Genomic DNA, 144,179 nt, shown 5'->3' on the forward strand with positions numbered 1-144,179 from the left:
TTGTTTTTCTGTTCCTTGGATGTCACCTAGTTGATATAAGTCCTCTTTTCCTATTTAAACAAAGGCAGGTTTGGTCACTGGGGAGATTTCTAATTTTAGGGAAGAAGTATGAGAAGCCACAACTGTCACACTTGATATGCTGAGATCTCATTCTTTGAGATCTAACCTAACCCTCCATTGTATTGAACAAGTGGATTAAACATCTTAATCTTTCTAAGCTCCAGTTTCTGTACCAGTAATGTCTTCAGGGACTTGAGAAGGTTAATAAGAAACTTGTATACTGTTTAGTCCCAACGTTGCAGATTTCAGGAAGCATTAGTCACATTTATGTTATAGTTAACACATGTAAGTCCATGGCTTTAAAGGACCGTGGACAGATGAACTGCTGAGCCACACTAGACTAGAGATGACAAATCTTGACTATCTGTCTTTGGCTTGTTATGTAACCTCAGTTACCTGTGTATGTCTGGGAGTGGGGAGACTTTGGACTTGGCATGACAACAAGTCATAGGATAAGAGATTGGAAGGGATGTGGTTGACTGGAGGTTCTAGGACCTAGATAGGTGACTCACCTAAATGAAAAAGCCACTTACTTTGAGGCTGCATAGTTCTGTAGGGTCTATAATGAAAGGTAGAATGCTAGACTTTGAAAATAGTGACAAAGTAGAGGATGTTACAGGGTAGTGAAACTTTGGGGGATGGGAAGATAGATTTATAGTGTTTTGGAGAAGAGCAACTGATTCAAACTTGCAGCAATTTGAGGGTTGTTGTAAGAAAATATCTTAGACTACTAGGTGGAAGTTGTGAATAGGTATTTTTATCTCTCTTCCAGGTTGGGTTAGGGGTGGCAAAGACTTCTAGAAATGAATAGTGGGATGAGCTGCCACTCAGAGTTTCTAGACTTCTTTAGTCTGGCTGGGCTGGTTTCCAGGAATGCTAAAGAAGGGTCTTGCCCAGGAGCACAGGAAGTGGCTTGCTGTACAGCCACATGGGTGGGAATGATGGTTACAATAGAAGTTTCCCAACGACAAAGTCTCCAAGAAGAGTAGATATTAGGCAAGGTCCAGAGTTGGGCACAGAACAGAGCTTTGGTAACCATTAGTCACATTTATTATGAAGATTGTAAGGCCGTCATTTCAAAGGCTTATGGACAAGTGAATTGCTGAGCTATACTGACTGCATGGGAAATCAGAAATCTTGAAACATTTCCTGGGCTTTGCCCTGGCTTGTATAACTTCAGCCACTCGTGTAAGCCTGAAGTCTGGAGAGATGGGACAAGCTTTGGGGAGTGGGTAGAGATAAAACATATAGGGAAGGAGAGACCATGGCCAGTGCTGACAAATGAAAACAATTTTATTTAGTGTAGTAAGGTGTGACGAGAAACCAATGGAAAGAGACCAGACAACCTTTTGTTTTTATCTTGAGATAGGATCATATTCTGGGAGCTGTGGGAAGTCATGGAAGGATGTTAACTAAGGGAGTAACATGGCTAGAGAGTGGTGTGGAAGGATCACTCTCATTGCCTGAAGGGCCCACATAAAGGGAACAGAGAGGCAGCATATCCTGATAGCCTACTGTGACCTGGAACTTCATAGGAATGACAGCATACCACACTGCCAGCCGCCCATTGGATGGGTGATTGTCTCTATCTCATAAATGAACAAAGAAAACCAGAGATGAATACTTTCTTATCATCGTCTAGTTATTAAGCAGTGGAGTAATACTAAAGCCTATTGGGCCTGATTCTAAGGTCCGGATTTGTTTCAGCTCAATGAAAACAAAACCAAACACATCTTTTGAAAATATACAAAATTGAGTCTTTAGAACAATTAATGATTGCTTATGCATTGTCCCCATCACACTGAGGCATGTCATGCCATAGACCTTCTTTTCAGATGACCCACTGCTTCAAGTCCTCCTTCCTAAAACAATGAGGCCATAGAAAATCTAACATCTTTCCCCAGAATTTGAGGTTGGTGTTGTGTTTGGTGTTTCTGCACCAGACGGTTTGTCTTTTTTAGTAGCTGGACACTTGAGTGTTTTGGTTCATCCATTTCCACTGGTTAGTAGAGAAGCTAAGGGAGTAACTGCAGAGACAGAGGATATAGGAGATGGATAGGTAGAGAGGAAAGACAGAAAGTGTCTTGCCCAGGGCTCTCTAGTTCTCTTCATCTTCTGTCTGATGTTTTGCCTTTGTTGTAAATTAGATAGAGTTACTTTCTGTTGCTTTAGAAGAAGATAGAGGAGGTGGATTCATCAGCATTTGTGAGGGACTGAGAGAGGTAGACAGAAGGGAAACATGGACTGAAAATGATGGGGATCAGTTGTAAGCTGAGTCCTGTTATGTCTTCTCAAGTCTCCAGGGTTTTGCTGAGCTACACTGAATGCTACATGAGCCTGAGATTCTGGGAGAAATGGTGAAGTGGTGGCACAGGACCCTGTTGAGATTTAACGATGGAATGCAGAAGACAAGGAACAAAGATCATAAAACCTTGGGCAGGTGATGGACCTATCTCAAGCCTCAGAAGTAGGGTTCAGGCCAACGTTAATCAATTCAAGGGAATGAGAAGGCCTGAGAATACATCTGATTTATAATTGAATTCAGGTGCCTTGATCATCAAAGGTTGAAGAGTGAAATTCCAGGTGGAAGCTGGCTAAACCCTAAAGAGTCCAGTTCAGAATGAAGAGTTCTGGCACAGTAGACAAGACCTGTGGGGACAGTCCAGTCTTCCCTCCTCAGGATGCCAGGTTGCTAGTGAGATCTGGATCTTTCTATCTTAGCATACAAGTTCATCAAGCAGGATCTGTTATCACATAAAACATTCTTTAGATGAAGATGAAGGATGTTGCTATATGCTTTCTACTCCCACACATATGTATCATTCCCCATTATCAATGCCCCCATCAGAGTACCACACCTGGCACAGTTGGTGGTGGTCTTACAGTGCCACACCACTAACAGCCAGACACTATGGATCATATTACAGGTTGTAGGTAGACTTTTCTGTCCCACCATCCAGTTCCCCAATAACCACACAGATACTTCTTATTGATTATAAATGCTCGGTAAATAGCTTATGCTTATTACTAACTAGCTCCTACAACTTAAATTAACCCATGTTTCTTATCTACCCTCTGCCATGCGGCAGTACTTTCTTTCAGCACAGCATGTTCAGTGTTCATCTCCTGCTTCATCTGCATCTAGTTTGAGACTCCTCAGACTCTTCCCTTCTTCCCAGCATTCTCCTAGTGTGGCTCTCCTGCCCAATTGTAGGGGACACCATAACCACATGTGCATCCCTCACTCTTAAACCTTCCCTACGTCACCCTGAACATGGTCTTCGAAGGTGTGGTCAGGCACACCTGTAGCCAACCCCTAGCAGGCATGGATACAGTGTCCCCTACAGTAGGATATACAGGCAGAGGGAGGAAGGAGGAGGAGGAATCTAGGAACGAGATGGATGCAAGAAGACATGGAGGAAGCAGGATGGGTGGCACATGACAGAATACAGATGAACAGAAATTGGTTAATTTAAGTTATAAGGGCTAGTTAAAAACAAGCCTAAACTATGGCCAAGCTTTCATAATTAATAAGTCTCTGTGTGGTTATTTGGGAACTGGTGGGACAGAAAAGATTCATTGTAGTCATTGAGTCCTCCCGCCAAACTCCTCACTTTATTGTCCTGCAATGCTTCTCTTTCTGACAGTTTTTAATAGTACCTCCCCCCAGAAAGAGGCTTTTATAGATAAAATTTTTCAGTCATCTATCATTTTGATATACACCTTTCCATTCATTGAAGGTTTCTTTTGACTTGAAAGACTGCTTTGCCACTACCTATTTGTCATGGTAGAAAGACCACGTTCTTGGGTATAATAAAGGAGGAAAACCCAGCATGTTTGGCAAGAGCTTGTTGATTTATTGATCTTAAGATCAGTGTCTTAAAAATACACATGGTAAAAATTAAACAAGACAGAGGGGTCTGCTTGCCGGATCTGAACTTGGCAGCAGGATCCAATACACCTGGACACTGCCAAGGCCCCGGTGACACTGCCACTTTCATCCACCAGAAGAGGACAGACATCAGGGTATTGGAACTGCTTGCATCTACCAGAAAGGAACCTTGGCCCCCTACCCCCCAGGAGGAAGACACTCCTGCTACACCCACCAGAAGAAAAGATGAGAAAAGGACAATGTAAAAGCACATTCAACAACAGTAAACCCAATATGACACCACTGGAGACTAGGAACCATACACCAACAAGACCTGAACATCATAATGAAGATGAAGCAGAAGAGAATGACCTTAAACACATCTTCATGAAAATGATAGAGGCCCTCAAAGAGGACATGAGAAAACCCTTTAAAGAAATAAAAAACCAAAAAATACAAGATATCAACAAATCTCTCAAGGAAACAGTTCAAGACCTAAAAACTGAAATAGAGACAATAAAGAAAGCACAATCTGAGGGAATGCTGGAAATAGAAAAGCTGGGGAAATGATCAGGAACTACAGACACAAGCATAACCAACAGAATACAAGAAATGGAAGAGAGAATCTCAGGAGTTGAAGATACACTAGGAGAAATAGACTCATCAACCAAAGAAAATCTTAAGTCCAGCAAATCCCTAACACAAAACATCCAGGAAATATGGGATACCATGGAAAGACCAAACCTAAGAATAATAGGTATAGAAGAAGGTGAAGAAATCCAACTCAAAGGCCCAGAAAACATATTCAACAAAATCATAGAAGAAAACTTTCCCAATCTAAAGAAAGACATGCCAATGAAAATACAAGAAGCCTACAGAACACCAAATAGACTGAACCAAAAAAAGGTCTCCTTGCCACATAATAATCAAAGCAACAAACATATAGAATAAAGAGAAAATATTAAAAGCAGCAAAGGAAAAAGGTCAAGTAACATAAAGGCAAACCTATCAGAATTACACCTAACTATTCCATGGAAACTCTGAAAGCCAGAAGGTACTGGATAGATATTCTACCTACACTAAGAGACCACAGATGCTAGCCAGACTACTATATCTAGCAAAAGTTTTCAATCAATATAGATGAAGAAAATAAGATATTTCATGAAAAAACCAGATTCAAACAATACATATCTACCAATCCATCCCTACAGAAACTACAACCCAAGGATGTTAACAACAAGAAAAATATAGACAATCCCACTTTACCAATAGCCAAAAGGAAAAAGGGATAGAATCACACACATAATTTTGTCACCATCACCAAATCAAAAACAAACAAGAATGAACAATCAATGGTCATTAATATCCTTCAACATTAATGGTCTAAACTCACCTATAAAAGATTAGCAGAATGGATAAGAAGACAGAATCCATCCTTCTTCTGCATACCAGAAACACACCTCAACTTCAAAGACAGAAGATACCTAAGATAGGTTGGGAAAAGATTTTCTAATCAAATGGACCCAAGAAACAAGCAGGGGGTAGCAATCCTAATATCCAACAAATTGGACTTTAAACTAAAATCAATCAAAAGAGATGAAGGAGGTCACTTCCTACTTATCACAGGAGAAATCCATCAGGATGAAGTCTCAATTCTGAACATTTATGCCCCAAATACAAAGGCATCCACGTTTGTAAAAGAAACATTACTAAAACTCAAATCACACATAAAATCGCTCACACTTAGAGTGGGAGACTTCAACACCCCACTCTCACCACTGGACAGGAACACCAGACAGAAACTTAACAAAGAAACAAAGGAACTAACAGAAGTTATGGCACAATTGGACTTAACAGATATCTATATAGAACATTCCATCCAAACAAAAACAATTTACCTTCTCAGTGCCACATGGAACCTTCTCTAAAATTGACCACATATTGGCAAGATAGCAATCATCAACAGGTTAAAAAAAAATTGAAACAACCCCTTTAAAGACCACCATGCTTTAAAGTTAGAATTCAATAACAACACAAATTACAGAAAACCCACAAACTCAGGGAAATTAAGTAACACCCAATTGCCCAATTCCTGGTCCAGGAAGAAATAAAAAAAGAAATTAAAGATTTCCTAGAATTCAACGAGAATGTGGACACAACATACCCAAACCTATGGGACACTTTGAAAGCAGTGCTAAGAGGAAAGTTCATAGCGCTAAGTACTCCCATGAAGAAACAGGAGAATAATCACACTAGAGAATTAACAGCACAACTGAATTAGAATTCAAAGAAGCCAATACACCATAGAGGAGCAGAAGACAGGAAATAATCAAATTGAGGGCTGAAATCAATAAAATGGAAACTAGGAGAACAATACAAAGAATCAATATAAAGAAGAGTTGGTTCTTTGAGAAAATCAACAAGATAGACAAACCTTTATCCAAATTTACCAAACAGCAGAGTGTGAGCATGCAAATCAACAAAATCAGGAATGAGAAGGCAGACATAACAACAGACACAGAGGAAATCCAGAGAATCATTAGGCCATACTTCGAAAAATCTGTATTCCTCAAAATTCGAAAATCTAAAGGAAATGGACAATTTTCTGGAAAGATTTCACTGAATTAAATCAAGAACAGATAAGCAACTTAAATAGACCTATAACCCCTAATGAAATAGAAGCAGTCATCAGAAGTCTCCCAACCAAAAAAAGCCCAGGGCCAGATGGCTTCAGGGCAGAATTCTACCAGAAATTCAAAGAACAGCTAATACGAATTCTCCTCAAAGATTTCCACACAATAGAAGCAGAAGGGTCATTGCCAAACTCTTTATGAGGCTTCAATAACCTTGATACCCAAGCCACACAAAGACACAACTATGAAAGAGAACTACAGACCAATATCCCTCATGAACATTGATGCAACAATTCTCAATAAAATACTGGCAGCAAATCAATCCAAGAACACATCAGAGAAATTATCCACCATGATCAAGTAGGTTTCATCCCAGGGATGCAAGAATGGTTCAACATATGAAAATCCATCAATGTAATCCACCAATTAAACAGACTGAGGGAAAAAACCACATGATCATCTCACTAGATGCCGACAAAGCCTTTGACAAAATCCAACACTCCTTCATGATAAAGGTCTTGGAGAAATCAGGGATATCAGGATCATACCTCAACATAATAAAAGCAATATACAGCAAGCTGACAGCCAACATCAAATTAAACAGAGAGAAACTCAATGCAATTCCTCTAAAATCGGGGACAAGACAAGGCTGTACACTCTCTCCATACCTCTTCAATATTGTCCTTGAAGTTCTCGATAGAGCAATAAGACAACAAAAGGAGATCAAGGGAATACAAATCAGAAAGGAAGAAGTCAAACTCTCACTATTTGTAGATGATATGATAGTCTACATGAGTGACCCGAGAAACTCTACCAGGGAACTCCTACAGCTGTTAAACACCTTCAGCAAAGTGGCTGGATGCAAGATTAACTCAAAAAAAAAAAAAAATCTGTAGCCCTACTATATACCGAGGACACATTGGCGGAGAAAGAAATCAGAGAAACATCACTCTTAACAATTGCCACAAACAACAAAAAATACCTTGGGGTAACACTAACCAAAAAAATGAAAGACCTATACCGTAAGAATTTTGAATCTCTAAAGAAAGAAATTAAAGAAGATACCCGAAAATGGAAAGATCTCCCATACTCTTGGATAGGTAGGATCAACATATTAAAAATGGCAATCTTGCCAAAAGCAATCTACAGATTCAATGCAATCCCCATCAAAATCCCAACACAATTCTTCACAGACCTTGAAAGAACAATTCTCAACTTTATATGGAGAAACAAAAAACCCAAGATAGCCAAAACAACCCTGTAAAATAAAGGAACTTCTGGAGGCATCACCATGCCTGACTTCAAGCTCTATTACAGAGCTATATTCCTGAAAACAGCTTGGTATTGGCACAAAAATAGACAGGTAGACCAATGGAATCAAGTTGAAAACCCTGATATTAACCTACATATCTACAAACAACTGATTTTTGACAAACAATCCAAATTTATATGATGGAACAAAGAGGACATCTTCAACAAATGGTGCTAGCATAACTTTATGTGGACATGTAGAAGATTGCAGATAGATCCAAGCCTATCACCATGCACAAAACTTAACTCCAAATGGATCAAAAACCTCAACATAAATCCAGCCACATGAACTTATTAGAAGACAAAGTGGGAACTACCCTTGAATTAATTGGCACAGGAGACTGCTTCCTGAACGTAACACCAGTAGCACAGACACTAAGATCAACAATTGATAAATGGGACCTCCTGAAACTGAGAAGTTTCTGTAAGGCAAAAAAACACAGTCAGCAAGACAAAACGGCAGCCCACAGACTGGGAAAAGATATTCACCAACCCCACATCTGACAGAGGCCTGATCTCCAAAATATACAAACAACTCAAGAAGCTAGTCTCCAAAACACCAAACAGCCCAATTAAGAATGGGGTACAGAAATTAATAGAGAATTCTCAATAGAGGAATCTAAAATGGCTGAAAGACACATAAGAAAGTGTTCAACATCCTTAGCCATCAGGGAAATGCAAATCAAAACAATTCTGAGATACTATCTTATTCCTGTCAGAATGGCCAAAATCAAAAACACCAATGACAGTTTATGCTGGAGAGGATGTAGAGAAAGGGGAACACTCCTCCACTGCTGGTGGGAGTGCCAACTTGTACAGCCACTTTGGAAATCAGTATGGTGACTCCTCAAGAAAATGGGGATGAGTCTACCACAAGATCCAGCAATTCTACTCTTAGGCATATACCCAAAAGAAGCACATACAACAAGGACATATATTCAACCATGTTCATAGCAGCATTATTTGTAATATCCAGAACCTGGAAGCAACCTTGATGCCCCTCAACTGAAGAATGGATAGAGAAATTGTGGTACATTTATACAATGGAGTACTACTCAGCAGAAAAAAGCAATGGAATCTTGAAATTCGAAGGCAAATGGATGGAACTAGAAGAAACCATTCTGAGTGAGGTAACCCAATCACAAAAAGACAAACATGGTATGTACTCACTCATAATTGGATTTTAGACATAGAGTAAAGGATTACCAGCCTACAATCCACACTGCCAGAGAAGCTAGTAAACAAGGAGGACCCTAAGAGAGACAGACATGGTTCCCTGGAGAAGGGGAAAGGGTCAACATTTCCTGAGAAAATTGGGAGCATGTGAGGACGGGGGAGGGAACTAGGAGAATGAGAAGGGGAGAAGAGGAGGGGTGAGGAAGACATGAGGGAGCAGAAAGTTTCTGTCTGGGGAAAAATAGAAGATAGCAAGAATGGAGATACCATAATAGTGGGAGACATTTTAGGTTTACAGAGAAATCAGGCACTAGGGAAATGTCTGGAGATCTACAAAGATGATGCCAGCTAACAATCTAAGCAACAGAGGATAGGCTACCTTAAATGCCCTCCCCTGATAATGAGATTGATGACTGACTGATATGCCACCCGATAGCCCTCATCCAGCAGCTGGTGGAAGTAGAAGCAGACACCCACAACTTATCATTGAACTAAACTGGAACCCAGATGCAGAGAAGGACAAGTCAAGAGCTAAGGGGTTCAGACAGGCTGGTGAAACCCACAGACACAGCTGACCTGAACTTCGGGGAACTCTTGCTTCCCAGATTGATAGGTGGGATACCAGCATGGGGCTGATTCAGACCTCAGGAACATGGGTTTCAGTGAGGAAACCTTGGAAATCTACGGTACTTCCTGTAGAAGTTCAGTACTTATTCCTAGCATAGGTGTGGACTTTGGGAGCCCATTCCACATAGAGGAATACTGCCTGAGTCAAGACACAGGGGGTGTGGGTCTAGGCCCTATCCCAAAGGATACGATAGACTCTGATGATACCCTATGGAAGGCCTCACCATCCAGGGGAAGCAGAAAGGATATGTGATAGGTAGGGTTTTAGTTGGGGGGGGTAGGGGAGAAGGGGAGGGAGAGGGAACTGGGATTGTTATGTAAAACAATCTTGTTTCTAATTCAAATTAAAAAATGTAAAAAAAAAAACAAGACAAACAGTTTTAGATTAAAAAGAAAAAGACCCTCTTAGACTTCAGTCACATCTTTATCAGTTCCTTTAATATTACTCCAGGTTTTAAAAGTAAATTATATATATATATATATTATATAAAATATAAAATATATGTATATATATATAATATATGTGTGTGTGTGTGTGTGTGTGTGTGTGTGTGTAGTTGCAAGTTTTTCTCTGTTTTGTCTTGTCCCACTGGACTGCTTCCTCTCCTCCCCACTGGGTTTCTGTGTCTGCTTATAACACTGGGAGGCTTCATATCAATTACAGTTGTTTGGACAATAGCTCAAACATATTATTGGCTATCTCTTTCTTATAAATTAACTCATTTCTTTCTTTCTTTTTTTTTTTTTTTTTTTTTTTGGTTTTCCGAGATAGGGTTTCTCTCTGGCTTTGGAGGCTGTCCTGAAACTAGCTCTTGTAGACCAGGCTGTTCTCAAACTCACAGAGATCTGCCTGCCTCTGCCTCCCAAGTGCTGGGATTAAAGGTGTGAGCCACCACTGACCAGCCCCATTTCTATTAATCTATGCATTGCCATGAGGCTGTGGCTTACCAGCAATGTTCCAGTATGTTACTCCTTTGGTAGCTACATGGCTTCTCCCTGACTCTGCTTGCCTTCTCTAAGCATCTTTGTTTGGATGTCCCACCTAACTATATTATGTCTGGCCATTGGTCAAAACAACTTTATTCATCAACCAATAAAAGTAACACATATTTGCAGCATATAGAAGGACATCTCATATCAAGTATGTATGTGTGTATGTATGTATGTATGTATGTACAAATCAGATGTGTGCTCAGGCCTTCCTACTCCCTTGAATTAATTTACCTTGGCCCGAACTCCACTTCTGAGGTTTGAGATAGGTCTATCCTTTGCCCAAAGTTTTCTGGCCTTTGTTCCCTCATATATAAACCCCTTTTGTATTTTAATTGCAAAAGCTGTCATGGCCATCTCTGCATGTATCTTTGTGTACTTATACATATATGTAAATATTTGTAACATCAGAATTTCTGGATCAAACACATCAACTTTTCTAACGTTTCCAGACACTGCCAAACATACATGTACAAGCTGTACCTACTGAGACTTTTGCCAAAAGTAAATAGTAGCCTCTTTATTGAAATCCTCAACAGTGTTGCATCTGAGTGTGGGTATGGGCGAGGGGGAAACTGCAAGGCTAGGATGGCCACCAACATGGTGTCGATAATCTCTGACAAGTGTACCCTCCATTCCTTCTCCCTCCACTTCTACTTTTCTTTGAAGTTTAACCCTAACAAGGACCAAGAAAAAAAAATCACATCTGATTGAAGACACTCTTCCTTTGATCTAGATCCATGCTGAGAACTAGTGACCTTGGGATCCCTATAGATGGAGGCTGATGATTTTTGGAAAAGGAAGTTGAATGACAATGGCTCTCCTCTGCCACGCAGTTTTGTTAGGTGACCATTCCCTTTGTAATGCCTAGAAAAAGGCTTCCCTTGTTAGTGATATAGATGCTATGGGAATGAACCATTTGGAGTCCTGGCAAATCTTGTATTTGAGTCTGGTCCTTTCTTGCTCAGACCTTAGCACATCTGTCTGAGTGTCACTTAGGTGATTTGCTTCCTGTTGTTTCTAAAGAGTTGAGCATTGGGTATTTGCATCTCAGGCTCGCTTCTTAAACCAAGTCTGGCTTTCATTTGTTAATCATGAATGATTCATAACAATAACAAGTTAAAATCAATATCTCCAGGCAAGGTTTGGGGTTGTATTATCTAGTGTCTTCAGAGAAACAATGGGATATGAAGAAACCTATGGAAATAGATTTACTCTGTAAGTTGACTCCAGCAGTTATGGAACCTGCTAAGTTCCTCTACATAAGCAGGAGAAACAGAACAGTGGGTGGTATAGTGCCAGTTCAAGCCTGAAGAAGGAAGGAGGGGGTATGTTTGGGGATAGAAGACAGTAGGTAGGATAGCTCTGATGGGGGAGGTCCTTCTGTATATGTTTATCTTATTGGTTGTTGAATAAAGCACTGTTGGCCAATAGGGAAGCAAGATAGGTGGGACTAGGAGTCGAGGAGGATTCTGGGAAATGTAGTAAAAAGAAATTTTGTGATCTAGGCAGGAAGTGACATAGCAGGCAGACTCAGAATATGATCAGGGACAAGCAGGAAATCACTCTCTTCCTCCTCCTCTCTTTTCTGAAGTTGCCATGTGATCCCAGGAAGAGGACGCTTGTCCGTCATCCTCCATAAGATAAGTCTTTATAAAATATATAGATTAATGGTTATGGTTGATAATTAAGACTGATCTAGCAGATAAGAAATCCTAGTCATTGGCCAGCAGCATTGTACCTAATATAAGTCTCTGTATGTTATTTTGGGCACTCATGTGAAGGCGGGGCTCTGACGGATGGAGGAAAGATTTATCGTTACATAGCTCAAACAGGGAATGTGAATTCTCCTTTCCCTTTTTGCTCTATCTGTCAAGGGCTGAAGATATTTACATTGCATATTCAATAATGCTAGCCTGTGGAGGTGAGAGTGTCTTCTCTAGCTGGTCCATCAAATCAAATGCTGTCTTTTCTAGACATAGTGAGAATAACCTTTTTCCAACTCTCAGGGCATCTCTTAACCTAGTCAAGTTGACACATACAATTCTGGTCAAGCTTAGAAACAATGAGGGTATCTGGGAGAGGAGTGTCAGTTCCTAACTTGTCATCATGGTGGCTGTGGGGTTTAGAAGTTAAGGGTAGTGAATGAGGAAAAGCCTGCCCTGCTGGAGAGCAGGGAGGGAGGGCTGGGAGCAGGTTGTTGTGAGCATAACATCTCCATCCAGTCTGACTGAGTGGGATTAACTCCCCCATCTGGGATCTTACAATCTCCTGCTGCCCTCATCTCTCTAACCCTTGTTTTACCTCTTCAGAGCCTCCTGGAACCCTAAGGAATTTATTAATGAGGTCCAATTATGAGAAATTTCAGGGTTTTAATCAACTTTAAATGTATGGTTGAAGGGTCCCGGAGTGAATGCACATTAAACAGGATTTGCTATGAAGTAGAGAATTGATTTCCCTGCTGTTCCTTAATTTCAGTCCTACAGGCCCTTCCCCACCATCCATAGCACCCCCATGCTCCCTTTCTCCTCCTCCTCCTCCTTCAGCCCTGCTGTCACACAGCAGTGGATTTCAGCTACCTCTCACCCCCACCCCCAGCCCCACCCCCCATTTTGAAACTATGGACAAGCAGAAAGCTGTAGACTAGTAGCACTGGCTGGCTGCTGTCTCAGTCCTTTCCAACCTCACTTGTGCTTTTCAGCTAGGTGCTCTGGGAAGACTTTTCCTGGTCATTTCCATTGTGGTCTCTAGGGCAAATAGACTATTTCCTCTTCCGGGATATTTTTGAAGACAGATGAGAGGCTTAACAAAAACACTTGGAATAATTCTTTAAGAAGGTTTTTCCAAACTCCAATGTAAAGAAACAAAGACTTGAGTGAAAGAATCAGCCCGGAATACTGTTTTGTTGTCCATTCCTGATGCCTCAAGCCTTACAGAACAAACTGTAGTTTCCCGCCTGTGGAAACTACAGGTTTCCGGGGCGTGGTCTCCTGTGCCTCTCCTTGCCCCCGGAGTCACAGCCTTCCATCAGCTGCTGTGGGAATGCCACACGTGGTATTCCTGAGGCCACTTCCTCTCCTGGGAGAAGCCAGGGCTCCACCCTGTGCGGTTTCACAAAATGATGCTGGACTCCCAGGAGCCTGTGGCTGTGAGCTGCTAACATCCTCCCAGCTCCTGCAGGGCTCTTCTCAGCTGCTAAAACATTCTTCAAGGGAAGACTCTTAAAGGGACCATTGCACATTGTTGCCAGGTTTTTCACAGCTAAGCATTCTGTTTTTACAAGGTGGGAGGTGCAGCTTTTGCTTTGTATTTAAATGAAGCAAAACAGGTTAGAAGATTGGCTTTCAGAGATGGGAGTCTCAACACAGTTGTTAAATAATGTCATTTATTAAAACTAACACACACACACACAAATATATATATATATATATATATATATATATATATATATATATATATATTATGTTAGGCACAAAGGCAATAAGTACCAAAACATCACCAATTCCTCATGATTTCACTGTGTTTTGCCATTCTCTCCATTTCAGACTATTTATATCTACACTGGGTAGTGTGGATGCATTACAGGATGGTGCAGCCGTGCTTATTTATTTTTAAGGATATTGCTATCATGATGGAAGTTTGGTGTTGGCCATGGTGGAAACATTCCTACTTTTGAAATTGATAAATGCTGAAAATCAGGGCTTGACCTATTTATTAGACATATGTATAGGTTTTCTAGGAGTCTAAATTTAGGAAAATATGGAAAAAGAGTGGTAAAATGAAAGTTAAAACTTTATGTTTTAACTAGCACTTGGGATGCTGAGGCAGGATGAATGCAAATTCTCACCCAGCCTGGGCTGCATAGCAAAATCTCATCTAGAAAAAAATGTTTTAAGTCTAATGAAAGGAGGCTTTTAGAGAAGAGGAGGGGATCAGAAAGAAGATGGTGGTGAGGCAAGTGAGGATAATAGGAGATATGGGATAAGATCAAAATGTATTACATGCTTGTGTGACAATATCACAATAAAATACATTGTTCTGTGCCACTATCTTGTATTGCTTTAATTTGTATGTCTATAGTTGAGTAGCATGCAAAATTGAGAAAATATTAATTCTGTTCTCAAAAACTCCTGATTTAGCAAAGATATCAGTTGTATAGTTGAAAAGTGAGAAAAGTTTCAGCAAGTTCCAGGCTATGCTGATTGACTTTCTTCTTACATAAAGAAATCACCCAACAGCCACGTCAGAACTCTTCTTGGTTGTTAGACATTTCCCAGCCCTCCACTAAGTGAAACCATGGTCTTTGATGTCATTGGACTTCTTATCTCTTTTTCTGGTTGTCTCTCTGTGGGCGTATGTTCTTAAACCATGGTATTCCAAGAGGCTGAAGCCACAATGTACTTCAGAGGTCAGGCTGTCCAGGCTCCTTTTACCAGATGGTCTGGAGGTCTGGAAAAAAGATCTTTCTCTATTTAGTTCTGGCTGGAAGATGCCATGTCATGAAGAGCTCTAGTGTGACTTGTGTGACATGGCCAAGTGTGCAGATTTCTACCATGAGCTTACCGGCAGCACATAGTGGCTGTGTGTTTGTGCTGTGTGTGTACACTGACTGAGTTTATTTAAGACCATATCCTTGCTGGGCATGGTGGTGCACACCTTTAAACCTGGCACTTGGGAGGCAGAGGCAGGCAGATCTCTGTTAGTTCAAGGCCAGCCTGGTCTACACAGTGAGTGCCAAGATAATTAGGGCTGTTATACAGATAAATCCTGTCTCACAAACAAAAGTGTGTGTGTGTGTGTGTGTGTGTGTGTGTGTGTGTGTGTGTGTGTGTGTGTGTGGTGATCTCTTATCTTATGGGACTGAAGAGATGGTTTAGTGGTTGGGAGCTCTGGCTACTCTTCCAGAGGACCCAGGCTCAATTCCCAGCACCCACATGGTTCACAACCATCTGTAACTCTAATCCCCAACGATTTAACATGCTTTTCTGGCACCTGCAGGTATCAGCAGTACACATGGTGCACAGACATACCTGTAGGCAAAACACCCATACATGTAAAATACATACATACATAAAAAGACCATATTATTTTTTTCTTTTTTTAAATTTAAATTAGAAACAAGCTTCTTTTACATGTCAATCTCAGTTTCCTCTCCCTCCCATGCCCCCCACCGGCCCAGTATTCCAATCCCTTTCTGCTCCCCAGGGAGGGGAGGCCTTCCATGGGGATCTTCAAAAGTCTGTCATATCATTTGGAGCAGGGCCTAGACCCTCCCCAGTGTGTCTAGGCTGAGAGAGTATCCCTCCATTTGGAGAGGGCTCCCAAAGTTCATTCGTGAACTAGGGGTAAATACTGATCCACTACCAGTGGCCCCATAGATTGTCCAGACCTCCAAATTGACTTTCTCCTTCAGGGGGTCTGGAACAGACCTATGCTGGTGTCCCAGCTATCAATCTGGGGTCCATGAGCAACCCCTTGTTCAGGTCAGCTGTTTCTGTGGGTTTCTCCAGCCTGGTCTTGACCCCTTTGCTCATCACTCCTCCCTCTCTGCACCTGGATTCCGGAGTTCAGCTCAGTGTTTTGCTGTGGGTATAAAGACCATAGTCTTAATGAGGTGGGTGGGCTCACGTTGCTAAGAGAGAGAGGCGCTTGCTTAGCTGAAGTTCAAGTCTTTTTACCCTGTGAGTTTAGGCCCATCATTTTATCAACTTTCAGTGAAAATGCAGATAATGTAACCCATCTCCTAGGGTTCTTGAGACCATTAAGTAAAATAAGGTACATGTTTATCTTAGTTAGGGTTATTATTGGGGTGACAAAATGCCATGATCAAAGGCAACTAGAGGAGGAGAGGGTTTATTTCAGTTTACACTTCCATGTCCATCATTGAGAGAAGTCAGGCCAGGAAGTCAAATGAGTCAGGATCCTTGAGACTGGAGCTGATGCAGAGACCATGGTGGTATGGTGGTGTGTGTGCTGCTTACTGGCTTGCTCCCCATGGCTTGTTCAACCTGCTCTCTTATACCATTCAGGGCCTCCAGCCCAGGGGTGGCACCACCCACAGTGAGCTGGGCTCTTCCAAATCAATCATCAATCAACAAAAGGCACCACAGGCTTGCCCACAGGACAGTCTGGTGTGGGCATATGCTCTCTTCTTAAATTATTCTGGCTTATGTCAAGTTTACATAAACTAGACAGCACAATGTCGTATTTCACACACAGTGAATACCTCGATTATTGCTGTTATAGCATTAAGTTCAGTTGACATTTCCTAGAATGAAAGTTCTGATAGGGCAACTGTCTTCCCAATGTTTACATCACTTTTAGCATCTCATGCAGCTTTTTTTTTTTTAAAAAAATATAGTGTCAAAATTCCCATTTAAACACAGATATGTTTATGAAGGAGCTCCTATAAATCAATCATCCTCATTCCCTATTAACAGATAATGGAGATCACATTCTTGGTCCCACTTGTTACTAAGAAGTCCTGATGGATTATAAACGTCTTTGATTAGCAAGTAAGATTGTGTGGCTGGGAAACCCTGGTTTTTGTCTTCCAGACTATAGACCAAGCAACAGTGGAAAGAGCCCTTCCTCTTTGATCTTTCATCTAGGATGTACTTGCAAATAGTCCTTGCCTGAACATTTATCATTAATTTAATATTGAGAGATTTGTTGTCTTCCTTGCTTGTATTCTACTTAGTGGTAAGGAATCAATGGTTGGCCATTGTTTTATATTTATGTTCACCAGGGGACTGGAGAAAGCCACGGCCTGTTACTCTAGTCTTGGAGACCAGACTGGGCTTTTATCTCTAGTTAGTTCCACCCAGGTTCCTTAGCTCTGGGTGAGGCAGCTTTGGCTTCCATCCCTGGGGTTTGCTTTGTTTATTTTTGCTTCCATGCTCTGCAAGCAAATGTACAAGGCTCCATGTCTCCATTTATTTTTGTATCTCCTCTTGTCAAATTAGTGCAGAGTTTCTAACCCGACATGCAGAGGTCACTTTCCACAAATGCCCTTCTCTGAGTTGTCACAGCCAGCTCTGATTAGGGCCACTACCTTGCACCTAGCTTCTATCATTTAGGCTTCTGGCCAGTGTCATTCACTTAGGTTGTGTGTTATATTAGTTAATTTTCTTCTTGCTGACAGAATGCCTGAATCATACAACTTAAAGGAGGAAGAATGAATTTGGCTCACGGTTTCAGAGGTGTCTGTCACTCCTGGCTGGAAGGGTGTGGCAGAACAGAGCAGTTCATATCAAGGTGGGCATGACACAGAATCCCAGGGAATCCTTTCTAGATATGTCTCCTCTCCTTTCCTCTTTTATTCCATCCCAGCCCCTAGCCCACGGGGTGTGCTACTCACATTTAGGAGGGTCTTAGTTAATCCTCTTTAGAAGGAACTGTGCAGAAACACCCACAGGTAGACCTTATCAGTCTCCTAGAAGATTCTGGATAGCCAAAGATGACCTTGAGCTCCTGATTCTCCTACTTCCACCTCCCAAATGCTGGTGTGAGAGGAACATGCTACACTACCCACTTTTGATGGTGCTGGGGTTTGAACCTGGGACTTTATTTATATTGGAAAAGCACATTACCAACTGAACTAAATCCTCAGCCCTCCCAGGTGATAGTAATTTCAGTCAAGTTGCCAATGAAAATTAACTATAACTCTTATTTGTTTCTATTTATGTCCATGCTTTCCACTGGACCAAAAGCAACTCATTTTAGGGGTGGAATAGGCCTGTTCCTATAGAACCCCACCTTCTCATTAAGGCATTCCTAATGGGGGAAGTGCTTCTGTGTATGTGTTTGTCTTATTGGATGATAAATAAAGTAGTGTTTGGACAATGAGGCAGCAAGTTAGGCTGGACTAGGAGTCAAGGAAGATTCTGGGAAATGTAGTAAAGAAGTGGTAATCCAGGTAGGAAGTGACATAGCAGTGAGACTCATATATAAGCAAGGGCAGGAAGAAAGTCACAACCTTTTTCCCCTCTCTTTTCTTCCTGGTCTCTGCTCTGGAGTCATCATGTGATCTGCTGGCAAGAGAGGGTGCCAGCGGAAGGCATCCTCTATAAGACAAGTCTTATAGATTTATGATAATTAAGACTGAGCTAGCAGATGAGAAATCCTAGTCATTGGCCAAGCAGCATTTGTACCTAATATAAGTCTCTCTGTGTTACTTGGGACCTTAACATGGTGGCGGGGGAACTTGGGCAGCCTGGTGGAAAAGCACCCACGTGACAGCAGGGCTCGGGTGGCTGTGGCGGAAAGATTTATTGTTACACATTCCTTCTCAAGGATTCTACCTGCCTCCATCGGGAACCTCCTTGAAGGACAGCTGTTCCTTAGAAGGTGCCAGTGCTGCTGTGGAGTGTCAGGTCTTTGGAGTGGAACTGGCGGCAGACCCTATATAGGTCACATAGCCTTTAAAACTTTAAACTTTAAAAAATGCCTCCACTCTTTCATTCAAACTATTTAAAGAGTATAATAGACCCAGACATGGTGGTGCACACCATTAGTCTCAGCACTTGGGAAGCAGAGGCAGGCAGATCTCTGAGTCCAAAGCCAACCAGCTCGACAAAGTTCAAGGCAGCCAGAGATACACTAAGAAACCCTATCTTGAAAAACCAAAACAAAACAAACAAGGTTATCATGGTAAAAGAAGACCTTAAAAACTACAATTGTGTTCAAGTACACATCCCAAAGCCTTACTCTGCAAATATGTCCTTTTCCACCTTAAGTTCCCTTTAATCAGTTTTCCAGCTTTGTGCAAAGAAGCCACCAGTATATTTTAGATATCTGAGGGTTTCTTCTTCCTTTTCCTCTTTTTCTTTTCTCCATATGGGGGTTCTCTGTGTAACCTTGGCTCTCCTGGAACTTGCTCTGCAGCCCATACTGGCCTCAAACTCACAGAGATATGCCTATCTCTGCCTCCTGAGTGCTAGGATTAAAGGCGTGCACTACCACCCCACTATCTGGAGTTTTCCAAAGCTGTGCGTCTTTTCTTCTGAGAAATCTTTTTACTTTCAGGTATTTTCCAGCCTGTTTGATGCCTCTCACATGCTAGGCAAGTGCTTTGCTTCTAAGCCACACTCACTCTCCAGCCCTAAAGTTAGCTCCAGTTAAGGTTTTAACATGATGATTAGCAGAATCTATTAGTGTTGCCTGACTTGAATATTGAAATGGACACATACTTCAGAGAGAGAGAAAGAAGATGGCACTAATAGGTTTCCCAGTCCTAACTACTTTGTTAACCTTGCAAAAGAAAATGTAAGGAGTCCAAAATTCATCTTTGGGTCAAATAGGATGGTTCCACACACAATCTCAGTTTTCACTGTTTAAAAACACAGACAGTTCTCCTCTATAATGTTTTCAAACAATTCAGTCTAGTGAAGCTGGTTTCTCACTTATCTCAATGTCTGTTGAGATTATGACCAGGGATACTCTTTATGCCCTTTAGTTATATTCTTTATATTTCTCTTTTCTACTTCCAACCAAGATGTGAACTGGGGGTGGGGTGGGGTCAGGGCAATGACTGAGTTGGTTCTATGGCTTAATAGGTTGATAGGTATGAGTTCCCAGGCCTGATTGATCTGCTGATCATGGGAGAAATTGGAGTGAGAATCTTTCTAGAATTGTGGATAAGAGCAACTTTCATCTGAGAGACTGTTTGAGAACTCTCTTAGTAATACAGTTCCCACCATTCGACATCAATGTTTAGCACTTTTATCTATTCATTCCTACTCAGAAACTTGCCCTCTCCACTCTCTGCTCTTTCTTTCTCATCATTGGAATAGTTGGAACTGGCCAATGTTGTTAGATCAGTAAGTTCTGAGTATATGTGATGCTGTTGTTATAGCTGCCAAATCCATACGTTAAACATTGTTGTCAAATCAGGAAAATGGGGACTCATTATGACTTTATAGGTTTTGATTGATGAGTATTTTGACTGAATTTTTGGTAGTTATGGAAGAATTTAGCAGAATAAATGCATCCAAGCTGTATTATTTTGTTTTTAAATAGCTAAAAGGGATGAAGCATTTTCTTCCTAAAAAAATCAAACAAGTCCATAAAGAACAGTGAATAGAATCTAAAATATACAAGACAATTTCAAAAAATCATAGCAGCAAATAACTTTTTATTTATTTTAAAGATGATTTATTTATTTTAATTTTATGGATATGAGTGGTTGCTTACATGTGGGTATGTGCACTGCATATGTGCCTGGTACCCTTGGTAGTCTGAAGAGGGCACTTGAGATCCTGGAACTGGAGTTGTAGAAGGTTGTGAATCACCATGTAGGTGCTGGGAACTGAACCTTTGTTCTCTGCAAAAGCAGCCAGTCTCCTTAACCACTAAGCCATCTCTTCAATTCTAACTTTTTTTTGTTATTTAATGAAATGATACTATCCATAACAGCCCTTTGGTTATAAATGCAGAATGTGAGGGCAGATGGAGAATCAATCCAAGTATATATATTAAGAGAATGATAATAGTGCTTAAGGGTTTATTGTTATTGTTACTGTTGTTGTTGTGTTTTAAGACATGCTCATGCAGCCCTGTCTGGCTTTGAACTTGCTCTATATCCACGAATGACCTTGAACTCCTGATCATCCTGCCTCTACTTTTCAAGTACCTGGGTTACAGGCATGGACCACCATACCTGGCTTTAAAGCTTTATACTGTAGATTAGCCTTTACTTGCGATAATAATGGACATGATCTTATGGAAAAAAATCTAAGTTGGTTTGGGATATATACAGACGTCTTCTAAAGCAAAACATCTTCACTGATGTTTATTAGATGCTTCCTCTGGGCAGCATTCCCCTGTAAACCCTTAACTCAGTGTTGATCAGATACATCACTTAGCTTAAAGAGTTAATGAAGTTGACGATGGAAGGATAATACTGCTGTGTTCCCTAAGCAAAGACTGACAGCCAAAATGTATGTAACAGCTTATGTTCTTAACCCTAAAAGAGCAAATCAAGGCTCAGAAAGGCTAGATAATTTACAAACGCCAGAGCCAAGATGTGCAGTCTAATCCAACTCTAATGGTAGTTTCCTTTCCATCTCATTACTTACCACGTGGCTTCAAACAGAAGTGCCTTCATTGGTCTTTCAGGGGCTGGGGCAGTAATGATGGGGAGGGATGCCATCCATGATTACTCAGGAGGGAGACAGGAAGGCTCTGACTTCAGCAGTGGCCAAGATGCCTTGTGGGTGGGCATCCTACTCCCGGTTCACAGGAACCTGGAGACATTAGGGCCGGCATAAGCAAGAAGTGCTTTGAGCATCTTAGATGAAAGGCTCAGGGTGAGTATAAAGTGCTGCTATTAGAGCCCAGAATGTGATTTTATATAGAGGTGAGTGCTCACTAATTATAAGATAGATACTCATTTGTAGGTTTATTTTCCAGCTTAATCTCTCATTGGCATTATACTACAAGGACAAGAGAAATGCCCGCAGGTTTATGACCAAGATTCAAGAGTTAAGTTTACTCATCATGGTTAGCCCTATTTGCTTAAAATAAAATAATATAATTATGATAAAGTTTGTTCACACCTTGTCTTTGCTTGATTGGGTTCAGAGTCTCTTCGAAGATAGCCTTTGGCATCTACCTTGGTTCATTAGTCTATGACTTACATAAGAATCTGAGAACATCTTAGCAATACTGGGAACTGACAGGAGTTAATGAAGCATCCTCTCCATCTGGAGTATACCTGTTAGGGCTGAGAAGTAGGGAAAGCCAGATACTCTTAGACAATCTCCAACTGCCCTGAAGGTGGTTATTATAAGGTCCTTCCAGTTAATGTTCTCTTTGTCAGTGGTTTACTTTTCAATAACCCAGGCAGTGGCTTAGAAAGGAATGGCGACATATATGCCATTTTCCCATATCAAATGAGGGAGAGAGAGAGAGACAGAGACAGAGACAGACACACACAGAGAGACAGAGAGTCACACACACACACACACACACACACACACAGATAGACACACAGTGTGTGTGTGTGTGTGTGTGTGTGTGTGTGTGTGTGTGTGTGTGTGTGTGTGTGTTGGAGAGTGCTGGAGAGTCTGAGCTTGGAAAAGTAAAAAACCTTGTATAAAAATGTGATTGTTTAGATCTGTGCCTCACTCAGCCACAATCAGAGACACTTCCTTTTGCAGCAATGAGAATTAAGACAAAGATCTATAACTGGGCACTGTGCAGAGAGTGAGAAGTTTTGATGCACTTATTCATAAATGGGATGTCTTCATCAAATCCCTCACTCCAAGGCTCAAGGAATATGCAGAAAAGGAGGCAGAATGATTATAAGAACCAGAGGTGATGGAGGACACCAAGGAAAACCATGTCTTCCAGACACAACAGGGCAGACACACATCTGAACTCACAGAGACTGTGGCAGGATACACAGGGCTACAGGAGTCTGAACCAGTCAGGGTCCCAGGACTGAGAGGAGCAGGTGGACAGAGGGCTCCACTCCTAACCAAGAAGCGATCTACAATTGACACCACATGCAAAGGAACAATTAGTTTTCTCCAATGGATTCTCACTGGATCTATTAACCACACTAAGGGGCAGGTGCCATGTCCAGCAATAGATGGCCAACACAAAATGAACTCAGTAGTAGGTTTTGTAGACTTTTTGTCTCATATTGATTTGGGTTTTTTTTTTTGTTTGTTTGTTTTTTTGCTTTGTTGGTATTTTACTAATATATGTAATGGTTTTTGATTTTGTTGTTTATGTGTGTGTGCATCTTGTGTGTTTATCGTTGTTTTAATTTTTGTTTGCTTGTTTTCTAAAGAGAGAGATAAGGATGTGGAGCTGGGTGAGTGGGGAGGTGAGGAGGATCTAGGAGGAGACGGGGAGATTGTGGTTAAAATATATTGTATAAAAGTATTAGTCGAGTGTTGGTGGCACACACCTTTAATCTTAGTACTCTGAAGGCAGAGGCAGGCGGGTCTCTGTAAGTTGGAGGCCAGCCTGGTCTCTAGAGCGAGTGCCAGGATAGGCTCCAAAGCTACACAGAGAAACCCTGTCTCAAAACCCCCCCAAAAAAATTTTTTTTAGCAACAAAGTATTGCGATAAATCTTTCTGCCAAAAGCTGCCTGAGCCCCACTGCCACGTGTGCGCTTTGCGCCAGCCGCCTGCCCGAGTTAGGCCCAAATGAATACACAGAAACTTGTATTAGGTTCAAAGCTGCTTGGCCAATGACTAGGATTCTCATCTGTTAGCTCAGTCTTAACTATCATAAACCTATATATTTTATAAGACTTATCTTATCGGATGCCTTGTTGGCGTCCCTCCTGGTCAGTGGATCACATCATGCCACTGGAGCAGGAGCAGGGGGGAAAAGAGCACCCTTCCTGTTTCTCCTTCGCTTAAATATGAGTCTCCTTGCTATGTCACTTCCTGTCTGGATCAGCATTTCTCTACTACATTTCCCAGAATCCTCTTTGACTCCTAGTCCCATCTACTTGTTGTCTCATTGACCAAACAGTATTTTATTTAACAATCAAAAAGATAAACATACACAGTACATTCCCCATCAACAAAGAAAGACTAAAAATTTTTGATAATTGTTTTTCTTTTGTGGCTATTAATAGACACTAAGACAAGATTAAATGCCATGGTCAAGGTCATAGAATAGAGGCAGCAACTAAACAGTTGTGATGGATGGTAAGGTCCCGAGGTAGTGTGCTTTGTGAAAGAAAAATGTTAATTTTATTCTTGGGACAGGCTTTAAAATCAAGCATCCATCCCATTTATTATATTCTGCTCTCTTCTGCCTTTTTCTTCCCTTCCCTATAACTCCCTTTGCACCTCCCCAGCTCATTGTGCTGAGCTCATTAAAATGACAATAGCTGCTGTAATAAAATACTCTGATTGTACATGAGTTGGACACTATAGCATTGTGGGAGTTTGTTTTGTGCTGTTTGATTGTGGCTGGCATAAAGTTTAAACCAGATGTCTGGACTAACAGGGCTCTATTTTCCAGGTGGCCTTGAACCTGAGTATTGTTTGTCCTGCAGCTCTACCGAGTTCTATATGTGGCCTCCAGTGTTACCCTGGGCATGAGCACCCGGACTCCATACAGGAAAACAATATGGAGGAAGACAGGTAGGTTCAAGTGGCACATGAAACATCTACCCTGGAAGTGACTCCTGTCCTTCTGTTCGAATCACCTCAGCTGGAACCATGTCTCATGGCCACATCTTCATACAGGGCTACTGGCGGCTTCTCCAGGAAGAAGGAATGGATTTGTTAACTCTGCAGACTCCCTGCCTCAGGCACTTTCTCCAGCTTTGGTTTCTGTGGCTTATTTGCCTTTAGTTGGTTGTTCAGGAAGTCCTCATCCAGCCCCCACTGTCCTCTCTGTAGGTTGTGCAAAGCAGCCTTGCAGAGACTTTGGCTTGCTTCTTCACTTGCTCTTGCTCCAGCTCATTTTCCATGAGAGCTCCAGACCCCCAGCCTTTCCTGTCCATTAAACACTGGCATCTAGCTTCCCTCCCTCCTAGTTTCTGGACTACACTACCCAAGATAGAATGCCTGAGCCCTCTCAGTGCTCACCTCAGCCTCCCAAGTGCCCTGCTTTTCTCTTACCATGGGCTACTCCCTTTCAGTATCACCTAGCACAGTGGCTCTGGGCCTGACCTCAACACTGTGTATTCAGTTTTTCTGTCCCTTCTGCCCCTTCTCCTAGAACCCTTGCTCAAACCCTGATCATCACCTCTTCTAGCTTTCTAATCCCCAATTAGGCTTTAGGTTGAGCCATCTTGGCTCAAAAGATGGCACTTAAGCTTCTGCCAATGGTCTTGAAACTTCTCCACTTTTTCCTTTCGCCCCCTCTCTAGATAATTCCACATGCATGACCCTTCCTCCATACACTATGAAAGACAGGCATTGTTGGTACCATTTCACCTGCAAGCAAAAACAGCCAAGGAGCAAACTGACTTTCAGGCCATGGAATGTACACAGGATAGACTCAGTGCAAGCTAAACCAAACTTAGTCCAAAGCCCACGAAGCTTTCAAGTTTTTTCAAGCTCTCCATTTCTTTCCAGCTAAACTCCGTATCACTCATGGTTGTCCTTACTGTGCTGTTTCCCATTACTTCAGTTGCTCATCTCTGTTGCAGTCTCTGGACAGAAACCTTGAGTTCCTGCCTGCTAAGCTTGACCACTACCTGGAATGAAACACCCCCTGAAAAAATGTACACAGAGTGGCTCAAACTTTGAAATAATGAGGAGTTTTTTATTTTTATTTCTTTTTATGAATGCAATTAACCTCACTTTGGGAAGGGAGAAGGCCAGTGGTTGGGAATCCAATCTAGGGCCTTGCCCATGCTCCGTGAGTGTTCTACCACTATAACATATCTCCAGTCCCCAAAAGTTTTGTAGATTGACTTAAAAAAAAAAAGAAAAGAATTTGTTGGTGGAGTTTTCCTGTCCTGATCACCTGCTCCTAAATAACCAGCAGCCGCTTCCCAAATAATATAAATTATAAATGCTTAGCCAATAGCTCAGGCTTTAAGCCCTTAAAACTTAAACCGTTTCTATTCATCTATTTTTTTTATTTCATGTATAAGATATAGAGGTGAAGATGTCAAATAAATCAGTCAATAATGGCCAATGAAGCCAGCAGTATTCTTAGTCCCGGGCAGTTAAAAATTTGTGTTTGGACTCGTGAACCACACAAAGGATCAATGAAGGGGCTTTCTGTCAAGAAGCCTTGAAGTAGCAGGAGTGATGAGATCAGACAGTGGTGATCAAGCGGGGAGAATGACAAAGCCCACCTGTTACTTCAGATGACTGCTCTTAAGAACATACTTAGTTGGAGAAGCTGGAAGTGTGCAATTCATTAATATCATGACTAACTGACTGTTAACACATGCCATGGAGTGCCATATGTGTGATCCCCAGGTTTAGCTAATTTACTGTCCAGCAAGGGAGAAAGTCATCAAGTCCATGACTACGCAAATAATTATCTAATGATGGGAGAAATGGATATTGAGAAGGAGAAGTGTGAAATGTGAGGGCATGTATGATGGGGAGATGGTGAAAGATCTGAGCCAGAGAGATAGGCACTGACGGTACTGCTGCCACATCCCTTATCTGAAGAGGATGGCACCAAGAAGACGTCAAATTTTGAATATGCCTCCAGCAGGTTCTAGAAGACTTATCTATACATAATGAGATATCTTGGTCATAGGGGCCTAGACCTAAGCACACAATTCATCCGTGTGTGTGTGTATGTGTGTGTGTGTGTGTGTGTGTGTGTGTGTGTGTGTGTGTGTGTGTATGTGGTAATTTTGTTTTTGTTTTGTTTTTATTTTTTTAATTTTTATTTATTTATTTATTTATTTTGAGACAGGGTTTCTCTGTGTAGCTTTGGAGTCTTTCCTGGAACTCACTATGTAGACCAGGCTGGAGATCTACCTGCCTCTGCCTCCTGAGTGCTGGGATTAAAAGTTTCAGCCACCATTACCCAGCTATATATGGTAATTTTACACACTATTTTTAGTATGCTTGAGTTTTGACTGTAACCTGACACATGGAGGCAAATGTAGAATCACCCACTTCTGTTCACTCTTAGCTCTCTAAAGGCTTCCGATTTGGAGCATTTTGCATTTCAGGTTTCTGAATCAGGGGTGCTCACCTTCACTGAGAGACGGTTGATTGAAAGAAGAAAGCATGGGGGTATACAGCAAAGCAATGTAGGAAGAGAAGATGGGAAAGATAGATCAGGATGTGCTCTGGGAGGGTCTCCTTGGATGTCAGAAATCTGAACTTGACTTGTCAGGAAATAAGGAAAGCCATGAAGGTCAAGGTAGTCCGGACCCAGAACAAAGCCATGCAAGAAAGAATTACAGGACTTTGGTGTCTGTACCAAAATCCCTGTCAATCACTGTGACAGGCTGGAGGAGATGTGGTGAGCCAGGGAGCAGCTGGGCTCATGGTATCCATCTATGTAAGTGAGTGCTTTATGATTCTATGTCTTGGTTTGTTTGCTTATCTCATGTCTCACAAGGCACAAGTAAGAGTTTAGGAAGAGAACGGGTCAGGCAGCATAGAGAGGAAAGCCTCTTATGTCCTGTAGAACTTGCAGGTTAAAGCCAGGTGCTTCCCAGCACAGCCCAGTTGAGTGTGAAGAGCAAAGGAATGCAGTACTCAGCCAACAGGGCAGCAGCCAGGCCGTCCCATAGGTCCTGAGGCTTTCTCAGTCCTCATCCCCCTCACTGGCATGATTCAGCCAGGTTGAACTTCGTTGTGTTTTGGCACAGCTTACCCAGCAGTTTAGCAGTGAGACTCCCTGCAATATGAAGGAGTCTCACCCCACCAGAGCCAAAGGCTCCAGGCCTCCCTGGAGGTTCTTTCTAAATGTCTTTAGTAAGCTTACACGTGGCACACAGACCCTATTAGCCTCTTACCACATTTCTTACAAACCAAACCCACTGGTGGGCAGAACAGGAAGATGTCTGGCCGCCAGCCAGACAGTAAACAATAGAGGCAATTATTATGCAGCCATTAATCTTGTCAATTACACATTAACCCAGTCGGTGTGTATAAAGGGGGCACAATCTTCCTTTAAAAAATGTATGTATGTATGTATATATTTTACCTCGTCTCTTTCTTTGCTTTTTATTCACCATGAAAGAGAAAATTTAAAAAAGGACTATATTGCTATACTCAACCCAACTTCTCCATTTTTTGAAACAATCACACCAGCATGAAAATTCCTTTAGCAAGAGTGTTGATTGTATCTTTCAATGTTTCTCTGATGGCTGATAATGTAGTAGTGCTGAGTATTCAGGAAACTGATTTTGTTGCTTTCTGTAAACCCTTTCCTCTTTCACTTTGAGTGTTTCAGTCAAATGGGCTATATTAATATAAATGTTAGCTTGATTAGATGATATAATGATTGGCAGAATAAAGCAGAGTTTGAAATCTTTTTCTACTAGATATGTTTAAAACAACCTATTTTTTGTTCATCTTTGTCTGAGTAGGTGTTACCCAAAGACATCCTTGCCCATTTGAAAACCCAGAAGTTGGCTTTGTGGTCTAATAAAATAAAATAAAATAAATAAAAAATGCGCAGAGCAGTCTAGAAGCAGCTCAAACTAACCTTATTCAGGGTGGTGGTGAGGAGGCAGTTTCTCTTTGGAGACTCCAGTCTTTCTCCTCTGCTCACACCCCCGTTAGTGCCCTTGACCTTCCTATCCCTCCTTCTTTTCAAAACCAGTTCTAAGAAATGACCCATGTCAAGCCATTTATTTCTTCGAGGGCATTAATGAGCTTGGAGAATACTTGTTCTGGCTATGTTTATGTTGTAAGCCTTATCTTTCCTTGTGGAATGAGAAGAATTTCAGGTTTTGGATAATAACCCAAAGTTCAAGTTTTTTTTTTTAAGTTCTGCTCACATGGTGGTGAGACAAATAACTTGTTGTTGGCAGGAAGGGCAGTTCTCAGTGGGCACTCTTCACAGAGTTGAGTGGCTGCTTGTTGCTCTCCCTTTTGTGTAACTAACCACAAAGGACAGGGTATGAGGGCAGGGTGGACGGGGCAAGTGGAACAGAAGGAATCCAAAATGTTACTTTCTAAGACATCTGAGACCTATTTAAGTAGAGCCCTAATGCCTGGCAGGTCAGAGGACCCAGGGATGTGGAAAGACAGACATATCAATTGAAAGTGAACATCAGCTTCTTCCTTTTGATGGCAGGAGAGCAGCCTAGGAGACCTCTCATGTTCTAGGGGATTCAGGCATCTTAGAGTGAAGTCCTGCTCCATTAGCTGTCAGATTTGGTTCATGCATACAGGGTGGCATAATGTTTTCATTCAACTCATCTCAATCCTATCTCTAGCTCTAATAAATGTTAAGGCTTTCTCCCACAGCACCCCCAACTCAGTATTGGAAGAATGAGAGGGCTGACTCATCACTGAGGTTCCTTATAGCACTAAATTCCAATGATCTTGGATTAAGGAGTGTAACTTAATATGTTGTTATTCAAACGAAAATGCTTAGGGTCAGGACACTGGTGAAAGGTAAGAGGCCAGAATACAAGGGATAGCAGTCATTTTCCATGGCTTGTTTCCTCCTAAATTGGAGCAATTACAGAGTCAGGGGAAGAAGCAGAAGCTACTGGTGGCAGATCAATACTAACCGAATCACCAAGATGGTTCAGGGAAATGTGGTTCTGAGGGGTGGGAAAGAACAGAGTGAATCTGGGAGCGCCTATGGAGTGGTCAGTTTCTTCTGATAATAGTGAATTGATCTGAGAGAAAGTATGGGTTGTCCTTTCTTTGATCAGATGATTACATTTTTGAGTAACAGGAGAGTTCCTAAACAAATTGAGCCAGCAGCTCTGATCCGATCAGAGAGTGTTTATTTCACAGGCAGCTGGTTTCAGGACCTCAAGGGAAAGCTGTCCCTTAAGCACCAGCTCTCATAAATCAATGAAGGACAATAGAGAAGAATTTAGAGGACGATTCCAGAGTTCACTGTGGTTTTTTCCAGGCAGAATGTTTCTATCTTCAATAACGTTGTGGATACTTTCTCCAGTAACACATTTGGTGGAATAATAGCCTTGCCTGATGGGCCACTTATCTCTAATTCAGTGACAATTGACAACAATTCCTTGCATCCTTAATACTTTGCCAGGAGATACAGGACAGAAGAAGGACAATATGCACTCACAACCTTAGAGGAATTTGGAGCTTAGCAGAAAATGCACTAATGCACTTGTGGGTAACAGATGTGGAAATCTTTTAACCTTGTCGCTAAAGCCTGTGCCATTCGTCATTTCAGGAATGTGGGCCAGTAGAGACTGAGTGGATTAGCTGGACCACGATATACTCATCACTCCAAGTTTGTGAGTCTTTGCGCTCTTTGATGACTGCTATAATGTGGATCTCAAATGTCCTCCAAAGGTCCATGTTAAAGGCATGGTTTCCAAGTTGACATTACCTGTGGGTAGCATGGATTTTAAGAGGTGAAGCTTAGTAGGAAGTCTTTGGAGTGTGTTCTTAAAGAGAATGGTGGGACCTCAGCTGAATTCTTTTTTTTTCTTCACAAATTTTGTATTTTTATTGCATTTAAAATGGATTTTTTTTCATTTGTAACTGGTTTTTATTTTTATTTATTTTTTTCAGATTTTTTTATTTGAATTAGAAACAAGATTGTTTTACATGACAATCCCAGTTCCCTTCTCCCTCCCATCCTCCCCTCTGCCCTCCCCTAACTAAAACCCTACCTATCACATATCCTTTCTGCGTCCCCTGGATGGTGAGGCCTTCCATAGGGGGACATCAGAGTCTATCACATCCTTTGGGATAGGGCCTAGCCCCCCCCCCCCCCCTGGCCAGGGCTAGGGATAAGTACTGAACTACTACAGGAGGTCCCATAGATTTCTGAGGTTTCCTCAATGAAATCCATGTTCATGGGGTCTGGATCAGTCCCATGCTGGTATCCCAGCTATTAGTCTGGGGAGTAAGAGGTCCCCAATGTTCAGGTCAGTTGTTTCTGTGGGTTTCAGCAGCCTTGTCTGGACCCCTTCGTCCTTCTCTGCATCTGGATTCCAGTTCAGTTCAGTGATAAGTTGTGGGTGTCGGCTTCTACTTCCACCAGCTGCTGCCTGAGGACTATCGGGTGGCATATAAGTCAGTCATCAATCTCATTATCAGGGGAGGGCATTTAAGGTAGCCTCTCTTCTGTTGCTTAGATTGTTAGCTGTTGTCATCTTTGTAGATCTCCAGACATTTCCCTAGTAAACCTAAAATGTCTCCCTCTATTATGGTATCTCCATTCTTGTTATCTTCTATTCTTCCCCTGAGCTGAATTCTTTTTTTCCCTTTCACTTCCTGGCCATGATGTGTGATTTTTACCCTGCCATGTGCTATGGACTGTGTCACCACAGATCCCCAAACAATAATGTCAACTGGACAGGGACTGGGACCTTGTTGGCTAAAATAAGCCTTTTATCTTTATAAATTGATTATATTGCATTTAATATTTTGTTACATTTATTTAGTTATTATATGAGGGACACATGAGTGCTACAGTCTATGTGTGGAGGTCAGAGGACAACCTGAGGGAGTCTGTTCTCTCCTACCATGTGGGCCCAGGGATCAAACAGGTCATCAGGCTTAGTAGCAAGAGCCTGTACCTAATGAGATGTGCCAATATATACTGGCACATATTATTGAGTGTGCACACCTATGAATTTTCTGGAGCCGAAGTTATAGACATTTGCAAGCCTTCTGATGTAGGTTCTAGGAACTGAACTCTGGAAGAGCAACAACTGCTTTTAACTGTGGTGCTGCCTTTGCAGACCCATCCTCCCATATCTCAAATGAACAAAGATGAAGCAGGTCTTCAGTGGTGGATCTGTGATGAGAGTCTTTTCATTTGCTGTTTGTTAAAATCTCTTCTGTGAAAGACCTTGCACCAGTTTTCTGACTTCTTTTACTTTTATGATCGTCTAAGGATGACGAACCATGTATTAGATCCTTAGGAAACTCTATCCAACAATGTATATATTAAAAACAATTATCAGGTAAGAATTACATTCACAATATTCTGATGTGGGATAATGCTCTTGTTCACTGTGAAGATTTGTCACTCGTATTGGTTTAATAAAATGATGATTGGTCAGGCAGGAAGTATAGGCAGGGCTATCAGACTAGGGGAATTCTTGGAGGAAAAAAGGCAAAGACAAGTCACCAGCCAGATGCAGAGGAAGCAAGATGAGAATGCCTTACTGAGAAAAGGTACCAAGCCATGTACCTAAACATGGATAAGAATTATGATCAGTTTAAGTTGTAAGAGCTTTTTATTAATAAGCCCGAGCAATAGACCAAACAGTTTATCATTAATATTAGCCTCTGTGTGTTTATTTGGGACTTAAGGGCTGTGGAATCAGTCAGGAGAGAAACTTCCATCTACAGTGTTCAGTCTATTTGTGTTTGGCATATCCTGAGAAAATACTCTATTATCAGTTCTATCTTGATGAATCTAAAGTTTTATACCTAAACCACTTTTTTTCATAACTTGTTTTACCAACCAAAACTATCTTTTACCAACCAAAACATTTTCTTAGATAAACAACTTAAGCTTTTAAGTCTTTCAACCATATGCACTTTACATCTCTTTTATGAGTTTCATTTTGAATTTGGTAACAAGGAAAACTGTAACTATAACTATCTCATCTTCAATTCCACCAGAGACCTGGAAGGATATATTAGCTGAGTAAACAGAAAGTCCAGAGCAAACACCTTCCAGTACTAAAGAAATGACAGAGACAGCTGGCTGCCTAGACAGTCACCTACGTTTCTTCAGCCTACAGGCCTAGACTATCTGATAGACTTTTCTGTGAAGGAGAAGTTTTGATGGACTACTACCTTGTCTTGGCAAAGTTTTATATCCTGCTTGTCCAATTTGGACAGCATACTGTCAGAAGTCAAAGCAAGGGCAGTTTCTTGCCTAGAGGATAACTTTGCCACAATAAAAGCAAACTCCATATGTAGGTTCTTCAATGTCCATTATTCTTTTTTTTTTTAAGTATATTGGTGTTGCCAGGAGGACCAATTGTTAAGAAAAGTCTTATGTTATTAAAACATCTTTGAAGTGATTGATGACCACTTACCTATCTAAAATACATGTGTTTACCCTTGAAAATATGCCTGATATGACTACAAGTTTGATTGTTATAGATGACTAATTGGTAACCTGCATTTCTTAATTATCCTAAATAGTTTGTAATAATAGCTTTCAAGGACTAGAACTTTACATTACTTTTTTAAATAGCTGCAAATACCTTAAACAAGAGTAGAACATATATACAGTATAACAAAGTAACAAAAATAACCTTAAATTTGTATCAATAAGCAAAATTCATACTAATGTAAATATTTGAGACTAGTAGTTGCCTTTTAGTCTAAAATTAGATGCAATAATATATCCTTTTATACTATCATTCCCATACCCCTCCTTTTTTTCAGAAAGAAGTCCTTGAATCCCTTGCTTAGTTTTCTCTCTTACCAGTAACAACTTGTAACCAACCACAGTAAATGATGACAAATGTCTATAGCCCACTGAATAGACAAAAAACTACCCAACCCACCTCTTGGGAGTATGGACGTTGTGCCTTTAAGACATTAATCAGCTATTTTAACGTTTTTTTCTCTATGACCTTCAACTTGTGGTTCATCTCTGACTCTGTTCTCTTGGCTGTTTTTCTTTTGAGAGTGTGGCTTTAAAAATATAAATTATGGATCTTCTAACTTTCAAGTGATTATATGCATATGTAAAAGAATAAAGTCTGAAGTAAATACTTCTGACTAAATGTGAGCTGAGTCTTCTACTAAGGCATGTTGAGGAGAGTACTGTTTTTTAATCAATTTGAAGTCAGAAACTGAACTATGTTCAGTTTTTAATGTTGCCAGGCTGCCACCAGAATGTCACTGGCTCAAGTTTTCTCTAATATAATTTCATGCTTAGGCTAGAGAATCGATTAATGGAAGATTATTTTAAATGCTCTGTACCTCAGACAGGACTACTTTCTCTGCTTCTGATCCTCTTCCAGCAGTAAACTCTTGAATCAAGTGTCTAGCCTTGTGGAGGGACAGAGGGTTACTGACAGTCTGGTTTAGAGTTTGTCTTAGAGGATGCTGTGTATTTTGGGGATGATGTGAAAAGCATTTCTGTGTATAAAGTAATGTTCAACTGGTCTGACAAGTCAGCCAATAAACCTTTTCTACTAAGCTTAGAGAGACTACAGCTTGGGCATCGAGATGAGATGAACAAAAGGACTTTTCAACTAGTGTTTCTGCCCTTCTGTTGCTCATGTGGCTGCTGTGGGTGAACAGTCTGGGGGAATGCTGCACCACTCCATGGGAAAGCTTCACAGAACATGCAGTAGAAATGGCACCACCGAGGTTAAACAATACATTCGAGCGGGGTGGAGGAATATTCTAGACAGATGCTGGGTTTCAGGGAAGTTCACTGAAGGCTGTAACACACAGGAACATTACTGGATATTCAAGGCAATTGATTTCTAATTGTCTTGCAAGAGTAGGAAATGAGAGCTGATAAAAGAATGGACAAAAAAATTACTTAACAGCATTCATTTCTCCATTGAGATAAATCGATCTATAAGTGAAGTAACATTATTGTATGCAAAGCCTTATTATGACATTAAATGAGAAAATGACTGTCTATGGAGTCCTTAAATAGAAATGGTACCTAAAAGGTCCAGCAATCCATACCTATCCTTATTGATATTGTCATTATTATTTTGTAATTTGCCTGTTGTTTTTTTTTTAACTGGCCCTTATAGTTGGGAAGTTCTTTCTTTGTGTTGATAGCTCCTGCTGCAATAACTGATTTTCTCTTTGGTGTACCACACAGACATGTCATTCTCCTAGTTATGACAGTAATAAATTTAGTCCTCAGCACTCTTTCCTCCAAGTCAAATAATTTTAATTCCATTCATCTTTTCTTTTAGGTATGATACTTGGAGAAGGAACTTTCCAAAGTCCTTGTGTTGTTTTGATCTGAGCCCAGAGGCAACTGAATGGAGCCATCACCATGTACTAATTAGCGAATCCCATGCAGTTCTAATTTGTCCAGACATAAAGTGAACCACCCACACACTTTTCCCTGGAAAATCATAACTCCACATTAGTTCTTCCCTCTACTCTAAAGGGGCAGGCATGTCCTTGCACAGACCTTTCCATATAGGTTTTTAAAAGTACAGAGATGCAGGAGTTCTGGTTTGGTTGACTCTGGTCGCCTGACATTTTTATATCACCCTCCTCCACTGCATCTCAGCTTCTCCAGTTGTAAAGGGGACATGACAACTGAACATAGAATTGGTGGAATAATTCATTCCCAGAGTAGAAGCTATTACATTCCAGTGTGGTGGGAGGAATATTCCATCACTGACATAAAGACAGGGCCCTCAGATCCTGGGATTTCTTTGTTTCATTTAGATCCTACGAATGTAAAGCACTCTGGCTGCCCCAACTTTCCTTCTGTGCATGCTTGCATAGGCTATTGTTTGGCAACTGGTTTCTTTGATAGAGAACAGCGTTTTTTTTGTTTTTTGTTTTTTGTTTTTTTTTTCATTTAAGAAAGACACTCTAGATACCCCTAATGCATTCGAGAAATGATGACCTGAGAACACTTAGGAAATCACAACTTACTTACATCAGGGCAACTCCTGATGAAGTTAAGTAACACACCAGAAGAGAAGGGAAGGAGAGAGAGGGGGAGGGGAAGAGAAAGATAGAGAGAGGGCGGGATGAAGGATACACTCAATAGTAGAAACATTAAACAATTCACCATTACCTAATTTCTCCTCTCATTGCCGTAAATTTCAACCCACAAATGTAAAACTGACCCATTGCTGTGAACAGCCATTTTCCAGATGAGGAAACACAAATGACCCATAGATGTATGAGAATAACTTAAATTGTGTCTGGATAAGGCTTTAAAAATCCACAAAACTACAATGATATCTACATATACATCATATTAACAAAATTAAAACAAAAATAGCTAATATCAATTATCAACAAGAATATGGAACAGTAGAGGTTTTAAAATCACCTTGAGGTATGATAACATGCTTCAATCACTTTGTATAACAATTTATCAACTAGTGAAATTGAATATATGCACATATGTCCTATGCATTTCAGGGAAACTTCTATTCAAAACAGGAACATATTCATAGAAGCATTATTCCTATTAGTGAAAATCTATGTGCAATCCAAATACTCATCAACAGATGGCTAAAAAAAAAAAAAAAGATTACACATAGAATACTACAAAACAGCTAAAATGACAACTATTCTGTATTTCATCTATCAACCCAACTGTCTACCTACCCATGCATATCTGAACATCTAGGTGCATTACTTAACTTCATCAGGAGTTGCCCTGATAGGGTTTCTCTGTGTTGCTCTGGCTATCCTGGAACTACAGATCAGGCTGGCCTTAAACTCACAGCCTCTGCCTCCCGAGTGCTGAGATTAAAGATATGTGTCACTGCTGCCTCACTAGCATTATTAATAGGAGCTCTGTGTTTCCATTCATTTTTCCCTGTGGGTAGACGTGAGGGCATTGAAAGCACGGTCCTGTTCTATCTTATTCACTCGATATCTAACAACCAAGGGAGTACCTGCCACAAAAGAGGTGCCCAGTAATGAATATTCATTAAGTTCATACATATATGGCCAAATAAATGACTATAGACTTGCCATAGAATAGGCCTATGAGATAGTATAGGAAAGCAGAAAACAGAATCAAATAATTGAAACAACTGACTACATTACAACCCAATCCAAACCAATATATATATATATATATACATATATATATATATATTTATTATGGTAGATGAAATATATATATATATTACATATATATATATTATATATATTATGGTAGATGAAAGGTAATTGGCAAAGCGGGGGAGGGGGGATGCCGTAAAATATCAGATAAACTGTACAAGACCTGTGCAAGATCAGGCCAATCAACATTTCAGCATGGGGACGGGAGGAGCTTGGATCCCCTACCCCTAACTGAGAAGCTTTCAGTAGTCCATGAGTCAGTTTCTTTAAAAGTGTGGTTGCTGGCCCATTCCTGAGAGTACATGGCAGCACAAACTGAACTTATGTATATATGTATAATTTTATTTTATAATTTTTTTAAAAGAGGGCACAAGGTTTGAAAGGTCAGGGAGCCCTGGGATGGATCTGAGAAGAGTTGGTGGGGGTGAAGAAATGAGAGTGAATACGGCTAAAATATATTGTGTGTATGTATGAATTCTCAAAAATTAGTAAAAATATATTTAAAATGTCAGGTCAAGAGCTACAGTCCCTCATTGACAGGGGGCTCTTATAAATCTATGAAGGAAAAACAAAGATTCTGCATCTGCCAGCCCCACATATGCCATACTCTAAATAATCTATGGTTTTCTCTGCTGTGTTCAGATAGGTGGTTCTAGCTTAGAATCCTTACGCAGTTGCAGTTGCGGGCAAACGTTATCGAGGTGCACACTCCTGGTGAAGGCTTCCTCCATGGCCTGCAGCTGCTTCTGGAAGCTGCGTATGTACACAGGAAGGAATGGACAAGTGGCAGTTTATCTGTGGAGGCTGTCCCCTCTCCCGTCTACTTCTTGCTTTCTGTGCCACTCAGGAAACAGAGTCAGGTTACCTTTCCAGGAAGATACACATCTTTTGTACATCTTCTAAAACCCACTCAGTGTTTAGTGGCAGAGTAATTTATGCTCCACTAATGTGCTTTCTTTTTAAGTCATATGTATTGCTTTCAACAGCAGCTTGTTTCTGACAATAGATAGTGATCTGCCTTTTGTAAATGACTGACTTTGATGTGCATCTCCTACTTCATCTGGTAGCTTTTAAGAAACCATGCACAGGGCACTATCCCCTCCATTGTTGACTTGTACCCTGAAGTGACTGAGTTACAGGAAATAGTGTCATGGTCACTTGTAGTATTTGTGTGCATGATTGTGTGTATGTGTGCTCACAGGGTGGGGAGCAAGGTGCCACTGAGCTTTGGATTAGAAAGATGGCTTTTCGTTTATTTGAATGTTTGAGCAGCCCAAAGGGTTCTTGTGTACAAGCCCTGCCTTTGCTAACTCCTGTTATTATCTTGCTGCTCAGGTCATGCCAACTGCTTAATTACATGGAAAGTTATGAAACAGCTCGGGCAGCAGAACATTGCTCAGCTGTGGGTTCCTAAAAGGAAAACAAAACAAAATAAAACAAAACAAAACAAAAAACCCTCTTCTTGCAATGAGGATGGCTGCCAGCCCCAGGCATGTCTGTCTGTCCATGCCTGCATGTATAGCTCTTGTATAAAAGGGTGCCTATGGCTGGGCAGAGTCCTGGATTCACATTTCTAACAGAGCCATTGGTCATAGCACAATAGAACCATTTTAATCGGCAAGAGATTAAATCTGAGCACTCCAAGTCAGACTTTTCCTTTCATTGAATGTAAACAATTAAACCTCTCTATGGAGGTTTTCCTGCTCACTCTGTGGTGTACCCCAAAATAACCATCGGGAGCACTGAAAATGGGTGCTGTTTAAAGTTCATCTGACTCACCTGACCCTCAACCATCACCCTCAGGGGGAAATGATTGTTCATAATCTGAGTTTGTGCTGGGGAGGGCTCTTCTTTGGGTTCAGTCTCTTAGGTGCCCTGCTTGGCTTCCTGCTCACCTTCAAATTACACAGATTTTGGCCCTTTGCACATTGTGTTGCCTTATCTGCCCTTACAGAGAAGACTCCAATGGAGTCCTCTGGGTAATTCAAGGCTGAGAGACTTCTGTCCCGAAGAACCCTTTTCGAAGGAGCAAGTAGGATCATCTCTAACTCTTTGCTTCTACAGGAAACAGCTTGCCCACTGCAGAGGGGTGGGGTTCGCTCTGATTTCTCTGAAAACATTTGGAGAAAGAAAGAGCCAGGCCCCAAAGCCAAAAGACAACTTTAACCCTCCACTTGCAGAGCCCAAGGTCAACCAAAGGTCACACAGGCAGTACTGAGACGAGAGGGAGGGGTGGCCAGCTTTCTCCAGGCTGCCTCTGAGACTGCAGAAATCCATAGCAGGAATCCAGGCCCCAAACAGCTCACTTGCTGGCTCCAACACTGACTGGGCACCTGGGACTGGTGAAGCGGTGTGAGGTGCCCGACAGGGCACAGAGGAGACACTGATATAGACTCTAGCTCCCACGGCAGCCCCTCCCTTTCTTGGAATCTAATTTAGACCATATCAAAGTTTTCATACAGACATTCCTGATACCATTGTGCTGTAAATCCTGTCTGATCCGACCTTCAAATACTTATGCAAACTGAAATATGTCTGGAAAGAAATCAAAACAAAACAAATATGCCACACCATTGCTTTGCAGCAGTCACCTCCTTCCTCATTTGCATTTCAGCTCAGACCTCTCCAACCCACTCCCAACTGTTTAGGACAGTTAATTAGTCATAATTGCAGCGACTGTTTCTCTGCATGTGCTGATGGCCTTATGTCTGGAAGCCAGCTTAGCCCAGTTTTCAGCGTGTGTGAACTGCGTTGGTAGCATTATTTTTGTGGAAACTCATTACAGATAAGTGCAGTTAGTTTAGTCTCCGTCAAGACCTGCCATAGCAATAATTTGCTTTCTTCAAACATCTCCAGGTTGGTGCGTTCCAGGAGCTGTGACCTCTGCCTCCACTTTCGCTCTGTCATTACAGTGGGCTTTTTTACCCAGGAGCATTTTGGGTGAAGCACGCTAACTCAGTTTCGGATGCAGTTTGCTAATGATAATTTGCGTCACTTGCAAGTTGTAGCAACATCGAGATCTCATGGTCTATCTTTTGGATCATGACACCGTGTAATTAGAGAGAGTGGAAAATGGGAAAGTAGAGTGACTGTGAACTCATATTACTGTTCTGAAACCAAAGGGGAGAGAAGAGGAAGTGGCTATTTGTGTTAAGGATGAACTGCTCTTACACTCCTACAAAGGAACTTTGCAATCTTGCAAATTTAAAGTGGAAATAAATGGTCTTTGTTCTCATAAGGTTTGCTTGCCTAGATTATTAGTGGTTTTAATTTATTCAAGTGTATTGAATGCTAACACAGAGCTATGTTTAGAGAGATGAGAGTAAGTGGTTGGTAGTAGAGATCCTGTATACTGTAGGGTTGCATCCAAATACCACACCTCATTGGGTTTTATTCAGCCTTGTGAAATAGTCATGGTATGTACCCATTACTCCATTCAGCAGATGAGGAAATTGAAACCTGGAAAGGGTAATCAACTCACCAGCCTTTGGCCCCAAAGCTGGTGAGAGCCAAGATTAGGAACCAAGGATCTTTCTTCTTCATGTCTTAAAGACTGAAGGGTGAGGAAGTAAGACAAAATATGCCAGTAAAAAACAAAATGAATATATATATATATATATATATATATATATATATATATGTCCATACAAATATATTCATTTTATTCATTATATTATATCACATATATTCATTATATATTATTATATCATATATTCATATATATGTCTCAGGACTGAATAGAAATGTGAGATGGTGTCACCATTGTCCCCTGCACGCAGCTGCCTGCCAGTGCTCTTCAATGGGAATGCTAAGAAGAGGGTAGGGTGCAGTAAAGCAAGGGATGTGGGCAGCTTCAAGTGTGTTAGGCCAAAGCGATGAGGGGGATGACTGCTCTATGGCCAAAAGCAGGGCTGGCCTTCTAGGAGGATCACCAACTCAGTCATCAGTTGGAGCACCAAGCTTAGCAGGTTCTAGCTGTTGGATGAATGCTCTCCTTCTGCCATCTTGGAACTCTCCTCTTTTGAACAGCAGGCCCTATTTTTGTATTTTACACCTTGTAATGGTGTGGCAGGTCCTGGACAGGTGTTTTACTTTGTTTATTCAGCTTCTGTGCTTGAGTGCTAGTGTTAGGATAGTGTGAGCATTAGAGCAGAGTGAGGAATTATGGACATTAAACGGATGAACTGCCTGGAGATGGCAGGAGAGAAAAGGAAATTGTTTTCCTTATATTTCAGTTTACTTTAAAGAATTCCTTAGCTGATGGCTGAAAACATCCACAAGCCCACCCGGCACCGGTATGATAAGTGAATATTTGGTGGAGAAATGGGAGAGAAGGAGAAGTGGACATGTTCATGTGCCATGGGAAGAGGCAGAACCGAAGAAGTGAAGGGGTATAGAAAAGGCTGAGGTGGGTAGCCTGCTTGCCACCTGGGACCATGGTGACATCCAGGCCCAGGTTTCTGCCAAGGGCCATGTCTGGATTCGTGGTCCTACCCCAGGTAGGGTCTGTGTTGACATCCATGGCCCATGTTGCCACCTAAGGCCACACGGATGCCCAGGGTCTGGGCTGCCACCTGAGACCATGTTGGTGTCTGGCGCTTGTGCCGCCTCAAGGGCCATGTTGATCTGAGTGGCCTGCTCTGCCACCCAGTGCCATGCTGATATCTGAATCCAGGCTATAGCTGAGGGCCATGTCTGGGTCCATGATTGTACTGCAGCCAGGTCTATGCTGATGCCCACTGCTCCTGTTACCACCAAAGGGTATATAGACACCCGGCATCTAGCCTGCCACCTGAGGCTGTGTTTGTGCTTGAAAGCCGCACTGAAGCCGCACTGTGCCATACTGATCTGAGTACTCTGTACTGCCACCTGGGACCATGGTGACATCCAGGCCTGGGCTATTGCTGGGAACCATGACTGGGTCTATGTTGATGGCTATGGCCTGCGTTGCCATCAATGGCCACATGGATACCTGAGATCTGTGCCACCCCATGGCCATGCTGGTGTCTGAGGGCTGTGCCACCACTGGGGCCATGCCAATCTAGGTGTCCTGCACTGCCACTCAGGGCCATGGTGACATCTGGGCCCAAGGTGCTGCCAAAGGCCATGTCTGGGTCCATGGCCCTGCCTCAGCCAGAGTGTGAGTTCATGTCCATGTCTCCTGTTACCACTGAGGGCCAGGCAGATGCCCAGGGTCTGGCCAGCCACCTGAGACCATGTTGGTGTCAGAGGGCCATGCTGCTGCCAGGGCTATACTGATCTGGGTGGCCTGTGTTACCCTGGTGATGTCAGGACCTTAGCTGCTGCCAGTGATCATGTCTGGGTCCATGGTCCTGCTGCAGGTGGGTCTGTGTTGATCTCTGTGACCATGTTACCACAGGGACCTGTAAGAACAGAAGCCTGGCTCCCTAGATAATCCCTTCCCTGATCTGTACTGCTTCTCAGGGTCCTCCAGCTGATGGTAATTGCCAGTCAACAGAGATTTTAAAAGCTAAGGAGGTGAGAGAAAACAAATTTGAATAAATGTCTATGACAAATGTCCTTGAGTGCAGGCTTTGTAAGATGCCTGAGGAGCCACTCTCCCTTGTGAGGTTTGCTGTTCTAAAATGGAGGTTGAAGGGACACTAGCCCACTCAAGCATATGGCTCTGGCAGGCCTTGCCCTTCTCCCTAGTTTCCTCTGCATTCCTAAAGCCGGCCACCAATGTCCAGCTACCAAAGTATTGAAGTCCAGCAATCAGAAGTCCTCTTTGGTTCACCTGATTAACATGTCTGATCAAAATATACCACCACACAGATCTCTCCTTTTTCTCTTCTTAAAAATTACACCTGCAAGGTCATTTGTGGCAGTTGTCCGACTGAGTCAGAAAGCAGCCACCTTAGCATTTCTTCCCTATTTAATAAAGGAGCTCTGTGAAAACACGTACATGGGTGTGGTTTGTGCCTAACCCAGGGTCCAAGGGGAAGCCCTTGCTGTGCAGAGGTCTCCTTCAGAGGGACTTTCTGGGGAGGCTGGGTTACATTTCACCTAGCTACTCATGCCTGCAACTTTCATTCTTGTTGTCCCAAGGGAAAATTCTGTTTCCTCCGAGAGACTGGTTTGTTTACTGCACAAAGTAATAAGGTGAACAGTTTGATAAAACAGAGGGAGACTAGCAATTTGTCTCAGGTGGAGTTTCTGGAGGTAGACCTGAGATGAGGGTTTTTATGCAAGGGATTTAGTAGCAAAGCACTCTGAGAAGAAACGATTACAATAACGCTGGGGTACTAGCCAGCTCAGAGGAGAAAAAGAGCGATGGGTGATTTCAGGCAAGTGCTACTGGTAGCTGAGTTTGCAGACAATTATGAAGTCTTGATTGCATTGTGGACTGTGTCACCTCAGCAGAGAGAAGGAGCTGGGTTACCACCATACTACAGCATGGTTTGGCTACAACCATTAATCCTACTTGGCAAGAATAAGACCATTACCACAATTTTTGAGCCAAATTTGAGGCAAGCTTTATTAAATACTGGCCAGGATGGTGGACACTGGCCAGGTCCATACCTGGGATTCCAAGAGAATTGCTGCAAATCACATTTGTCATGTGCTTTTAAAGACAAACCCCACAAGGCCACATACTTCCTGCCCTTGTCCAACCTGGGGCAAGCATACATCTTGACATAATGCCTGCCTGAGAACCTCCTGCTGAGGTGTGATCAAGCACATCTTGTACAGTTGGGGTAACAAACCTTGTTTACAGAAGTGAAAACATGCGGCTTGTTATCTTACATGAACAACAGCCCCCGAATTCCAGGAAGTTATCTGTCCTTGGGCAACTGGGGCTTATAGATCAGAGGCATTTTTGTTTTATAGATCTCTTAAGCACAGTAATTTAAACCTAAAACATAACTTTAGCCCTCACATGACATCTGTATGGTGTGAATGCAGAGCCCCAGATGCTTCCTGCCCTGGGTGCTCCCAGCCCACATAACTCTGACAACTCAAGACCAGTTACTTCAGAAGGCTACAGTGAGAAGCTGGCATGAGTTATTTGAGGATACTGCCATGACAACTCTACTGTGTAGTTTCACTTCTGGTTTTAGAGAGTGGTGTGTTCATCAACTGGTTCCTCAACACAAAGGATCAATGAAGAGGTCCTGTGATGTGATATTTTGTTTATGATCTAACAAACCTTGCTTATAGATCAGAATGCAGTCACTAGTTAGCTGTAGAGGACAGGCATTGGTGGCCACTCCTTTAATCCCAGCACTCGGTTGACAGAGGCAGAGGGAGCTCTGTGAGTTCAAGGCCACCCTGGGCTAACAGAGCTCTCTGATTCCCACTTGGGATGACACACATTTAATCCCAGAACTAGAGAAGAATATAAGGCAGGAGCTCAGGACAGTGGAGTCTGAGAGTTCATGGAGATAGGAGGAGCTTAGGTTTTGTGGTCAGTGGAACTTTGACGCAGAGCACCCAGGCCACTTAGTGATTTGTGGCAAACTCCTCAGACTTGACCATGAGGCCATCTGTAAGGTGGAGGAAGCCGATATTTAACCCTTTCAGGGCTCTTGTAATCTCAGATACTGACCTGGAAGCAGTTGATACATTCTTGGCTTTCCATAAATCACACATTATTATTTTATTCTTACTTATCCCAAAATGTTTGGAGGATATGGAAAAGGAGATATACCAGACTTGGTTTCAAATGTCAGAGACAAGAGCATATCTCTTTATGGAGGAAGGGCAAGCCCCTGTGACCTAGGGTCTGTCTCTACTATATTGTTCTGTGGTGTTGTCAAGATATACCAGGCAGGTGGTTACAGAGCAGCCTGGGCTGTAGTACTGAGACCTCACATTTTGCCATGCGCTGGGCTTTGATATATTTTTCTCTTCCAGAAGTCATACAATTTCCCCCTGAACCTTGATACACCCCCACCCCACCCCCATCCCAGCATAGTGACTCCTTATGTAGAAACATCTTGGGGTAGAGGACTTGTGTAGATTGGCCATAGTACTCCAGGGTTTCTTTGCAGGAGCTAGGAGAGAAACCCAGGAGTATTCCCACCCAATGTTCTTGACTGTGAGAACAATGACCAGAGCAGGGAGTTCTAGTCTGTCACCACAGAACAGACCCACACAGCCCTGCCCCTATCAATACCCATCTGCCTCTAACTTTTGAGAAGATGGCAAACGAGAGCATGCCCATGGATGGACCTGAGTGACCTGGAGGTGCAGTTGCTGCTTCTGAGTCTGGTTTGGATTGTGACAGCTGAAAGGGTAGGGAAAATAAGATCTGGATGAAATGAAGGAATCTTTCACCTCCTTTTCACTCTTCTCCATCTACCATTCTCCAGGACCGGGTGTAGGATCCCAGTCCTGAGTCTCCTTGCAGACTCCTGGAGCTCATAATGCTCACCCTTCTTTCTGTGCCCTTTTCCATGCCTCTCCTTTCTTCCCCTCATCTCAAGTTGATTCACAGAATGTCTTCCAGATCTAAGAAACTAATTGTGAAATACCTTTGTGATTATAGTTTATACATTTAATTAGAAGCTGGGAATTAAGCCTCCAAATACCACAAAATGAAAGCTTGAGATTCTCCCAGCAGAACCCTGGCTTTCCATGAATGTGGGCTGAGTCACGAATCTGTTGTCTGTTCTTACCCCCTGCACCCCAGCCCTTGTCTTTCATGTTGGAGTTATCCACCTTCCACACCTGGATTTAGAAAATTGCTGATCTCATTTTGCCTCATTCCACTGTTGTCCTTCCAGGGTGAGGCCACAAAGAATGGCTGCCTTGTGGGGGTGGCAGGAAAAGACCATGCTCATTGAGTGAGGGGGCTTCACACATCAGTTAACAACTCATATCTACACCCGGGAACAGGCTGTACAATCATGATCAAATAAAGCTGTGGGAGAAATATCTTGCTCTTGTGACGCCATTATGAAGGTTTCTAGGCCGAGCGATATTGAAATTCATGGCTCATTTCCTTTTATGGATTGAGATAAAATGGTTGTCATTTTCTTGCTGTTTCCTAGCTCTGGGGCCTTGTGAAAGAATGTTTCCTTTCTTGCTTTTGCTGGGAAGTGGATATTTGTTGGGTTGGTGTGTGTTGAGAATATTTTGGCACTGGAAGAGTATACCCATAGTCTGCTGCCTCTGGTCAGGGTCAATCTCTTCTCCTGGCTCTTACCCAACTATGGCACTTGTCATGTTTCCTTTCTCTTTGTACTGACCTGCATTTCTGCTTGTGTCCTATATCATGTCAAAAGCATGTGAAGTCGGAGAAGATGGCTCAATCGATAAAGTGGGACCTGAGTTTGATCCCGCACTCTTGTAACTCCTGTGTGTGGCAGTGCATATTGCCAATTTCGGCACTAGGGAAGTGGGTACAACAGTGGGTATGGGATGATCCCTGGGCCTTGGAGGCCAGTCAGTCTAGCCAAATCTGTGAGGTTTAGGTTTAGTGGGAGACCCTGTTGAAAAGGTAAGGTTGAAGGAGACTGAAGAATATATCTAATGTTGACCTGCTGTCTCCTTACATATATACACATTTCTCTCTCTCTCTCTCTCTCTTTCTCTCTCTCTCTCTCTCTCTCTCTCTCTCTCTCTCTCTCACACACACACACACACACACACACACACACACACAGAGGCAACACACACAGAGGTGTGCACACACAGGTACACACACACAGGCAACACACACAGAGGTGTGCACACACACACACACATAGGTACACACACACACACACACACACACACACACACACACACCACACAGGCATGCACACATACACACACAGAGGCATGTACACACACAGAGGTATACACACACACACACACACACACACACACACACACACACACACACACGCAAAGCTCTGCATGATAATGGACTGTCATTCACATTTTTGTATTTGCCCCAGCCTGCTCTATTCTGTATGGCAGGCACTTGATACATGTCAAAGCTAGATTCTGGAAGACCACACACAGAGGACAACTAAGGAGCTGCAATGGCTGCCCTTGGAGCAGGGACGGCTGTTGACCCATTTGTGTTCCCTTGGCCACCCCCCAGGGTTCAAATATAGACTAAGCAAGCCCTGCTTCTCTGCCTAAGGTCATTCCTGACCATTGGTGTGAGCTGAGACTATCAGTGAGAAGAGGAGTTAATATCACCCGTGCTCCTTAAAGGAAGGAAGTGGGAGAGTGGAGAAGGAAGCAGCCTTCTGTTGCTAAGCTTGTGAATTGGACGGAGTGAAGCTTGGCCATCAGCAGGGCAATAAGGATGGTTCCTTGAGGAAAAGCCCAAAGCAAGTAAGTCAAAGGGCAAGCCTCCAAGAGCACTCGAGGGAACTTGATGAGGACCAGACCCATCAATGTCACAGACAATCCAGACAAATTAGAGGAGACTGTGAAGTGGAGGAAAGAGTATCTGGGCCTCAGCCATGGTGATCTTCAGTAGAAGAGAAGAAGATTCCAACCCCCAGGCATTGAGAATGAGAGCCTGACTGCAATGGGGCACATCCTAGAGGCCAGTCAGGGCCAGGAGATGAGGTGAGCCTCCACTACCAACGTAGCCCATAAGGAATGCAATGTCAGGCTTGGATCTAAGCCCCAGGGATTTAGGACTTATCTACTCTTAGCAGCTTTATATTAAACTCTTAGTTAAACCATGTATGTGCCCACCTGTGATGAGGCCCCCACAGGTGCTGCTTGTCCAACTGACACAGACTAGAACACTAGTAAACCCATTCTTTCCCTCTCTGCATAACTAACACAGAATTTTAGTATATCCTCAGCCTCAACCATGGTGGCTGGGTGTGACAGACTCCTAGAGTGAGGGGGCCTGTGACAGTGAGGGGACAGAGGCCAGCAGGAGGGTGGAAGGCATGTGTTGCATACATAGCTATACTTGGACTTCGCTGAGGTCCAGATCCACTGCTGGGATCACCTTCATGGCATTCTGCATTTGGTGACTTAACAGAAGCACAATCAATGCACTGATTTGAAAATTAACCATTCTTTCCCATGGGTTTGACAACTTGGTAGCTTGCAGGCAGGCTCCATTTAGAAAGAAAGCCTGGGACCTACACAGAATACAGGAAAGCCAACAGGTATCATCTACAGACTTGTGTGCGGGAGTGGATGGGAGGTGCTGGGAGACCAGGGTCTGAGTAAGTCCTTTCAACACGTGCCTGTTTCTTATCTGTAGGACAAGGACAGCGCAAAGGAGTTCGCCATTACTACAGTTTTGATGTTCTGGTGACACTTCTCACCAGTGCTATGGTTTTGGTGTTCTGGTGATGCTGCTTGGGTGATGAGGCTGCATTGCCTGCTGGGAAGAGTCTGCCCATGCAGCAAGTTCAGCAGGTAAAGTGTGTGTTCAGGGTGCCAGGTTGACTTCTGTAGAGACCGAATGTGAGAGTTGGAAGCCCTTGCCATCAACCCTGTTTGAGGTCTGACTCCAGAGTCATGTGTGCATTTTTCCTTTTTTTCTTAATTGATTTTTTCCCCTGTAGTCCCCACCCCCAAATATTCACCTTTGTTCAGGACTAAGTGGATTTCTTTGGTTTCAGGAGAGTTTTCCCTTTTAAGATTGGTTTACAAACCCCATGCTGCAGAGAGCAGCTGAAAAGGAGAGGGTTTGGGACAGGAGAGTGAGCTTGTGTGAACGCCATGGGTTTGACTTGAACCATCCTCAGCTTTCCATGTCATGGAGGCTTACTCAGTGCTGTTATAAATTCTAGTACTCGGATATAGTTCTGTCCTTCCTAGTGGTCTTCTCACACATGTAGTTGAGCTTCTCTGTTGGCCACTGCAGGGTAGACAGACTTCTCATAGAGACTGGTTTTGTGTGTGTGTGTGTGTGAGTGTGTGTGTGTGTGTGTGTGTGTGTGTGTGTGTGTGTGTGTGTGTGAAGTACACATGTGTGAGGGTGCACGAACCCATGTGTGAGCACTGAGGCCAGAAGAGGATATCCTGTGTCTTGCTCTGTTAGTGTCTGCTTTAATCTTTTGAGACAGAGTCTCTCAGTGAACCTGGACGTATGTTGGCAGCCAACAAGTCACAGTGATCTGCCTGCCACTGTAGAAGGCTACAGTGCTGGAATCACAGGCACTGTGGGTTGTGGGGATTTGAGATTTGGTCCTCATGTCTATGCAGCCAGCACTCTTTCACACTGAACTCTTTTCCCCAGACCCCTGCTGGGTCTAGTCTGGAGCTGGGTTCTCAAAGTAAAAGTCCATATCACATAGCTACATGTAGAGGAACTCATTTATGGCCCACTTGGCTGATGCTGTCAACCAGACTCTTTTCCCAGGTCTCCAACAACTGTGGGAGGTGCCTGGATAAATAGGTGTGACTGCTTGTTTTGGCTGTCATGGATCCTGTTTTGTTGTGATAACCATGGTGGTGGTGGTGATAGCCATGCTGCTGCTCCTGCTGGTGGTGGAGGTCAATTCATGAATGAGTGTGAGTGTGCCCTGAGAGAGTTGACATACATACCATGCAGATTAGGAAAACATAGAGGAAAGAATTTAAGATACCTCTTAAAGATACAAAAACAAAAAGGAATGTCATCATCTTACCTTCCTTAGAAAACAATGCAGTGGAGGCTGCCATGTGTTTGGGGCCACTGTGCTGTCTCTGCATGAGGTGGAATCTGACAGTGAATTCTCCTTCTATTGAAGTTTTACACCCTTGAAGCTGGCTTGAGACTTAGGCCCAAGTTCAAAGTTCTAGAGTCTTGAGGTTAAGTACTGATTCTTTTTTTTGGAGGGGGCAGGGGGGGTGTCTGGGTAAAACATGACCATCATGAAAGTACCTAAGAAGAAATTGTCTGGTGTAGGTGGTGTTGAGGTGGCTCACTGGGTAGAGATGCATGCCACCAAGCTTGATACTCGAGTTTGATCCCCAGAACCCACAGGGTAGAAAGAGAGAATTGACTTCAGCAAGTTATCCTCTGACTTCCATACATTTGCCATGGCATGTGCACGCACGCACGCTCGCATGCATGCACGCGCGCGCGCGCGCGCACACACACACACACACACACACACACACACACACACAAGTTTGTAAAATTTAAAAAGAATTGCTTAGAGAGGAAGGATGGGAGAGCCTCTATGGTTGTGGTCTATGGTAAATCACTGCAAGATTTGCCTACTAACATTACATAAGACATTGACTAATCATAGCTGCTAAGATGTATGGTTGCATCCTGTTGTGGTGGTGTATGCTGGCAATCCCAGCACCCATGAGGCTGAGACTGTCAGATCGTGAGTTTAAACTCAGCCTGGATTATGCATGGAGCCCCTGTCTTAACCTCTCCCAACTATCCCTCAAAAAAACAAAACAAAAACCCAAATGTAATTCCAGACCAGTTTTCCCACCAACAGTGATAGCAGCCGCTTAGTCCCAACCCCCCCCTTCCCCGCCCCATGGAATGGTGGGACACCCAATAAGTCTGTGTCAGCATTATGCTCTGGGTACCAGGCCCACACACATGCTTAGAACACACCTGCCTCGTGAGGAAAGCCACCTGCTTTTTCTTCTGTGCTAAGTTTTAGGGAATTTAGGAGACAGAGTTTCTGGGTGGGGTTACTGTTTATGTAGCAGGTGGCATTGCTAGTAGGGATCTAGTGGTTCTCCCAGAGAACCATAATTATCCTAATATTCATATCTGCATAATGATTTGCAATTTAGAAAGATATTGTGCCTGTTCAATTTCATTTAATTGTCACAGCAGTCCTGTGAGATCAGTGAGAGGCCAGAGAGGATGCTTAGCCCTAATTTATAGAGGCAGGAAGTAGAGGCAAGTCCCAAACACTCATGACTCTCCTAATTAGTCTTTGTACCATTCAAGATCTTTCGGAAGACTGAGGACTCCACTGTGAACTCATTATTGGTCAGAACTTGTGTTGGGTACCCCAAGGCCCCTTTCCCCCTGCCCCTGAAGCTTCTAGTATGATGTCTGGCATACATCAGATAATGATTTAGGATTGTTCAATGAAATGAAAATAATCCCTTGGCTGGAAGATGGCTCGTTTGATAAAGTGCTGCGATGTGAGCATGAGAACCCGAGTTGGATCTCCAGAACCTATGTCAAAAAGGTGTGGAGAGGAGCAGTTGTAACCCCACTGCAGGGGAGGTGGGGGTGGGCAAATCCTTGGGACTCACTGGCTAGCCAGCCTAGCCTGCTTGGTGAGCTTCAGTCCACTGAGAGTCTATCTTAAAAAGAAAAAGTGAGTGGTGTTTGAGGAAAAGTTTTCAAGTTTGTCTTTCACCTCCACATGTGTACAAAATGCATGCATACTGGCACATGTGTGCATGTGTATGCATGTGCACACATGACTGAAATCCCTCTCAAGGGAAAAAAAATAAAGAGAAGTTCACCTCCTTATTTCTACTTTAAATTCATCCTACTTTGTTCTCACCTCCATCCTGTGGAGAATTATACCCACATACCTTTCAGGATGCAAGGCTTATTTCCCAACAGTTCCACCATTCCTGGGTGGACAGTAGCCTGGAAACTGAAACCACTGAATTTGAAAGCCTGTTCACTTGGTTGGAACCTGTCAGTCTCATGACAACTTTGAGAAGTCCTGTGGATAGTTTGGACTTTGTGACTATACCAGATACAAGCCAAATAGAGATTTAATAACCTTTCAGTGAGGGTCATAAAGCAGGGGGGGGGGATATGGGCTACAGAGATAAGTCAGATAGTTGTCTTCAATTCGGGACTTAGGGGAAATGATCCTGTTGTTCCCATCTCCTGGAATAATCTCCAGAAGAGGAGAATTTGTAATAGACTAAAACAAGCACTTGCTCTAATCATGGTTGCTTAGTTTAAGAGATCTTGTGTAGGCCCAAGCAGGTGACATTTGACAGCTTTGTACCGTGTGAATTTTAGTTTCTCTCGAAGGTCAACAGGCAAGAAGCCGAAAGTGTCTCTGGATGCTCGTTGACCTGAGCCACCCAACTAGTATTCAGCAAGCACAAAATCTATTTCAGTTCAGTCCCTGCTCCCACTCTGCCCTGTCAGCAGGGAAGAAAGGGGACAATTATTTGGTGATAATTACTCTGACGGCAGTAGTCTCTGGCAGCTGCTAGAGAGGAGTGGTAATTGCCTCCTACCACCCCCTAACCTTTTCCAACGGAGCTCTGAAAACTGGCTAAGAGGGGCTGAAATAACTCTCTGTCCACTTCCATCACTCAGGCTTTAATTAAACACAATTCATACCTCTTCAGAAACTTGAGATGATTCACGGTAAGGAGGGTTGTAAATGAGGGGCAGGGCTGTACAAATGGCACATGCTGTTGTACATTGTTCAGTTCTCCTTATCGGAGTTAGGAGTCTTTCAAGTCTGCTGCCCCCATAGCCTATGCTTTCTTCTTGACGGGGGATAGTGGTGGTGCAAGGGAGCAATTGGAGAAAAAGGCAGATTTTTCTTCTGGGAATTTTGAGAGAGAACTTTGGACTGGAAGATATGTGTGTGAATATGGAAAGTAAAATATAGACAAATGACAAACGGTGTCATGACTTAGCGTCTTTCATTGCATGGAAATGAACTCTATAGAAAGAATTACTACAGGCCTTCTAAAAAGGTTGTTTGTTTTTTGCTTGTTTTTGTCTCTAACCACAGCATTCTGTGGTATTTAACTTCTCTCTCCACAGTAGGACTTGGAGGTAGAAAGATGTGCATTCGGTTGAACAGTGTGATTTTTCTGGCTGTTCCCTGAGAGACAGAGAACAATGGGGGCAAACAAAGATAGTTCAAGGAAGATTGCTGTCTACATAGATGGAGCTGGTTCACTTTCACATTATAAATAACCATGCCTATTCTTATCCATTACACACAGACTTTGGATGCATTAAAATGAAAAAAAAGTCTGATAAAAATGTTCTAGTATGGAAGCTTCTCTATCCATTTTAAACTGGTCCATTAAACACACTAATCATAGACTGTCAGAGTGTTGAGAAATTCAAAAGGCCCTAGGAGCCCAGCCAAATGTATCTCATGGAAGCCCGAGACCAGCTTGTCATTGGTAACCCCTCTTCGGATTTCTTCATCCCTGCCATAAGCCTGCGATTCCATGTGTCATGCTGGTTGTGATTGCTGGGCATGTTGTGAAATTCTACTCCCTTTCCTCTCCTGGTCTTTGTCTATGTCTCGGGTTTATGGATATTGCATAATCAGTTATCCTGGACTCTCCAGCACTCCCCTGCTGTGATGCTGCTGTGGGGTGAGGGTCAATGAGAATGGCCCTAAAGAAAGAGGACAGGACCAAGATGAACTTACCACCCCACAGGCCTTGTGAGACTGAGACACATTAGTAGGCTGTCTGCAGAGGTCACATGTCTTTCTGGGTACTCTTGATGAGAATGCTTTGTTCCTGCCTGGAGTTCACCTCTGGGTTGTGACTATCAACTTATCTGAGTAGGGATGTTTCAGGAGTCCATCACGCTGCATGACACTATTCCTGGGGAGATGTAAACAAACGTCTACTCACCCCAGATAGGGATCTAATGACAGGCCATTGTAAAGATGCCACCAAAGTCCAACTTGGTGAACCAGTGAGTTTATCAGGGTTAGTTATAAAACTGTGAGTCAGGGGTTACTTTCAGGAACAAGAATGATTCAAAGACAGATGCCTCACCGAAAGTCCACCCCAGTATGAGTGACAGCTGTCAGAGAATCTCTCTTCTAAGCAGCTCAGTTGGTCTGGGCCTCTTCAAGGAAGCTTGGTTGGTCTCTCAGCCTCTTTCATGTAACTCAGCTGTTCTGAGAGTGCCTCTCAACAGTCTTTATTACTTATATAAGCCAGGGTGGGGTGAGGGGGCTAATTCATCTGGTCCATTTCAGGGACTTCCTAAAACTTGTGAGTTGTTTATTTCCTGAGTTTTCAGGACCCTCCTTTAGAATGTAAGAGCTTCCCTACAGTGTGGAAGGAATGTTTCACCTACCTATAGAATATCCTGAACCTGAAGGTGCTTCACTCTAACTTGGAACATTTTATTTCAAAGGAAATTAGTACACAACATTGAACAAAGGCACTCTTTTCTTTCCCTTGTGAGCAATGTTTTTAATTTTTTGACCATATGAAATGCAGTTATTTTAGAACATATTTTTTAGGCTAGGTCTTATTGAACACTTTTATGGGTTAGCACATTTAAATGTCAAGATATGCCATTTCTTAACATGATCATCTTCTTCACCTTGTTAATATATTGAGTACAAGTGTCATCAGTCCACAGCATGGGCTATCTTACCTGGGAAACACTCATAGATTTAATGATTAACAATACTGTTCTTTTGGTACTGAGAGTGAATTCATCAAAGTAGGTCTGTGGTTGTCATCGGTTTACACTGTGTGTGATGGTGTTCAGCCAGACCTCTCAGCATCTGGTTACCCCTGGCTATATGGTACCATCACTATCTTCTTTTTAAAGGGATGGGTATGTTTCATATAATTGTCCTTTTTGTTTCTTCCCGAATCCTGAGTCTATATCTTTATGAGAATCAGTGGAATTGACTTCTAGCAATTTCATGTTAAATAGAAGAAAGCCAGCTGATTTGCCTTGTCCCCGTGCCTTATGCAGAAGTATGCTTTTCATCTCTTTTCCTCCTTCCCTCCCTCCTTTTCTTCCTTCTCAGAAGCTGATGGCTTAGTCTGTGGAGAAAGGAGTCACCACCTCTTCCTCTTCATTTCTTTCTAATCTTTCTTGCTCACCCTACCTTACCTGGAGAAGGTGAGGAGAAGCCCTGCAAGGCTGCTATGGAGGTAGAGAAGGTTTATTTCATTTCCAGGCAGTCTTTGCTTCCTGTGGTTTATAGTAACTGTGGAGTAGAGGCTAGGTGGTCACTGTGGCTAGAGTGAGAGAGGGTGTAGGCTGTTATTTCTACACGGAAAGGCTAGAAGTATGGACACCTTAAGCTAGCAGTTTGAGGAAGGTGAGCCTCGAGCTGTCACCATTATAAGTTGCCTTTGGAATGAGGCTTTATGGTCTTGAGTGGTTGGAGATATTGTCTTCAGTGAGGAGCCTTCGTGTTCCTCATGCCCCACCTAAAGAGCCTTGCTTACAATGGATCCATGTGGCTGGCTACATAGCCCCACCATCCAGGAAAGACTGCACTGAAAAAAAGGCAAAGTAAAATGGTTGCTACCCTGAAGGGCTAAGTGGCAAAGCCAAGATTTCAACTGAAGCCTGTCTGGCTCTAAATCCTTTGAAATCCAGTCCTGTAAAACAGAGCATTGTAGGAACTATTAAGACCTGTTGTAAACCAAGGTAGGCAACAGGATGGCAAGCTGGCTCAGAGTCTGATGCCAAAATTGGATCCTGTTAGTTTACACTACTTTAAAATCTACATTTGATGAACACACATGCCAGCAATTGAGAGACTTGTCTCCTCAGAATGCTAACTAAGCATCCTTTGGAGTTCCTTCTGTACTATGTGGAAATGGATTCCTAACTGCTACCTGGTCTACGTCTAGTTAACATGGTACCTCCCAGGTGTGCAAGGAGCCGGTGATCGTGTGTTGATGCTGGAGGCCAGAAGATCCCCCACAAGATGTCTTAGAGGAGATCATAGAAGTCAGATCAGTTTCCTTGTGGCAAAACCACAAATTGCTAAGGTTTCCTTGAAGTCCTAGAATTCCAAAGAGCGTAGGCCCACCCAGCAGAAGAATGCTGAGCTCGGCAAAACTCTACAGGGAGACACCGAAGCCACAGAAGGGAACTCTGGCACGACTTGAATTCCTTTAGTGTTCACTTGGAGAACTAGAATGTACAGGTACAGGTGTGGTCTACACGGTCACAGTTAAACCTCTAAGTAGGCATCAGTGTAGAGTGTGGTTTCCTACGTCTCAGGTAGCACTTGAGATTCTCAGTGTGAGGAGAGCTCCCAGCTGATATCGAGGCTGCTGGCCCAGGGACTACTCTGAGTAGAAAGGATCTTCACTGTTCTATCTTCCTCCATCTTTATCACTTCTCTTCCACAAGCTCCTTGGAGAACCACTTTGTGGTGATTGTATTTAGGGAAGCAGGACATATAGGACTCGGGACAGCACAGAGTCTTCTGAGGAGATTATCTCTGTATGCTTCACTGCTGCATATTTTGGGTGTGTGAGATGGTGTGGGAACACTGACAAAGCTGTGGGACAGTTTGTGATCAGAAAAACTCTGGACAGAAAGCTTCAGGGTTTCTTTATTTCACTGCCTTTTAATTAGCTTTTAATTGGTTAATCCGTGTGGTGATGTTCATATGTTTAAAGAATAAAATGTTTGGAAGGCTGTCTGGAGAGCATGGTGTTCACTGAAGCTGGCTGCTTCATACATGACATAGGGAGTCACCGAAGAGAAAGAAGGGTAAATGTGAAATAGTTCTCACTCTACACGATCAGAGTCATTCTGAGATAAACCGACTTTTAGAAAAGAAGACTGGAGTGGAGGGATGGATTAACTAACTGGGGCTTCCTAAAGGTAGAGATGTCTGCCTTATAATTTAGGGGTCAGAGGAGTCATATAAGTGGACGAGGGAATGCTAAGAGAACAGACATGGTAAGATCAACAGGGCAGGGTAGGTAAGGCAGGAGCCACTTAGAAGGTGCTAGTGTGTGGGAAGCAGTTTGCCACAGGGCTTAGCCATGAGGCTGAAAGGGCCAGAATGAGAAGAAACTGAAAAAGTCAGAGCAGTGTAATTTCTAAGAGATGGTGGCCAATTATTGCTTCTAGATATCCACCAACTGAGCCCCTTTCTCTGGGGGCCAGACTTGGGTTTTCTTGGGCTACTTCTGTGGCTGAATTGTGGGTCCATGAGCCTGGAGTGTACCTGCTAGAAGTGGTTCTCCTGAACTCTGAAGCAGAACAAAAACAGACACCGGACAGATAGGCAGGAGAGCAGTGGTGCCCAGTTTGGTTTCCAGGGCAACAGGGACTGCAAGTCCATGGCAAGCACCCAGTGTCCAGTGCTGACTGTGCACATTTGCTGGCGGCTGGGTCAGTGCCCAGGAGTGATGGCAGTATCTTCCCTGGCCCAGCTCAGTTCTGATTTGAGGCTTTGTCCTGGTGGAGCCACTAATCCTGGCTCTGCACCGTCCTAGATTCTCCAAACTGCAAATGCTTTTTATAATTTCTTGTTCTTAAAAATACGTGGTGACTTCTGTTCTTTGTAGCTTAGGACCCGACAGGCATAGAGAATAAATGAGAGTGCTTGTGGCTCATCTTCAGAGAGCCACAAAGAATGTTTGTAATCCTCAGGGTGGGTGATAGGCTTCATGAAGGAAGAAAGTCTGTACAGTCAGGGCTAAGGTCAAAGACACTGAGTTCAGGTGACAAGAGAAGTAAAAATTTAATGTCATGGAGTGAGCTCCCAGAAACCACTAGGTAGTTGCTGTTGTCTGCACCTCTTACACTTATCTTGTGATAAAACAATGTGCTACATAATGGCATTTCAGTCAACAAGAAACTGTATATCTTGGAAGGTGTGTGGCTATTCCATCTAGATTGAACCCAGGGTCTCCTGTGTGCTAAGGAAGCACTCTACTACTGAGCCTAGCCCCTATATCTCCAGCTGGATTCAAATAAGCATGCACTATGAGGCACCCACAATGGCAAAGATGACCTATGGGTATATTTCTCAGAGTCTCTCCCAGTCAATAAACAATGTGTGGCTGTATTATTATTATTATTATTATTATTATTATTATTATTTTATTTTATTATTATTTTGTGGCAGGGGAAACTGAGATACAGGAACCAATTAATTGTACATGTCATAAACATTAGAACTAGAATTCTGTGCAAGAACTAACTCCAATTACTGCTCCATCAGGCTTTGTCTCAGTGGCCTGGCCTACAGGTCTCTGTGGAACACTTTCTGTGTGTCAGGCATGATAATGGTCATGAGTGACAACTGCCTTTGTGATGGTTAAGATCTGCTGTCAGAGGTAAACATTACTAAATTAAGAGCTATGAGATGGGGATTTGTGGGAGTAAGAACAGCCAAGACCCTCTGTGTGCAGAGGGGAGATGCTTTCTCCTCTGGAGATGTCTGTTCTGGGGAAGTTCCAGCACTGGGCAGGGGGCAGCCAGGTTGGATAGGGAAAGGGAGAGAGCTGTTTAAGCTGGGAGAATTAAGCACAGGAAGGCACACTAAGATCAGTTTGCCTCCACAGAATCCTGTCAATGTGGTAGCTTTGCATTGTGGCTTCATTGTCCGTCTTCTCTATTAACTACAAATGAAAAATGATGCAAAGCCAAGTTCAGAGTTCTAAAATCATGGTGGAAACAGACAGCTGACATGTGCTTAGGGACAGGCGGTCCTGGAGCCACCCATCTGCTTAGGGCCAGTCTTTCTCTGTGCTGGGAAATAAGTTCCCTTCTGGTTTCTGGATGGTAACTGAGGAGGAGAGTCAACCAAGAGGCTGTCTCCTGCTGGGATGGCAGGTGGACCACCAACGAGTGAGGGCAAAGAGGATGCGGTTCAACACACATGACACCACTACTCATTTTCACATGGGCTTAGTGTCAGCCAATCCAGACTCCTGGATTTTGTGTTCCAGGACACTGTCTTTTTCTTTCTTGGTCCCTTTGGAGATTTTCCTTCCCAAGGGAAAAGCACCAGAATGATGTTGAAAATGTTATTCCTACGTTTGTAGCAAAAATCAAGACTAAGGTAAAAATGCAAATATAAGACATTAAAATGGGCTTTTTAGTGTTTTGGGCTTTTTGCTCCCCCCCCCCCACAGAAAGGGTCTTATGTAACTCAGATTAGCCTCAAATTCACCATGTAGCTGAGGACAACCCTGAACTTCTGGTCCTACTGCCTCTACCTCCTAATTACTGGAATTATAGGCAAGAAACTGCCATGCCCAGTTTATATGGTGCTAGGGACTGAAACTAGCCAGGATTTTACACATACCAGACAATCATTCTACTAAGTGGGCTACATCCCATTTCCGTCTTATCAAATTCCACATGACTGTGAAGGCCAAGCTTTCAAGTCCCTCTGAGAAGTCTTCCTTGACCATGCCAAAGAGAAGTGAGCCCCATCTTGCATCTCTAACAACCTGCAGGTCCTTTTTGCTGGGACTCGGGACACAGCGGCTTTGCTTTGTACAGTCAACACTGGGGCCAAGGACTCCCACCTCACAGTAGACAAACAAAATAGGAAGCCCGAACCTAGAGCACAGGAATGGCTGGTGTGTTTGCTCAAAGCAGGTACTTTCCAAACATGTTTGTAAATAGTGACATCTGAAGATCAAGTTTTAGCTAAAGATCCCCTTTCCATTCTATTGGAGTGTTTATCATGTTTGTTTTATATTTAGAATACTATTGTTAGATCCAACAACACATTTTTGAGACACAAGGAGAAGAAGAACAACAACAACAAAAGACAAACAAACAACAACAACAAAGAAAAACAGGACACGGTTACTCTTATGTACTGAACTGTGTCTCTCTTCCTCAAAATGTATGATTGATGTCCCCAAACCCTGCAACTCCACATATGACTATATTTGGACAAAGGGCCTTTAAATAGGTAATTAGCATTAGGTGAAGTCACTAGGGTAGCCCCCAGTCTGACGTGAGTAGTGTCCTTTTCAGATAAGGATGTGACTGGCGTGTGAGTCAGTTGGTAGAGTCTTGCCCGGCACGAACAAAACCCTGGGTTCCGAACAGCATAAACAGGGCATGGTGGTACACGCCTGTAATCCTGGAGGTGGAGGTGGAGGCAGAGGCATCACAAGTTTACAGTCATCCTTGTCTACTAGGATTTGAGGTCAGCCTAGAATATACGAGACAGTCTCAAAAAAAAAAAAAAAAGTTAGGCTGTAATGGCAAATGCACACCCTTAATCCTTGTACTCTGGAAGCACAGGTAGGCATATCTCTGTGAGTTCAAGGACAGCCAGGGCTGTTACAGAGAGAAACCCTGTCTCAAAAAACCAAAAAAAAAAAAAAAAAGTTTTGATATAGACATAGTATCTACAGGCCAAAGACAGGGAGGGGCCTCCCGAACCAACCCAGTCTAAGTCTTTAATCTGGGATTTTGAGCCTCCAGAATCTGGAGAAAATACTTCCTGTTATTAGTTATCCTGGTTGTGGTACTGGGTCGTGACAGTCCCATGAACTAAAAAGTACTCTAAGTTCATGAACTGATTATAATAACCAAGGACAAGTGAGGGCCCTGTAGGTAGGTCTTCAGTGAAGCTGAGAAATGTGGACTAGAACACGTGCATCACTCTCTTGTCCTGTCTACTGAGAGATCCCAGACAAGTCACTTACCTCTCGGAAGCTTTATTCTCTCATTAGGAACATGTGGAAAGTGCAGTATTGAACTTGTGGGTTTGTGGGGAGATCACACAAGACACATAAGATCATCCTCCCTTCGTGAGGATTGTTCCCCTGAAAAGGTCCCAACAGAGTGGAAGGAAGGAAGTCCACCTCCCTACCCAGAGCCTCAGTCTTCCTGCTGTGTCCTCAGAGAGAAAAACGAAGTCAGCCATTTTTGTTGTTTGTTTTTGTGTTTACTTTTCCTCAGAGTGAGCGTCTGTGGTAACTGATATCCATTGGTGGGTTAACAGACAAAGCAAGGCATCCATTTCCTAGTTGCTGTCAAAACTATCAGTTGTCATAAATTACCACAGCCAATTGTCTTCCAAAAGATGGGCCTTTGCTACATGGAATGAGAAACCAATATCCTTAGGATAGTCCTAAGATAGAAAGTATTAGGATAGTATCCACATCCTGGTGTGATTGGGTATAAACTCTGTGGTCACTTGCGACCACTCCTTGAGCTGCCTGCTAAGGCTATTTGTGGAAAGCAGCTTGCCCAGAATAAAGTGCACCCCAGTGTAAAGTGCACCCCACAGTCATTGCATAATGCCTGCATAAGGCATTCTGCAGTCTCCCAGGAGTGCCTGGATTTCAGGACTCATACATGACCAGTACAGCTAAGTTAGCTAGGCTCTGAGGGCTGTTACTGCTCAGTGAGAGAGAGTGGTCAGGCTCTGAGTTTTGGGACGATGGAAAAGGGAAAAGACAAAGATGCTGCCGTTGGTTAGGGAGCCAGGCTGTGGTGTGAAGGGGCTTTCTGCAGCAGCTGTTGTTTCTGTTTCTGTGGCAACCAGCAGAGAAATAGACGCACCCAGTGCAGGTGCACAAGAGTTGAGCACAGGGCTGGTTTCCTCCAAACAGCCCTGGCCAGCCAGAGTTGACGACCTCAGGCTCCTCCCAGGATGCAAATTGAAAGTTTCAATGTGTGGACATGGACATGTGGAAACTCTGAATTTCACGGGCTTTGATTACAGGAGCTGTAGCAGTGCCTGAGTTGTGCCTTCTCTGTTGGCACAGCAGAGTGGAGCCTGGCTTGGAAGGACCTCCAGGGTCTGCCGCCTGGCCTTGCTCAGTGTTCCTGCCTCTGGTAACTACATCACTAAGTCTACTGAGAAAACTTGTTGCTGGGCCAGATCTGGGACTCACGACTCCCCATCACAGTTCTGACGAGAAGCAGGAGATACCAGTAAATATCTCAGGGCTCCCCCATCTTGGTGCCTGTCCTTACCAAGCAACTCTGCTATGCATATACCCAGGCTCTCTTGCTGCAAGAGCCCCGCCTCTGGCAGACGCGGTTCAGAACTCAATCCCTGCCCCCATCACTTTCTTACATGTCTTTTTCTCACTCCTACTGCAGTCAAGACTTAACATATCCAGTAAGCCCCACCCTAGGACACTTGCATGTGCCTATTTCTCTGCCTGGGATGTTCTTCCCTTTGTGTCTTTACCATTTGTGTCTCAATTGCCTCAGCTATCTGTCCCTTTGGTGGGGGTTTTCCTGATCGGCTGTGAGAAATGTCATTCCCAATCTCCATCACTTCCTAGTTCCCTGCTTTCTTTTCTTCATGTCTCACGTAATGATATGTACATTTATCATATCAAAATGTCAGCCTCATGGGGGCAGGGGATTTGGTTTCTTCCTCTTAAAGTCCCAGTGTCTAAAATTGCTTGGCCACTAATAGTGAATGCTCAATGGACATACGTTGAATACATGACTGACTGACTAGGCTGGGAGAAAGGACATATTATGCACACATACTTAAGTCTACATCAAGTGGATATTTTCACATATTTAGTCATCTTTACACGTGGTTTCTTTAGGGCTGTTTCTTGGGAAACTTCTGCTTTTCTTTGCTTCTGGCCACGAGCCTTTTCTGTTGTACTTCAGCACTGGGGTGCCTGCCTTGGACCTGTCCATAAGTGATGACAGAACACTCTCGAGGCATTGGCTTGGGAACAAGCATTGGTATGGGGGTCTGGGGAGGCTTTTCCAGAGGGAGGCTGTCATTGACAGTCTGCCCTTCCTGAGGGCTATGTTTATATTTATTGAGTGTGGATGACTGAGCAGGGTGTGGTAGAAACAGTGGCTCTTGATAGGAAAATGGAAGGGAAGTAATCAAAATAATTATTATTTGTGGGACCAAAGTTCCTAGCTTCCCACTGAGAGGCAAGTCAGAGGCACCCTGGGAAGGGAAACACCTTCAGTCAGGACATGCTCACATGGCCTGGCAGCTTCCTGCCAGATGGCGGTTGTCCCCAGTGACACTCTGGGTCCTTTGTCCTGTCTCTGTATTTTTCTTTAAAACACTCTATAGAGATAAGAGTTGCTTTTGACTAATGTCAGAAAACTATGGAATGGGAGATCATGGAAATGCTGCCAGCAGCCAGAAAGCCTCAGTGTGTAATCTCCTCAGAGGACACACTATGAGTCGGTGGCCACACAGGCCCAATGTGGAGGTCCCTCAAAACACCTGACAGGAACCATCGCCTCTGTGAAATGTGAAAAGAAGCTCCCACCCAATTATGAAGAGGCTGCTAAAAGGAAAGAAAAGGTTTGCACAGCTAACACAACACAGGGCTTGCCAAAATCACCCTGCCCTAATTCTCCTGTCAGCAGAGACACTTTTCTGAAGAGCCAGTGACTCGTGACTTGCTTGCTTGATGCTTCCCACCACTCCGGATACACACCCCCATTCCACTCAGGTCCTCTGCCCACAGCACCCATTTTCTGTGTTTTCTCTTGAAGGGTATTCCCCAGGGCTCAACATCTCAGAAATTCTGTTGAGAGCACAACAATCTACACTCCTGATGGCCGCAAATGTTGTATCACTTATCTCATTTTGGGCAGCACTTAGTAGCTTCTGGCCCTTAAAGGAGGAGGTAGCTCAGGCCTCTGAGAATTGCTCTGTGCAAAGCCGATTCAAGAGTGAGAAAGGGACAAACCCCATCTGATGTCTTTGCTGCAGAGATCATTCCACATCCTTCCTAGGGAAGGAAGAGCAGGTGACTGGGACACCAAACACTTGGCAAGCCCGTGGCTTTCCTGCTCTGGCATGCTTTGCCGGGGTTTTCATGAACAATGACCTTTGCAAAAGCACAATGACCTTTGCAGAGATGGCCAAACCCTGGCAACCTCTCAGCAAGCTCAGATCTAAAAGAGCTCCTTCTGCTTTTCCCGACAGAACTGAACAATCAGGAAGAAAGACTTTTAAAAGCAGTCACCATAGACTCTGGCCAAGGTTTAGAGCTCTCTCCCTGACCTGTGATGACAGCATGAGTAAACAGTGAAGGATATCAAATTGCAGTTTGCATCCCTAGCAGGTGCCCTGCTGGAGATGCTGTGTGCAAGTCTGTGCCTTGAGTCAAAAGGACATCCTCTTGGGGGTGGGGGTGGGGGTGGGGCGTGCACTGCTCTGGGTTCCCTGGTATGAACGTTAAGACCCAGGAATTTGGAGGTGAGTGACAGAAAAGGGCCATTATGTGAAGTAAAAAACTTTCTTTGTCCTTCAAAGTTGCTTCTGCTGCACCCACTGAACTCTCATGTTTGGAAGTCATTGCCTGTCTTGTCTGCCTCACCTTGAAGAAACTTGTGGCTTGAAGCAGTCCCAGGCGTAGTTTCTTCCTGCAGAATATAATGCATGCGACAATTAGGGCTCAGACAGTCATAGTCTGACTCCTGCTTCTGTCATTCACCAGGAGCAACCCTGACAATGGCTTCCCATCTGAAAATTTTAGTTTCTTGGTGAGAGAGAGAGAGAAAGAGAGAGAGAGAGAGAGAGAGAGAGAGAGAGAGAGAGAGAGAGAGAAGTTATGCCACACTGGGTGATAATGCTTCCCTCAAGAGCCATAGACTACCTAACAAAAAATATACAAACAAAAGCAAAACAAAACCTTCACTTCCAATTGTTGGTCAGCAGAGTTCAAGAGACACCCCAATTGTCATTGCCTTTGGTTGCCTCCCCAAACTTGAAAGTTAGATCCATGGTTGCAGAAATTGCACATTTTCGGTATTCGACTTGGAGGGATCAAGCTGGAACTGACCTGGAAATCTCGCCATGAGAACTAGCTACCATAGTATCTTTCCAAGGAAGTTGTGCAAGCTACCAAGGGGGGAGGTGATAAATGGTCCTGCCCAGCTTTAAGGCCTTAACAATAATGACTAGCCCAGCAAGAATCCCCAGTGGTGTAATAGTGGCACTTCTCCCCTGGGGTAACAAAGAGCGGTCTAATTGAACTGAAGGCCTGCTCAATGGGATAGAATTCATGCCTGGTACTATAAACCTAGCCAAACACTCATGGCTGGAGGGGTCACTGGCCCCATAGGAGAACTTAACTACTGCCATTTTTGAAAACCAATGTAATTTCTAACTGTATTGTAAATACTTTTGCTTATATCCACAGGTAGATGTAGTTCGCAGGCCTCATCAGAGAAACTTCATTTTGTAACAGATGGAAACTACTAGAGAGATCTATAGAGAATTCAGAAAATTCAGAGAATAAGATCCAGGTCTAATTGCCACATTTACAGTGCAACTGCTATAACTAAGGCTCAGGGAATATTGCCAAAGAGGGGACGGAACAGTTGTGGGAGCCAGAAGGCAGGTTCTCTGCTGCTAGATAGCATCTTCCAGACATGACATGGGAGCTATAACCATGGCAGCCTCACCAAGATCTGCACAGGCCTGGAAGCCCCAGTAGTATCTAAAGAAAAATCTAGGAAATTATGACCTTGATGCACGTCTGGCTGCATCTGGTTGAGAAGAAGTGAATTTGAAACAGCAGTAAAGTGCCCAGTGAGTCAGGGCTCCAGGCACCTCAATTTTCTTCCCATATCTAAAGCCAAGTCATTTGCTGTTACTATTTTCAATATTAAGAATGTTAGTAAAGGCATTCTTTACCTCCTTTTAGGATTTAAAGGGAACCAGCAGAAAAATGTAACCCCGATTATAGTTTTAGGCACTCCGTTTTCCTGAGCAAATGGTTCATTTTCAATAGATAAACACAGGGAATGAAGTGTTTCCTTTCTCGGTGCCGGTAACCCCAAAATCAGAGCCAATTTTGACTTATTCTGAAGTGAGTTGGTCAGGCTCCATGATGTGTATTTTGCAAACTGAGCCTGATATGCCTGTGTCCAGCTTACTTTCTTGTTTACCTTCCAATTTCAAAGTACTTTTCTTTCCTTATTAGTTAAAGCATTTTAAAATGTAAATAATTTCTAAAAATATGTGTATAGTCAGAATTCAAAAGGTTTCTATTCTTGCCTGTAAACTATGTGACCCCTGCCTTTCCCTGGAGACAGCTGCTGACAGCAGCTTGCATCTTTCTCTAGAGGTGTTCTCTGAGAAGGTAAATACCTGTGTGCAGGTGTGAGTTCACTTTATGCGTGGCAGTGTGCAATGCAGATTTGTAAGAAATTTGCAGATGCTCTGGAGTTGGGCAATATATGTGACAAGTGTCCCCATATCTGCTCTTTAATGACTCTTAAAATTTAGTTCCTTTACTTTGAGCAAGTAAGCTGATAATTGAGCTGCTCTAGTCAGTTTCACTTTAAAAGAATGAACTAGAATAAAATCAAAACATGCCTCTCCTTTTTCCTTGCCTTGGTGGATCTTAGCGCCTGTATCCGGAGCACCACTGTAGGTAGGCTTCCTCAGGCTCATAGCCTGCTTCTTCAGATCCTCCACCCCCACGATTTTCTCCACTTCTCTCAGGCCCAGGTGCCTGGGGATTTTTGGCCTGCAGCTTTCTACCCTTACAGCACCAGAGCCTCTTTATCTACAGATGTAGAGATCTAGGAGTGTCTGGATTCCTTTCCCCTCCCCTTTCTTCCACAGCCAGTGACTGGAAGAGGACAGAAGCCTAGCATCTGGGGGCTGAGCCCAGGCTGAGCCCAGGCTGCCTGAAACCCCACTCCTGTTTGTTTCTTCTGCTCAGCCCTATTTCCCTTGCTCTTATCCCAGATTCTCCGAGCACACTTCCTTAATGTCACAAATTGACTACAAAGAATGGATCCTCATTTCAGGGTCTACCTCTCAGGGACCAAATAGGACAATAGATATTCAAATACCAGCCCTCTCACAGGATGCTGTTGAAAAGGGTAATGGCTCTCATCTCAGAGCCTGCTCTCCTGGCTAGGTCTCAAGCCTTGCAAAGTCACTGTCATTTCATTCCCGTCCCTCCCTTCTTCTTATTATCAAGTTTTTATTAATATATCATATACAAGGACAGCATTTCTGTTATTTACATTCTGTTGGGTAAACAATGTCCACATTGTTCCAGCTGTTTCCCCTTAATGCATTGGGTGAGATGTCCAAAATACACAGCAATTCCTTCCCTGGGACCTTCCTAGTCATCCTGCCCTAGGATAGTATTTGTTTTCTGCAGCTTCCTGGGATAAAAAGGTAGGTGTGTGTGTGTGTGTGTGTGTGTGTGTGTAGGTAGGTAAATGTGTATAGGTGCTAGAGTGTGTATGGGATTTTCAAATGACCTCAACCTTAATTTCTGAAACAGGGTCTCTCCGAGTCTAGAGCCAACTGGCCACGTATCCCGGAGATCTTCTGTCACCACCTCCCCAGTTCTAGGATTACAGAAGTATACATACCACAGCACCTGTCCTTGACATGGGTTCTGGGGATCGAACCCAGGTCCTCCTGCTTTTCCAGTGAACACTTTAGCCACTGAGCCTTCTCCCCAACTCCACATACCTGACAGATGATTATTTTTTGAAATGTAGTGGTAGTGACTGATAAAGCTGCTCCAGAGAAGACGGTTTGGGCCAGCTCTGTAGGGGACAGCTGATGCTTTAGCCAGGACCAGCTTACCCTGGGGTTACCCTCAAGGATGGTCTGAAGAACCTTTGAACTGTAACACTCAACTGCTTCATTGTGGGGCTCTTTCTTTTAAGATGTCAGTTTCTATATTTTGTCATCTAGCCTCTTCTTTAGTTGCCATTTTCTTCTCTAAATGTTTTTGGATTGTTTTGTTATTGTTTGGCCATTTTCAGCACTTGCCTTGTTTTTCTCACCATGACCTCCAGGCCTCTTCTTGTGTTTCTGTGAAAGAATAGTTTACTAACCACTGCATCCAATGGGAACCTCATGTTCCTAAGGCTATGATTCTATTTTTTACTCCCTTCATCCCCCAATTCTGTCAGTTCTTGTTTCATCTACTCTCGTCTTGGTATATTTCCCTTAGCACTGTATGTCTACTCTGAATTATATATTTTAGCGGCAACTATGTCTATTTTTTTCTTGCTGAAGAGCTGTGTCATCCCCTCTCTCTCTTAGTTCTCAGGGGTCTCTCTCATAGCTAAACTTCCTGATGGTGTTGTATGTAATGATTTCCATGTCATCCTGGAGCGGCTGGCTTACAAGTTGGTTTGTTTTTTAATGTTATTATTATTGTTACATCTTGACTCTGCTTTGTACAGACTGGCTGTCTTGAAGAGACTGGTATTCTAAGATTCAGTTGTTTTACAGGTAAAGCAGATATAATGTTACTTTCACGAATTAGATGAATTAAGGATCCAAGGGGTTTGATGCAGAGTATGATGTTCAGAAAGTACTTGGTAAATCTCTGTTTTCCATCTGTTTTACTCATCTGATGGAGATGTTGGCAGTTATATTAATCAGATTCACCCCTCTTCCAGTGTGCTTTCTGTTGCTGGGATAAATAGGACCAAAAGAAACTTTTGGAGGAAAAGGTTTATTGCATCTTACAAGTCTCTGGTCAGACTCCATCACTGAGGGAAGTCAAGGCAGGAACCTGGAGACAGGAACAGAACCAGAGACCACAGAGGATGGCTGCTTCCTGGCCTTCTCATCACGGCTTGCTCAGTTTGCATTCAGTATGCTACCCAGGACCAACACAAGGGTGCCTCTTCTCACAGTGTGGTAGGCTCTTTGATGCCAATCATTAAAGAAGAAATGCCACCATAGACATGCTCACAGGCTGATCTGATGGAGGCAATTCCTCAGTGTACAGTGGTTTGAATGAGAAATGCCCTCCATTGCCCGGGCATTTAAACGGTTGATCTCCAGTGGGTGGTACTGTTTGGGGAGGTTTAGTTAAAGCGGTGCAGGCTTGCTGGAGGAAGTACGTCACTGGGGCCTGCCTCTGAGATTAAAATCCTCTCCTACTTCTAGTTTGTTCTCTCTACTTTGTGCTTGCAGTTCAAGACGTGAGCTCTCAGCTTCCTGCTCCTGCTGCCTTGCTTTCCGTCTTGTTGCCATGCCTTCACTCAGCTATCATGGACTAAGACCCCAGGCCCACATCCCTCTTCAACCATAAGGCAAAACAAAGCAAAATCAAGCAACAAACAAATGAACAAACTAAACTGAAGTATTTCTTGAGTTTCTGTTGACTACTGTGTTATCACATCAACAGAAAAGTAACTAATATACCAGGTGACTCTAGTTGGTGTCAACATGACAAAATCTAATCAGTATAACACCCTTGTAATGGTGTACTACAAGGTCCAGGCCAACCCCACTTAGAGTAAGATTCTGTCTCAAAAAACCCCCCCAAATCAAGTATCTTTTGTTTTTCTCTAAATACAATGTTCTTTAATCATCTCCCTAAGCATCCATTACAGTAAATATTAGGAAATGCTTGTTGAAAATTATTATAATCTAGGAATTAAAATTTATCTATTTGTGTGCTGTATGTGAGTGTGTGTGTGTGTGTGTGTGTGTGTGTGAGAGACAGAGAGAGAGAGAGAGAGAGAGAGAGAGAGAGAGAGAGAAGGAAATATAGAGAGAGGACAGTGCAATTGTGCCACAGCACACAGGAGAAAGAGGTCAGAGAACAGCTTTTGGAAGCCAGTTGTCTCAAATCATGTAAATCCTGGGCATCCAACTCATGCCAGCCATCAGGCTTCCCAGTAGGCACCTTTGCCTCCTGAGTCATCTTGATGGCACTAGTTTAATAATTTTGCTAAATTAGTCATATATTACTCCATGTAATTTTTCAGCAATGTTTTTAGGCATATGTTGTACCATTGTACATTTTAATTTTTTTAATGCAAATTCTTTTTTAAAAGATTTTATTTATTTATTTATTTATTTATTTATTATGTATACAACATTCTGCTTCCATGTATATCTGCACACCAGAAGAGGGCACCAGATCTCATTATAGATGGTTCTGAGCCACCATGTGGTTGTTGGGAATTGAACTCAGGACCTCTGGAAGAGTAGTCGGTGCTCTTAACCTCTGAGCCATTCTCCAGCCCACATTTTAATTTTTTAAAGATTAAAATTTTATAATTACATTATTTCCTCCTTTCCTCCCCCTGAACCTTCCCATGAACCACTCCCTCCCTGTTTTTTCTTAATTTCCTGGCCTTTGACCTCTTTTCATTTTTGTTTTTTAAACTTTTTCTCCTTTTATTTAATTATTGTTACACATACACTGCTTAGTCTTTATAATATACATCACATGATATATATAAATATATAAATATTTATATATGATTTGACAGTGTCTTTGAGCTACAACATTATACCAATTTTATAGATGAACAAGGTGCAGTAAGGAAGTAGCCAAGTATACCTTGCTTTGAACTCTAATTTCAGTGGCCATGTCATCAACTGATCCTCTGGCAATCCTACCCTTTTCTCTGGTCAGAGCTACAGAAGAAGTGAACATGCATGAGGTTTCATACATGGCTCTGGAAAGCTCTCTCTCTCTCTCTCTCTCTCTCTCTCTCTCTCTCTCTCTCACACACACACACACACACACACACACACATACACAGACACACACGCACACGCACACTGCATACATTTTGTATCCACCAATCAAGTACTCCAGCATGGTGGGGTCGGGGTTTGACACTGTTAAATAAAGTTTTCTGGTATACTCAGACAATGCTTCCCTCTAAGGATTGGCTCTCCTTCAAGATTTCTCTCTGCTGTGTCTCTTTTTCAGGTGATCTAGTAAAAGCAACAAGTTCTAAATTCCATGCAATGCTGGGTTTTCTCAAAATGTAAGTGTCTGCTTTTAATGATGTTCTTGGAAAAGATGGAGCATGAAGGAGGAGCTGGGCAGCAACGAGGACTCTATTAAAAGAAACTGTCCATGCCATGCTATTTATCAAAATATTTTTCCATTTGAAAAATGGTGCAAGCATTGTCCGACTGGACTGTTCAGGAAATTCCTATAAAGACCCAGTGATTTAAAGTCATGTTAGAAAGGAACACACTTGTTTAATTCACTGTTTAACTTGTTCAGACTCAAAACTGTTCTAGAGATGAGTTCTGAGCTCTGGTGGCTTTTTGGGATATGTAGCATAACAAACAAAGCCAGTTTGAAAAGTAATGACTCAAAGAACTGTATCATTTGTGTTTCTCCAGACTAAACAAAAAGTCCCAACTAAGGCCAAAGTAGGAGATTTTTCTAACCCTTCCCATCCTGTACTTCACCTTCCTATCAGAGGACCAAATTTATAGCAATGAGCAAGAATGCTGGGCCAATAGCTTTGCAGTGTTTCTATTCACACTGTACCTCTTGGCTTTGGGCTGCATGCAAGATTTGGGCCATTCTGCAGCACAGGTTTGTCAGAATTCAGCCGATGAGTGTTTCCTACAGATTGTGACAGATTCTTTCCACCAAAAATATTTTTCTAGGCAAGTAGTCTCATGATTTATTAGCTTCAAGGACCTCCAATGTCAAATGGAGATAAATTAGAGTGGGAAGAAAATAAATAGAAGTTTGTAAAAGATGTGGACCATAGCCCTTTGGGGAAAGGTCACTTGGAAGTGTTGAGAGGATCCAGTGACAAAGGCGGGGTTGGTACCAGCTATTCCTTGAGGTAGGCCACAGTTATAATTCTTTCCTGCAAGTTGTGCACCAGTCACACATAGGGATTCTTACTGCTGCCAAGCCCCTAATACCTGCGTTTGGAACCATGTCAACTGAGCCTCAAAACTCATTGTACTACTTTCTCTTTAAGTGACACAAGGAACCAGTGAAGCCATTTTCACTTCAGGTGTCTTGGCCGTCCTGAAATTAGTATTGTTTCTTGATAGAGATTTGGAAGTACTGGTGCCACTTGCAAGGTTCAGGACTCCTGCCTCTGAGCCAGCTCCTGGAGCTGGCTTTGATGTACCCCCAGCTGCTTCAGTTGGACATGGATTCAGATTTTCTACCCATGCTTCTTGGCGGTGCCTCTTCTGTATCAGAATGTAACTGGGCCACCAGGCTCTGGCTTTGTCTCAAGTAGGCTATTCAGGAAATGATGCTTCTCCAATTGCTTTTCTTCTACTGTCTTCCTAGTTCCCATTCCATGTCTCTAAGCTCCTTCTTCTAGTCTTCTCTTGGGAGCACCCACACACTCATGGATGCACATGAAGACAAGGCTCTTACTATCAAGAAACTCAACATAAAGAAGACAGAGTCATAACAAGTAATGGCCCATCAGTATGCACCGAAGTGTGGGTACTCTCATGTGGGCACCCACTCCTTGTCTCTAACTCTGCCTGCCACCATGTCCTGTTAAACTGTCAGAGCATCTGAGGTCTCTAGCTTGACCTTTACCTTTTCTCACCCTCCATGATATATCTTGAAGACAGGATTGCATCCATTACTTCACTGTCTACTAGTACCCCAAGGCTCCCTTTTCACCCTAGTCCATCTCTGGTCCACTGAATCAGAAACCAGAGCTGATACTGAAGGGAGATGCATTAGTGTCCTGCACGCTATATGTTCTCGCCGGCAAGAAATACACACAGGACACTCGGATCCTTCTGCAGGAAAGCTTTAATGCATCTTGAGAGTGGGAGAGCATAAGCTTACCAGAGCGGAGACTCTGAGCCAAGAATCCCATCCCTTAATAAAGGCTGGCCGCGGCCGCCTGGGACGTGTTACCCTATGAATGGCTTCAGCTCCTCAGGCCAAATGAGCCACGGGATAGGCAGAGATCAAAGGAATGGAAATTACCCAGCGCCTGTGAAATAATTTACATTTGGTGCCTGCAGGCACCATCATTGTAATGGAGAATGCAGGAACGGCTCCCTACACATTAGTATGGCCACAAGAATAAGGGTATGGTGATGGGGAAATGTCCCTCCAACTGGTTTCACATAGATTTCTAGTGGCATAGCTTGAGGATTTTACATGCTGTCACAACACTTAGGGACCACATCATGATGAGCAGTGGGTGCCTGATGTTCAGACTTCTTGGTTCTTCAACATACTTTTCAAGAAAGTTTCTTTCCTTCCTTAAACCTCACAGGTGATTGTTGGAGTTCTTGGGCAGAGCAATACTCTTTTTATTAACATAAAAATGCAAATAGCTTTTATTTTTAATTAGAAGGGCTCATTCTTAATCCCAGTACTTGGAAGGCAGAGGCAGGAGATGGCTGTGAGTTTGAGACCAGCCTGTTTCCAGGACAGCCAGAGCTGTTACACAGAGAAACCCTGTTTCAAAAAAGAAAGAAAGAAGGAAAAAGAAAGACAAGAAGAAAGAGTGGCAGCAGGACACACAGCATAAATGTGCACACTCGACTTTAACATGCGAGGATGGGTGGTTGTCTCATCTTTGTTTTACTTCACTGTAAAGATCTTATGGATCTTTACTGATGACTCTTGACCCTTTCAAAGGACTGCTTGGGGTGGGGAACTTGTCACTAACTTTTAAAATTTGAACTTGAGAATTCCACATTTATTCTTTGAAGAGTTCATCCAAAAAGATTTTAGGTATGTTCATGCATGTGCTGGTTCCTAAGTCTTAGATATCAAAATGTCTACCTAAAAAGTCCTATAAATAAATAACTTTATAAAGTTCTTGGTATTTCTTGTTGCAATATTATCAATGGTAAGGCAAGAGAAGATTCTTGGAAGTTGAGGATAGAGGACTCTGGTCAGGGGACAGAAGGTAGAACTAACTTGTCAAACTTTAGCACAGGTGTGGCTTCCTTGCATTAGAGCCCAGACTGCTGAGAACTGTGGCTATTGCCTTAGTTAGTTAGAGACAATGGATGAGCCCTTGGTGAACACCTACAACATGCAGATTGTGCCTTTGGCCCCAAAGCCTGAGTCCAATTCTGTTTCATGCAACAAGAAACATGGAAAATGGAGGAAGACTATAGTGCAGATACACTCAGCCAGCAGAGACCCTGGGAACACACTGATTCCTTCCCCACCCATGTTCCTGTGTGCACAAAAGTCTGTCTTACTAAACACATTCCCTTAGTCTTCAAACTCAGTTCTGACACCCCTGTCAGCTAGACAACCACTCTTTGTCAGTTGGGATTGCCCATGAATAGATTGATTCCTTTGAACAAACTCAGATCTTAAAGTCGATTTGTCAGCCTCCTGTCTACCAAGATGACCGCTCCCTCCCTCAACCCCCACTGTCAAGCAAGCCATGAGAAAAAAGGCAGGGGCTAAACAGGAGTGAGGATATCCCAGTCCCCACCCACTCTCCTGTGGGCATGTGAAGAAACTACTCCTGAATTTCTGGTTGAACCAGGAGTTAGGGTGTCTGAGTGGGAGCTGGCTCTCTTCCTGCATTCCCAAGGAGCCCGGACTGCCAGTCAAAGGCCAGTGTATGGTTCGGTAAATGTCTATACTCTTTGAAGGTATAGTGGATGTTTCACAAGTAGCTCTTGGATAAGTGAATTAGCCAGATATTCTCAACAGAGATGGATGCATAAGTATATTTCTCCAAATAGGACACACTAGAACATTGAAAGTTTTTTCTTTCTCTTTTCTGTTTTTGGAGGGTTTGAGAATTAATACTGACCACCAGGTTCTTGGGATTGAGAATTACTTGAATATAAGCTTCTGGACACACCTTTGTAGGGTTATCTAGATTAGGTTAATTGAAGTAGAATGACCACTGTGGGTGGCACCACTCCTTAGGCTGAGTTTCTGGACTGTTTAAAAAGGAGAAAAGAAGCTGATCACCGGTGTCCATCTTTCCTGCTTCCTGACTGAAGATGCAATGTGACCAGGGTCCCCAAAACTCCTGCCACTCCATGATAGACTGTACCCTAAATTGTGAGCCAGAATACCCTTCCTCCATTGAATTTCTTTGCTTTTGTGGGGTGTTTTGCCACAGCAATGAGACAAGTTGCTAACACAAGTGAGGCAGTGAAAGTGGGCCTGGAATTCTGTCCAATTAGAATAGAACATTTTCAATGTTATTTTCATACTCTTCAATGTTTATTGAGGTTTGCTTTTATATTGTATATTAAGAATGTTGATTCAAAGACAAAAATTTATATAATTATTCAGCCATCACTTAGTCCCAAACTTAAAATACAAAACCAGAGAAAATTAGGTCATGAATCTCTCTAGGTAACAGCATTCCCTTCCCCAGCCCAAGATAACAACATCCTTTTATATCCATAGATTAGTTCTGCCTATTCCTGAAAGTCAAATAGAATTCTAAAGTACTTATTAGTAGATATGTGGCATATCGAATTTCATGTTGTTGCAGGTCAGTGAATTAATTTCTTTTTATTGATGTGTAGTAGTCTACACATGGAAGATGAACTTGTTGCTCATTCTCCTGTTAATAGACATTTGTGAGTATTATAATACTTTGCTGCTATTGTGAATAAATTTCCCATGTGTGTTCTTCTTAAACAACTCTCTTATGGGAATGCATATTTATTGCTCATGCTTATAAATTTAGTAGTGGAATTGCTAAGTCATGAGACAGGTGATGTTTGACTTCAGCAGAAACCATGCAATATTTTTCCAAAGCAATTGTAATATTTTTTTCCAACCAGTAACTTATGAGGTTCAGTTCTTCTACAACTCTTTCCCACCACTTGTTCTTGTTGGTTTTCTTCTTCATCATCATTCCAAGGGCAGACCATGTTACTTGTTGTGGGCTTTAATGTGCACTTCAGTGGTAAGGAATGCTGCTGAGTATTTTCCTTGACATAATGGCCATGCAAATGTGCTCACACACAAGTTGCCTTGGTCATGGTGTTTTATCACAGCAACCAAAAAGTAGCTAACACAGGTGCTTGCTCACTTTAAAGTTGGATTCATTGTGTTTTTGTTGTTAATTTAAGAAATACATTCCATGTTAAGTCCTATGTTGGATAAACATATTTTTAAATCTATGGCTTATATTTTTACTTAATGGTAGCTTTTGATAATCAAGTATTTTTGATTTTGTGAGAATTATGATACACCAAGGCTTTTTTTAAATTAAGGTTTCGGTGCATAAGAAGGTTTTGCCTGTCTCTAGTTAGAGAAGATGTTTTCATATTTTCTCTTAGAAGCTGAGTCATTTTTTCATACTAATTTTTATGTCTGTCTTAAATTAATTCTGTCATACTATAGAACCAAGGCCTATCCATGCTTGCTGCTTTTCATCTGGCTATCCAGCTAACCTCTTAATCTTGACAGAGTTCTTACTCTCCATGGGTTTGTTGCTCAGGGCCACCATGGAATTCTGTTTTCTACTATCCAACGGCAAAGATTCCATGGCAGCTCCAGCTGTGGTACAAACCATGCTATTGGTATCCGTGGTGTTAGTCCTGAAGGTGCACAGGGTTGTGGTGGGGTCATGGAAGCTTCTACAGATTCACATGAAAGCTCAAGAACTAGACTGCAAGGGTGGAACTGTACAAAGAATTCCCACTGGAAGAAGGCTTAGCTGGTCTGCAGGGACAGAGCTGCAGCTGGAACCCTATGATGGTAGAACAGACAGAGTGTGCCAACCAGGTTATGGAAGCTACAGACAGCAGCAAGCAGCCCAGAGAGCTGTGGCTGGCATGTGGACAGAACCAGCAAAGCTGTGGGGTGGAGCTGCCTGAGGGCCTCAGGGGTCAACTCCTATCCACAAGATTCAGTCTTTCCTGCTGAGTTCCAGGCTTGGTTTAGGTGCATTTTTTCTGTTTCCTATTTTCCTGGTGTGGTATCTTAGAAGTAAATAACATGTAAAAGTTTTTACATTTATTACTGACTTATATCTGGACAGATTTTGTCTCGAGTCTCAGATAAAACTTTGGACTTTTGAATGATGTTGGAGTAAATTAAGATTTGGGGAGCCGGACAGTGGTGGAACAGGCCTTTAATCCAGCACTTGGGAGACAGAGGTAGGCGGATCTCTGTGAGTTTGAGGCCAGCCTGGCCTACAGAGCAAGCTCCAGGACAGCCTCAAAGCTACAGAGAAACCCTATCTCAACTCCCCACCCCCCACCAAAAAAAAAAAGATTTGGGGACCATTGGAGATGAAAGGATAGATGATCTGGAAAATTTATGGCATAGGGTTCAGGGACAGAATGCTATAGTCTGAATGAGTCTCCCAAAGGTTCACAGTGGAAACTTGGTCCTGGGTTTTGCAATGTGGAAAGGTGCTGAAGACTAAAAAAAATGAAGACTAATTGAGACCATGTCAATGGCCTCTGTGTTTTTCATAGGATCTACAGCTCATTCTTTCAAGAGAGTTGTTAATAAACAAAAATAATAAACAAAAATCAGTCCTTCCCTTCTCACTGGCTTCCTCTGCTACTGTCTGGCCTCTCCTTGTCACATTCCGATGACATCTACTGTTGTGTAGCTAAAGTGGGACTCTATTGCGCTCAGCCAATGTCCGTGTTACACTCTGGAATGTACAAAACTGTGAGCTGAACTAACCTCCTTTCTTTGTGTGTTACCTCAATTTAGATATTTTGCTACAGTAATTGAAAACGATACAATATACCCTGGGAAAACTGAATCACTTTCTAAAATGAGGTAACAGAAAATCTCTTGGGTGCTGTGAGAAATGAAGGAAATCTGTGATGTCTCACACAGTAAACCTTGAAGATGAAACAATAGCCCGGGGCAGTTAAGAGCCAGAAGACTGGAAGAGGTAAGCATGACGTGGATGGACCCTGAATATTGGGCAGCCTGCCTTTGCTTTCAGCAGGGGGTGACCCCAAGCCTGGGTGGTGTCCAACTCCTTTAATAGTTGGGTAATGCAGAGTTGGGTTATATTTGGAAATGAGAAACCCTCACTATTTTGTAATATAACTGTCAAAGAAGATTTTTATAGCATCCACTCTTTCATTTATGGTAGGATCTGCCCATGAAGAGCTCATCACAGGGTCAACACAGATAATAATTCAAATAAAATCACCCACTAACTTCAGTTGGACCTTTAGCTACTTGTTTAGGTTTTCAATATTTACAAAACCCACTCAGGATACTTCTCAGAAGTTAGTATTATCCTGGAAAAGCATGGCTAATGACCTGATAAAGCAGTGGTTCCCAAGGCTGTGACTCTTTAATACAGTTCCTCATGCTGTGGTGACCCACAAGCATAAAATCATTTATTTCATTGCTACTCCATAACTGTAATTTTGCTACTGTTATGAATCACAATAGACCCACAGATTGAAAACCACTGTAATAGAGCATTTTGAAAATGCCCTAACTCCACATGTTTACTTCTGCATATAAACTTTTCCCATTGTGTGTGGGTTGGGCCTGGTGGGTTGCAGATAAAGAAAAGAATATATAAAAGTAACATGGTGTGACATCTAAGACTGGACTATACAAGCCTGCAATGTCCACTGTGCTTGTATGTTCCCTCACCCTGGTGGTCTCTCATGCTAAGTAATGAGGCAAGGTACCCTGATGGAAACGACCATGTAGAGAGGCCCTAGTCCACAGCTCATAGGAACTGAATCTCACCAGTTGTTACTTGGACAAGTTGAGAGGCTGCAAGGTTCTGACATATAGAAATTAGAGTAATTACACAACAGATAATTAAGACACTTACACCTAGCTCTCCCAAGTACCAGGCTCTGGGCAAGGTGGTGTACATGGGATTTCTCTTTTGGTTTTCACAAGAATCCTTTGAAGAAAGATAACATGGTTATTTTATAGTTGGGGAAACTGGAGCTGAGAGTAATTTGTTAAAGTTACAAATCAAGTAAGTAGAATAATAATTCAACTTCACACAATCCCGCTTGAGAGATTAAATGTTTAGGTAACAAGTTTTTTCACTCTTGTTGATCACTCTCTCTAGCCCTGAACGCATTTTTCACTGAATTGGCTGGGGTTTTGTTATTAAAGGGAATTGCTCAGTTCTTTAGAATAACGTTAACAGCAGGCCTGAGCCTTTGGTCTCCTCGGAAAAAGGAGGACTGTAACTTGTGAAATGCACACTCCCCTCTTTGATTCTGAGCTAAAAACAGAGGAAGTAGACATCCCCAGGGAAGGATTAGGGCTGTGGGGGAGGACTCATGGAGCTTTTTATTTCGGCTTTGATAGCAGGCCATCTTCTTGTGATGAGAAGAACAAATCAAACTGTCCCAGAAAGAATATTATATTGAAACAGACTAGAAGCTGTCTCAGTGGACTGTATCAAGAAAAATGAAGATCATACTTCAAATGTTGTAGCTTAAAATAACTGTTGTAAAAACAGGTTTATTGTTTTATTAAAATGTTACTTTACAAATACCTTTTGTCTCCCTTGATGTAAATATAGTTACATTATAATTGTGTGCTTGGCATACCAAAAGCCTAAAAAAATAGAAAATTGAACTACCAATTCCATTGCAAGTATTAACAAGACTGATACAATTACTGTTTTGTATATATTTTGGCAACTCTTTAGAGCTCTCTCTTCATATAACTATGTCTACATCACCATTTTTAGTGCACTACTTCATATCCATTCCATAATTTCTGCATATTCCTCTATATGTAGTAACTTCTGTGGGCCAGTGAGATGGCTCAGCAGGTAAAAGACATTTTCCTTGGGAGCCTGGAAACCTGAGATTGATTCCTGAAGTCCACACAACGATGGAGGAGAGAACTGACTCCACAGAGCTATCTTCTGACCTGCATATGGCCCAAACATCAAACACACACACACACACACACACACACACACACACACACACACACACACAGAGACAAGCTCACACACAGAGACAAACATAGACACACGCACAGACACACACACAGACACAGACACACACACACAGACACACAGACACACACACAGACACAGACACACACACACACACACACACACACACACACACACACACACACACACAGACACACACCTAAGTTTAAAAATTAGGATCTTCCCAAATTTATGTAATAAGTAACTTAAAAATAACTATGTAGAGACACCTTGTCTGCTTGCCTTATGACTTCTTTAGGGTAAATTCTTAGATGTGGAATAGGTGGGTCAAAGGGTTTACATATCTTAAATTGTTATAGGTGTTGCCAAATTGCCTTCCAGAAAGGTTGTACCAAAATTAATTCCCACCAACAGCTTACTCGAGTCCCCACTTCCTACACCCTCGCCAGTAATGGGTGTTAGTTAGCGCCCTTTGAAACCTTTGCCCATCTGATAAGTAGGCGGCATCTTATTTGTGTTTGCTCTCCCTTAATTACTGGGGAAATGAAGCACTCTTCTTTGGCAATTGTGTCTCTTCTTTTACATTCTTCACAACGCTGTCACCCATTGGATTTTGCTTATAACATCTTATTAGAATTCTCATGCCCTCCATTTTCTATGGTGTGTGCCCATCTCCTCCTGTGGTTTCAATGTTTGATCTTTTGGCATTTAGAGTTGTCACATCACTGCATCTGTCTATCCTTGGTTACACTTTCCAACTTAGACCTTTCTTTGTGGTTGAATGACCAACCTCCTGCCCCTCACCAAGATTAGACAGTTTCCATGAGGAATCATTTTGAGTCACTGGGAAGCAACATTTTGAGGCAATTTTTGGAAAGTAAAACATGAAATATAATGTGTTACTGAAAAAGACTCTGAGTTTCCTCAGGCTTCATGTTTCTCTAAGGAATGTCTTTCATTTTCCATAACTCTTGAATGACATTAAAGAAAACACTTCAACAGTTTTCATACTTGTAGATTAGCATATTCACACTTGTATTGAGCTCAGTATTTCTGTGATGTATTTGGTTATTGTCTTTGTTTCTATTGCTGTGATAAAAAACAAAAAGCAAAACAAATAAGAAAAGCAACATATGGAGGGAAGGGTGTATTTCAGCTTATAACTTAGGTCACACTCCATCACTGATGGAAGTCAGATGAAGCAGAGGCCATGGAGGGGTGCTGATTACTGGCTTGCTCCTCCTGACTTACCTCAAGATACACTCCAGGATCACAGGGCCATGAATGGCACCACTCGTAGTGGGCTGGGCCCTTCCATACCGATCACTAATCAAGACAACTCCCCCACAGTCTTGCTTGCAGGCCAATCTAATGAAATCATTTCCTCAATTAAGATTCCCTTCTCTCAGATGACTCTAGTTGTGTCAAGTTGAGAAAAAAGCAAATCAGGACAGATAGTCTTGCTAATAACAATAAAATAAAATTAACATACTGTTTGTTGCATTATAAATCTAAGAAATACACAAATTTATATTCATATCATGTTCCCTATAAACTAAATGATTTAATACATGATTTCATTTAAATGTCACAGCAACACTGTATGTTTTCCTTTTATAGATGAGAAGATAGGTTGGAAGTGGTGAAATGACTTCTTGATGTCACATAGTTAAGGGTTGCCTGAGTCAGGATTCAAACTCATGTCTTTTGAAACAAAATCGACTTTCTCCCAGCCATCTCTTACTGCTAAATAGAAGGTCAGAGCATGGTTTCCTTGTTGGAATTTCTGCAGTTTGGATCTTATTCAAGGTGCTAATTTGATCTTAACTTCAAAATGGGTCACCGTTTGTTGAGCTACAATTGTTTTCTCTTGAATGAAGATTGGAAGGTGGGCAGCTTCCTTAACTGATATTTTATTCAGTGGGAAGCACACAACCTTTAGAGAGGGACTGCCCATCTTCTCACAGCTGACCACCTCTGTGTCTGGCTCTTGAGTGACAGTCCCTTCCACCCCCCTCATCTCAGGGGAGCAGAAACTCTGCCCCTTTCACTGGTTCCCTCTAAGCAGGGACAGAACTGGCCCAGGAAAGCAGTTACAGGCTCATTCCTGGGCTAGCTGCCTGCAGAGCCTCAGGGGTCAGGGTCAGTCCAACCCAACACAGTGGAACCAGATTAGACTATGTTGAGTCCCCACCCCTCTCCCACTCTTTCCATATCCCCCACCCCTTCACCCCCTACCTCCCATACCCCACCCACGAGCTCCTGCTTTGGCTCTTACTTTCCCAGAGATTACCTACTGACTGATGAACAACAGTGGGGGTATACATGTTCCCTTTGGAGTGACTGACTTATTTCTACTCCCATAGGGGTGTGGTACTCTCCCAACCCTGACAAGCAAGATGAGCAGGTCTGGATTATTTATTCTTGTTCATCATCAGCTGTCTAGACTTCAGGCCAGTGTGATGCGTGACAACAGAAACACTCTATCCCGTGCAGAGGAGGCCTGTTTAAACCAACTCCTGAAGGATGATGAGAGTCTCCTCAGGCATCCTACACCGAGACTGTCACTTTATGTAGAGGAATCAGCACATTCCAGCAATGAAGAAACAATGCTGATGAGGATGGGTGATTCATGGTGACAGGGGCCCCGGGTACATCCAGAGAGGGCAGCCCATGGAGGTGGGGAGGAGGAGACATGGGCTGCATGTTCTACGAGGGATCTGTAGCCCATCAGAGTACAGATGTGATGTGCCCCTGCATCTTTCTCCATCCTAGCTAGAGAAGCTGGGTGAACCCTCCTGGCCTTCCCATCACTGCATGGTCTGCATACTCTTCCCGTTCCTTGCCAGCTGTCTCGTCTCCTGCTACACATTTGTTTCCCTGTCTTTTTCTCCAAAAAGCCACAACGTTTTGCTATAGAAACCACACCTTGACCTTGCTCAGATGGGTTCCCACACCCCTAGAATAAAACACAGAGTCGTTGTCAGAGTTCTGTATGGTCAGGCACCAGACAACCTCTGTGTTCTCACCTTTTATTGTCCACCAACCCTCTTGCTTCTTACACACACTCTGGTCTCCTTCCATCATCTCCTAGCCTTTAGATTTGCTAGTTCTGCTGGACCACTTTCGTATCTCCATGTGACCTGTTTATATTATTGAGTCTGGGCTCTAATCCAATTCTCTAAAGGACTTCTTCCCCTGCAATCCCCCCCACTACCTTATTTAGCAATAGGGCCATTTGTCACAATCTATGCCACTTTTTGGACTTGACATGACTCAGGTGATGAAGAATGAAGAAATAGTAGAAGTGCTGATACAAGGTGGGCTGTGCATTTGGGTGAAGAAACACCAGATGGGGACCATAAACTCAGTGCGCTTATTATGTGCAGCACAAACGAGCAGGGAGGTTAGTTAATCACAGTATGGGGCCTCTGTAGGGGAGCAGTGTCAGGCTGCAGTCATCTGGGACCAGGAATATGCAGTCAGTACTCTCTGTACACACTGTCAACCTTCACACTTAGACTAGGGGTAACCTGACCCTGGATAGGTCAGGCCTTCCCATTCCCATGGGAACGAGGCATTGGCATCCCTGGCATGGGCATGCATGCCCACTCAGGACTTCATCCCACGCCACAGCCTTTCCATCCTTCTTTAGCTTACCTTAATTTTCTGCATGCTGCCCATCACCACCTGGTGTTAAATTATGCATTTATTTACTTGTCTTTTGTCTTTCTCCCTCATCTGTAGGCAACTTCTGTGAAGGAAGTGTCCCCAGAGTCTAGGAAAGCATAGCAGATGCTCACTAAACATTGAGTAAAAGGATAGATAAAAGACTGGATCCTTTGAAGAAAAGGGCTGTGCCTTATCTTGTCAGTTAAGGTTCAAGACCTGGGTGAGAAGCTAGTGTCATGCCCACTCAATTCAGGCTGATGTCGTGGTAAGTAGAGACTGGAAGCAATGTAGATTTAACTATGCATCCTATATTTTCTTGATCACACTTTTTGTCTGTTAAAGTTTCATGTGCCATGAGGCCTGGCTACTCTTCAGTGGTAGCAAAACCCCCAGGAGTCCACCTATTGCTCAGGACTGGCATTTCTGTGCAAATGCTTTGTGCATCCCTTGCCAGGTCTCTGTGGTTCATTCTGTTTACAGTTCACCCCTAGTTGTTTATGGTGACTAGCCTGGGGCACTCAGGGTTAGTCAGGCTCCATCAGCGGTGTGGATTTGACTCAAGGATGGGAGAGGCTGGTTGGAGAGCATACGGTTGGGTAACAGGAGATAATACATCCTTTCTCCTCCCCTGAGATGCAATTTCAGTCATTCTCACAGCGCGTTTTCATTGTACATTAGATGCAAGAGCCCCAGCTAGTGTGAGAACCAAATGTGCAATGAGAACCCCCCCCCACATACACACAGTCATGGCACAGTTCCTGCATGGCTCCCAGGCTATGTTCTCAGCATTGAGAAAACTCAAATGTCTAAACAGCTGACCTTGTGGTGTGGTGGTAGGTTTGCACAATTCCCAAAGGGTCATTTAGTCATATGCATCCCACAAGGGAGATCAAGTGCATTCTGAGTAGAGGAAGATGGGGGTGTACTTAGGACTTGATTCCTTCTACAACCTCCCTAAGCCACTGATCAGCTACTGGAATTGTCCCTCCTGGAAACAGTTCTGTTCTTAGTAGCACCTGGAAGCTGCTTTTGACTGTAGTTGGTCCTTTTGCTTTTGCATATTCCAGAATGTTTAGAAATACTGCTGAACTCTTCACCATCTTGCATCAGTCTCTTTCTCCAGCTGGAAAATATTAGTGAGAATTGCCTCGTTATTTGTTGGTAGAGAGCAATCATTCTTCATCAGTTGGGGTGGAATTCCCTGGTGATCTTTTGCCTCTCAATCATGCAATAGTCCCACATCACCCATCCAGTGTTGTAATTCTCTGGTTACATTAAGCCTGCTGGCTTTTCTGGAGTTATTGGTTATAAAGACAGATTTAGAAATTGTTTATGAAGTTATTTTTAGTGGACAGTCATGCAATGAGCTCTAATTGTCACTCTTCCAAAACTCCAAAGGATCCCACTAAAATTCTAGGGACTAGGTCCAGGGCAACTCTTTGCTGGGATGACAGTACAACCGTTGGCACCACACCTAAGGTTGTCTGTCAGTCACCCCTGAGACCACTAAATAATCTTCCTTTGTTTTCCATGACACCAGTTGTCAGATGAAGGACTGGGGATTGTACAGGAGAGGAACTCAGTCTGTTTTGATGAATAATGAATTCCAAGTATGTAATACAGTGGCTGACACATAGAAGATGCTTGGCTAATATGTGCTGGCTGAATGAATGTCTTTCCTATCTATGATGACTTGCCCACTTTTATAACTGATGGATTTGAAGTCACCAAATGGCTGATATTTATATTACATGCGTCTGATATACACATACAATGGTGGATAAAGTCTCATGACCCATAGTCTTAGAACTCAGCATAATGCTTATCCTCAGATGGGTTGAGATGGGCAGCATTGAATGGTTTCTGAAGGAGGTATTTCTTAGAAACTTACAACATTTCATTTTGAAAACAATAAGGGTGTGTTCACTGAGTGAAAACTAATCAAGACACACAGATTTGAGCATCGTTCTGCATTATGTTATTCATTACAGTGTTTGTTTCCTTTTCCACACAATAAGACTCTAGAACAAATTGTTTAAATTCATATCTAGGATCATCCATTTTTAGCTAGATGCTCCAAGAACAAGCTACTCAGTATATGTCTGTGCCTCCTTTCCTTCATCCACGAGTCAAGAACAGCAGTATATACCCATCGTATAGTTGTTGAGAAGAAAATGATTTATTGCAGAGCAAATAATCAGGAAGTTGCCAATGATTAGGTCTTGGCTTTCAGAAGGTGAGATATTTCCAATCTGCCTCTTTCAAGGGCTTGGATACCATCCTTGGAGGTGTTAGCACACTTCCCTGATTCCAGGTGGACCACCTTGCATTTCTCAGGATTGATACTCTTTTGTATGTTTGTTTTTAGGTGCTTTGCAAAGTGTGTAGACCTTAGAGATGGGGTGAGCTATTAAAATACATACTCTCTACATCTTAACCTAAAGAAACCTTGTGAGCTATTTAACAGACCATAAAATATCTTCCACAGTATTCTATCTGTGCTGTCCAACATGGCTGCCATAGACCACCTATGACTGGGTATGTTTAACTCTCACTAAAATCAAATAAAATTACAACAAAAATGGAGCTCTGTTGTAGGTCTTAGCAGTAGCCTTGAGTACAGAGTTAGAGCATATCCCTCAGGAACTTTTATGGGATAGGGCTGATGGATATAAACTCTCTGAAGCCCAAAGAGCCAAAATCATAGTACCAAAGTCACACAGCTAGTTAAAATTACCCAGCTAGCTGATGTATAATACAGGTCTCATGTTTTCTGTGTCAAGATACTTTTCACTTGTCAATGAAGACACTTACAGCTCCATCCTACCCTCTAGGGTCCTAGTATATGCACAACTGTCTTAGCCATTGTTTCTGGGACGCAATCTTGGATGGCTCCGGATTACCTGCCTGAGGGTCCATTTTACTAATGGAGATCTATTTTGCCTTTCCATTCCACAGTCTTTTCTTTCAGGGATCGGCAGGCCATTAGATCACTCATACACAAAGGACAACAATGCACCAGCCATTTCTTCTAAGTGATTTACATCAACAGAAAACTTTAAGATACAGGATGGTTATGTGCTATGTTCCAGGTAGTTGTGGGAGCGTGATTCGAACTCATAGAGTCTACGTGTGCCCCCACCCCCTTCTTATCTGCTACACTACACAGTGCTTATCAAGCGGCCGCCCTGCAAAGAACATGGTTTCTGTTTTATTTTTTTTGTATGATGTGTGTATCTGAATGTACATGTATGTACATGTCTACATGTATGTGGATGCACATGCCTGTGAGTACATAGAGGTCATAAGAGGATGCTAGTTGTCCTGCTCTATCATTTTCCATCTTATTCCCAGGAGACCTGATTGCTCACTGAACCCGGAGCTCACCTGGAGGCCGAATGGCCAGCCAGTGAGCTCCCAGGATCCTCCTGTCTCTGCCTCTCAGAGTTACAAACACATGAGACCATACCTAGATTTTATGTGGATGATGGAGATCCAAACTCAGGTCCTCACGCTTGTACAGTAAGATCTCATATCCACCGAGTCATCTCCCAGCCTGAGAACATGGGTCTTTACGGTAATTGCCATACAAGAAAGAACGAGGCCAGGAATAGAAGAAGACAAAAGTATATCTCAGTATATGGGTTACATATAGTTCTAGAAGCTAAAACCATGAACATATCTATGAATTTATTAATTTTCTGCATCTCTAAAGCCACCCCTTTTCTCTTCTTCCTTCCTGAAACCTAAAGCAACTCCCTGCAATGGTAATGCCCAGAAAACAGTTGACAATTGTTCCCAGGCAGGTCTTCTGCTAGGCTTCTTCCTTCCTGGGCCTGGGTCCATCTGGATGAGTTATGAGAAACCCTCTGCTGACTGGTCAGGGAGGCAGGTGAATGGAGGAGGAGCATGAAGGATGAGAGCTGTCACTTGGTGCTCTATTGACAAGTCCGAGCGCCCAGCATGGGTTTCTCAGTTAGGCCCCAGAGTTAAGAATGTCTGCGACAAGAAGGATTTCTGCACAGATTCACAAGTGTGGATAGAGGCAAATTTCTGACGTGCAGATAGGTTGAGTAGTTGATTTCCTGGTTTGGCAATGGTTCTTATTTCTTCAGAATATCTTTGCCCACACTTGCTGGTAAGGCACATTGGCAGCAGTGCTGTTTAAACATGCTGTGGCTGGCATTGTTCAAGCAGCAGCAGAAAGGGTTTTAGTCTCTCAACGCTACCTCGTTGTGGGTGTGGAGTCCCTCCCAAGATTTCAAATAGGAGAACGAATAATGTACCTAGTTTCAATCACCTCTGCTAATCTATCCAATCAGAACTGTGTTATGATCAAGTTAATAGCAATCTATGGTGACTTTTTTGATTCTTGTTCCTTCAACTTTGGTATTTGAATTTAAATTTCTTGTGCTTAACATCTTCTTCACTAAATGTTAGTGCTTCTGTCAAGTCCGTCAAGTCACTGATCATTTTCCTATGGTGTTCCGGTTATAGGTAGGTGGAATTCAGTAGCCAAACGAACTTCCTCCCTGAATACTCTCCTCCTAGGAATGCCATAAGCTTAAGAAGACTGTCATAAATCTTATTTTTTATTTCTCTTCCTTTCCCTTTTCTTTTGCAGGCTAGAAGGTAAATTCCACAAAGGAACTCATGGTGGATATATTAACCAACTTCCCCTGACCAAATCCTCCACCTAATTGGCAGTCACCATTCCCTCTTCAAAAGATACTGTCTCTTACCACCCTCAGTCACAAACTCGCTGTTAAGGCTTCTTACACACCACACTTTCACACAAATTTTAATTAATGGACTAATTAAATGGTTATGATTATGTTAATTAGGTGAGTCCAAAATTTTCTTTTTTTCTTTTACTTTCTTTTTTTTTGTTTGTTTTGTTTTGTTTTTTGAGACAGGGTTTCTCTATGTAGCTTTGGAGCCTATCCTGGCACTCGCTCTGGAGACCAGGCTGGCCTTGAAGTCACAGAGATCTGCCTGCCTCTGACTCCCGAGTGCTGGGATTAAAGGCGTGCACCACCAACGCCCGGCTTCTTTTACTTTCTTATTCCAATTTTCATTTGCTAGGTCAGGAAGAAATCTTTCAGGCCCAGATGACACTCACCTGAGAAGATCCCAGAAGCCTAGTCAGGGACCTCCGTAACCGGCTCATTAAGTGGTCAGGCTACTGAAAGGGACCAAGGAAGCTGGAGTAGGCAACACTGTAAAGAACAGACAGAATGGAAACAGAGAATGAATAAGAAGGGTGCTGATACAATGGAGTATCAAAGACAAGTCAAGGCAAGATTTGAACAGGAGTGCTAGAGTTAAGATGTCCTTTGCAAGCTGCCTCGGTCGCCATTCAAGTGTGCTGGCCAGGATGCCTCCATTTTGCCTGTAGGAAAGCCTAAGATGTAACACTAAGGGCTTGGGAGCTTTATCTACAGTTTGAGGGTTTAAGATGTCAGATGGCCCGTGAGGAGGAGCTGGAGAGATAGCTCAGTGGTTAAGAGCACTGGCTGCTCTTGTGATGGACTGGAGTTTGATCCCAAGCACTCACATCAAGCAACTCACAACTGCCTGTTCTATCTCAAAGGCAGTGGTTGGGAGTCACATATCAAATAGCTTGCATATCAGATATCTTCATTCCAATTCATAACAGTACAAAATTATAGGTATGAAGCAGCAACAATATAATTTTATGTCTGGGGGGTCACCACAACATGAGGAACTGTATTAAAGAGTCACAGTATTGGGAAGGTTGAGAACCAGTGCTGTAGGGGAACCAACACCCTCTTCTGGATCCAAAGGACACCTGCACTCATCTGTACGAAACCTCCACACAGACATATGCATATGCATAGATATTTTTTAAATATTTATTTTTTAAAAAAAATTGTTCTAACGTATGGGTACAGTGTCATTCCTATGGGTGTCAAGGGCAAGAGAATCTTCAAGTGTGTAGACAACATTCTTTCCAGGTAATGAAATATGAAGCTGGCAAAATGATGATGCCAGGGTTAAAGGAAACCAAATATCAGTTCCTCATTTCTGTTACTGTTTTAGGTTAATAAAGCAGGAAGCCCACATAAAATTGAGAATATATCCTAGAAACAAGATCCACTAGACAGATCTTTCACTCAAGGCAGAGTCTGAGCTTCAATCCACAGGTGTCCCCAGGCAGAAGGTCCCCTGAAGGAAGCTTGAAAGAGGGCTGAAGGAATCTGTGCAGGATACTCTTTATTTGCTTACTTTCTCCAGACAGCAGAAGAGGCACTAATGGATCTGAACCTACCAGATGCTTTTTAAAATGAAATGAGCGCTGGAAGGATTGCTAACACAAAGTATGGATGACCATCTCTGTCCTTCAATTTTATAACTCCTCATTGTTCTGAAATAGAGGTGTATACCAGAAAAATCACAATGGCTTTGAACTATGGATCAACACAACATGTGAAGACACGAGGCCCCCAATATTAGTGAGTAATACCTCATTAAATTCTGCATGAGCCACCAGCAAAAGTGCTGCAGTCCTCTAGCTGAGTTAAGCGTTCAGTAACTGAGCTGCCTTATAACCAGCTGAATTTCCATATTTGGAAACGGATTCCCACCTATATCTGAATTCCACCTAGCAACCTCTATCAGAGTTTCCTGAGCATGAGAAGGCTGCGTTAAATTTTATTTTATTCCATTTGTTTATTCATTATTTACTTGTGTGTATGTATACATGCTACAGCATGTATATGAAGCTCAGAGAACCATGTGCCAACTTGCAGGTGTTTTCTCTTCCTGTCTCATGGTTTCCAGAGATTGGGCTCAGGTCATCAGGCTTGCCAGAAAGTGCCTTTACCTGCCGAGACAACCTCCCTGCCTGGGTTAAATTTTACTGGTGATTATTTCACACCAGGGGTCTAGTCTCAAAGAATATTCTTCCTTTACTTATGCTCATAAAAAATAAAATAAAAGGGCATACTTAAAGTCATTTAATTAATTTTTTTCAATAAAAGTAGGAAAAGAACTATTATTTTGTTTTATTAACAGTTCTTCGTTGTTATGGGGGTTGTTGGGTTCTAATGGTTTTACTGGGTAGAGAAAATATGAAAAACTTGCTTTGGGCTTACCCATTAAAATATAATTATTAAAAAAACTAGTCTCCAAACAATCCTTACTCTGCTGAGTTCTGCTACCTGCCAATTTGTTCTGCATGTATTGCTTATGCCTAATTTCATATTCACACTTCAGGGAGACATGTGGGGACTGCTGCTGTCATGTTTTACCTTTCAGACCGTGATGGGGAAAAAGGGTTCTTTTGAGGGAAGAGAGTCCCAGAGGGAAAGTACCTGTCTCCCCAGAGAGTGGAAAGCAGACCTGCAGGCATCAATGACTCATTGCAGAAGTGGGTAGTCTTAGCTACAGTGAGAAGGGAAGGCATTTAGAAGGAGAGATGACAGGCCAGGTAGAGTAAGTTGAGGGAAGCCTGCTGAGGTGCCGATAAAGACAGAAGGCAGGGGTTGGCTCCCCGGAGAGGTAGGAGTTCATCAATAGAACTCTGAAGGAGAGGATGGTGCTGGAGCTGTGGCACTCTGGGAGTGCTCAGGTGAGACTGCTTTAGGAGTACAGCTCAGGACCAATTTTCTCATTGGGCTTTTCATTCATTACACATCCTCCTATAGCTCTATTGCTTATGGGCCAACGGGGTCAGCAAGCCCATTGGATGAAGCGCTACCTAAAGAAGGGAGGAGCCAGGTGTAGCACTGTGTGCCTTTATTCCCAACACTCAGGACGTTGAGGCAGGAGGATCGCTGCAAGTTCAATGCCAGCCGGGTCTACATAGAAAGCTCTGTGCCAGTCAGAACTACACAATAAGGTCCTGTCTCAAAACACAGAAGCTAAAAGCCAAGGAGGAGGCTGCTTTTAGCTCTGGGGGCTCGGTGACATTCTGAGAACTATGGTGTCATCAAATACTCCAAGTCCTTCAAAGTTTTTCACAGGACCTTTCCAGGGACATGATTTTTAATCAAACATGAGACTAAACTAATTGGAGTGCTTCAAAGTAGTTGTTCTGCACTATCTCTGAAGTTTATCTGGGGATTATGTCGTCCCGGCAGCATGGCTGCTGAGTAACCACTCACTATCCTGAGACACACGGAACAGAGGCTGCGCCTGCCCAGAGATTGCTGGGGGAGCTCAGACCACCCAGACACTCAGGCTCACAGAGAATTAAAATATTTAGGACAGATTTTGACACAGTAAACCACGTTCAAGAATCACAATCTTGTGTTTATACTGACCAAAGATCCCCCTTTTCTCCATTCGACCCCTCCTTTTGTTGTCCTTAAAATGACAAAATTTGGCTTAGCTTGAGATCAAGGCTACTTCTTTAGAATCTTTGACTTTGAAGCAGAATTGAATCAAACAATTTTAGTTTCCACTTAATATAAACATCATGTTTTATCTCTGCCTAGACCATATCTCCCATCCTTTTCAAGTCATTGTAGATTAACTCTCACTAGCACTAACCATGAACATTTAGCAAATGTACATATCAGAACAGAACATTTTGTCCTATTGTAGTTCAGACATAAACTTTCTATCCTTCATTGAATAGACTTAGATCGTTCTTCTTGGAATGTCAGATTCCTAGAGAACTGGGGTGTTTCCTGCCTTTTATCTTGCCATATTACTGCCTCCACCCCCAATGTATTCCTGGCTGGCCTGATATTCACTATGTAGTCCAGGATAACTCTCCTCCAGTCTCAGCTTCTTGAGTGCTGGGCTTACAGATAGGCATCACCAAAGTTGGTTCCAAAAAATTATGCTAATGAGAAGAGTGAGGAAAGCTAGACAGTCATTGTGAGGCTTTGGGTTGTTACCCACTCTTGTCACTCTCTGTGTGTCCTTTAAAAAGCAGCCATACTGCCCCTGAGACTACTGCCTTCCAAGAGAGATGCTGCTGGGATCCAAGAGGGTCATGGTTTTGAGATGAGGACAATGTTTGCCAAAAGTGCCCCTAGCTCTGCCCTACAGCCCAACTGCTGTGACATGACTGTATACGAAGAGCACTCTGTTTGGTGATGTTTTCTATAACTTCTGGTGATTCCAAATATTAAGCACACATATTCTTTCACCCATACATGTATTTAACTTATTCAATAGGATCAGTGCCGAATCAAAAAGAGGTGATAGTTGTGATTCACTCTTGTGTACAATTGAGTTTACTATTTCTTTAATTACTTATGCTAAAATGATGTTTTATTTAGAAGAGCATAATAGAGAGGATAGCTAGAAAACATTGAAATGTATAGGCAATAAAGATTAAAGTGAATAACAAAGATAATGTTTACAATTTATAATGTTTTCTTAAAGTCTTTTTATATGTCCATACAATGTTTGGACAGCACACACACACACACACACACACACACACACACACCACCACCACCACCACCACCACCACTAACAACAACAACAACAAAATGGGGTTTGCATCCTTAACATTTTTCTCATGTTTTGTTCTAGACATTTCAAGTTCTCATTAGAAATCTCATAAATATGAACAATGATGGCACTGGATGTCTGCACTATCTTTTAGTGACATTACCCTGTTGGTTGAGTTTGTTTGTAACTTTGAATGACCATAAACAAAAATAATGCTTCCTCGACTGACTTTGTGCTTAAATCCTTGCTTATATTTTGCTGAAATTCCTGAGATAGGATTTTCAAAAGTGAAACTAACAAGTGGTGTTTCTGAATTTTTGAGAACTTGATACATATTTCTGATTTTCTGCCACTATTGGTATTTATTTATGCTGTTACTAACTGGACCATATTCTCAGACTACTGCCCTCATGAGACTACTAGTACTGCCATACTAGTCTCATGTTTAACTGTGGAACTGTAGAATAATTTCATAAACAAGAACTCTTTCTGGGTCTTTCGGTAGGGAGCACATTCGGATCCCATCAGTTAGCCACTTGGTTAATTACTCCATCTGCTTTTCCTCATCCACTATACTGAATTGAGAAGGGAAGAGTTTCTCATGTTGATGGATGAGTTTATTAAATACCTGAGTTTATAAAATCAAGGACTCAAGACTCAGTGAAACTTGTCATTGCCTGGGACATTGTAGACATGCTTGATTCTCCCCCTCTAAGCACTGTAGAGACACAGCTAAATAAAATAACTAAAAAATTGTCTTCTGTTTTTAGTTTGGATCTTAAATGTTATCAGAGCCTCCTGTATCGAAGGTCTTGTCTTTGATATAGCAGTGTTCAGAGAGGACCCTCTGGGAGAGACTGGATCATGAGACTCGGTCCTGGTGAAGAAATCAGCCCATTCGTGGACTCTCCAGTGTGCTTTTGAGGATCTAGAGACTTCAGATGCTCACTGGAGATAGAAGGTCACTGGAGTTATACTTTGAAATGGTGTGTTTTATTTCTGACCACCTGCTTCTTCATGATTGCCATGAAGAGGTGAGCTGCTTTGCTCTGATGTACACTTCTGCCATAGTGACTAATTGTATAGGCCTAAAGATACCGGGCTAATTGACCACAGCCAAAGTGGACTAAATCCTGAGCAGAGACAAACCTATTCTTCCTTAAGCTTATTTTGTCACAGTAGAGAAAGCTAAGACACCAGGTAATGTTTCACTTTGAGACCCTTGTGTAGGCAGGAGTTTCCCACCAGCAACTCCCAAATAAGCATACAGAGGCTTACTATTAACTATAAATGCTCGGCCAATAGTTCAGGCTTGTTACTAGCTAACTTACATTTAAATTAACCCATATTTCTTATCTATGCTTTGCCGCATGGCTTGGTACCTTTTCTCAGTACAGCTTGTCCATCTGGCTTCTCACTGGCTACTCCAGACTCTGTCCTTTCTCCCAGAATTCTCAGTTTGGTTCTCCTTATCCTGTTCTGCCATTGGAACAGTCAGCTTCTTTATTAACCAATGAGAGTAATGCATATTCACAGTGTACAGAAGGATTATCCTACATCACCCTTGGAAGAACAGGTTAGACACCAAGCTATGCCTTTTATTTAATGCTGTTATAAACTGAGGAAATCTTTAAACTGTCCCTGAGGGATTGGAAAGAGGAAAAGATTTTTCGTTCTTACATTTTTGCCAGTGTAGTTAAGTTTATCAAAGGCAAAAGAGCCCCTTCCAGCCACTGTCACGAGGCTGTACTCCAGTGTCTTTCAGAACACATCCCATGTCTGTATGTATCTATAAGATGAGACTGGTGAACTGACTGAATATTTGATTCCTCTCAATGATTGTAATATTCTGGGCATTTGACTGCTTACCCAAAGAGATGTTTCTGGAAGGTTCAGGTTTGAGATTTAAAGGGTTATTTGAGAAAGGGCACAGCAACAGAAACCCAAAACACACTTGATTTAACTAGTATTTGACCACCGAGAACAATTGTGTCTGGGTTTAGAGATAAGACCAAGTGTTCAAACATGTACGGTTTTCTCTAAAACTGGGAAGGCAGGTTGCCTTCGTGTGTTTGTGGAGATGGAAGACAGTCCTGAAAATAGTTAGATGAACAACATAAAGCTTTGCTTAAGCAGCGGCTTAAATAGGACTGCAAACTCTACATTTATTTCTCTCCAAGGTAGAGAGTCAACTGGACAAAATTCAGTTGTTGATCCCCAAAACTGCAGCCAGAGAAAAGGGCCCCAGTATAATGTGGTGAAAGAACAGGCTGTAGACCTGCTAAGTTCAGACTCCATGCACAGTGAAATGTAGTGAGAATAGACTTCAGGCTATGACAGCTTCTACATCTGCCAATCTACTGTCTCTGAGGTGTAACGGGGAAACTGCTGTATTCAAAATAAGACAAGAAGAACATCGCATGGGGCTGGCGCTGTGGCTCTGTAGGTAAAAGTGCTTGCTGTATCACTGCGAGAACCTGAGTTCAAATGCCCCAAACTAGCATAAAACTGGGGTTGGGAGCACTGGTCTGGAACCCCAGTGCTCCAAAGGCAAGATGGGAGGCAGAGGCAAGAGTATCCCCGGAAACCTGAAGACATGTTAGTCTGGTGCACACAATGGTGAACAGACAGAGACAAACAAGGTATGAGTGGGGGACCCATACCAGAGGCTGTTTTCTGACCTTCACACTTGTGCACATACATACCTATACACACGCATCCCTTTCTCACACACAAAATAAAAAACAAAAAGGGTGGGGGAAGAAACAACATTCTCTGAAGCAGGGTTTCTGAAACTTTTCCACTCATAATCCCCTTTCACCCAATACATTTTTTTAGACAACCCTGGCTATTAGGTATCTAAGGCAAACATTTACTGAAAACAAACCATTAAGAAATTTGCTTTGAACAAGTCCTTGCTACACATGTAATTTTGCCATTTATTAAAGATGAAAGCAAGCTTGGCTGCTAGTCAGATGGATGGACTTGCTTGGTTATTTTTTTAAAAAAATATTTACTTTAAATTATTTATGTGTATGTGTCTGTGTATATATATCAATGTGGAGTTGTCTGTGGAGGCCAGAATAGAGCATGAAATCCCCCAGGACTGGAGTTACAAGAGGTAGGAACCCTCACCAAGTGGATGCTGGGAGGCGAACTCTGAGCTTTCAAAGAGCAGAAAGCCCTTTAACCACTGACCTATCTCTCAGCCCCTTGCTTGGTTATTTTGACAAAATGACTTCAACTTTTTGCATGTGTGTTTGGTGTTTTATAACATCTTCAAAAATTTTCAGAATTGATCAATATATTGGTTTTATGATGTTCAATTCTGAGAGTGTAGCTTTGCATAATTTGTAGCACAAAACGGCAGATATGTTTAGGCCACTTCAGAAATTGTTATAAATTCTGTCTTAATTTCACACCCATTTTCTTTTTCTTGAGACAGGCTCTTATTATGTAGCCTCTGATAGCTCGAAACTTGCTGTATAGACTAGACTGCCTTGAACTCACAGAGATTCACCTACCAAGTGCTAGGATTAAAGGTGTGCACCACCATGCCTGGCTTAACATTTTTTAAAAAATGAAGTTCAAGTCAGCAACTTAATCAGCAAGTCTTAAAGCCAAATACTCCAACACAGTAAGATGCAAATATATATACTCATTCAATATTGACATGCCAAAGAAAGATGATGAAATGCTGAAACACTTTTATCCATTATGTCTCTGTAAGAGTGGGAACCTTTGTATATACTGCAAATTGCTGTGCTGCATCGCATGTGGCAGTCTGGAATCTGAGCCAGGTGTTTGGCCACTGTGCACTGGTGCTGCGTGTATGTTGTGTGTTTGGAACTGAAGCTACAGTGAAGTCATGCGGCACAACACAGCTGCCAGAAGCACCTTGGAGTCATTATGTTTTGGTTGTAAATTATGTTTCTTTTCATATTCAGAAACATTTTACTGTTGCCAAATGGTCTGTGACACCTAAATTCAGTTCCAGGGCCCAGGTGGGTCGTGACCCCTAGTTTTATACAGACAGCATTGTATAGACTTAATGTATTTAAAAAGAGTACATGAAACTGGGAGGGAGGATGGGGGTGAAAGGAGTCAGAGGGGAGGGATAGGGGGTGGATTTGAAAACACATTCTATGCGTGTATGAAATTCTCAAGCAACAGCATTTTAAAAAAGAAGCTGAGCTGTATGGAGGAGTGACAGTGACTGTATGTCTAGAGCTTGTTCTATGAGAATGACATTATTTACTGTCAACCCTATGCTCTCTTTCTTCTTGCAGTCCCATTCTTCTATTCATGGTCTTAGTCCCTTTGAGGGACAGAACATTAAAAACAGAACACCAGCTTAGTGAGACTCAGAATCTGATCCCAATTCGAAGCCAAAGGCTGTCCACAGAGTGAGTACCCAGCATTGCAGTACTCTGGGGCAGGGTACAAGAAAGGCTATTTCTCATGACTCAGATTAAAACCACAACAACACTGCTGATCAAAGGTGAATATAGGTTAAAAAAAAATACCTATCTGATTTAAAGTTTGGTCTCAGATCCAAAATAATACATCTTCTAATAATTGTCCCATGGATATGACAGTCCTACTAGCTAGCAGAGCTTTCCTTCAACCCAGATGTCAGAAGAACATGACATAAAAGAAGCTCCCACCTTGCTATTTCAGCAGAAATGGACTGCTGAGGCCAAACTTAGGTATTCATGGCCACTGTGCAAGCCGACCTTGTGCTGGCATTCTGAACAGACTCCAAAGGATCTGATTTAGGTGATCCTGCTATAACTAGATGCCAAGAACTCAAATGTGATGGATTGTCTCAGAGTCAATGCCAACTTTACTGGGTGTGTTGTGGATCTTGCAACATGAATGGATTTATGCTATAGAGTTTGACAGCTGTGGCGCCAGAAGATAAACAGAATTACAAGATCATTCATGAAAGCCGATCTTGCTGGCAAAACAGGAGAACACATGGCTGGCCAAGTTCTTTCAAGATCAGACAGGTCCTGACAATGGCTTTATCTTGGATGTTCTGAGAGATGCCCCTCCACCAGCTCACAGCAGCCAAATTTATGTGAAGGCTGTCAGGTGTCTAGAGGCAAAGCTCATCAGATGGTGGTTGGACTATCAGCTAAGTATCACACTCTTAAGGACAAGACACCAGCAAGGAAGATGAAGACTTACTGTTTGTTCTCTGCTCAAGAGAGTAAGAGATGACTAGGAACTAGCTTGAGAACAGCGTCAGCTAAGAGAAAGAAATTCATTCAAGTACAACTCATTTGAACTTGGCATGGACTATAAAAGAAGACTATTTTGGGACAACCTGAAATAGATTTAAATTAGACAAAAAAATCCATAATAAAATATTTGTGTATTTGAAGCTTAAGGAAAGAAACCTTTCTCCTGAACAGTCTTTGCATGTTTTGCTTTTTCTGGGCCACACAGTTATTAATTGCATATTTTCCCAGGAGCCATTCAATCCTCTTTTCAAACCACCACTCTGTGAAGTAAGATGATATGCATGTTGGCATTGTGAGTTCCCTTTGCTGGTTGATAAGAAAAGGGAAGAATTTCAAAGGCATTGCTTTAACTCAGTTTGGTTTTATGGAAATAGGAAGGCCCCAATCTCTGAAAATGTGGATGCCTAGGTTTTCTTGATTGTGAGAGTGTTCACTGCACCCTCAGAGTAGCTAACAAAGCCAAGGTCAGAACCCCCTCCTCTTGGAATCCCAGAGGCCAGCTGACAGGCCCAAGACCTGACTTTCCTTCAGAGGAAAACATAACCTCTGAAGGCTGCAGCTTCTTTGGCAAGCTTGTCCTTGGCCTGCTCATCACAGTGCCTTGGCCTTCCCATCCTTCAGCAACCCTGACTCTTCTACATGATAATCCAGCCTTTGTTCACTCTACAAGAAGTTGATAAGGGCAATCAAAAAAGCTGAGGCCTGGGAACCAGGAATTAAGGCTGGAGTTTTGGTTCTTAATAGTTGACTGTGTAACCATGAACATGTCAATTCTTGATTTAGTCTTAGTGTAACGCTCATGATTTGGAAGGCTACATGATTTCTGATGATGTCTCAAGTGGAACTTTCCTTCAGTTCAGCTAATTCATGTTTAGTTATGTGCATAGAACGCAACCTGCTCCTTCTTCCAGTTGCTTTCTCTGCTGCAGGACTGACAACCTTGCAGAAGGATACAGAGGTGGCAACAAAGTCCACTGTGCTGAAAAAGCTGCACATCAAAGATCAGTACAGACTTTTGCTATCACCATAGGGGAGAGCCACATCTACTTAGCCTTTTCCTGGCCAGGCTCTGCTTGGAGACTTCTTCTTCTTCTAGTCCCTTGTAATGACCATTCTAATTGGAACTCATCTAGATAAAAATGATGAAATAAGACTGTAACCAGAGGCTTTTCTGTCCCACTTGGCTGCACAGCCATTTCTAAATAATCACTTAGAAACTTAATATTAATTATAAATGTTTGGTCCATGACTCAGGCTTATTACCATCTAGCTCTTACAATTAAATTAATCTGTGCATCACCATGTGGCTTGTGGCTTGCCATTGGTGCTCTGGCATGTTGCTCCTTAGGTGGCTGCTGGTGTCTCTCAAGCTCCACCCTTCTTCTCCAGTATCTCTGCTTAGATTTCTGTCTGGCTCTATCCTGCCTTACCATAGGCCAAGCAGCTTTATTTATCAACCAATGAGAGCAACACATATTAGCAGAAAGACATCCCATATCATAAGGCCAAGTATACGGAAGGGTTTTAGCCAAGTCTTGAACCCTTCCCAAGAATGACCCATATTTTGATGTAGACATACAGGGCAGTACAAGGGAGCTGATGTTTAAATCTATTCTTTGCAGCTTACAAGTGAGTTAGGCCAGCAAAGCAAATAGCTATGCAGGGATTCAATTTACTTTTATGATTTTTAAAAATTATTATTTTTATTTTTTGAGATTATAATCTAATTACATCATTTCCCATTTCCCTTTCCTCCCTTCAAACCCTAAGTTATTAATCACCAAGTCTGGCTTTTGTAGGATTTTAAAATTCCATAACAATGGTGGTTAAAGTATGAGAAATGGAGTTAAGCTCTCCAGAACTCACATAAATACCATGATAACCTACCAGTAATTCTAGCCTCTGAATGTGAAGACAGCATTCCCAGGGCAGGCTGGCTAGCAAGGCCAGCCATTTCACTGAATTCTGGATTTGACTGAGAGACCTGCCTTGAAAAAATAAGATGGAAGGCTTACTGAAGATAAGTTCCAACATTAACACCAGGGCCTCTGCATGCTGCCATGCGCACATGTAAATGCACACCCACATGCTTGCAAAACAAGCATTATGCACACTACATACACACATACAAGCACACATGAAAATGGAAAAAGGAAAAGCAGCCCTGCTGCTCCCCATGCAGATTAATTCCTGGCTGAATTCAGAATAAAAGTCAATAAGGGTGGGTATAGAAGGTAAGGATGATGTGGACGGGCGCTGCCTCTTAGTACTTTTGCTCTTCTTCTGGAGAAAAACCTTTTCTTCCATTTTTAACAATCAGGACACAGTATGCATCATCACACTTTGGGTGTGAGATATAAAATGTATAGTTCCTTACAAATTTGGTTCACATATGACCATTTTTATTATTTTGTGAGTTTGGACAAGTTTTTCACCTTTCTAAGCCTTGAGTATCTCCACTTTACAGAGGAGAGCCCAAGCTCCCTTCAGGGCTATGAATATTAAATGAGTCAATTTGCATGTGTGCTTGGTATTTGGAAATTGTTTAATAAATAGTAGGTATTCTTAAGAAAAGTCAGCTTCCAGGGGTGCCACAAGGGGCTGATAATGGATGGACACACACACACACACACACACACACACACACACACACACACACAGAGAGAGAGAGAGAGAGAGAGAGAGAGAGAGAGAGAGAGAGTTCTCATGGAGAGCCTGACCTATTGCAATTGGTTCCAGGTGACTGTGGATGCTTTTATTTTTCTATGCCTTTCCTGTGGAGGGTCAGCAGCTTTGTTTACTGCCTGCAGCCATCCATGACAGGTTGGCCAATGTTCACAGCAGGGTGTGGCTGCTTCATCATCTTCTCTGACAACCAGCAGAGAGAAGCAATAGAGGACCTTAGTGCAAGTCCTTTCTAGGAGACTCATTTATTTATATTTTCTTATTCATTTATTTTTTACATTCCAATCCCATTTCCCCGTCTCTCCTCTCCTCCTGCTCTCCCCACTCCCCCCCCCCACCTCCCTTCTGCTCCTCCAGAGGGTTAGGCATCCCTTAGGAAGTCTATTAAGTCTTTCCCATCCTCTCTTGAGGCAGGACCAAGGCACCTCTAGGAGACTCATTTTAAGTGCTATTTCAGGACACTAGCTTTCTTCCAGGAATTCACAAGCTTCATTAGCAGGTGAGATTAGAGAAAGTGGCACTTCTCCCTGTGAACTTCCTCAGTCCTTGGCTGCACCCACTGGCTCTGTGAGCCAGCTCAAGCCAGGCTCTGCAGGAGAATGGAGTGACCAGTCCCATGTACAGGACATAGGTACCATAGGATCACTTGAATTTTAGGCTAATGTCTTCATTTGCATCATATCATTTATTCTGTTTTACTGTGATAACTACAGACCAGGAGACTGAGGCTTAAAGATGAAATAATGTGCTGGTGTCACAAGGGTGAAGAGTGGGGAAGACAAGGCTTCGCTCAGTAAGTTTTTTGCCCCAGGATTCCAAAAGCTTAGAAAAGTTCATTAACACACACATACACAAATATTTACCTACTTAGATACATCTACATGTATGTCTCAGAGACTCCAACCTAATTGATAGCCTGGTTGAGCCTCTGTGCTGGCATCTTAAGAAATGCATCTTGCTCAGTTCTAAAGTTTAACTTGGGTAAGAACCATTGATTTTACTCCAGACAATTGGTGCTACACCGCTTTTAAGACAATAACAGATTTTCACCCATAAGGCACTGGGAAGTGCTTCCTAAACCACACTTTGGAAACAGGAAGTTTCAGGGCAGATTTGCGCCCTCAGGAAATTTCTAATGGCTTCCTTTATTCCTTTCCTTGTCCAAGCATTTCCACATTCCTATGGTCAGTGTTGTTCAGGGATAATGGTTGTTACTGAAACTCTAGGGGAAGAGAAGGGTCTATAGACATCTTCCTGAATCCTGCTGCTCTGAAATGTTTTCATAGTCAAGATGATTTCTCTTCACTCAGTTTTGGAGGCAATTTTAGCTGATCACTGGCCTCCTCTCCTTCCAGCTAGGCTTAAGGATTCTGTCGTAGATCCCCCAAACTTTGGTTGAATATCTGTGGCTCCCTTGGTGGTGATAGGAAATAGTGTATGGTCCTTAGAGACCAGTGTTGTAGCCCATGTACTGGCAGTCACTTGACATGGTGACATGCCTCTGGAAAATAGCCCTAGCCATTGCCACAGTCTCACACAGTGACAGACATGTCTTTCCAGACACTGTAAAACACAGTCCCACTAATAATTCCTATAATTCCTATTTGAGCTTGACTATGTATCATTTTTCCTTACTATATTTATCATTTACCATTCATCATAACCTTACACAAATACTACCACGCAATCTGTCATTTAGCTGTAAGGTAAGATTGACTTACACAGCATAGTTTATTAGTTAGCATGATAAACCATTCCATTGGTAGAATAACTATGGAGGTGATAAAATGAGAGATACCAAGGTCTGATATTTCTGTATTTTTCTTCTACCCTCATCAATATGATGGGTTATCCTTAAGCAAGCTCCTTTCATGACTCATGAAGGTTGCTGTGTCACATGAATTGGTGGCAGCATCCAGTCTTCTCCCCACTGTTTTTTTTTTCCTTAGAAACCTTCTAGCACCCCACCCCATCCCACTCCTCATCACAATTGTCTCCCATGCTATACTTAACACAGCCATCCTAAGAAGAAAGGAGCCTCCAGGGTTGGCTTTCAGGCCCATCAAGGTTCTTGTGGAGCACTTAGAGAAAGCAAGCTGAGAGCTGGAAAACATTGGTTAGGGTTATGAGAACAATTCTAAATCAGAGGGAAAACATTTTCCAGCCCCCTCCCAGTGAAGGCTATTAACTTAAAGCATGCATAAGGAATTTGTAGTAATAGACATCAAAATTGCTCTGGGCTTCCTTAAGGAGGTCAGAGTCCTGAGCAAGCCATGGAAAACAGCAGTTGAGTGGCCACCTGCTGCCCTGTTGTCACTCATGTTTGCAGGTGAGGACACAGGTGAGACTGGGGTCCAGGACCCTGCTCAAAGTAGTGCAGGCGTAGGCTTTTACTAATGATAAACAGGCCCTGCTACACAATGGGTACTGTCAATTTCTTCACTCTCAGTCTCTGTCTCTGTATCTCTGTCTTTCTGTTTCTGTCTCAATACATATTGCTTTCCTAATCATTAAAATAAATTTAGGTTGGTTGTTCTATTTCTATGGGTACTGTTTGGAGGGTTCAATTGGTTCTAATCACAATTTTTCCACTCTGAGAGCTTGGGAATACCGTTTAACTCCACAGACTTCATCTTCCTGACCACTAAGATGGAAGCGCTCAACCAAATAAACTCTGAGATATTGTCCTTCCCTAAAATTCTATTAGTGTGTGGCTCACATATGAAACATAATTAGCAATAGAGAATTTGCAAAGGCCTCAGAAATATAAAGCCTGATGTTCTCCATAAAAAGTGAGTCAAATTTTTAGAAACAACTAATGCTCTATTTATAAAATGTACCCGCTTGTTTGCTACTGGGACAGATGGTCGTGTGCAACTTCACCACTGGGGATTTGGCCCCTATATTCTGGGTGGCTTGCCTATTCTCTCTCCTGAGGTACTATCTGTTCCAAGGACTCATCTCTTCCTAGCTGAATAGACCAAAGAGCCACCTGCCACTGGCAGTGAGATGACAGATGTGTCTCAAAGCTTCCAGAGACTTTGTTTCTTCATCCTGTGAGGAATGACATCCCAAGTGACCAGGTGAAAGAGCATCTGTCTAGGGAATCTTCCTTCTACAGTAAATGCATCCTTCTCACTTATCTACAATCTCTCAGACTTCTTCTGAAGACAGCCCTACCCATCCCGCATTACTGTGAAAGGACATAGGCAGAAGGAGAAAAATGGGCAATGGGTGAGCTAGGTGTGTGTGTGTGCATGTGCTTATGGAATATGTGTGCATGCTTATGTGTATGTGTGTTGGGATGAATGTGTAGAGTGTGTATGTGCTATTTTCTTTTTATTTCTAGAATACCAGGGAAGGGTGTAGATAAGAAGAGAGAAAGGTTTTGTTCAGAGCCAAGTGAGAATTTGAAATCTAAGTATTAGATGCCTCTAAGGCGATGTTGACATTTGCTGAAGAACTTACATGTTAAAATATTTACAAACATTATGATTAGAAAGATAAATAAATGTTCTCCAACCTCTTACCATGAGTCTTAAGAAAGCTGAAAGGTGTTAATTTGTCAGGACTACAATTGAGTGTGAAAAACAATCATAAAAATAAATAGGTAATAGCAGATAATGGGTAGACATATAGGAAAATGTATTGCATTTATCTGTTCCTTTATGTCAGTGGGAGAGGAATCAGGCACATATCCTAAGAGTGAAAGAAGAAAATTACTCATGTTTGTTCACTCTGCCAGCTATTGTTGTCATATGAGGGTTGTCCGTGAGAATGTATTTTTTAGAATGTATAATAAAAACACTAGCAGCCCACAATAAAATTAGTACTGAAAATGCAACACAAGGAATCAACCCTCTCTCTGGCACAAAGGACTGGGCTCCTTGGAAGATTGTGGTGGCATCAGGTAAGAAGTGCAGAGGAGCTTCCCAGCTCCTCTGAGATTATTTCACATAATTGATCCTCTGGATCAATTCACAAATTGTTCTTCCAGGAAATAAAAGCAAGTGTGATTTTAGATGAAGCCATCAAAGTAATTGTTTTGCTTTGCATTTTTCTTCCTAATCAAACTAAAGACAAAAATTCTTTAGGCAATAGAAGAAAATAAGTACCGAATTTTCGTCATATTGTACAATCTGCAGACTCAGGATCACGGATTTTGAAAGCCATGCCCTGCGGCACATACAAAGTCCTCCTCTGCTCCAGCAGGAATAGTCCTTCGGAGACTCTGAGGCGGCAGCTACCTGCCAGAAAGCCCTTTGGGATTGCAGAAATGCAGGCACTCATGTCTCTCACTACAGCCGGAAGACAGCTTGGCTGCCTCTTGCCTCTGGTGCTGGAAGAGCCTGACTTTGGCAGCCATAGATCACCCAGGCTTTGTCTCAGCTCCTCTCAGAATAGATTTTCACTGGGAGACTCTTAACAAATGTGGGCAACAAAGAAGTAAAGTGAACATCAATGGATGCCATAAAGAAGGATACTTTATCAAAGATGTGTCTCAAATTTAGGGTTTTCTTATTAGTCACACTCAGTGGAGTCTTATTTCTGCTTTGTGAACACTTTGGTGTGGTTTGGTGTGGATCTGGATTTGGAGTAGATGGGATCTAGTCCCAACCAGGCTTACAGCGAGCAGGCAATTTAGCTTAGCTTTTTTGACTTTGGTTTCCCTCATCTGTGAAATTCGAGGGTCTGGCCAGATGATCTTTGATTCTATGGAAAATGAACTTCAGAAGTACATGTCCACCTTCTCCAGTTACCAGCTGTGCCTGGGCCATTGGGCCAAGCAGCATCAGCATTCAAATGATTTAGATTGAAAGGGAAGCATTCTGAAATGGGACAAAGGCACCTGGTGTTGAAACCTGGAAGGGGTAAACTCTCTAAAGCCAGAGCCAACCTTTGCTTTTCCCTCCTGCCCTGATAAACCAGGAGGCCCTGCATGAGACAAAACTATGAAATCAGCAACATATTAATTGATAAGTTTTTTGTTTGTTGGTTGGGTAGTTGGTTTTTCAAGACAGGATTTCTCTGTGTAGCTTTGGAGTCTCTCCTGAAACTTACTCTGTAGACCAGGCTGGCCTTGAACTCACAGAGATCTGCCTGCCTTTGCCTCCTGGGTGTTGGAATTAAGGGTGTGCATCATTACTGCCCGGCAATTGATGGTTTTGTGAACAGTTTTGAAGCCGATTGCTGTAAAACAAAATGCTCAACTTTATTTCCTGTAACTTATCTGTAATTGTTACCTAGCTTGCTAGGTAACACACAGATCACCCAGACTCTCCCAGTTTGTGGCTGTCTCTTTGGGGGTTAATATTGGGCTGGTTATGTCAACGTCAAGATCTCACCTCTGTCGCCAAGGAAACAGCCTTCTTCCCTTCCCGTGAATGGTTCTGGTATGTGGAAGCTTGATTTTCTTTCAGGACATGTTTCCTGGTTTGGGTAATAAGAAATTCTGACTTTTCTACATGCCACCCAAGACCTCGGGAAATAGGTGACATTTTAGTGGCCCTTGAACTCTGCCAAATTCTGCCATGTTACATTTTCTAATCTACTCCAGTCTTTCTCACTCAGCACTAACACAGACACCTAGTCAAAGTTGGTTTGTCCAGACTACCCAAGGCCCCTGCTACCCTGGCTCATTGAGAAAAAGCACATTGACTCTCGAGAAGTGGCCTGGAGAGAGATGTGAGTGGTTGAAATCACCACTTCGGTACTCACTGTAGTACATCTTCCAGTTGATCTGACTTCCCAAAGTGAGGCTGGTGTGTATGCACATACACATGTGTGTTCGTGTGTACATTTGCATGTCATTACCGCAAGCAGTGCTTCTTAGACATTACCATGTTGACAATAACACTAAGCACTTCATTTCAATATGCTATCGGCCCCCATTGTCAGTTTCTGATTCTGTACATGAAAGGTGGAGCCTAAGGATTGGTGTTTTTACCAGAGTCTTGGGTGATATTGATATCCCTGCCCTGGACCACACTTATCCAGAATCCCCTGGCTCTGGTGCCGTAGATACTATAGTCAAGCAGTACAGAATCTGAGTTCAGTTTTGGGCTTAGAAATATGGAGACAGTTTTTCAATCTGAGAGCTATGGCCATGGAATGAATAGAGGATAATTGTTAAGAAATTGGTGCTCTAGTCACTCATTTATATTATTACACTGTATTTTATAATGGTGCTTTTGTTTTTCCCTAATACATTTATACTTATTAATCAGACTGGCCTTACAGTGAAATAACTATACCCAAGCTGTGATTTGGGGTCACTAAAAAGACTATATATATATGTATATATAGTGTGTATGTATATATATATATTATATACTATACTATATATACTAAAAGACATTATATATAGAAAGTTTCTCTCTATATATACGTATATATGTATATCATATATATAATCTAGGTTAAGTCTTGAGCTGTGAGCCCCTCTGGACTTGCTGCTCCCAGGAGGAGGAATAAGAACAAGAAACAACCTACTTAGGACATGGGCTTAGTATATGAGTTGTTTCTGTATTATTTCCTCATGAACTTGTGTTGAATATATTTTAATTAACAACTTCATTTATAAATCATAAACAGCATTTATTTCATATGTACAATTCAAAATATAAGAATCAAAATCTAACTTTAGGACATTTTATCAGTCTCTGAACACTCATGCTCTTTCCGTTCTCTACCCTAGGCATGCACTCATCATCTTTTCTCTGTTCTATACAGCTGACTGTTTATGCATAGGTTCTTTTACCAAAAGATTCAACCCATGTAGTCTTTCATGTAAAGGACTTGAGTAGCAGCCAATTTTTGTGTCGGAGAGAAGGGTGAGAGCAGACTTCTTAGAACGAATCACTCATAGATCCTGAGGGACCACTATAAGCAGAACAATAGCATTATGTGTTCTCTGTCTTCCATCTTTCATTGAGTAGAAGGTGCTTAGTTCACCCCCACACTGGCCTGCATCCCTGCCTCACCATCCAGTAGCTTCTTCTGTATCATCCCCTGAGGTACACACCTCTTGTCTTGCTATTCATTGTGCTACGACTCTTTCAGTCTAGGCCCCTGCCCTTCTCTGTGTCTCTCACTTATAATGCATTCTTATTTGTCCTTGTAGGTCAGGAAGCTGAGGCTCAAAGAAGTAGTTGCCTCTGTCTAAGGTGCAGATCTATCCAGCATCAGAACTAAGAGTCCAATCTAAGTTTCTGAATGTAACTTCTCTGCTGTGTCTCTTCAGCATCATGAAAGTGGTTCCATCAGGAGAGGCTGGATGGGCCTGGAGTAGCTAAGGTCTTGGAGGTCGTGACTATTTTTCCAAGTCAGGAAGTGTTTCCACAAGCAATATTCCTGTTTTCATTGGAACACTGGTGAGATTTGAAGTAGCCCATGAATTTCCTCCTTTACGTCAGAGAACGCTCAAAGAGAACAACCCAACGGATACAGATGGACTCCGCCAGCTTCCTTGGCCAAGTTCATCTCAGTTTTTATTTGTTGCAAATGGCCCTTTGAGCTGACTGCTCTCTCTGAACACAATGTTTTTGCTGTGTTTTCATCTTAAAGCAACTTGAAGACTAAAGATGACTCTGACATTGTTAGTAAGAGTGATAGGTAGACGTTATCTGCCTCACCCTTCCCAGGTATCCTGTGCAGGTTGGTTCTAATGACTACCCATTCATTTTATTACTATCAAGCTATCCTAAGCTGACAGTTCTTCAGATCAGAAGTTGGGCACATTATGGATGGGTGTTCTCCTCAGTGTCTCACAAGGGTGGGGTCATGGTATTGGCAAGACTGGGTTCTCAAACAGAGAAATTGAAAGTCCACCACTTTCAAGTTTATTCTTATTGCTTCCATAGGATTGTTGTCTCTGTTTGTCTACTACCTGTTAGTGGGAGCTGCTTTTCTACTCCCAGAAATCCCAACATTCTTTGATATGGGGTCCTCTCCATCTTCAAGTCTTCAACCATGTGTTTCCTGGCTGTCCCTTCATCTTACTGTATTACATGGCCTACACTGTGTTTTTCATTTCACATCTGAAGATGAGGGTGAAGCTCAAAGAGGTCAAGGAGACCCAGTTTGCAACAGTAGACTTGGTGTTGACCTGCAGGCCTCTGCCTCGTGCCTCATTGCCATTCTGCAGTATCATGCAGGGGAGGCTGCCTTCTTCTCTTCTCATCACTCAACTTCTCTGAGTCTCACTGTGTCTTAATTTGTCCTTTCCAATATGAGCCCAGACGGGTGTGCATTATTACTTCTGTAGGTTCTGTCTATTATAAACCAGTATGCATTGGAGTACTGAGAGCAGTTACTATTGACTCGACTGGAGAGTGATTAGTCTCCTGTCATGGGGAGCTGAAGAGAAATATAGGTAAATAGCAGAGAAGAGGGTGAAGGATGCAAAGCACATATGGCCAAAAGGACAAATAGGCTAAGGAACAGTAGGCCTACCAGAATTTGTTCCTACTCTTTGTTTTAGTCAAACTGAACCCTCTGTGATTTTGCAGATGTTCCAATTAGTATTCTGTTATCAGCAGCCAATTTGTGACACTTATTATTCTACATACATGGGGTTTCTGTTTATTCTGTTTATTCTGCACTCTACAAAGTACCTTATCAGGTTACCTACACACACACACACACACACACACACACACACACACACACACACTAACCCACCAACCTAGCAAACAGAAGAGGAAGTTGTCTTTACTTCTAGGTTCTAGTCAACAGTAGGATTATTGTTTAAAGTTACCAACTTTCCTTTCTAAGCCTACCTCCCCATTTTAAAGTCACAATGACATTAGTCACCTTCTTCAGTACACAGTGTTTCAGGATAATGGTACAGGAGCAGTTATACTAAATGGATCACTGTTTTGAGGAAGAAGCTGCTCCAGCTGCTATTTGAGAGATTTAAAAGTGTTGGTTTAGTTTTGTGTTTTGTTTTTCTTTTCAAAAATTCCAGTAAGGGGTTGGGCTGCTTAGATAACCTTTCCATTCTCAGAGGAAGCCTGTGCGTTCTGGAAGCCGAGGTTTAGCAGAAGTAGGCTAATGAAGCCACTGCAACATAGCTCATAAGCAGACAGCACCAGAACCATGCTGGCTGCTTCTGTTGAGATACTGAAGAGTCCCTTTACAGACCACATGGGACTGGCCTGGACTCAGTGGATGAGCAGCTATGGCATGGGTTAAGATGGGGAATGTGGACTGGAGGCTCATTTTGTAGGGCTCTGCGTAGATCAAGGAAGGAAAACTGGACAGTTATCAGATGCAATGAACCACAATAGTTAAAGCATAAAGATGGTTTCTTCTAGCTAGTGTGTAAGAAGGTAGTTCAGGGGCAATGGGCAGGTTCCTCCATCTCAGACATCCTGACAAGTCAAAGAAACTAATGTATGAACCTCAGGCCACCAGCTTCTTGGGAACCCTGAATTCCGTCTCTTCTACCATGTTCACAGAAAAGATGGTGGACCTGCAGGACCCCGCTGTGAATTCCAGAACCTCTCTCCTAGGACTTGTTCTTTGTGATCCCAGTGTCTCTGAAGACATGCTTTCCTGCCAAGGAGAAAGGAAAATGCAAACAGAGGTGAAGCAGGAGACTCATACATCGGCAACTATTCCTAGTTCTCAGGGGAAATGAGCTGCCCTCTGTGGTTGGCTGAGTCAATACCTTCCAAATATGTCTGCATCCTAGTCCCCAGAACCTATGAGAATATTTCCTTATATGGCAAAAAGAAGACTTTGGAAATGTGAACTAAGAATGCAGGTGGCCATTAGAAACTAGAAATGGCAAGAAGATGAATTTTTGACCAGAACTTCCAGGTAAAAAGACGCTATGTTAGCCCAGTGAAATCAATTGGAGAGTTCTGGATTCCAATCCCCTGAGAGAATAGATATATGTTGTTTTTACATTTCTAAGTATTGCAGGAGACATGAGAAGCAGACATTTCCTTTTGAGCTTCTCCTTGACCTTCACAATGGCAGGACCTTTGCTTCATTGGTTGTCAGGAGGTTTTGGGCCAGGGAAAACAGAACATGGGTGCCCTTCCAGAAAGGTTATAGTCTAGTCTGGCTCAGCCACCTGTCTGTTTAGGTGGTGGTGGGGAACTGGTAGCTCTTCACCCACTCTTCTTGTCTTCAAAGTGGATGAGATCATAACTACTACCTTCTGCTGTGGAATAATCCTTCTGTACACTGTGGATATGTTGCTCTCATAGTAATAAGGTGCTTGCTTAAGGATAGGCCATCATATTGATGAGGGTAGAGGAAAAATACAGAAATATCAGATCTTGGTATCCCTCATTTTATCACCCCCATAGTTATTCTACCAATGGAATGGTTTATCATGCTAACTAATAAACTATGCTGTGTAAGTCAATCTTACCTTACAGCTAAATGACAGATTGCGTGGTAGTACTTATGTAAGGTTATGATGAATGGTAAATGATAAATATAGTAAGGAAAAATGATATATAGTCAAGTTCAAATAAATATTAGTTGTCACTGATTTATAAAGTCAAGCTCAAATATTAGTTGTCACTATTATTAGCCACATAGGAAGCTATGTAGTGAAAATGTCTTTTACATTTCTCCATTCTACTCTCCAGTGACAAATCTTGATGTCTTATATATCCTCATATGAATTTTAAGGTAAAATATTATATAAAAATTTTCAGGTCTAAGATATTTTCCATGTTTCCCAATGGACACATGGATACTTCCTTAACTAGCCAAACCAGATGGAAGTTACCTCTAATCCCCAAAAGTGTGTTTTATTTAGTAATCTTCTGTAGCAAGAGACACGAATAAGCTCAGGAAGAGTCTGGGTGGGAGAGCCAAACTAAGAGTTATTTGGGAGCAGGCTGGAGGGACAGAAAAGTCCACCTACAATCTTCAGGGTGATGAGACTTAGAGACACTGGAAAAAGACAAAGAGCATTGACATACACAAGCCCTCACAGAGAGTATGGAGGAAAACCTGGGACCATGTAGGTAGAGGTGTCTTGAATTTGATGGGTGATGCATTGGTATCTCCTAGGTGAGGGGTGGGGACACAGGCAACAGGCAGAAGGTGAGGTGTGTGGTCTATGAGCAGAGTTACCTTCACCATACAAGTACATGTTGACCCCTGATAGAGGATGTTCTTCTGTATACATGTTTCTTTTATTGGTTGATGAATAAAACACTGTTGGGCCAATAGTTAGTAGAGGCAGGAAGATAGGCAAGGATAGAGATGAGGAGAACTCTGGGAAAGGCAGACAGAGAGAGGCACTGCTAGAGGACACCATGGAGGGACTGGGCGGACAGGACCTGCCAGCCATTCTCTGGTAAGATAAGGCCATGTAAAATACATAGATTGATAGAAATGGGTTAATAATTAAGACAGAGCTAGCCAATAAGAAGCCCTAGCTACTTGCCAACACTTTTATAATTAATATATGTCTCTCTGTGTTTATTTTGGGCTGAAAGAAGCAGCAGGGCAGGAAAGAAAAACTCCAACAACAGACCTACTGGGACTGACCCGTCTAAGACTTACACATGCCATTGCGACATGTTAGGCTTTGTCAGACTGTAGCAGTTCAAGTACCATCATGTCTGGAGGGATAATGTGCAAGGCTCCATATCACCACACAGCCCTGGTGTGGAAGAGCATAAAGCCACGGGCTAAGCAGGGATCCACCTGCTTGCACTACTACAGGTTTCCTCTTCTCAGGGATCATGGAGCTCTTGGTGGGAGCAGGACGAGCACTCTATGCTCTTAGCCTTGAGCCCTGAGATAGAACAAGTTCTGTTAGCTACACATGTCCAGGCAGAAGTTGCCGGTAAAAAGGCTGTCACCCTGAGACAATACTCTGTGAAACAAAACAAAACAAAACAAAACAAAACAAGCATTCTCTGAATGCCATTTGAAAAACTGCCTGAAAATAAGTTCCATGTCCAGGAACATATTACCTGTCAGAAAAACAAGTGCCATATAAGGAATTCCTCTGGCCAGCCAAGCAGGCAGGTAGGCAGGCAGGCAGGCGCCGGCACACCTTTTCTGTCTTATGACTCATCTCCAGGAGAGAGCTCAGTCTGCAAGGACAGCCGTTCTAGGTTCCACCTAGCCTCCAGCTTCCGGAAGAGGAATGGCCAGGCCCACGTGACCTCCCCCACCCTCCAGGCCCAATCCTGGGAATTCCCGCACTGTCAACACAAACTTCCACTCCAAGATGGCAGTTTCCCCATACAACTGCTGTTGGTCTGGAAAACTTAATCCTACATCTTAGAATCGTGGGCTGGCATCTAGAGACATGAAGAAATTGCTCTTCTTTAGATGACAGATGCAATTAACTAGCTAGGTAGCAACAGGTCAAAAGCTAGATCTTGATTGTGCCCTTGCTCTGTACATGCTACATCGTAACTAGGGACCTTTTAAACACCAATGCATTTGGCAATGCTGATTTACTGATCAGAGTGAGTAATGGCTGGAAGAGTATTACATAATATGTATATATGTATATACGTATGTGTGTGTGTGTGTTAGAGACAGGACTTGGGAAGGGGCAGAATGGGTGGTGGGTAACCTGCCTTTAGCACAGAAACTGCCAGACATAATGCCAAAGCTCTCCTTTTCCTCCAGTTCTTGCTGTGAGCTTTTTAAGTGGCTAAACTTCTGTCCTCTTTAGTTTCAGGCTCTTCCCATGAGACATACACTGGCTGTGTTTTAGGAACTCAAAAAGAACAGACAGAGATTCTAGACTTGCCAAAATTTCAGGGGAGAAAAGCAGCTTGGGAACCATGTAGTCCAGCTGAACAGTTCTCATCAAGGAGGACATTCAGAGCTTCAGAGAGGCTAAGCACTCTGTCTGTGACAGCACTTGTCCAGTAGAACTTTCAATACAATTGTCCAACATACAGCTATAGCTGATGGTCAGTGGTTGTTCTTGCCTAGCATGTACAAGGCCCTATACAAGGTTCAATCCCCAACAACAAACACATTCCCAGAACATACGTTAAAGAGGGACCTTTATCCATTGCTGGTGGGAATGTAAGCTGGTGTAGCCATTATGGAAATCAGTGTGACAGTTCCTCAACAAATAGAATGGCTGCATGATCCAACTATGCTAGTCCAGGGTATGTAACTGAAGAATTCTACATCAGCATACAGACTCCATACATTTCCCTGTTTATTACTGCACTGTTCTTACTAACCACAATGTGGAGCCAGCCTCGATGCCTGATGACAGATGGATTAGGACTCAAATGGTGTGACATGTGTGCAATGGGAACTTATTCAGTTATAAAGAAGAAGTCAGTTGTGCCACTCACAGAAAAATGGATAGAATTGGAGATCGCTGTGTTCAGGAAAATAAACTAGGCTCTGGCAAACAAATATCATGTTTCTTCTCATATGCAGGACCTAGTTTTCAACTGGGTGTGGGGTGAGAGCAGAAAGGGGGCTATGAGAGTCAGGGAGGAGGTATAAAGAGAAGAGGAAATGGAATGAGACAAGGTAATTAAATATATAGGTCAATAAAGCAGAAGGGGTGTTATGGGGGAGATAGTCTACAGCAACAATCTGTCATGTGTAATATGAACTAAAATTGTCCTTCAGTAGTCAGTGAGCTCTCTACAGACTACCCCGGGGTAGCATCATTGTTGGAAATTCTAAACTGTCTCTGCCTCTCCGTGTGTGTGTGTGTGTGTGTGTGTGTGTGTGTGTGTGTGTGTGTGTGTAAGTAATGGTGGTTAAGATGTAATTTGTTTTAAATCCTCACAAAACTCAACAGACTGTGAAGGAGATACAAATATGAAAAAAAAAACTAAAATTCATTCAAAGAAAAGTGAGGTTAAAGCTGGGCATGGCATTTTGGATTAGGAAGCTGCCTCTCTCACTGAGAACCCAGACAAAAGTTTAATTGTAAAAGAATCCTTGGAGGGACTCTTGGGATATTCTAACAGACAAAGATGAAAGAGGGCATTTCACATGAAGACAAGAGCAGAAGCAATGAACCCAAGAGTAGAGTGCCAGGAGGAGAAAGTGCAACAAAGGGAACAGGATTGAATTGGACCAGGGAGACTCCAGATGGAGTGCTGACCAGTAATGCCTGGGCCTGACTGCCAGGCTAAGGAATTAGGACTTAACTTTGACATCAATAGGGAATCTCTGCAAGTGGTTGACTAATATGATTAAGCTAAGCTAAGATGGACCCATCTAGTGGTAGGAGGATGGACTGTGGTGAGAGGGAACAGAAGCCAGGAAATCAGTTCAGTGGGTATTACTGAATTCCAGAGAGAAGGGCTGTGTGGCCCCAAGGGAAGCCACTGCACAGCCTGCCTGATTGCATGAGGACAGGGACTAGCAGCACAATCACCATTGTTCCAGAAAGAACAGAGCTATCATCAAGAGAACTCAGGATGTCAGGAGAAAAGGCTGGCTTGGAGGACATCTGTCCATCCTGATCCAACTGTCCAAAAGCATGCGGAATGGAAGATGGGCTAGGGGTGTGTAGATATTGCACTCTCGGGAGGAGGCAGGAGAGAGATGTAGTGTTCAGAGTTGAAGATGAGGCTGGTGAGTACTCAGGGGTTCATGAGAAGAGCAAATGAGAAGAAGCAGGAGCAAGGAGAACTCTTGAGAAATGGTGAGGTCATGGATGGAGGAAAAGAGGCTCAGGGGAAAACAGCATAAAGCCTATGCAGGGAGGCATTAAACAGGCTAAAGAGCCAATGAAGCCTGTGTCTCCAGCACCTGTGACTGGAGACAGAAACATTAAAGAGAACAGATGCATTCTTACCTTTAGGAAGCTTCATGTCCAATGGAAAAGACAGATGTAGCAAGGAGAAAAAAAAAAAAAAACTAGTTAACAGTTACAGATAAAATGTGAGAGTTGGGATTTAGCTTAGCAGTAGACTTGTCCATAGTGAACACAGGTTCTAGTCCTGGAAACAAACACAACCCAAAAAAATCACGTAAATATACACAGGAAATAAGCAGACTGGTTCCTGACAGAGGAAGTCCAAAGCACAGAACACATTCTTTTAGAAAGGTGTCTGGAGATACCCGTCTTCTCTGTGTGCCATTTCAGCTGAAATGAGGAGGTAAGAAGGGCCTGGCCAGGTTAGAGGAGTAGATAAAGCTCCTAGTAGAGGGAAGAGCAGGCAAAGATGCTGGCACGACAAAGTGTCAGCATTGGAGCATTGGAGAGGCTGTCCAACGTTGAGGGTAATGAGGGCACAGAGGTTGGAGAAGAAGTGGGCATGAGATGTAACTGGAAGGGGACAGAAGTGTAGGCTGCAGTGATGAGATCTGGACTTCACAGTAAGAACAAAGGTCTATGTGTGAAACTAAGACAAGGAAGCAGGACTTACAGGGGTGAGGAGTGGGTGCAGATGCAGCCACTGGATTCACACACATGGGGCCCAGTTGGTAGTCTTCAAGGAAGCAGAGGAGAGATGTGGTGACTAAAATTAGTATGCAGTGTCAAGGGACAATAATAATAATACAGCAAAGTAATATATGTTTTTGGGGACCCCACCCAAGGGCTCCCCTCTGACACTTAGGTTTCATGCTGATAGCCACACACCAACACTGGTCTACATGGCTATAGCTGGAGACAGAAAGGAAAATGGCCCCTCTGGATCCCACCTAGATCTCTGCCTGAAGTCTCCTAACAAGTAGGAAGCCAGAGAAATGTCTGGAGAAAAGACTAGGGTAGGAGCCACTGTTGGCCCATCCCTGGTGGCATGGCTGGACTTTGTGGCTCAAAGCTAGTGGCAAAGCCTGGGCTTCAGAGATGATTTGGAAAAGCCCAGAGCCAGGGTAGTCAGCGAGGGAAGAGACCTCACTGTGCCATCGTCCCTATCGTCACTTCTCACAGTGTCCTTGATACATGGGTGTTGACAATCCCAGTGTGATTTTAATTGTACTAGACAGTGTTTCATAACACCCCCTGTCAACCAATATTTTGTAAAAGGCCATGAAGTTTTAATAGCTGCCTGCTTCAAGAGAGTGCTCAGCTTTTAAATCCAAGCTGAAGGAGACTGAATGAGATCCGGGTTATAATTACAGGGGTTGAGAAGTGCTGGAGAATTCTATAAATGCCAAATAAAAAAGAAACACACTTTTATGCTGAGCCTACTGCAGAAGCACTGATTCAACCCTGTGCTCACTTGCCCTTCATCTTTAACCTCCCAGAAGGGTTGAAGTTTGGTTTCTAGTTTCCATGGTCTCCAGATGAGGCATGATCAAAATTCACACACAGTGCCTATCCAGGAGGCTGGGGTGTGAGTAGTGTGTTCTTTGGGTGGAAATATAAGGAGAAACCTCTAGGAAGGTACTGGAGGCCCAGCACCTGTGCACCTCTGTTGGGCTAGAGTCTGTTTCTCAGGTTCCCTGGCCATCTGTGCTCTGGCCCATGGATTTACATGATGCCTGTGCCTGGCCCAGACACACCAGAGTCATCACCAAATGGCCTGGGCTCCAGAAGATAGAGGGAAAAAATCTGCAGTAGGCTAAATACTGCATCTCTCTGTCCCTCCCCACCCTACCCCCAACAGCATGTCCTAATCCCTGGAGCCTGTGTGTTATTCTGCTAGAGGGGCTTTGTAGGTGTCATTATGCTAAGGCAGTTGATGTGAAGTTACCCAGGATTTGCCAGAGATATGTGGTTTCAAGGCTCCTAAGAAGAGCAGTCAGAGGCCAGAGGCCAGTGTAGACTGGAGAGATGCCCCCCCCCCCACTGTTTTAAACCATGCAAACTTTATTAACGTTTTAAACAAAGATTGGCTGAAACTTGTAATTTCTAAACTTAAATGGGGCAGATGGTAAAAGTGCAGAGTAATGCCATCGCAGGGCACTGGGATTGCAGAGTGAAGAATCAATAGCCGTCCCTCAGATGAAGGAGCAGGTAGAGAAGAACTGGGAACCCATAGGTGTTCCTAAGTGACCATGAAAGGGAGACTCCATGGTCAAGAGCCTTGCCCCTCAATGCACCATAAGCAGGACTGGCAGCAGCCACACTAACCAGTGATTTTGTTAGAAAGTCAGAGGCTCTGGCTTCATCCCAGGTGAGATGAATCAAATTTTTACTTAAGAATATTCTAATGTTTTAAAAATTGTGGGTGTGAAGGCACTTGCACAGTCATGCCATGGCACAGGCATAGAGTTTAGAGAACGTCCTTGGGTGTCAGTCCCACCTTCTATCTTGTTCAAGACAGTATCTCACATTGTTTCATCACTGTGTGCATCAGGCTTGTTGCCCTTAGAGAGCCTAGGATTCTCTTGTCTCCACTTCCTAGTTTTCATGAACACTAGGATTATAGCCATGAGCTACTGCTGTCTTGGTTAGGGTTTCTATTGTTGTGATAAAACACCATGACCAAGAGACAGTTAGGAGGAACACACTTTCTCTAATAAGGACACACCTCCTAATTCTTCCCAAACAGTAAGTACATCAACTGGTAAGCATGCAAATATCTGAGCCTATGGGGGCCATTCTCATTCAAACTACCACAGATGCTGTCACCAAAACAATAGCAACAACAACACATTTATTTAGCTTTTTTCACAATATGTTTTTAAGTATTGTCACTTCATTCTTAATTCATTAAATCATGAGAATAGGTTTTGTAGTGGCAGAAGAACAACCTAGTGATGGACTAGTGATGGACTGAACCAGAGAGCAGCTAGAGGTTGAGTCACACGTGAGCAGATACACCCACCCATCTCTGCCCTGCTACCTGGTACCATTAATCTTACCCTAACATTACCTGTAAATACACAGCTTCTTCAGTAATCTTTGGTACCAATTGGATAAAGTATACGTACTTTTTATATACGTACTTTCACTCATGAGAAGCATCTTAACACCATTTAAAAACTGCCCAGGTTTTTCTCCTTTGGGAGTACCATTCCCATGGTGGTCTGACCTGGGCTCTTTGTGATAGGTGTATTTCCATTTGAAACTTACACAAGAAGAAAAGGGCAAGGGAGACACACACAGATAGGAACATTTGTACTCTTATTATGCATTATGATTTTATCTTCACTTTTTTCTTTGGTCCTAAAGGAGTTTGTTTATATTGTAACAATATAGTTCTTGCAGATTTAAGACAATGTTTATGTGTCTACCTCCGTGTGAAATGGTGAGCTGTTTGTTATTAAGAAAGTGACGATCTCTTGTGCATCTTTGTTTCCCTAGAACATAGAACAGGATCTGGTGCTTAGGAACAAATACATATGTAACTGAAATGAGTGATGCTGTGTAGGTTTTTGCTAATCAGATGTGGTTATGGGCCATAAACACTCGGATCAACTATGTGGTCAGAAGGTGGAGTCTCAGCCCACTCCACACCCACTAAATAGGTGGTCCTGATCTCTGAGCAATGCTGTGCATGTGTCTATCCCACGACCAGCTGGGAGCAGTGGCTCAGTTCTTTGTGATACATGAGATTTAGGCAAAGAAAGTTAGAGTGATTGTTTCCAGGTTTACCATTTAGCTGTGTGTCCAAAACTGAGACTGAGGCCTTGGGAGTACTGTTTCTAGACCAAAGAGGGCTAGACTGTTTCTGGGGGAGGGAGGAGGGTTCCAGTGGGGTGCATGAAACCTTCAAGTTCAGAGGGATGTGTTCATTACTTTTCCATGACTTTGATAAAATAAGGAGCAAATTCAGAGAGGAAGGATTTATTTGGCTCGTTGTTTGAAAGGGTAGGCATCATCATGGTGTGGTATGTATTGGAGTAGAGCAACTCCATCTGTGGCAGAAGGAGCATGAGGTAGCTGGTTGAATGGTGTAGGCAGTCAAGAAGTAGAGGGAAATCTAGCCAAAAACGCAACCCAACTCTAAGGTCCCTAAAGACCTGCCTCCGAATGACCCACTTCCTGTACCTAGGTTCAATCTCCTAAGGATTCCACAAACCACACCACCAGCCAGAAACCACTGTTTCCAACCCATGAGCACGTGAGGTCATTTTGCACTCAAACCATAACAGGGCCACAGGGCCATTCATTTGGTTTTCAAGGGGAGTGACTGATTCTTTTCATCCAGCTCATCAACAAAAAGCCCTCCTGCCCATCTGGGCTCCAGTGTCCGCCCACAAGGAGAGTCTGACTCAATTTCTGTTGGCTCTGAGCCCAGACCAGCAAAAACTAACGAGATCTCTGAGTAAAATCTCTATTTGTCACATCTGGGGCTTAAATTGTCAGGGATATTTGCCTGGTGCCCAAAATGAGGGCCAAAGGAAGAGAAAGACAAGCAGAGACTTCTGGGAACATCTCAGATAAGACATCTTTAAAAGGCCTGCAGCACCTGTCACCATACAGATGTGAACCCTGAATTATGGAGCAATGGTCTTCAAAATGTTTGCAAAGAGATTTTTACCTCATTACTAGAAAGGAATGATTTCTTTCCATCTTTGTAGTGCTTCATTTCTTCCCAATAAATACCCAAATCCAACTATAAAGAATGAAGGTTTCACTTACTTCCATGACAAAGAGATTAAACAATTCAGTGAGTTACTAAAAATCAGAGGGATTGGAGTCTTCAGTTAGAGTAGATTTGGGGTCTGCCCAACTGATCTGGGGTCTGCAAACCCAGATACCAAGCAAATTTGAGAAGCAAGTCAGCCGGATGCTGCAGGGAGCTGTTAGAAAGCCATTTACACCCACATTTTACAATCTGAGGGCAAAATGGTAAGTGTACAAGTCTATATTTCAGAAATCCAAGACTCAGAGATTTTTGCCCGAGATTATAAAACTCTCACTTACCCATAACAGAAAATCATCCCAATTGTGGCATGTCTTCTTATTATTTACCCATGCAAGAGACATTCAGATTACATCTATATATACAGCATTGTGATGTGTATGTGTGTGTTCACATGTGTAGTTGGTTGTTTTTTGCTCTTTACTCTTTTGGGGGCCAGTCACCCAGCTCCCAAGTAAATCACATGGAGGCTTATTCTTTTTTATAAATGCCTGGCCTTAGCTTGCCTTATTTCTAGCCAGCTTTTCTTAACTAATTATCCCATCTACCTTTTGCCTCTGGGCCTTTTTCTTTTCTTATTTTTGTAACCTAACTTTCACTATTACTCCAGGGCTGACTGTGTGCCTGGTTGGCCAGTCCCTTCTTTTCTTTCTCCTTGATCTCTTTTGCTTTCTGATCCCTCTTTTTTCCTCCTTCTGTTTGTTCTCATTGCCTGGCAACTCCTCCTATCCTTTCTAATGCCTTAGTATTGGCTGTTCAGCTCTTTAGTAGATGAATCAGCTGTTTTAGACAGGCAAAGCAACACAGCTTTGCAAATGCAACATAAAAGAATGCAGCACATCTTTGCATCATTAAACAAATGTTCCACAGCATAAACAAACGTAACATGTTTTAAAATAATATTCCACAACACATGTGTGTGAAGCAAATATGTCAATTCTTGTAACCAGATAACTAGGAATTATCTAGTTGTCAACAATTTTAAAAGACACAGGCGGTGAGAAAGTTTAAAAAAAAAACAAACAAACAGCAAACGAAGGCGGCTATCTTCTCTATTCATCTGGCACCATTTTTATGAGTCTATCAATAATTGTGTTTACAGTTCTTGGATGTTTTTTGAAACAGCAGTTTTTGTGGATCTTAAGAGGAAGATTGCAGACTTTAAAATTTAGTTGATTGATCACTTAGAAGAAGACTATGCATTCTGCATTCTTTGTTGGAGGTGGCAGGATCTGAGGCTACCATCATGGACAGTGTGTTCTTCCCTCTGAGTCCAAGTTCACCATCAGACTCAAATTGGTCTCTCTTTCCACCGTGCAGATCATTAGCAAATGAGAAAAGGTAGGAGACAAACCACCCAGACAGCTGGAGTCCTGTGGAGTCTGCCTGCCTCAGCAGTCATTCATTCTGTGGGCACAGTCTTCTGTTTCATGCTGTTCTCTGTCTACACAATATGGTTTTAGTGTTTCCCACAGGCCAGGTACTTTTCATGTGCTTTTCAATGTAATCCTCCCTATGAATAAAATGGACACACCCATTTTGCTTCTGAAGTAACTGGAGTTTAGAGACTCTCGTGGTTAAGATTGGAATCCAGACCTACCTGACTTCCAAATGTGGGCTTTTAGGCTGACCTACACAGCCTGCTCTGAGCCAAGCGTCCTAAGGCAAACTTGACTAACATGGCCTTTGTTATTTGCTTTTATATTTTCTGTCAATGAACAAAATGCAGTCTTTGGCCAAGGCTATAAGCTCCAAATGGGGAAGATGAAGGCATTCCCATGATACCCTTGTATTTCCCCCTCCCCCCCACTAGTTTATAGGGGGAGGGGCTGGAAATTGGATATGTTATTTATCAAGTTTCAAATGTTTAAAAATAATTGAAGCTTTAGAAGCTCTGCCAGCGAACCAGCAGGAATACTTGTTCAATAATGGTGCCTGGGAAACAAAGTTTTGCAAAAGGCAAATCCCATTGGCCTGGTAACTTCAGTCATAAACATGCAGCTGGGTTCCCACAGGCTGGGATTAACAGGTCCAGTTCTCTAATCATTAGGTTGCAAATTTCTAACAAGAACTTGCCATAGGACCTGACTATGAGGGTCTCCTTCCTGTTTTTCTCTCACCCATGCCCATCATCACACACATCAGGATTTCCAACTAGACTTCAGTAGCTCTCAGCCTTGTTTCTTGTAAGGCCATTGATTTCTTGTAAAGCGAAACACTGAAGCAAAGGCTGGGACATCACTCTTGAACCTAGAAAACATTATCTCTTGCAAGTTGATTCTGTATAGAAACTCCCAAACCCAGACTTACTGCCTTGTTTTATGAATTCTTTTCTATGGAGCCACTCTAGATCACATTTATTTCCAATTATCTGTGTCTTTGAATTAAGAGAAAATGTCAAATTGTGAATTGAAATGTGCTGTTGCATGAATTGAATTCAAAGATGTTGTTCGAGGTGCAAAGTTTGGGGACTGATTCTAAGTGTGTTTGGGGGTTCTCTGAAAGTCAACAGTAACCTAAATAGAGAATATCCAGGGTATTTTATAAGAGCTGTCACACCCTTAAAATTCAGCTCAAATACTTTCCCTTTAGTTCTGCCCAGAGGAAACCCACTTATTTTTTATTTTAAAAGGAGCCAATAGAGATGTTGTTCTTGCTTGTCCTCTACCATGAAAAGGGTTATTGATAGAGGCACAATGTAAGGAATGACTCTGCCTGAGCTTGATAGCATACAATTGGGGGAAATGGTGTGTGGTATTTTAAATAAAGATTCCAACCAGGTTTCAGCTTGGAACCATAGCTTGCTATTTGTGTCACCTTGAAGAACCATTATCAGGTATCTGTGTCTGTATGTCTGTCTGTAAAGACTGATGTTGTGGGCTCAATACTGCAGGCACACCGCTGGCACACTGCAGGTACACTGCAGATTCACTGCAGGCACACTGCTGGCACATTACAGGCACACTGCAGGCACACTGCAGATACACTGCAGGCACACTGCTGGCACATTACAGGCACACTGCAGGCACACTGCAGGCACACTGCAGATGCACTGCAGGCACATTGCAGACACACTGCTGGCACACTGAAGACACACTGCTGGCACACTGCAGGCACATTACAGGCACAGTGCAGGCACACTGCACTTCAGGCACACTGCTTGCACACTGGTGGCACACTGCACTTCAGGCATACAGCTGGCACACTGCTGGCATACATCAGGCACTGTTGGCACACTTCAGGCACACCATAGGTATACTGTTGACACACTGCAGACACACTGCAGACACACTCCTGGCACACTGCACTTCAGGCACACTGCTGGCACACTGCAGGCACACTATTGGCACACTGTAGGCATACTGCAGGTACACTGCTAGTACACTGCAAGCACACTGCAGCCACTTACTAGTTGCTATTCTTAGAAATGTGACCAGTGCAGCAGTTCTCAGAATTTATGTGGAGGAAGAGCACAATGAATCTGGGAAAAGGGTCCAGTTGAGACCCTCAGAGATCATGACTGTGTCCTTCATTCACAACCTTTGTTGTGGATCTAGAGAAACTCATCCTGCTTCTTATTCTCTCTCACCTTGCTTCTAGCAGCTGCATGGCTCAAGGCCATGCATGATGGTGAAATAAAAGGCTGAAGGGAATTTCCTTTCAGTGGCAATCCACGACCAAATGCCTGGAAACAAAGTATGCTCACACTGCCTAATGAGCACCCACAGACTCCCACAGTGAGGCCCATGGCTGGTGATCATGTTAACACTGAATCTGATGTTTAAAGGCAGGAAACAACCTTTATCCAGATGCTACCTTGGCGTGTCAGTACCCCAACACATGAACCCTCACAGAAGTGCTTGATGCTGGGCTGAAAGCTTATCCTACTACACAAGAAAGGCTTTCAGGTGCTAGCCAGGGCCAGCCAGGGCCATGGAACATGACCTTGCCTCATCCCAGAGTTGGCAGGATTTCCCACGGAGAGGGCAAATGGTGGTTACCAAAACCAGTGGGTTAGGTGTTGTAACTCAATGCCATGAGTTTCCAAAACCCCAAACAGTTGTCAAATATGAATGACAGAACCACAAAATGCAGCTGTCTCATTTTCCACCCACACATGGTTCGGCAGCCATGTTGTTGCAGCACTCTCTGGCGAGGAACCATGGCCACCCTTTGCCTAGGGCATCCCAGGCAGGGTAACATTCTCTCCCTCTCCCCGAGTGTGTAATTGGATATTACTCTTTGAGCTCAATAAACTGAAACTTGGACTCAATAAACTGAAATCAGGAGACATTTCTACAGCTGAAGCAATGTGCCTACAACACATGCAGAGACAGATGAAAAAATGGAAATTTCTTTATTGGTCTTACTACCATATCTTCCCAAAGGGCAATGATATGTGGGTTATTGGCCGAAAGACAATTAAAATGTTTCGAACTCCAATTGCATCACATCCTTATCAGAGGTGTATTGATTTGGGTGTTTAGTTATAGGCTCATTGTAGTTATGACTTAAATCCATGGGTTTGTATCCCTTCATTGATAGGTGAGGAGAGAGAAAGGCATAAGTAGAAACTGGGGTTATAAGACAACTTCTTAGGTTAATAATCAAAATTACATCTGAGTGGGTAAGTGTGGTTGCTGTTCTCTCAAAAGATGGGAGTCACACACACTCACACTCACACACACACACACACACACACACACACACACACACACACCGAGGTGAGGGAGAGAAACACAGAGACAGAGATAACAAAAAAAAAAAAAAACTATTAAAAAAATGTCCAAAGGATTGGGTGCAATTTCCATGGAGATGAATGGAGATGAACACCAGGCTGGGAAGGGTGTGTGGGTGGGGTATCTGTAGCAGGACCAGCTGGTAAGTGGGCAAATAGAACCATGATGATTCTAAGGGCTCCCCTGGATGGACATCAGAAGCACAGGAACACCTGGGTTGTTGGAACAAGTCTTCCCCGGAAGAGAAGAACACACACAGGAGGCAGGCTGAAGTTAGGGCAAGAATGCAGGCTGCTGACTCTGGGCCTGTAAAATGAGCAATTGCAATGGAGTTAGCTGTGGAGAAAAGCTGCACACTGGAAGGCTCTAAAGGGAGCCTGGATGCTCATGCCAGGTGTATCGATGCTGAGTTTAACTCTCTCACAAGCCTCACAAAAGAGCTGAGATATCCAAGACCCTGAAAATGTCAGCGACTTCCCCAGGCATATAGAGCCAGAAAGTAGCAGAGCCAGGACCAGACCCTGACACTGCACATATAAAGTCTACACTTGTCTCCCCACATCATCATGTAACTTGAAAGAGAAGAAATCATTCAGACCCACAGCGTGGCTGAGGGCATGATGTATTTAGATGAGGCAAACAACTGCGCATATCCACTGTAGATGAAGCATATAGGAGAAATGGAGAAGATGGGTAGTGGGCAGGACCTATGGAGCTTGGGAGCTGTGCTGGGATTGGACTAGACTCTGCAGGCAAGCGGAAGAAGCAGAAGACAGCCAGCCTCCAGATGGATTGTGGCCAAATGTTTTGGAAATAGGAGGTGGTGGCTGAACTCTGAGGGGAGGGTGGAGTTGGAAGGACAGGAGACCCCTTCAAAGCTAGTACAGAGAAGAGATCTTTCAAAGACATAGATAACAGCAAGTGGGACCAGTCCACTTGCTTTAAAAACTTCCCCATCCGTTCAGGGATGAAGTAGAAGGACCCACAATGCCTTGCGTGGCAGTTCTTGCTGTCTTCTCAGTCACCCACTCCCGAGCATCCAGATTGCTCAGTCATCCATGGCTCCTCAGCAGCCACTGTTTTTCCTTGCTAAACTTCTTTCTGGCAAAGTTACTCACACGCTTCCAAGTCCAGATCCAAGGTTCCCCCAGGTAGGACGGCTTCCCATTGTCATATGGCAGAGCTTCATCCTGGCTTTCTAAACCGTTCAAAGATACCTTTATGAAACCACAGCTCCCTTCCTGTTTGTTCCTGTGACTATCAGGGACACTGATAAATCAGGTTCATCTTTGAAACTTAAACATCTCATCTTTGGTACTTGGCATGTGAAGGATGCTCCTTAACCAGAACCATTTCCCTAACATGTTTTTGAGACTGTGAGAAAGCACAACCAGACAGTTTACCTGTTTCTCCTCAGCTTGATACCCCACCTCTATCTAGAACACATACAAGAATATGGACAATGTAGCCTCTATGTCCAGCATCCACCTACCTTCCCTCACTGTAGACAGGCACTGCATGGCTACCTCCGAGCCTGCAGTTGTACACTCCAGTGATACATTGTACAGTCAGTGTATGGGTTGGATGGAGGACCCTGCATTGGCTCTGGGACCAGGCTTGAGCCATATGGATGGCTCTGCCATCTTGGAAATAGAAACATGACCTAGAATTGAAGCTCATGGTAAAAATGTCCCTTTGGCTCTATGGTCTTCTTGACTTGAGATTGGGGTGTGGTCTGAGAAAGGACCTTGAGTTGAGCACTCCAAAGCTCACATTGCTGGGTTCCTGTGGCAGTATAGTTCACCATTCTATGAAATAGGTGAGATACAACCAGGACTAGGGGTGAAAAAAAATAAGATGGGAGAAAGAGGGCTGCTTGAAAATGCACCATTTAGGAGGAAGACATCAAAATTCCTAGGGTGAGTTGGCTGAGTGGCCTGAGAGAAGGTGGGGGGAGAAGGAGTAAGGGAGAAAGAGGGACAGGGTAAGTAAAAGGTGGGAGGCTCTTTGATGGAAAGAGTATCTTTGTATCATTAGCCTAGAAAAGGGGAGCCTATGTGGGTATGAACCCAGTGTTAGCCTAGATAGATACTCAATGGTAGGAAATACCATCTTAGAGCCTAGGTCGGGGGTCAGTGTTGGAGGTGGGAATTTGGTAGTCCTTAGCTTGTAAATGATACTTAATGTTATGGGTGTGGCCAGTTGTACAAGGGGAAAGTGCAGTGGGGAGGCAACTCTGGTAGCTGACACAGGAGCCACGGAGAAGCCCAGAGATAGGGTATCTTAAAGAATACATGAAACCTAGAGGCTCCTGGATCAGGAAATCGATTTCAAAGAGAGAGAGAAAGTCACTCTGACAATTGTCAAGGCTATAGGGGGTGCAATGCCTTAGGAAAAGGAATTTTAGCAGAGTGGTGGTGGCCAAGGAAGGTGGGGGGAATATGAAGGAGAGAGGAGGAAATGGAAGTAGAGATAGTGTTAGCTTAGTCCCTCAAGAAGCTTAGGCGGGGAGGAAAAAACAAGCAGGCATGTCATGAAGTTGACACAAAATTTGGGATTGGTTATTATGGCTTTGGGTTCTTTTTTAAAAATGAAGGCAAACCTAAAGTATTTAAGCATGGTGATGGATGGAGGCGAATGCAAAGGAAGGATCAAAGAGACAGGAAGTAGAACTCAATGGGTCAAGGTTTCTGGTATAGAGAGGATTCCTGCAAATAGAGAGAGAATCGGGGGCAGGAGGCCTGTGGGACAATGCTCTTGGAACCAGCCCCTATGAAAGAAGGGAAGGAAGAAATTTGAGAGGGGGGGATGTTTGACCACAGTGTAGCCAGGATAAAGCTTTAGCCAAGTTCTCTGGGGAGCCCTGAGGATGGGCAAGTCCTTCAGAGTTATCCCAGGTTGGAGTAGGGCCAGGCTTTTACTATCCCACATCTACCAATCTGAATGAGCCATCTAGGGCAAGGTGACCCTGTCCAGTCAAGGCACTTCCTGAAGGTGGGCAGTATCTAAAAACCACAAAAACACTTGCAATAACTGACAAAACAGAGCCATCCATCCTGAGGAGGAATCTGGGCTCCCCATCTGTATCAGAGAAGCTCCAACATGTGAGGCAGAGTCAGTAGAAAATAAATACAAGACTTATTGCACAAATGTCTTCTCATAGTTGGGGTGGGGCAGCAAAGTAAGCCTGAAATCTACAGGTTGGGTGGGCTGTCAGTAAAGACAAACAGCTCCTGGGGATAGACTGTCTGCAGCGAGAATTTCTTCAACATCAGTGAAGTCAGTCAAGTCAGTGTCACTTCTGCTACAATGCCTTTAAGTTGGTTGGCTCAGGTCTGCCAGATCTAGACTTTCTCCCCAACAGCAGAGATTACACCTAATTGATCTTATCTTCTGTCTTCTTTCTACCAAACACCATGTCTCTCCTAGCCCTTGCCCCTGCGGGTTTCCATCCCTGCCCTCTCTACCAGCCTTTTTTTCCCCATCACCCTATCTCGACTGCTCAGAAGACAAAGAACTGCTGTCTCTGCCACTCCATTCCCTTTCCACTTTCCTCACATACCTTGGCAGCCGAGTACAGGACAGAGAAGACTGCTTGCAGGACAACTTCCACAAAGATTGCAGTGGACACACCTGTAGTGTGAGCTCAGCTTGGAGTGGGGCCTCATGAGGAACGGTGCAATATCCAATGTTGCATCTAAGCCTAATGGAACTCAGGGCCTGTTGAATTTCTGTTTCAGACTTTGGCTGAACAGGTTTAAAATTTGTCACATGTGATCTTCAGCAGCCTGGGGTTTGGAGCATGAAGGGGGTCACTCTGAAGTTCACTCTTTTTACCATTTCTGGACAGAAAGTAGATCTCTGGTGTTTGATGAGAGTGAATAAGTGTCCCCCAATCTTCACCATAATTAAAATGCCAAGGAAGTCATTTGGAATGACTCTTATTGTTCGGGCAGTTTTCCAAGATCAAAGGTACAACTGCTGAGATGCCAAGCTTGAATGTCATCATCTTTACAAGCAACTTCCCATATGAGTGATTACTCTGCATGTATCCGCAAGTTTGTATCATACATGCCATTGCCAGCATGAGCTTATTCTGTCAGTTTCATCACATGAACCCCTTCTCCCTCCTCATCATTCATCTCTTGACTTCTTCCTTCTAAGAGAAATGTACCCCAAACCCAAAGTCGACAGAAGTAGGATCATACAAAATCAGTTCCCAAGGATTAGGGATCAGGATTTGGGAAGCAAAGCATGGAGCCTAATCTTAGGGGTTTGTTCTTGGAATATCTCCTTGGAAGCCAAGTTCTCCAGAGCGGTAGAGGAGTTAAATTTTCTCCTTACCTTGGATTTGCCCGTAGTCACTTATTAACAGGACTTCAAAGTTCCTCTTCTAACAGCCAAATTAGAACAGGACAAATATGAAAAGAACCAGTAGGACGGAACAAGTTAAGAATTTGGAGGTCATGTGGACAGACAAAAGACACAATAGCTAACATAGTTTGGATCACTTCGTTTCCCACACATGTAATCTTGTCTGCAAATACATTTTACTTAGAGTAACCATGATTTTATTTCTAATAAAAATATAAGATCATTTCTCTGTCTTACCTCCTTTTCTCTCCACCACAGGTAGACAAAGAGACATTGTAACATGGAGCTCTAGACAGCCTATTTCTCGTCTGATCTGCCAATCTGGCTATGACTGAAGTTGTCCATGTGACTGTATCAAGGGAATTGGCACACCTAGGCATTTCTCAAAGGCAGCCTGCACATTTGGAGTGATGTGAGGGGACAGAGCCTCCAAATCACTAACGCTGGATGTTAGAGATGGTCTCAGATGATCATTTTAATTAGAGGACCTACACTTCCAAGACACTTGCAGGCAGGCGAGGATGTCTGGGTACATTAGATGCTACTGGAGCCAGAAACAAGTGGGTCAGAAAGGCTATCCCTGCCCAGAAGAGCTTCAGCAATTATTTAATTATACCCCTGCCTATGGTGCTCTGCCTCAGAATCTAGGCCATGAAAACAACTCATCATGAGAGTGCTTCAGCCTCGGGTAGGTGTTATGGTTTGGATATGAAGTGTCCCCCACAGGCTCGCGTGTTGGGATACTCAGTCCCTAGCTCTTGGTGTTGTTTTTGAGTTTGCAGGATCTTGGAGGCAGGAGGCATGGCTTTCAGAGGTGAGTGGCTGGGGGCAGTTTGGAAGGGCTGTTTGCAGCCTGAGTACTCTGTTCCTTGGCACTTTGTAACAAGTCCTGATGCACACCCTCCTGCCATAGACCAAACCCTCTGCCATGATGGATACATCCCCTGAACCATGAACCAAACTAGACCCTTGCCTGTGAATTGCTTCTGCCAGCTATTCTTTCACAGTGAAGAAAAAATAATTAACAGAGTGGGAAATGCAGTTTTCCTGGGATAGTGAATTTGTCAGAAACATTGCAAACTTCTTCTTTTGGAATTGTTCCTAGAATGTCAGCCCCCCAAGGGTATTAATGATACCTTATTTTTAGATCAAAGGGTGATTTTCTAGTTGAGTTATTTACCTTGATGATAAGTGACTTCCGAATTTTTCTCATAATCTATTTTTTTTATCCAAAGTAATTTTGCCTTTGACAGAGAGGTTATGAGCAGGGTTACAGGGCTCTGAAGGACATTCCTTGGGTTTTTTGAGGGTTGGTGGTAGCTTTGGGGATGGGGGAATAGGGGACAGAGAAGAAAGACCTAGATTGGAGCTTCAGCTCTCTCTCCCTTGGATGTGCTACTCAGCTTCTTTTGGCATTTGTGTCCTAGTGCTGAGTTTGAGGGTAAGGCAAGCATCCATAAACTGATGTAAAAAGTATTCACCACACAAAACATATCCACTGCCAAGCTTTCTCTCTTTATAGATGGTCTGAGAACAACTCCACTCATGCAGACATTTGAATGTAACATTAACATTGCTGCAGAAAGATACAGTACAACAACTGTTTGCCATATCTTTCTCTGCACGCCTTATATATGTGTCTATTTAGTGCTCACAGTAGCCCACGTGACAGAGACTAGCATGGTCCTATTTTGTATGTATTTCTTTTTTCCGTCCTTCATTAATTCATTTATTTGTTTGCTCATTTGAGTTAGCTTACAAATTAGCAAGTTTCTTTGTGGCCTTTTCAAACACTTAGTTTTTGTTTCTTCTCCTTAGACCCTATTTCATCTCCACTACCCCTGTCTCCCTGCCTCCCCCATCCATGCTGGGCCCTTCCTTCCAACTCCAGTATCCTCTCTTCCACCTTCACGTCACATATGCTTTTATAACCCTCTCAACCCCTCCCTAAAGCACCATATATATATATATATATATATATATATATATATATATCTCATCTCCTAACTCCTCTTGGTTACCTGGCCTCTACCCAACACTTACTCACACCAAATTTGCATATTTAACGTTTAAAAACTAGGATCTATATATGAGCAAGAACATGTGGTGTTTGTCTTTCTCTGCCTGGTTACCCCACTTAACATAATATTTCCTAGTTACATTGTTTCCCTACACATTTCATTTTCTTCACAGCTGTGTAAGATTCCACTGTAAACATGTACTATATTTTCATTGTGTGTTTATCTGTGGATGGAATAGCAAAAAGCTTGGATGTGGAAACTGAAGGCCCGAGGAGCTAACCAATGTGTGTCTAAGGCCAACTTCAGAATCGGGCTTTCTAAACCTGGGACTCCAGTGTCCATTCTTGGTGCAACATTCTATCTACCACATCTGTTAAATCATTAGTCATTTCTTTACTGTCACACCTGACATATTTCTCAAGCTTCAGTGCACCCATGCATCTTGTGTGTGTGTGTGTGTGTGTGTGTGTGTGTGTGTGTGTGTGTGTGTATGAACACATACTCCTGAAGAGAAAAGACTGGGTAGAGTCAAGCCTAGGCTGGATGTGAACTCCTCTAGCTACTCACACTCTGAGCACACCCTAATCTGCATGTGGCAGGTACTTTCCAGATAATTTTTATAGGTACAAACAAAAGGCCACCGGCCAGCCACGCAAGCCACAGGCACTCACGAATATCGCTTAGGAGCAAAGGGCACAAATAGTTTTTGAACTGACCTGAAGGTACTTGTTCTTTCTAGTTTGCTATAATTTCATGCGAGACGTCTCACATAATCCCATCTAGCTGATGGTGACAAGGAAAAAGAATGACTCAGCAGAGGTCACCCAGCTAATAATCAGAGAAAGCAACCCAGTCAGCTTCCTCCCTGTTACACTGCACAGTCCCCTCTTCCACCAAGAGTGAAGCTAGTGCCTACTTCGGTCTCCCTACTTTTGTTTTCACTTTCACCCTCTTTTTGGAGGCCTCCCTAACTCCTGGAAAGGCAGAGGGTGAAGCAGAGAGCTGTATGACACCAAAACGAAAGAGCATAGAACCCTGAGGCTAGGTGGCTGTTGTGGGTGGAGGCCCTGCCTCTTGGCCTTGAGTGCCCCAGAAGCAGCTAAGTGACCCATTTTTCTTAGTCCTGCCCACACAGCTTCTACTGTGAGTGGCCGTTGGCTGACTGTGGCAGCACAGCTCCAAATGACCTACCAGTGATGACCCTGAGACACCACAGGAGAAACTCTCAGCAAAGGCACCCTGTCTACCTTTCTGATTCCAGGCCAGGAGTGTGTGCCTGTTCCCAAGCCCGTGCCATCCTTTCTGTTCGGCAGTCTTAATATCTGTCTGTCTGTCTCCCAAGGAAAACGAGAGAGAACTGAAGTTTATGAGAAAAAGTGTGTGTGCATGCAAGTGTGTGTGTGTGTATGTGTGTGTGTGTGTGTGTGTGTGTGTGTGTGTGTGTGTGCACGCGCGCCGGCCCACGTGTGTGTAAAGATGACTCAGTCTTGTGCACATTCATCCTGTGGACTAACAAAGGAGCTTGTCTTTGTGCAGATAAGCTTGGGAAGTGGAGCTGGGAGGATGTGTGGATGTATTTCATGTGAAAACAGAATTGGTTTGTGTAAATTTTGCCCTAAGGAGGGGAGAATCCGATGAGAAAAACAACATGAAGCATAAATTATGTTTTACTCTAACTCTGTCTACTATGTTCAATAGCATTTTGCAATCTTTTACTTAATCAGTCCAATTCAGTATATTATGACATTCCTCCTCCTCTTTCTCCTCTTCCTCCTCCTCTTATTTAGTTTTGGAGATGAAATCTAAGACTTGCTATATGAGCAGTCTGTCTCTGGGTTATGTCCTATCACAGTCTTCCTTCCTTCCTTCCTTCCTTCCTTCCTTCCTTCCTTCCTTCCTTCCTCCTTCTTTCCTTCCTTCCTCCCTACCTTTGTTTCTTTCCTTCCTTCCTTTCTTTCTTTTTGTTCTTTCTTTTCATTTGACCTCTTCCCTTTGTCTTATGTAGGTGGACTGAAAACTCCCCCGTGAACATGAAGCACCGTCTTTCCTATCACCCCTCATACAGGTGAATGGTAGACAGGTATCATTCTTTCTGACCACCCACTGGCCAGCATCCCTTCCTCTTTTAAGGAAATTCTATATCTGAGTCCAGCTCCTTCTGTGTAAGCTGAAACTTCCTGCTACTAAACTCATAGTCTCCCTCACAGTTAGACATGAGTCAAGCTTGAGTGCATTCATGCATGTGTGTGTGCATGTCTACATGTTTAAAAGACCACCCAGATGCTTTCAATCAGCAGGTGACTTGAGAAAGACAACACCCAGAATTCACTTTGGCAGTAAGTGTTAGATGTAGGACAGCCACAGCCGGGTCCTACAGATGGCAGAGGCAATAGCCCTAACATTGGTGTCTGAGTACCAAAGCCAATAGAACACATGGAGGAGGCCATGGTGTTTGGGTGTGGCATGGCTTAGCTGTGACACCTGTACTGAGTGACTTTGTTGTGGAGTGACTAAATTACTCCTAGCTGTACAGTCCACTTTAAACCCCATTCTCTGGGTCCCCTAGAAATTCTTTGAGCTACCCAATGTTCTTTCAATAAATTCCTGTTCTTCCTAAATTAGCCAGAGCCTATTTCTGTTGCTTGCTACAAAGCATCCCAAGAGATGCAATGTGGAAGCAAACAGGCTATGAATATTTGTTAAGTGACTAATTAAGAATTTCTGACATGCTCCCCTGTCCTTATGAAATTCAAGACCTGACCCCTCAGAATATGAACAAACAAAGGGGCAAAAATGGACACAGACTATTTAAAGAACAAAGAATAGGAAAGTTTTGCTTGAGCAAAAAATTTGTGTAAAAGAGCAATGAGAAATGAGATTGCAAACTTAAGTTGGGGAGGTAGCGGGGAGTAGGGCTATGTTTAAGAAGTTAAGTGAAGGAACTTCATATGTGCTCCAAGCATTGGGCATATGTGTACAAAATCAAGGAGACTAAGTTGTGGGTATAATCAGTCTCTCAGGAATGTCTTTAGAACTATATTGGATATACCATGTAGAACTTACATAAAAACACATACATAGACTATTAACAAGGAATCAGTAATTCGAGTCATACATTTTTGGAAATTGTTGGCCAAGTGGATTTCAAAAGCTTTCTCTAGTCTTGGAATGACTAGGTGACTTTCCAAAAGAGACACATAATTGATAAAGAGAAAAGAATCAAGAATAATTTAATATATAGTAGAAAACTCTACTCATCTAGAACTGTTGGTAGATGAATGCTAAATCAGTCCAAATGACAATGTTGCAGTCCTTGCTTCTTGTTGTTGTGGTGATCCCCCCGCCCCCCCTTGCACCAATCATAAAATGGCTTCATTGTTATTTCATAACTGTTACTTCATAATTGCTATTGTTATGATTTTAATGTAAATATTTGATATGCAATCCCCAAAGGGGTCATAACCCACAGTTTGGGAATCATTCCTCTAGGTAATTGTTTGGCATGGTAATTTACATATTTGCCACCCAGCAGTTGATGCCTCTCCTGAGTCTATTTGTTAGGTCTTTGTCAAAGCATACATTTGGAAAAGTATTCAAGGCAAGCTTAAGCTCCTAATCTCCCAACAGAGTGATACACACACACACACACACACACACACACACACACACACACACACACGTATTGTTGTTGTTAAACCCAAACCTGGATATTAGGTGTTTAGTTTGGATATGTAGAATAGTCAGGTCCAAAGGACAGGTCTTGGTCATTCCTGTGTAGAGAAAGTTGTAGGTGCAGGTTACCGCATCCCCGGTGGATATACCAGAACTCCTTCTGAAAGTGAATTACAGACAATCCCTGTCCTGCCCCTGTGTCTCTAATTGGAGTACTTCTCACTAGACTTCATCCATAAAGGAGTTTTCTTTTATCCTTACTTTTTGTCATTCAATCAAGACCAACAATCATTCATGATCCCCATCTCAAGTACCAGAAAGTAACCAGAAACATCCATGTCCTAGGTTCCTTGCTTAAAGCTATGTGTGTTGGTTTAGTGGTGAGAGTAGCCATGGTACAGATCACACAGGTTGTCTATGAACTACACCATCCAGAAGGACTACTCCGTTAGCTGCTTGTGTCCCCTAAGCTCTAGGGCATTGATATACACTCAGGGCTGGAGTAAGCCAGACTGTGTTTAAACAAAGGGTCAAAGGAGTTGAGCAAAAGTATCACAGCCATTCACTCTTGGTTCTGAGTATAACATCACAGCTGCTCAGAAGAGAAGAGCGTTTAGGTATAATTGTTGAAAGCAGTAGTCACAGACCAAACGGAAGTTCCTGTGCTCGTGAGTTCGAAGTTCCCATGGTTTTGCACATGCTCTTCATTCTCTTTCCCATCAATAAGTGGTAACCTCACAGGGATGGCATTTTTCTTTGCTGTTGTGAGGAATGGCCAAGGTCACATTCCAGAGAAGGATGGTTGCTTTTCAAAGCATACCAGTCTAGAGGAGAGATAAAGAGAGAGTTAATATTTGAAGACATGGCCAACTTCATCAACTAACAAACACATCTATCTCAGCTGCTGTAACTTTGTCTCCCTCCCCAGAGAAGTGCTGATAATAAAAGGAGCAAGTCTGTTCAGACGAAGAAAGGAACAAAGGTTTTATAGAATTTAATCGAGTTTTTGCTTGGCTACTCTTCCTACTCTGAGGCTGCCTGAGTTTTATAGGCCCTCTATTGAGTGTCGTTTTATTTATTTATTTATTTATTTATTTATTTATTTATTTATTTTAATAATGCTGTGTGTCTTGCTCAAATCCCAAACAGTCTTTCTGCTTCCCAGTTCTAAAAGTAAGGGAGATGGCAGAAAAGAATCAGGAAGGATGTCACTTTTGGGTCTATCTATTTTTGCCATCATTTTTGAGTCCTAGGAATCTTTAACTCAGGGCTAGATGGGAATTTGTATTCCAACTCTCTCCCTTCTTTATTCAATTCAGGAATTAGGCACACAACACTCTGACAGACAGTTCTACAACTTTGCTTGAATGTTTCAAATGCAGGAAGCCAAATATGGTAAGCAACTAGCAATACTGCTGTTGGAGCGACTTCATTTTCTTTAAGTTGGGACGGTGGAAAAAAGAGAATCGTGTCACATGTATAGATATTTGTTATCTTTCATCCAACCCTACTTTCTCACATCAGCCTTTGTGCTGGTTTGAAAGAAAATGGCCACCATAGGGGGTGTGTCCGTTCGATTAGGTATGGTCTTGTTGGAGGAAGTGTGTCACTGTGGAGGTGGGTTTTGAGGTCTCATTTATGCACAAGCCATGCCCAGTGAGACAGTTCATTTCCTGTTGCCTACAAAATGTAGAACTCTCACCTACTTCTCCAGCACCATGTCTGCCTGAATGTCACCATGTCCCACCATGATGATAATGGAATAAATCTCTGAACTGTAAGTGAGCCACACAATTAAATGTTCTCCTTTATAAAAGTTCCCATGGTCATGTGTCTCTTTACAAAAATAGAAACCCTAACTAAGACATCCTTCAAATATCTAATGAAACAGGAAGCTATCCCATCTCTACCTCCTCTCCTCCAGGATAAAATATCCAATACAAACACTAAGGATTGTAAATTATAGAAGATGCCAAAATTTGGGTCCTCAATGAGTCCCAGAAAAAAGATTAATAAGAAAATGCAAAAACATTTTATCTTTTCATTGCCTTTTATTAAATACCTCTAAATACTCCTGACTTGCTTTTGCTGCCAGCCATCATGTAATGTGCTCTTATAGAGAAAACCTTAGATGGGAAGCCTGTCCTATTCCCAACAAATTCACAAGTTTCTCACACTGGGTGGGTGTGTCTGTACTTGGAGATAGAGCCTTTGAGCCCTAACTATTTATGTGAAGTCTTGTGGGACCCTAATGAAACATAACTTGTCCCTTATAAGAAGAAAGAGATCATGGATGGACACACATAGAGGAAAAACCAACAAAATCATGGTGATGAACTGAGCATTATAAACTAAGAAAAGAAACCTCCCTAATCTAACTTAGTCTTCCAAACTGTAGTACTATAAGATACAAATTCCATTACTTAAGCCACATCATCTACAGTATTTTGTATGGAAGCCTCAGTAGATCAATACAGGCAACAGGAACTCTAGACCTGATTTTGCTATTAACTATAGTTGACCTTGGAGCCCGTTGCCACTGTACATCTCAGTGCTGAAAAGTGTTTTGTCATGAATCATCATATACTTTCATCTGGCATCCTGTCTGGGAGTGTATAGTGTGCTTGGAGTGATAGGAAAAGGTTTATTGAAGATGACCTTCTAGGCTTCAACTATGCTTCTTTGAGGGGATTAACTGGCCCCATTAACAGTTATCAGACATTTAAGAGCAACTTCAACTTTTTCCATGAGAGTCCAAGGCCATCTGACTTTCTTCTTCTGAATGAAAACAGGGGTCTCTTGCCTCCATCACAAATACTCTCCAGGTTCTTACTCTTCTTCAGTACAAATTTTTAAGGTAGAGGCTAGGATAGTAGGATTAAAAAGACAAATAAATACAGGTTTGTCTGTCCTAAACTTCCTGAAATTTAACTTCTTTAAATTTTCCCCAAAATAATCCTGGGGTGATGGAATACACTAGTAAGTTTTGGAAGTTGTATAGTCCACCCACTCAAGCACTTCAAAAACTCTTAACATCTATAACAGTTGTAATTATCATGTATTTATACTCAGTAAGGACTGATGGTGACAAATTGCAACAATAACTCCAACCAATATCTAATTCTTTTCTAAAACATTACAGTCGAGCAGTCTTCCTGTCCAAATAAAATCACCTCCAGCATTAAATGCTCTGCCATCTGGGGAAGCATTAAATGTCCTGCCATCTGTGGATCTCTATGATTAGAGCCAGAAATCTTAGCATTATACTGTGCCTTCCCAAGTCATCTAGCCCATCAGTTGTACTTTGAAAGAGAAGACTGGAATCTAGGACAGTGTCCTTGTTTTCTCAAACGCTAGAAATTGGCATAACATGTATCCAGACTCCCATTCTCTGGCCCCATCCTACAATGTAAGATCAACTCCTACATTGCTGCGACCAAAATACTTGACAGAAATGAGGGAGGAAAGATCTATCTGGACCAATACCTCAGATGCTTCAGTTCATGGGAAGTTGTTCCCATGTGCCACATCAGGGCAGAAGAGACCTGTGACAGAGGAGAGCTGTTCATATCATGGCTGACCAGGAAGTAGAGTAAGATCAGGAGCAGCCAAGGACAATCTACTCACAAAGGACCTGCCCTTAGTGACCTATTTCTTCCAACTAGGCTCCATCTCCCAAGGTTTATGTATGTAACCTCCCAGACTGGCTGGGGACCAAGCATCTAAAACTTGAATGTGTGGGGGAACAGTTCATAGATTCCTGCTGTAACAGTCAACCAACCTCAGATGGCCCACAGGGCACGTTCAAATATCCAACATTCTCATGTGATATCTCTAGTTATTGCTTTCTACTGTCTTTGGACAACATGAGTCAGCCAGTTTGTGCAGAGCCTCTCATGACTCTTTCACTCGGAAAGAGGTAGAGAGGAGTAGATATGGTTGGTAGCTGTGGGCTGTGCTTCTTACAGAGGCAACTATTTTACTTCCCCATTTCTTTTGTTGTTGTTTTGTTTTTGTTTCTTTGAGGCAGGTTTCTCCATGTAGCCCTGGCTGTCCTGGAACTCACTCTGCAGAGCAGGCTGATCTCAAACTCACGGAGATCCACCTGACTCTGCCTTCTGAGTGCTGGGATTAAAGGTTTGTGCCACCACTGTCCAGCCTCATCTCCAATTCTTGATTTTAATCCTAGTCTCTATAATAGGAGAATGGCTTCCTTATGTGGTGGTCTCTGCAATTAACAAGGCTCATCCTACATGATCTTGTGTGACCCTTAGATCAAGATTTAGCCCTTCTGCTTTAACATGGTCTCTACCTGTGTGTTCTCAAAAGCCACTGAAATACTTCAAGTTTTAGGATCTTCAAGACTGTTGGTTTGACCTTAATTTACAAAAATATTCACCTGAAGGATCAGGAGTGATTTCCTTTCATAATAAAAACAGACCTTATTAGAAGTCAGCCACATCTTCAGAACAGGATAGAAGTCAAATGATGGATGCCTCTGGCTCTGGGATTTGGCTGCTTTTGCAAATCTCTGACACTCCCAGATTACACACCACGGCCCACCCCACCCCCGCCCCATCCTCACCCTGAGTGAGCAGACCGTTTGATTTTCCTGCTGATAATGTCCTTAAAAGAATCAGCTGAAGTATTGTTATCAGCCTCGAGGTTTCAGTTCTCATTTGTGTCTATATTTAGACACAAACAGACACTGTTGGAAGAAAACAGCCTCTTTCCAGTGTCCTGGCTGGGGGAGGGGGTGTTTTTAAGTGAGTTAATGGAGTGCCTTAGCTGGAATTCCCCAGTGAGGTCTTGATGGAGAAGGGAAAACATGCTGAAGTTTCTGGGTTGTGGACTTTGCCATCTGATGGAATGACTAAGACGTTGATGATTAGTTCTCAGGCTGAAGGCCACCTCCATGTTCTCCAGAGATCTTGGGCCAGGCTGATGATGAGGCAGGCCTGGGGACTCGGTTAATGAATGTATTTGAGCTCACGACTGGTATTGATGAACACAGTTTTAAAGAGCTGATACTAGACAATGTCCATACTAAGTAAGAGCTGAAGCCTGATGGACTGAATTAGAAGGGAACCTGGAACTCATGGTGCACAACCCAGTCCTGCCAGTTTCATTTCTCTCTTTGATGGCTTTGAGAAATTATTTTCATGGCATAATTTCTCCAACAAAATTCTTCCTATTTTTATCATCCTTCTTACAGTCCACAGGGCACATGGTTGCCTTACTAGAAATGAGAAGGTTCATGTGCTGATGATCCATTGTAGACTACATCTTAGTACCAGGCAGGGAGGGAGGGTCAATAAGGTGTTTTCCTTATTGACTTGCACTAATGTGATTTTTCTCTGTCCATTCTCTACCAACCCCAAGCTCTGTGCAGGACTCCAAAGCCCCATTACCTCCCTTCCTCCCACTCCCTTCCTCACTCCATGATTGTGAAAGATCCCTGGAGGCTCAGGCCCCCAGGATCTCCGTCCAGGACCAAAATGACCCCAATCACCAGGCGGAGGCGAAAGCTTGATGCAAACAGCATGAGGCTTTATTGTAGTTGTTTAACTAGCTAACTCCATGTTAGCTTGGGCCTTTCATCCATCCACCATGGAGGATGGCTAGGAAAGACGCTGCAAAGCCACTGCATAGAGATTTTATAGGGCAGCGTAAGGGGTGTGTCTAAGGGTACGCGCACAGGCTCAGGATTGGTGTGCCTCCAGGCTTGCCCTGTGTTGATTGGTCAACTGGGTTTTTACCACCCATAGGCTCTCCCAGGACGGTTGCTATGCTCTGCACGTCATTGCTGTGCACTTGTCTGTAAAGCACACCCAGAGCCATAAAGCATAGCACCACCAGCTAACTTCTGATTGGTTCCTTTCCAGAGTCAGGCATCTGACCTCCTAGTGACCAAGGCAAGGTCAGGCAAGCACGTGTTAGGCTGCCATGGCTGCCAAAATGGGGAGCTGGTCCCTTCAATTGGAGGGTCTCAGAAGATTCAGAGCCTCCAAAAAATCTGCCCCCACTCAATATGTTGGTGATGCACAAAAATAATCACTTTTTCCCCAGCTGTATTTGGGGAAAGGCAGGAACAAAAAAATGAAACTCCTTAGAGAATCAAGATATTCAGGTGTTTAGAGAAACAGATGTTGAATGTAGAGGGACATGGAGAACCAATGTAAAGCAGTGTGAACTTTCTCCTGGTTTATATGCTTTGGACCTCACATCGGACTTGTGGTGCTCACCCAGTTTCTTGACCTGACTGGGTGTTTGGGCTCTCTGAAGCAGCCTTCTCATTACATCCAGTGAAACATCTCCTTTAGGACCCTTCCCTGATGGAGCTGCAGCCTGTGTTTGCAGGGTTGCACAGTTCTTTTCAATTGGTCATGATAAGATACTTTGATTTTAGTTGCCTGAGACTTTTGTCTCCACGATCATTTCCCTGTCTGCTTCTCTGTTTTGTTTTGGTGTTGTCCTGTAAGGATTCAAGTGGGGATGAGGGTGGAGACTTTTGCATGAACACTGACTTGGCACTGATTTAATAAAAACAACTCTTTAATGCTTCAAGATGTAGCTGCACTTTTCAATTCTTTTTGCCATTTAGGATTTCTAATTCCTTTGGAACACAAAAACTAAAAGTCACTATTTTTGCATTTCTGCCTCCCTCCAATCTTAATTCTCTAAACAATTTCTTCTTTTCCTTCTATCTTGACATTCAAGACCTTCTACATACTGTATCTGGGTCTCTGTTACTGTGAACACAAATGCAACATAGAAAACAGCAAGTTTGGGAGACACTGAGAGAAAAGTAAATGGAGCCTGAAGGACCAGAACGGAGGCCAGAGAAAACTGTTAAATTCTCTCTATATCTACCTTTCTGTCTGTGGCACTTGGACAAAGGAGAGGATCCTTAAACCTGGAAGGGTCAAGAGAGGAATCCAACATTTTTTTTCTTGAGGCTGAAATGAAACACTGGTGTAGCTGCTTGCGAAGCCAAATGATAGACCAGCCTGGGCTGGAAGTGGGGTAAAGACAAGGGAGGTGACAGGGCAGAGAGCGAAATGAGGGAAAACACATGGTCTTCCGAAGAGGAAATGGAGTTATGAAAAGAGATGGAAAAACCAGTTCTTCCAGGATAATGCCTTTTGTATCCCCTCCTCCCAACGGGAAGCTCAGCTGGAGATGTGAGGAAGCTGGAAGAATACCATGGAAGCACAGGTTACCTGACAGGAGGAAAGAGCCAAGGGGAAAGCAGACAGCAGGGGACAGGGTCACGTTTTTCTTGGCATTGGGATATTTTCAAATGAGTTATTTTTCAAAAGTTTCCAAGGAGGATCCTTTACCAGTTTCCAGCCTCCATTTGGGATTTGAAACCTACAGGAAGCAAAGACCCTTCCCATGACCTCTTTTCTTCCTCTCTAAATTAAATTTGGATGCAGAGAGCTGGGCTGGGGCCTTCAGCAGTGCCTGCGAGTATGGTCTTTCCCTAGTACTGGCAGGGGCTGGTTCTCCCCCCAATTAAGGGCTGTTTTGGCAAGTGAGGGATATTGTTTTGGGTTTTGGCAAGTTGTTTAGAGATTTGGCTTTCATGTTCTTTCTTCTGTAAAATAAGTCTGGGCTTAAATCATTGGTTCTTAACTTTGTGGGAAGGTGGTCTGAGACCCTTTTTGGAAAAATACTTAAGGCTATGGCTCTACTCCCCAGAAGGGCACACATAAACTGGCTCACACAGAATTCTTCGGACAGTTCTTGGGCTTCTGGTCTCTAAAGCACATGGTTTTCCAGTGTCATTTTCCTACTCAAAGAAAGCTTACACTTCTTTAACCTTTTGAATTCAGGCATTGAGCAATGGCAGATGAGCAGAAGTGTGACTCTTCTCAGCTGAAGGGTCTTTCCCTTGTGTGGTAGGTAGGTTAAAAACACTCCCTCCCAACAGTGGCTTTCCCTCAGTCCCAGCAGTTCGGATAGCAGTAACATAGGACCACTGTGGTCAGATGACCTTGGATTATCATGCAGCACATGTAAGAAGTAAGCCTTTGCTGCAGAAGCTGCTTTGTTTCTGTTTTGGGGGTTCATTGTCACCCCAGCATAACATAGCACACACAGACTGACATATCCTTTATGTCATCTGTCATTCCTTCATGACCTCTGATGCTTTCTCTGAGCCCCATGTTACTGATCCTAAATCTAAGTATTTCTAATGCTTTTTGTTTTTTTTCAGAATGTCTTTAAATATGTGAGATGAAAATTGAAAATACAACTTCATCATCTTGAGCCACCTTCCTCCTCAGCCTGGCTCACAAGAGACACTCAGTTTGGAGTCGTTGAATTCAGAATTCAACCAGAATTCTACTTCAAAAGTCAATGAGCTACTGAAGCTTTGGTTAGGATTTTCCATAGGGTTTCGGGGAAGGAGCATGAAGGGATCTGACTAGCCCTCCTGCTGTGCATGTACCCACTCCATCCATCTCATTTTCAGAAGAGAAGAGAAATCAAGAAAATAAATACTAGCATACTCCTAAATGCTTCCAATGGCAAAAGTCGGGTCAGAAGGCAGGATGTCTGCACTTGGCTTCTATTTATGGATTGTGAAGTTTAAACAGAGCCCTCCATTTAGAATTCATCTGGCCATTAAAACTGCTTCCCAAGTTATTATCTGCAAGGAAGTGGACAACATTCTGATGGTTCTCTGTAGTGAGTGGGCTTTATGTAAAGATGTTTTGCATGTGTATAATTCACCGATCAATTTTACCTTGTCAAAACAGAAAACGTCTGTCAAACACAGGATGAGGCTCATTAGAGAGATGCAGGCAATAGCACAATGGAGGGGAGAATAAACAGACTGCCCAGAAATAAGGAAACAAGAGACTATTCAGGAAGCAAATGGAAAGGGCAGAAAATGATACAGTGGTCACGACAGACCCACAGCTAGTGAATGACACTGCTATTTAGGAAATGATACTGAATGGGGCAAATTTTTTTTTCAGTAATTAGTGGGTGATGGTAGCTCATGATCAAGGCCTGATAAGTGAGTAGTCAGCAAAGAAGCTGAACCCATCTTCTCCCTTCTAGATGGCACAGGATTTTCTGTGTGCAGTTACAATGTGTCCACCAGACATAGAAACCTAATGTGGAATTGTCCTTGTTCTCCATAGAAGTAGTTGGCTTGATGGCATATCTGTTGTTGAATGTGTATGAGAGAAAGGAAGGGAGGAAAGAAGAGAGGGAGAGAGGAAGGGAGAGAGGGAGGAGGGAATAAAGAAGGAAAGAAGGAAGGAAGGAAAGAAGGAAGGAAGGGAAGGAGGGAGGGAGGAAAAGAAAGTGAAAGTGGGTCTAAGTGGTAATTAAAAGGCCACCTATTATATACAGAACACACAGACTTGTAATTTTAAATGCTTCTAATTGTTTAGGATGTACCTTCATGTGATTCAGAATTCAAAAATTACAAAACTGAAACAGCAAAAGTCCTCATCATGATTGTCTTTCCATCTGAGAACTTGTTTCCGAAAGCTGTTTTACCAGAATCTTGAGTGTTCTTACAGAGTTTATTCCTTTCAGTATTGTTCCCCCCTTATTTATTCTAACAATAGAACACGCTTTTCTATACCTTGATTTTCTGTTTCTATAGAAATGTTTTTATAGAGTTTCCAATCTCTAGCATTCTGTTTTATATATGTACAATGGTTTATTG

The 144,179-nt window shown here is 42.8% G+C and overlaps 2 long non-coding RNA genes across 7 annotated transcripts; both read left to right on the top strand.

Annotated features, from left to right (window-relative positions):
• The first annotated feature begins 16,181 nt into the window (after positions 1 to 16,181).
• On the top strand, positions 16,182 to 87,681 carry LOC107978001. 6 transcript variants are annotated; one of them, XR_004768528.1, is made up of 8 exons: positions 16,182 to 17,925; positions 24,663 to 24,784; positions 47,115 to 47,551; positions 48,210 to 48,367; positions 76,973 to 77,159; positions 81,536 to 81,794; positions 82,917 to 83,106; positions 87,466 to 87,681. It is a non-coding gene; the product is annotated as an uncharacterized LOC107978001 (long non-coding RNA). The 6 variants fall into 6 exon arrangements; XR_004768529.1 differs by lacking the exons at positions 81,536 to 81,794; positions 82,917 to 83,106; positions 87,466 to 87,681 and adding an exon at positions 78,566 to 78,735 and having other exon boundaries at positions 16,182 to 17,183; positions 17,813 to 17,925; XR_004768530.1 differs by lacking the exons at positions 81,536 to 81,794; positions 82,917 to 83,106; positions 87,466 to 87,681 and adding an exon at positions 80,790 to 81,317.
• A 1,422-nt stretch (positions 87,682 to 89,103) lies between these two features.
• Positions 89,104 to 97,671, top strand: LOC118238249. Its single transcript, XR_004768041.1, has 3 exons — positions 89,104 to 89,317; positions 93,047 to 93,310; positions 96,566 to 97,671. It is a non-coding gene; the product is annotated as an uncharacterized LOC118238249 (long non-coding RNA).
• The last annotated feature ends 46,508 nt before the right edge of the window (positions 97,672 to 144,179 follow it).

Source organism: Cricetulus griseus, chromosome 2 (genome assembly GCF_003668045.3).
Source record: "Cricetulus griseus strain 17A/GY chromosome 2, alternate assembly CriGri-PICRH-1.0, whole genome shotgun sequence".
Lineage (NCBI taxonomy): Eukaryota > Metazoa > Chordata > Mammalia > Rodentia > Cricetidae > Cricetulus > Cricetulus griseus.